Below are 129439 nucleotides of genomic sequence, written 5' to 3' on the forward strand. Positions count from 1 at the left end.
TCCTGTATTATTCTCACCTGAAATAACTGTACCCAATATACAAAAGTACTTAATCACATTCTTATCTTTCAAGAGATGAACAGTCCCATTGAAATCATGGGGATGACTCATGTTTACATTTAAGCACATGCAGAAGCACCTTCCAGAACAATTATAATTAGTTGCAAGAGTCAGGTGTATGACATTAACAGAGGATTATAAATTTAAGGGAGGAAGACTCAGAAATGCCTATTTCCATCTAAAAACACCTAAAGAGATCAAAAAGCAGGGGAAAAGAACCCTCAAAAATTAGGACATCTAACAATTGTTTCTATGTAGAATGTTTTCTGAAAGTTGTCCATGAGCCGTGAGTGTCTCTTTAAAATCAAAATTGTTTGCGCAAAAAAAAAAAATCTTAAAACTGATAATCTTTTTAATGTTTAACGCACTCATACATATTTGGTCCTGTGCTAAGACACTTGTGTGCCAAACTATAAAGCCAAGTTATAAACTAATGAAAAGCTGGATTTATAATGGCAATAATAAACTACACAATGAATCACTTTGACACACATCCATATATTTCTTTGAAGTCTTAACATTGGATCATAAAGTCTCACAAAAACAAATTTTTATAATAATTTTGCATTAGACTATAACAAGACACCTGTCAAAGAAATCACAGTACAATGGCTTTTTCCAATGTATACTATAAATGTCATATTTAAACAATGTCATTGGTTTGATTCATCTACTTTTAAGAAGCTGTGTTAAGTCTGCCAAAAAACACCAGGACTACACAGTTGTATCAAATAATGTATATGACGATAAGTTCCTTATAATTCATTATCTCTCTATAATATACATTTCATATACAGTACAGACACAATACTGAATTCTAAAAACAAGCTCTCTGGTTAGGCTAACCAATGCTAAAGAGGGCAAGCTGACTGAAGTACAGCATGAATTCCTTGCCTGCTTTATGGTACAGCAATTCCAAAAAATCCTTGGCCAGGCTGGTTAAAGCATTTGTATGAGCACAGCAATGTCCTTACAGGCAAGAGGTGCACGTTTCTGCTTATCTTCATTTTCTTTTAAAAATAAAATAAAATTCAATGTAAAAACTGGTGTCTGATATTACTCTCAACAATGTTGTCTTTCAAGAAACTATAACATCCAGTTCTCTGAACACCCTGGTAATGAGGGAAGTAATTCTTCTACAAGCCTGATCCTGCAGCCATCTACAGGCAAAACTCACATTAAGGTTTTAGGTTGAAGAGTAATATTAAAATGTATATCCTTATGGTCATCTTTTGTTCCTTCTGCAGCATTGAGCACGAGATTAGAGCTGATACAGTCCAGTATATGTAATCTAGTGTGAAAATGGGCCAATAGGAAGAGTCTGTGGAAAATTAAATTTAATAATTTTTTGTTTTGTTTTTGAAATGTCCCTGAAAATAGAGACATTACTCCAAGAAAATGAGGCAACAGAAGACACTGAGAGCTTTGCCTCTTCAACCCTGCCTCAAGCTACCCATTTAAGAACTGGAATTATACTGGTTATCCACAGATCTCTAAAACAGGGCAAGCAAACCTTTTACGTCAGGCTCCACTTTTTGTCTCTGCAATTAGCAACACACACCCCCCAACTGCCCCACCAAAAAAAACCCCAAAAAACTGTCTAATGCAATTCAACCCTATGGAAATTTCAGTTATGTTCATTTACAAAAATTTTTGGCATGTGTAAGAAAATAAGTCTGTAGCATGTAAAAACTTTATTATTCTGTATACAACTTTGAATACACATACATAAAAACAGCGGCATATTTCAATATTTTTAATTAGATGGATGAGCCTGAGATCCAGCAGCTAATTGTGCTGTACCTCCTTAACAAAATTTCACACACACCTAAGGGGGCCTGCCCCCCAATTTGTGCACCCCTGCTCTAGAAATTCCACAATTTGAGATATATAGGGATTTATTACTACTATATTTCTTGAAGTGTGATATTATATTATTGCATAAAGGCCTCAGCTGAGATTAGACCCCACTTCACCAGGCACACTGCACCTCTACACATAGTAAAATACAGCCACCACTTGGAACGGCATATAAACCTAAGAAGAGGAGGGGAGACTGAGACAAAGGAACTTGTCCAAGTCACACAGCAGGTCAGAGGTAGCACCTCCTGACCTCCAGACCATAGCTCTATCTATCAGACAACCACCCATGACAAAAAAGTTGTACTTTTAAAAATTCAAAATAATTTTACAAAGTTATTCCATTTGTAATATTCATTTAATTGTTATATCTTTTTACTTCCTGCTCTCCATCACAATGAACAAATTCATAGACTTACTGGGCCCTAAAATGTGTAGTTATCTGTAAAATTACCTTGACAGCTCTGAGCTGGCAGCTTAATACAGTTCTAATCATCCTACTGTAATTTTCAAGTTACTTTCATTCCTACAGATGTTAGTTAAATAAATGATTATTTGAAAGAATGTTCCTTAAACTGGTTAAACAATAGTGACCTGGATATTGTACAAGAATCCTACAAGTCTGACGTCTCCTTTCATAATGTTTATACTGAATACTCTGGTTAAATGAGTTTTCTTTCACTATTTCAGAATCTTAATTATTTCAGGTTTTTGGTTTATTTATTTATTTATTTATTTTTAGAGCTATATATAAACAGTGTGAAACCAGCTTGCCAGTACAAATGCAGAAGTCTTCAGGTTCAAGCACTGTATCAAAATGAACTGAAAAATCGGGTCCTTGTAGTTTTACCTTAAAAACAGTTTGATTGGAAGATTAATGGGTTTCAAAAACCCAGACAAACAGAGCTCAACAGTTCAAATACACTTAAATAAGAACAACTGAGACTGTATTCATGTGAATCACAGGTCTGAACTCTTATCAAGGGGCTCAGAGACAGCATGCTCTAGTGGTTTTGAGCAAGGAACTGGGAGTCTGGTGACCTGGCTATATCTCACACTCTGCCAGTGACTTGCTACGTGACTTTGTAGACAATGATTCATTAGCGGAATATGAAGCAACAAGCAGGCAGTGTTGTCAGAAAAGCAATGTGTTTAATAAAACTCTGCTTCAAAGAAAATGTGCTCCGGACTTGCTGATTCTATCTATGGCACACTCAGGAGCCTTGTCTATGCTGAACCTCTTCCCTATCCCAATCCTGTCCCCACTGATCTCACATAAACCTTTTCAAATATTCAAACTGAATCAACACAGAGGTGATTAATGCTCTGTCTATATTACCAAGTTTTGTCGCCAAAAACTGCCTTTGGATGACAAAACAGTAAAAGCATATACACTGCTATGTGACTTTTGTCAGGAAAAATCCCCAGTTTTGGTGACAAAAGTCTTCCACCCTATGAAAGACGTTTTTTTCTTTTCTGTTTCCTTGAATGTCAATGAAGCATAGACACTGTTGTTTGGTTTGTTGACAGAAGTGGCTTCCACCAATATATCTGCCGTGATCACTCTGCTCAGTGTTTTTATCTCTGCTCCCCTGAAGACATGCACCCCTCTCTTTTCAGAACTCTGGGAAGTGAGCGATCTGCACCGTTTGGGGAACAAAGGGCAAATCACTGGAGTGCTGCATGTTCTGCCCTGCATGAGGAACACAGACTCCAGCAGATTGCTGCTGTGAGATACGGAAGTCAGGGAGGGATCAGATTTGTACTACTTTGACATTCCTCCTTATAGAGAGCTCACAGAGTGTGGCTCCTAGCCACTGAGGCAGCTGTAAGAAAACTTGGAGAGAATGTGATCAGATCAGCCTTCCCACAACACTGCACTGTGAGATACATGCCCACAGTATTTTCCTCACAGTGCAGTGTGGATGATCAGCTGACAAAGGGAACAAGTGTGAACGTCCTCTAGCAATTTTTGTTATTAATACTTTTGGGTGTTGACATATGTTTTGTCGACAAAACTTAGTAATACAGACAGATCCTAGGCATTATTGAATACAGTACATAAGGGAATGTAAATAAACAAAATATCCAAGAATATTCCCAGGGCTGATCTAACCTGCGCTGGGTGGCTGTTGAACTCAAAAGCCATCCAGCAGCCATAGACTGCAGGACAACGGAACAACTATGGACAATTTTTTTCCTACACTTCAGCAAAACTTGCATGAAGAGAGAGATGTCAGCCAGTGACTTCATTTGTGGGAACACTTGTCAGATTCAGAGGCTTTGTGGTCATTTTCAACTGCCGGATTAGAACAAATGAGAGAATCTAAAATTCTGGACTATCTTTAATTAAATATAAGACATTACCTCCAATGCCTTGGAATATTAGAGTTGTACCATAATACATCTACAGGGGTATTTTTCCATTTAACTGCTAATTTCCCTTAAGTGCATCTCTTCCTAGTGCCTATTTTCTGTCCTGTTCTTATATCACACTCATCACCATAGTCTCTGAATGCCTTCCAGCAGCACATGCTGCTTGTTCAGTCAGCCACTCCACGGAGGGAGATGCATGTGCAGTTGACTGTCTAAATTTGGTATGTGGGGTTTTATTTTTGGTATAGGGTTTTTTTTTCTGTTTTGTTTTTAAATATGAGTATCCGTGTTCTTTTTTTACATTAGAGGAGCTGCATGGTCAAAACAGGCTACTTGTATTTGGAGTGGAAAATAGAAATGTTTGAGATTGTCCATAGTTGTTGAGGGAGTTCATTATGGCACTAGGAAACGCAGAACTATTTATTGAGAAAGACTGCACAGCCATCCACCCCAAATCAGTGTTCCCTATACCAGTGGTTTTCAACCACTGTGCCATGGCACACTGGTGTGCTGTGAAAAACTGTCCAAGTGTGCTGTGAAATTTCAGCACTTTCCCCTCACTGTGGCTCTTTGCAGAGCCAACGTAGGGAGGAAATTTATAACCCCGCACCAGCTGGGGCTCACGCAGCAAGGCTGCCTGAGTCCCAGCTGGCACAGGGTTTGTCAATTCCCTCCCTGCATGGTGGCTCTTTGCAGAACGACCATGAGGGGAAATGCTGACCCCCTCAGAACCTTGTTCACACCAACAGACAGTTGAAATGCTCCTTCCTGGCCCAAACAAGCTGGTGAGTAGCCCATCCCCATGCCCTGCTATGGCAAGTGGGAGGAAGGGAAGGTGGGAGCCTGTAGGAGCTGGGACACAGTTTAAATGTCACATCCTGACTCCAAAAGGCTGGTGGGCTGGGGACAGGGGGAGCCTGCTTTCAGCAATTACTCATTTACTCAACATCCCTAGCATAGTATTGAGCAGATTTTGAAAATGTGCCTGTGCTTGCTGTTAAACACAGTATACTCTGTGGTGGATTTGAAACACTAATGCATTTGACCCTTGTTTACCTTGTTGTATGCACTATGTTGTAAAACTCTCTAGTAAGGCTGTAAACAGCAAATGTGATGTTTTTGAGCAATCCATTCAACTGAAAAAAGTGGGTGTTCTGTGGAATTGTTTGCCTCCTTGAAGCATGCTGTGTTACTGAAAAGGTTGGGAACCACTGCACTATAAACTGGGTGCTCTTGCAGCCACTCAGAAGAGATTCAAATGCCACCCAGCTGATTAGCAGAGTGCCCACAGCTATGGTTTTTGTGACAACTAGTGATGCACATTCACAGATGCCTCAGTGAATGTAAAAATTATTCTGCACATGGATGGAAATGATTAGCAGGAATATTGGCCCGCACTACAAGATTTTGAGACTTTTTTTTTTTTTGATCAGTTAACACATAATCATTTCCAGTGCTTGTGAACCGAATCTTGGACGATTTTTCAACACTGAGATTTTCAAGTGAAGAGGAAAACTGCATATGACTTGGTTTTGTGCTACTGTGTATCTTCAGGCAGGAACAAGGCCTACAATTTTAGGAATAATTTATAAAAGGATATTTACCTGTCTGACATTCACAAAACGTACACATTCCAGCCATATATTCAGGAATCCTTTCCCACACTGAGCACATTCTTGTTTTCTGGAAAGTATATTGCATGCTTCCAAGTTCTGTTTTATTGCCATATGTAGAATGGAATCCTCTTTGGTTAGGTGACTGAAAATAAATCTCGCTGCTATCTCCTGGTTTATTTAACAGATACAGAATACAACTCTTGAAATATTTTCACAATATGCATTATTAGGTCAAAATAAATACTATTTTGCCACCTAAAACTGAATAATGACTAATTCTGACACTGGAAACCATGTTAAGATATATGAATACCTAAATATCATTTAGCAAGTTAGAACAATAGTGACCTACCTGTACTGCCACTCCCATTAACTGCACTGTAGAGAATGTCATTGCAATTATTTGCACTGCAGCTTTGACATTGCTATTCAATTAATTAATTCTATGCTGCTACGGCAATTTGCTGCTGCCTTAGTTTATCTTCACATTTCTCTCTCTGCCCTTTTCATCTCGCACTTCTTTCCCAAACAACAAATCCCTCTCACATCAACCTTTCATCTTGCTTTGTTCTCATATATGCATGACCTTTCCACCTCTACTAGCACAATCAGCTCAATTTTGCACAAAAGGAATGAAAGACATTTTCAAAATTACTGTAATAATAAAAACTTGTTTATAAACAATAATGAAAATCTACAAAACAAAACACTAGAGGTATGGTGCAATTGCTTCATCTTATTTACAATACTCTTGTCCACACCTCCTACCTTCCCCCTTTTTGCCAAATTCCTTTGTCATAATTTTTATTTCAAAGTTTAGACTGCACATATTTTCTGGGCAAGGGTAGTCTTATTGTTCCACACACTGTCATGTGCATCTATTGCACTGTATTAATCATTATCACTAAACTTAACATATTTTTCAATGTCTGTATTAATTACTGAATATTCAATTCAAATGTAATAGGTACATTTACATGTTTAAAGGACTTACAAAATTCTGTTCATGTGTTGCATTCTAAGAACAATACAGCAGCCCTAAGGCTGGCAGAATTCTCTCTGAATTTCAGTGAGGATTCTAATAGAGCAAGGAGTTCTAGAGCAAGCTGTGAATCATTACTTTGTTCACATAATGCTCAGTCCAAAAGCACTTTCCAAATACTCATATCCAAGCATATCAGAGAAGTCTGACTACAGCTACAGCATATTTGTTTTCTCAAGATATTAATGGGGACTTAAAAAGTCTAAACAGCCAGTTCACAGTCGTCAGATTTATAGCTGTGCCTTTAAGATAAAAAATCTGAGTTTCTTTTTTAAGAAAGACTTATATTAAAATCAATTTGTATGAAAATTTTATAAATCTGTTAATTCTCCAGCTACTAATGGATTATGAATGTTCACAGTGCCACTGAACGGACTTCATACATAACTTCTGAAGCACCATCTCAAAAAGGTACAAGTTTCAGGGACACCAGGTCATTTCTGTCCATCATTATGGTGATGAAGTACAATCCAAGGATTATCATCCTACTAATCAACCAGCAAACAGCATTATCAAGATTCAACAATACATGGCTATTTACTGTTATTTTATCAATGGACTTGATGGACTAAAAGTATTTTAAGACTTCCCTACACAAAAATAATTGGAAATTAAGGTCATAAACAAGTAATGTAGGGTCTGAACTTGAAGCACCAAATTCAATGGAGTTTTGAAAATAATCTCGAGGGCCATTTCTACACATGCCACTTTCTTTGCTAATAAATGCCCCAAAATATGCTAATGAGGCGCAGATGCAAATTCTCTGTAGCTCATTAGCATAAGGTCATGTGATTTGGAGTCCAGAAGATGTTCTTCCGGACTCCAAAACGCTGTTTAGAAGCATGGCCCACGGGGGGTCTTCCGGAAGCAAGTCCTTCTTCCAGAGGCCGCTTCTTCCTGGAAATTTTTGGGAAGAAGGGACCTCCGGAAGAAGGACTTCCTTCTGGAAGACCCCCCTGGGGGCTGCGCTTCTAAAAGGCGTTTTGGAGTCCAGAGGAACGTCTTCCAGACTCCAAATCACGTGACCTTATGCTAGTGAGGCACGGGGAATTTGCATCCGCGCCTCGGTAGCATATTTCGGAGCCGTTTGTTAGCATGCTACTTTTTAAGAAAGCGGCATGTGTAGAAACGGCCAAGAGGAGCAGTGCTGGACCAGAATGTGGATTTTAACATTTTGAATCAGGCATGGGTACCTTTCTCTATGTGACCATAGTTACAATGTATTGCCAATGTTTTCAATAGTGAATATTCTTAATATTTAATAATTGTGTTTTTAGGAGACAAACTATCTTTAATAAGAAAGGGAGATGTGTCAAACAAGATGAAAAATAATATATATATGCTAAATAATAACAGCATGTATGTGTATGACCCTTTAGACAGCTCCATAAAACCAAGACACGCTAAAGCTAACAAAATTGAGCTGAACTTTTATGTTTTCTCACATCAATATTTTAAAGTAACGTTTTTACAAATGCCTTTTAAATAAAATCTCTTCTGTGCATATTTTTCCTCTATATATTATAGATGCTTTATTGCAATTTCAATATTGTAAAATTTTTAATGTGATTCATTCTCTATGGCCATGTCTACACTACAGCAACCTTTCAAAAGAGTGCATCCACACACAAAATAGCAGATCGAAAGATCGATCTGCTCTTTTAATAGACAGTGTCCACACAGCCCCTACTATTTTGAAAGAATGGGCCAGGGATCAAAAAGTAAGGCACCATGAGGACTGCTCTTTTGAAAAAGGGCCCACAGGACATCTACACATGATTTTTTTTGAAAGAAGCTTTCAAAAGGAGGAGCTCTACCTGATCCAGGAGCAGAAAGGGCTTGCAGAAGAAGAGCCACATTCTTTCAATTTCAGATCAAATGAATGCATTTTGTGCATGTGTGGATGCTCCGCATGTTCTTTCGAAAAAGGGTCTGATTTTCTGAAAGAACTTACCAGTGTAGATGCAGCCTAGGAGTCCAGATAGAAGCACACAGGCTCTCCTTTAGGGCTCTCCTACAAAGTTTTAACCTGCTACTAACCTTCCATCTGTATGGCCATTTGTAGCAATTTTAATGAGATTCTGCTGCTATGATTCTGAACTATTTTTAAAATAAAATCTAACAAAGGTGAGCTAAATAAAATAAAATCTGAATTATAATATATAACTATATCAATAAAATAAAATCTGAATTATAATATATAATTATAATTATACAAATAAAGTAAAATCTGAATTATTTCCTCGCTGTAGCAATCACTATTGTTACCCAGGTAGATGCAGCAACCACTTGATAAAAAAGACTGTCATAGATATGTGGACTTAATTCCTTCATGATTGTGTATACATCTTTAGATGCTGATAAGCTCACTGATCAACTATGCGTTTGACACAGAGTAATTAATTTCTGGATCACTTTTAATCTCGTTTATAAATTTCTTCATTCTAATGGCTAGTCTTCCTCTTTCTTTATGGAACCAGGAAACAATTTTCAGGGATGGCTTCTGCTCTACATCAACTCCTACCATTACTGCTGGACTGCCAATGGCCTCTCACCAATAGCAGACAAGGAAAAGGGAGAGGCAACTCTGGGCTGCACATATTTTTCCACAAATAACTGTTGTATCGCAAAACAAACCCTCTCACCACAATCAGTCTGTACTCAGGCACCACAGTAATGGAAGTCACGTGAATACCAAGACACATATGGAGAGATCCACATGTGGCACTAGCTACACTGGGTTAGGCAGAAATGGTGTTGCATTGACAGCATTTCCTCTCTTCTATGTGGAAAGGGTGAGAATTCACATCAAAATCTATTTAGGGACAATCCTGATCTACAATTTTTCAGCCTTACATTCTCCTGCTTAGGAACATCTGTGCAGACAGACATTTTATTCTCTAGACAAACTTCTGTTTCTACAGAGAATGAGTCTTAGCTACAATTAGTCCTGTATTTTCCAAACTGTCTCTTTGTTCTGCCTTTTCTGTATCAGAAGAATCTCTGCAAAGATATTTCTTTGCATGTGACTGTGACTGAAGGTACTGTATCTCTCTTGATAGATTACAAGAAATACCTCCAAACACTTTCTCCATTCACACCATCCTCACTTCCTTCTCTAATATCAGCATTTTTTCCCAAATTTCAAAAGACACTGCCATCCTATTCTTTGCAAAATGCCTGGCACATTAAAATCATGAATATATGTTAACAGAGCGTAAACCCACAAGGAAGAGATTAGCTTTTCAGAACAGTTACCAAAATGCTGTCTTCATTGCTGACTTCCCTTAACATCCCATTCTCTAAAAGCAGAATTTTTAAACAATCTGCATTTGTAACGGGATTAGAAAGTGCCATATCTCTGCTCCATTGGTTTTCAGCCTACCTCTGGAAGCACAGTTCTACTGCTGTACGCACATTACGGTCTGCTTTCCAGATGGCACATCGTTAAAAAAATTTCTGTTCTGCTTTGCTGATGCGTATTCCTGAAGTATGTTCAGCTGCCCCCAAGTCACACATTCTTTTTTGCTTACACACTGAGTACAATTATATAAAACCTGTCACTCAGTCTTTTTGCTCAAAAACAGCCACCGAAAAAGAAAAAGGTCATCAGGGCAAAAACATAAGCTCCACAAAAGTGAGCCAGTTTTAGAAAAATATTCTCCTAAATGATCAAGTTCAACAAGACAGTTTGAACAACAAAGCTGCTGTCTGTACATAATTTAAGACAGGATGAAATGTCTGGTTTAACTTCACATTTAACTAACCAACTCTTTTCTAGTGCATCTCTTTTTGCAAATTTCACTTATTGAGAACTGACTTTCTGGCATGATTTATGAGTTATTAAGCACTGAAAGTATCCTCATCCCTACATAAACGACAACATAAACCTGGAGTTAACTTCACTAAATGGGCAAAAATGTTCTTTTTAAAAATCAGAAATTACTTTAATTCCCTGTAAAAAAATAAATATTAATTTATCATATCATTATCAGTAAGAAATTACTTCTCAATTAAAATGTATCTAGCAAACAGGATATAAAGAGGAAGTTACTCACCTTACACAGTAACAATGTTTCTTTGCAATGTATGTCCCGATAGGTGCCCCACTCTTGGTGTCAGTGCATCCACGGGTCGGCGCTCAGAGATTCTTCCATAGCCTCCTCGTGCTCTCTGACATGTGCGGCATGGGCTCCTGTGTATCTTCTCTATCTGGCAAATAGAGAAGGATGCTACAAAGCAGGGGAAGGAGGGAGGGGAGTGGAGCACCCATGGGGACACACATCTCATGGAACCATCGTTACTGCACAAGGTAACTTCCTTGAGTAGTGTCCCCATGGGTGCTCCGCTCTGGGTGACTATAAAGCAGTAGTCACAGAATGGACATGAGTTTGGAGCTCAGTCACTACCACAACAGACAACACAGCTTGGCCCACTTGGATAGCAGATGCGATGGTAGACGAGAGAGTGTAGTGCCAAGCAAATGTGTTAGTGGAAGACCACATGGCCACCTGACAAATGTCCATAAGATGTATGTTCTTGAGAGAGGCCAGTAGTGGAAGATATGGCCCAGATCAAGTGGGCCATGACAGCACCCAGCAGCTCCCTACGGTGAAGTACATAACAGGTGTGGACACAAGAGGAAATACATTTGGAAAGGTATGGGATGAGACCTACAGGCTTTTGGACCACTCCACAAAGGATAGGAAGAGCCTGGGAGATTTGCACCACAGCTTTGTACAGTCGCCCTAGAAGGCCTATGACTGGCAGACATCTAACGTGTGGCATGCTGTGTGCGCAGGGTCAGAATGCAGCTTCAGAAAAAATGTTGGCAAGAGATAGGTTCATTAATGTGGAATGGTGGGGGAACCTTAGGGAAAAACTTGGGATGAGGTCGCAGAATAACTCTATCCTTGGTAAAGACCATGCAGGGAGGCTCAGCCATTAAGGCAGTGAGCTCCCCAACACGCCTGGCTGACATGATACCATGAGGAACAAGACCTTCACAGGCAAGTGAAGCCAGGTGCACATCACCAGGGGTTCGAAAGGTGGCCTCATAAGGCAATGAAGTACATGGTTGACGGCCCAAATGAGGACCGGGGGTGGACCAATGGAAAGGTGTTTTGAACGCCCGGTAAGTAGAGTTTGGCAATGGGATGGGCCAGAAACGAAAACCCATCTTCTAGTTGGTGAAACACAGTGGCAGTACTTGAACAGTGCTGAGGCTAAGGACCAACTCATGCAGTTGCAGTATGTAGTCTAAAAGGATGGGCAAAAGTGTGGCATGAAGGTGGGTCGAATGATGGGTGTCTATTCAGTGAGAAAACCACCATCATTAATACAGGTAAGACTTGAGTGTAGATTCCTGTCTGCAGTTGACGAGGATCCTCTTTACTCCCTCGGAGCATGGGGTTTCGGCATTTTGGAAGCATAAAGCAGCCACACATGAAGATGCAGCTTGAGGGGATCAGGATGCAGAATGCAGCCAAAGTCCCAAGACAGAAGGTCATGGCAAGGAGGAAACAGATATGGGGCCACTACAGACATCTGAAAGAGTTAAAGGTACCAGGTTTGTCTGGGCCATGCCGGGGCTACTAGGATGAGGAGGGCTTGTTCTTGTCTGACCTTGAGTAATACTTTGTGGATCAGTAGAATGGGAGGGAACACATACAGTAGTGACGTGTTCCACGTGATGGTGAAGGCATCCCCAAGGGACTATCCCCCAAACCCAGCTCTTGAATAGTACCAGTGGCACTTTCTGTGGGTCCTCATAGTGAACAGGTCTATGTGAAGGTGGCCTCACAGCTGAAACACTGGGTTGAGGGCAACCATGTCCATTTCCCATTTGTGATGGTTGGTGAACGAGTGGCTGAGAGTAACAGGAGGACTCCAGGGAGGTATGTGGCCATGTGACTGACCTGGTGTCAAATGCACCATATCCACAGACTTATGGCTTCTGCACTTAGAGACAGGGAATGAACTCCCCCTTGGCGGTTGATGTAATACAAGCAGGCAGTGTTGTTGATGAGTATATGGACCAACCTTCTGGTTACATGCTGCTGGAAAGAAATGTTTGCAGGCATAACAAACGACTTGGAGTTCCAGCTAGTTGATATGAAGTTTTCATTTGGCAAACAAACATCTGTCCTGCACTGTGTGAGGACCAAGGTGTGCTCCCCAACCAAGACGGGAGGCATCTGTGGTGAGGGTGACTGACGGTGACAGTTGATGAAGGGCCACTGTAGCCAGAGTCCCCACTTTTTGCTCTACTCCATCTTGTCTCTCCTAGGTTCTTCAGAGCACCACAGGGTTAAAAGAAACAGTTCAGCCCTGGGATGCCCGAGAGTGCAGATGTGCTTATCTCAGGCACAGTCTTTTGATGCTCCAGAGCAAAACTGCAACACAACAACCCTAAATGGGCCAAAACCAGACAACAAGAGACAAATAGGCTAACAGACAGCCAGGGCCTCAGGCTGCCCTTGGCTAGTACCATCAGTTGATCCGCCTACACAAATGTCCCAGACGAGGAAACCTCTGGCCCATAAAGAAAGAATGCCCTAAAATTATCTCCACCTCACAGGTGTGAACTAGATCCTTGAACTCCCTGTGAGAACTAGTGTCACGAGACGATCTAATTCAATTGGCATCTTTTGAGATAAGGAAGAGTGGACGTGACCCAATGGGTATAAAGTAGGGCCTGGCAGCCCCCTCTAACTGAGCTCCAATTACCTCTACCTGCCGGTCAGGAGGGTCTTTGCCTCCCGAGGTCCCACGGGATGCCCTTTCCTCGTATCATTTCTTCCTGAGGGATTGAGTGAAAACGCTGGTCTTGCCACGTTGGGTAATTAGCGGTGAGAATAAGACCTGTGAAATGTACTGCTTTTGCTTTTGTGCACATTCAATAATAGATCTATGAATTGTTATATGCTAGTTACTGGTAACTAAAGAAGGGAAGTATAAACCTTGTAATCTTGTAACCATAAGAGTCAAGTTCCTTAGTCAATAAATAAGTAACTGGTTAAGTTTTTAACCTGACTCTTCCTGTTACTGTGCAAACTGAACACAAAACAAAGAACTCACCTGCTTTTCAGCTGTTTTAGCCTGGTCACTGGTGAGGTGTACCAAGAGCTGAGCGCTGAGTCGTGCTGCCTCCACGGAGCAGACTCTTGGGGCACCCGTCAGCCTCCCTGGCTGCCCGCTGTGAAGGGACTTTGTCCCAGCAGTTAAAGACTCGCGTGTTAAAACCTTGGGGCATCCGTCAGCCACCCCTGGCTGCCCGCTGCGAAGGGACTGTCTGTCCTAGCAGTTAAAGACTCAGATGAAGTGAGGGCACATGTGGTATCTCACTCCAGCCATCGGCTAACAGGCACACTGGTGAGGACGTTGCCCAGGCACATCCACCAGTGAAGGGAAGTGAGGACCTGTGGAGGAATGGCTATTGTCTTGAAGAGTGGGTCCCTGCCCCAGAAAACCGCAGGGACAGGCTGCACCACCCCCAAACAAAGGAGGTACTGAGCCTCCTAGTCAAAGAGACTCTCATGAGAGGGGCCCCTGAAGGGGGATGGGGTAGGGGAGTGGGTAAGGGGCACAGAAGTTAAGGGGATGGAGTAGCCTTGTGCCACCAGTTCCAGCACCCATTTGTACATGGTGATGGCTTTCCACTGGTGCAGAAAGGGGCGGAGACAGTGACAAAATGGTTGTATGGCTGTAATGCCCTGTTGAGAATGCTGGATCAGACTCTCAACCACACCCTCAAAAGTTCTTGCTGCTTGGAAGACTGAGGGTTTGGCACCAAGGGTTGCTGGCCCTGGTGTGGACTGCCAGAGCATCGGTGCCGTGATCTATGTTTTTGGCACTGTTCAAAGCAAGGTTGTTGATGGGACTGTTGAAACTGGTCCTGAGGACACTGGTATGGCAAATAGCAAGCTCGCTTAACCAGGGGCGTGTACATCCTGAGGGTGCGCAATGTGGTTTGGGATTCCTTCATTGAATGAAGCCCGTCAATGATATTGTCTCCAAAGAGATGTTGGAGGTCAAACAGTAGATCTTCGACCTTCTGTTGCAGCTCTTTGGGCATCCCCAAGGGAATAAGTCACGACGTGTGACACATGACAGCCACTGATGCAGTGACCTGTGATGCTGTGTCAGCAATGTCCATGGCAGATTGCTCGGTCATGCTGGTGATCGTATGGCCATCTTTGATAATGCTGGTTAACATTTGGCACTAATGCTTGGGCAATGCTGGAACTCTTGTAATTTAGAAAAATTTTGAAAACCATAGTGTGCCAGTTTAGCCGTATAGTTTGCGGCATGAAGAAGGAGGGTGCTGGAAGAATAAACCATAATGTCCCACTTCTTGCTGGCCTCATCTTGTGGGGTTGAATGAAGTTACTTTGTTTTGCTCCAGACCACATCTACCACCAGTGAGTTGGGATGTGGATGGGTGAACGAGAATTCAGCATTCTTAGACACTACAAAGTACTTTTTCTCTGCCTGCTTGTTAATCAGGGCAATGGACACTGGGGTTTGCAACAGCACGGTATCCAGGTACAGAAAAGACTCATCCGGGGCAATGCCATCCTAGAGGATGACTGGGGCTGTATCGTACATAAGAGCTGGTATTGTTTCACTGGTACTTCTCGCATGTCTTTGTCCAGCAACTGGGCCACCCAGTGAAAAAGGTCTTGGAAGGACCCAGCATCATCTATCAAGGAGGGTGACAAGGCAAGTACCAGATCGTCTGGCGAGGAGAAAGAAGAATGTAGGGGAGAGCCCTTTGCCACTTCTGAAAATGATTCCTCAGTGCTGGGATCTACCAATGGTTGAAACAGTTGCATGGACATTTGCGGTGATGGCAGATGTGGTTCCGACAGGGTTGATAGTGACAACTGGGTGTGTTGGTGCTGTGATGCCCCATGCCAAGAAGGCCACTACTGCTCCAGTTGCAAATAGTGGTGAGCAAACCATGGAGGTGGAAGTGGAGGATATGGTATGGTAGACAGCACTGAAGGTGGGATGTCCTACCAAGAGTGGACTGTGGTGGAGTGTTGTGATGAAAACATGCTGACACCATCAGATATTGCACCCAGTGTAGGAGGCCTGATGTTGGAGGCAAAGAACTATGTCAATCAGTGTGAGAGGCATGGGGAAGCCAGTGGCCTTGGTGATGAGTGGTGCCAACGATGCGGTGCCATGCCGGATCCTTGTTTGGGCAGTGCAGATGTCAGCACTGGCCCCTCCAGCAATGAGGGCTTTGGCATGGAGGGCATCATGGGGCACTGTCCTTGTACTGGTGCTGTCTCAAATCCCTTTTCACTCTGGAGTGGGGAGGCATGTTGGCCCAAGTTGTGCACCTTGACATCAGTTCTGGAGAGCATAAATGGTGCCGCGTATAAGTGAACATCACCACCAGAGATGGGACGGATGCTGTAGGCCTCGTATGTTTGACCTTAGCCACCAGTGGGCTTCGTGGTTCCACTGGTGCCACCAGTACCTATGATGTTGACATAGTATGGCATGGAGTGCGCCTGTTTGGACGGTGCTAACAGGAACAGGGAGGGGGGCCCAAGGTGGTTCTTCCTTCTGGCACAGCCCACACAGATGGTACCAGGGCCAGGAATGGGCAGGAAAAGGGCTAGGCACCTTAGTGAGAGACCCTGTAGAGTCTGGGGGACGCTTAGAGTCCTCACCTTTAGCCTTGTCCTGGGTAGTCGGCTTTTCCAGGTTCACTTGTTACAGAGACTTTTCATATAAAGAAGTCTTGAGCCTATTGGCTCAGTCCCTACAAGCTCCAGCCATCAGGCTAGAGCAGTGGATGCAAGATTGCACCTGGTGGCCTTCACCAAGGCACTTCATCCAAGATACATGGCCATCTGAAAAGGGCATGGCATCTTTGCATGTGGCACACCACGTAAAGCCCAGAGAGCCCAACATAGCAGTGATACAGATCTCCAAACTAACAAAAGCAATAACCTAATTCTCTTTTTTTTAATCTAAAAACAATAAACAAGGATAACTAACTTGGACTAGGGAATGGCTAAACAAGAACTAGTAGCTAACAAACTAAATTTGCACTCTTTTGCAGAGACTCTAGCTGCTCCATCTGCAGCTGAGGACAGTAGAGAAGGAACTGAGGAGCCAGCACCGCATGCACACCAGACAACATGAGGAGGTGCTTCGGGGCATGTGTGGCATAGGAAACCATGGCTATAGAAGAATGTATGAGCTCTGGCATGAGGACAAACCAACGCCCAGAGTTGAGCACCCAAAGGGACACTACTCATAAAAGAATTTTCATTTTTTTCTATCAATACTTTTAGCTTCTTTTGAGGGGAAAAAGAATTTGTTGGGCTTCAAAATGTGAAAATTTACATTTTTAGTGTTTGAACAAAACTCTAAAAATAGGATTTTCACACCAAAGAAGGACCTTGATAGACTTCTGAAATGCTTCTATTTTCAAGGAAAGACATGGACATTTTGTTCAGAGATTAATTTTCATGGCATTTTGATTTTCCACATATTTTCAACATAAAAATCTTTGAGGGAAAACTCATTTTGGAGGCTACATAATAACTCAAAACAATACAGACAAATTTTGCAACATTTTTTGATGAAATGTTCACTGTTTCCACATACCACCATGTAGCTTCTTCTCACAACCTCGCTCTGGCTTTTACTTATAAAAACAATCAGATAATGTGGATTTCTTTTGAAAAGTTTATAGTGTTTTCAGCACAATTAGAACATGAGAAACAGTGGCTGCCACAGCCTATCAGAGCAACCAGTGATTTTCCTTTCATTTGGATCCAAATTTTCAGTCTGAGAAACACTACAAAGCTGCAACACGCAATGAAATAAAATAGCTTAGACCAAGACTACAAATTTAAAGAGAACTGTAGAATTGCATAAGAATTAGCTGGTTCTCCAGATGCAGGTATGGAACTAAATAGGCTTTATCCTGCATTGATTTCACTTTGAGGAGGTACTGCATTGCTAGACCCCAAAGATATAGTTATTGCCCCATATGTTTCAGTGCTTTCATGGATGCCCATGTAGGTGTAGCTCCTTGACATGGTGGAGTAATATCTGCTACGTTTCTGAAACATATTAAGGCTTTGTGGGGCCTAGGCCAAAGCAAGTGGGGGGTGCCTCTCTACCTCTTCTGCCTGCAGTCCCACCTCTGTTCCAACCCATTCATCTGCAGCCCTCCCAACAGCACCACCACATTCTGCCCCTTTTCCCCAGGACCCCACTCTGTTCCACCTAGAAGTCACTCCCATGGCACCCTCCCACTTCTCCACTGCAGCCCACAATCTATCTGTGACCTTCTTCCTCTCCCCCATTGTGGCCCAAAAACTGGAGAAGCTCTGTGCCCACCAACACCTCTCATGGTCCCAGGGCCATAACAGGTAGTGAGAGGTCCCCCAGCATTAAAGCCACAGCACAACAGTCCCAGGGCCACAGCCAGGTTTTGAGCACTGAGACTTCCACTACTGACCCTGCTAAAAAGCAGGGTCCGGGCATGGGGGTGCCCATTTTTCTGGGGTTCCCAATTAGCGCTGCCAGCCCAGTAGCTAATTTGCCACTGATTTGTTTGAGGCAATGCCAAAGTTGGTGACACTTCATATATGTACCAGTGTAAACAAGATCAGAATGTGGCCGATGACGTGGCCAGAGCCTGGGCTAATACCCCCTCAGCGAGGAGAGAGCCAACTGTTGGTAAAAGCACAAGGAAAAATGCTTCTGATTTTGCAAGGGAGAGTGGGAGTTGAAGGCGATGCCAAAATCATGGGCTAGGCAATCTGACCACAAACTCTGACCACATAAAGATGACGCAAATTTTGCCTTGACGTTCCCACTTAGCAAATTGTTCCAACTCTAAGCCATGATGGATAGTTTGGTTATTTCTTACATGTTTTGCCTATTGGTAGGGAGGCACTGGTTATTCCAATGCTTACCCAACCTGATAGTTAGGAAAGATTTCCTAATATTCATCCGCAACCTCCCTTGCTGCAATTTAAGCCCATTGTTTCTTGTTCTATCATCAGAGATTAAGGAGAATAATTTTTCTCCCTCCGCCTTGTATTTTAGGTACCTAAAAGCTGATATCATGTCCCCTCTCATTCTTCTCTCTCCTAAACTAAACAAATCCAATTATTTCAATCCTCCCTCTTCGGTCATGTTTTTTAAACCTTTCATCATTTTTGTTGCTCTTCTCTGCATTTTTCCAATTTGTCTACACCTTCCCTAAAATGTGGCACCAAAAACTGGACACACTACTCAGTTGAGGCCTAATCAGCATAGACCAGAGTAGAAGAATTACTTCTCATCTTGCTTACAACACTCCTGTTAATACACCCCAGAATGATGCTTGGTGTTTTTGCAACAGCGACACACTGTTGACTCATATTTAGCTTATCATCCACTATGATCCCCTAGATGACTTTCCACAGTACTCCTTCCTAGACAGTCATTTCCCATTTTGTATGTGTTCAACTGATTCTTCCTTCCTAAATGGAGCACTCTGCATTTGTCCATATTGAATTTCATCCTATGTACCTCAGACCATTTCTCTAGTTTGCCCAGATCATTGTGAATTATAATCCTATCCTCCAAAAAACTGTAACCGCTCACAACTTGGTATCATCCTTAAATTTTGTAAGTGTATTCTCTATGCCATTATCTAAAACGTTGGTGAAGACACTGAACAGAATTGAACCCAGAATGGATTTCTGCAACACCCCACTCCTTATGCTCTTCCAGCAGGACTGTGAACCATTGATAATTATTCCTTAGGAATGGTTATCCAACCAGTTATGCACCCATCTTATAGTAGCCCCATCTAGGTTTTATTTCCCTAGTTTCTTTATAAGACAGTCATGCACGACTATAGCAAATCTTTTACTAAATTTAAGACATACTACATCTACTTCTTGCCCCCTTATTCACAAGGTTTGCTTTCCTGTCAAAGAAAGCTATCGGGCTGGTTTGACATGATTTACTCTTTACAAATCCATGCTGTTACTTATCACCTTGTTATCTCCTAGAAGTTTGAAAATGGATTCCTGAATTATTTGCTCCACTATGTTTACTGGCACAGAAATTAGGATGAGTAATCTGGAATGTCCTGGGTTCTCTTTATTTCCATTTTTATAGATAGGCACTATATGTGCCCCTTTCCATTCTTCTGGGATATCTACTGTCGTCTATGAATTTTCAAAGATAATAGCTATTGTTTCCGATCTCTCTCAGTCAGCTACTTGAGGATGCTAGGATGCATTTCCTCAGGCACTGGTGACTTAAAGATGTCTAACTCATCTAAGTGATTTTTAATTTGTTCTTGCTCTACTTTATTCCCTGATTCTACCTTCTTTTTGCTGACATTCACTGTGTGGCGTGTCCAGTCACTATCAACCTTCTTGGTGAAAACCAAAACAAAAAAGAAGTCATTAAGTACATCTGCTATGTCCACATTTTCTGTTAATGTTTTTATCCCTTCTGCATTGAATAACGGTCCTACCTGTCCTTGGTCTTCCTCTTGCTTTTAATGTATTTCTAAAATGTTTTCTTGTTACCCTTTACACCTGCAGCTAGATTGAGCTTGTTTTGTGCCTGGGATTTTCTAATTTTGCCCCGTGTTATTTGTTTATATTCATCCTTTGTAATTTGACCGAGCTTCCACTTTTTGATTTTCAGATCATTCAAGACTTCCCAGTTAAACCAGGGTGGTTTCTTGCCATATTTCCTGCCTTTCTTACGCAGTGGAATAGTTTGCCCTTCTGCCCTTAATATGTCTCTTTGCAAAACTGCCAACTGTCTTTAATTGTTTTTTCCTAGACTTGCTTCCCATAGGATTTTACTTACCAACTCCCTGAGTTTACTGAACTCTGCATGAATGTGAGTGAATGCCAAAGTGTAAGCTAGAGAAAGTCTACGAGTGAAGGATGAGAACCTGCTAAGGAAAGTGGGGTGGTCTCATACCTCTCTGGGGACCATGGTCAGGGTGGTACAACTGCTGGGGCTTCCCTTGCCACCCCATGCCAAGGACCGGTTGTGGGGGAGAAGAGGGAAAAGGGAGCTGCCCCGTCTACCTGGCATTCTGGGGACCAGGACCAGGGCAGTGCTGCCAGTGGGGCTTCCACTGTCATCCTGTGAACTTCCACTGGGCACCCCTCACCTGGCCAGAGACACTGCAGTAAGAGAGGACTTTGGGGAGCCCTATTTCCTAGGGAAGCCTTCACTCAAATACCCTCATCCACAGCCGCAGCCTTCATCCCTGCACCCCAACTCTCTGCCCCAAGCTTAAGCTCCTTCCTGCACCCCATGCTCCTCATCCCCAGCCCCACACCAAAACCTTCACTCCCAGCCAGAGCCCTCCTCAGCCCCAAACACTGAGACACCACCCACACTATGAACCCCTCTATACCACCCCCACCACAGAATGAATTTTGTTATGTGCACAAACATGCAGGTCTTGTGTCATTCATCATCTCCATACTGGTGCACATAACAAAGTTCATTTTGCACAGGGACATAAGAATCAGAGGAAACACTGGTTGATGCAACCCCCCTCAATCAGGGCAAGCTAAGCACAGTTTTACACTCTGTTACTCATACAATCACGCTAGCACATTGCTGGCACTTGGTAGTTTGTAGTATGTGTATCCCTGTCTTTGAGTGCTGGAAATGAGGCTACAGCCCCCTCCCCCTCACTGTATCCCTCCATGTACTAGTCTCCTGCCCCACACCCATCTCCCTTACTGCATTCTTCCCCATTCCATTTCCCTACCCCCACAACTCATGCCCTTCTCTGCAGTCCTCCTGATCCCTATCACTTCATTCCTCCCATCCCAACCCATTCCTCCCCAACACCTCCCACTCACTTCACTTCCACCCCCCCATCCCAACCTCCCAACACCTGTCCCCGCACTGCACCTCTCCCCACAGTCCCGCTCATTTTACCCCTCGTCCCTCCCAACCCTCATCCCTCCTCCCCCTCAACCCCTTTCCCTGCATCCCTCCCCATCACAACTCCTTCATCCTCCTCCCACTCACATCCCATCCTGTCCCCACTCCTACCCCTCCCAACCCTGTACCCCTTATAGCTCTCTCCCACCCGCACTCTCTACTTCCCAAAGCCACCATCTCCATGTCCCTCACCCTTGCACCCCCCTCACCTCCACAAACTGTGGCACTCCCATTATCTGCCTATGCATCCTTGATTGCGCCCCCCCGCCATACCTTTATGCGCCAGTAGCCTTCTGCCTTTCCCTGCATCCCTATCCACCCCGCTGCCCCCTCACTCTCATCCTACTTACATCCTTGGCCTCCTCACTACTCATCCACTCCCCACTCATCCTCTTTTCCCCTCCCACAGGTGATTTAGGCAGCCCCTAGAAAAGCATATGAAAGTGTCTCAGTGTAGATGAGTGTGTGCGTTGTATATGGGTAAGAGACTGTGGCTGTGGCTACACTAGCACCCCACTTTCAAAATAGGGATGCTAATGAGCCACTTTGGCAGATGCTAATGAGGCACTACCATGCATATGCAGTGCCTCATTAGCATAATGGCAGCCGCATGTTTCGAAAGTGCTGCTTTCAAAACGCAAGCTGCCGGTATAGATGGAGGTCTTTGGAAAGGACTCTCTGCATTTCAAATGCCCCTTCTTCCCAAAACCAAATGGGAACAAGGGGCTTTCAAAGCCTGGGGATCCTTTAAAAAGGCTCCCGTTTACACCGGCGGCGTGCATTTCAAAAGCGGCACTTTGGAAACGTGAGTGGCTGCAATTATGCTAATGAGGCGCTGCATCTGCATGGCAGCACCTCATTAGCACCTGCCAAAGTGGCTCAGTAGCATCCCTATTTCTAAAGGGGGTGCTAGCATAGCCACGGCCTGTGTGATTGTGTAGAGAGCTGCATGTATTGTTTCATGTGCATGCGAACAAAATTTGCAGGCTAACTCTGATTTTTACTCCTTTTGCTAGCCTGTGCACAAATAATTCATGATATAATGCGTATTCATTTCATAATATGCTTTCAAAACAGAAGGGAGCTTTAAAAGAAATGTATTGTGTATTTTGAAATAACTATCCTAGTGTCTACACAACGCAACTGCTATTTCAATAAAATTTTGAAATAGTGGTTGCCTTGTTTTGAAATTAGTAAACCCCATTCTACAAGGAATAGTGCCTATTTCAAAACTGCTATTTCAAAATAGGTGCTGGTAAGACTGGGAATAGCACCTATTTCGAAATAAGCCATAGTGCGGCCAATGGCTCTACTATTTCAAAATAGGCTCTGTAGCTACGTCTACACTAGAACACTTTCAAAACGGTGCCTTTTGAAAGAGAGTGGTCGAAAGCCACCCTTTCAAAGGGTAGTGTCTACACACGGGCTGGGGCTGGCACCGTCAACGAGCGCTGTCGAAAGGGCCATGCGCCACATTGAAAGGGGCCATCCAGGACGTCGAAAGAGAGCATCTACATTCACCAATGGCCCCTTTGAAAAGAAAAGGTCAGAAAATGCTGTGGATGGGGTTGCAGGGCAGCCAAGCTGTTCCGGGGCCACAGCAAGCCACTCCTTTAAAGGTCCCTCTGCAACACTCTTGGCCTGCATAGCACAAGGCCTCCCGAGCTGCTACAAGCCCTGCAGACACAGTGCCCGCAGGAAGAGACATGGAGCAGCAGTTGGTCAACACACTGCTGGCTGTCACTAGCGGAGTGGGCACTGTGCTGGCCGCAGCACTGGTGGCCACCCAGCAGCTCCTGGCAGGGCCCCTCCCACCAACAGGCAGAAGTGGATGTCCCAGACCCAGGTGCTCTGCCAGCTCTGAGTGGTGGGAGTAACTTGTCATGGGGAGAGGAATTTCTGGATGCAGCAGTAGACCTTAGCTCTGCCAGTGGCTGCCCCCAGCCATGAGACACCAGGACATCTGGATGCGGTGCGCCCTCCCCGTGGAGAAGAGGGTCGTGATATCTATCTGGAAGCTGGCCACTCCAGACAGCCACCGCTCTGTGGGACACCAATTTGGTGTGCACAAGGCCACAGTTGCGGCTGTTGTGATGGAGGTAAGGAGGGCTGGGCAAGCACCCACTGGGAGGTGGGGGGCCCAAGGGAGGGCAGGGCCGAGGTGGGGCCAGGCACATCCCTCACAGGTGCTTATGTTCCCCCCGCCCCCCGCTGCAGATGGTCCACTCTCTAAATGCCATGTTCCTCCAGAGAGTCATCCGCACTGGGGACCTGGATGCAGCCACCGCAGGCTTCGCCGCACTGGGGTGCCCGAATTACTTCAGGGCCCTCACCAGGATCCACACACCTATCGGCGCCCCAGAGCACAATGGAGGACAACTTATAAACAGGAAGAGCTACCATTTGGTGGTCCTGCAGGCCATGATGGACAGCTGGGGATGGTTCCAGGACATATACATGGGCTGGCCCAGCTGCATCCACAATGCATGGGTTTTTCAGAACTTGGGCCTGTGCCACCGGCTGGAGGTAGGGACCTACATCCCCCAGAGGGAGATCCTGCTGGGAGATACCACCATGCCCCTCTGCCTGGTGGCAGATTCAGCGTAACTGCTCCAACCCTGGCTCATGTGGCCCAATATGGGGCACCCCATCCCCAGCCAGGAGCACTTCAACGGCCAGCTCTACCACGCCTGCCAGATGGTTGAGCACACCTTTGGCCTCTTGAAGGGACGGTGGCGCTGTCTCCTCACCTGCCTGGACATGGGCATCGTCAATGTCCCCCAGGTCGTGGGTGCCTGCGGCATGCTCCACAATATCAGCCACGGTGTCCAGGAGGGCCAGTGGGGTGGAGGTGTCCCGGGGACCCAGGATGCTCCTGAGCTCCCTGTAATAGGGACAGGAAGCGGGGGCAGCCCCCGACTGGCTGGTCAAGTTCCGAGTCCGGGCGTAACCCTGCCGCAGCTCCTTCACCTTACTCCTGACCTGGTCTGGAGTGCGGGCAAGGTGACCCCGGGTAGTCAGGCCCTCAGCCAGCCAGGTGAAAGCAGACGCATTCCGGCGCGTGTGCCTTGTGATCTGGAGCACCTCTTCCTCCTGCCAGAGCCCCAGCAGATTCTGTAGTTCATGCTCACTCCAGGAGGGGGCAGGCTTTTTCCCCTCCTGACTGGACCCTTGGGCGCTTGGGGCCGGGGGGCCTTGGGCTCCTCACGTGCCTGGCTGGTGGCCATCACTCTCTGGAAGTTGCTGAGGGTCGCACTGAGGCATGCAGGGGCACTACATGTGATGGCTGCTGTCTGCACGCTCTCAGCTTCCTGCAGTGAGGTTTCCTGGTCTGTGCAGCTTTAAGAGCCACTGCACGCACTGACCATAGAGCCCTGCAAGGTCTGGGCAGCACATTTCCACTCAACAACTGATTGCCACCATGGCAGACCCTGCTTATACACATCCTTTTTCAAAAAACATCAAAAGAACGGCCTCTTCCTATTTTCTGTTTGGAAGCGTGGTTTCAATTCCTGCAGCGCCTAACATCAATTTCATCTTTGAAAGAGCACATGGTGTGTGTAGATGCACCACGTGCTACTTTGTAGTGGGGCCTTGTCTTTTGAAAGAATGGGCTAGTATAGACACAGCTTATGTGTGTAGATGCTGTATTTTGAAACAGCCAAGTGCTTTATTGAGCATATTGTGCTTTCATTCAAAATAAACTCCAGGCTGTGTAACAGGTGCACATGAGGTCAAATCCAAACGTCTAGGCTCTGTTTTCATTCAGTTGTTTCTCTCCCTAATATCAATGGAGTGTGCGTGAAGTAAAACCCTTGCCCATATTTGAGAACAAAAAAAGGCTGTGACAATTTATTAATATTATTTAATACTTTCTTGTATTTTAAACAGATTTTGCATATACTATTTAAAACAAGAAGATATTGTCAGAGCAAACATCTCTTGAACTTAGATTTAGCACCAACACATTAAAGCAGGCTCAGGATTATTTATCAGCAATCATAAACTGCTTTTAGCACTACTTTATCTAAATAAGAGAAAAGAATAAAAATATAGTTCAGAGCTACCCGAGGCAGTAAGTACTCCACCTTAGTTTAGGTGTTATCAAGGCCCCTCCTATGAATATGATGTCATCTCTCCACTCTGATTGATCTTGAGATGCTAGTTTGGAGTACATCACAAATTTTCGATTGTTCTGGTTTTAGAGACAGTTACATGACACAGAAATGTGACTTGTAATGTAACATGGAGCTGGCATTCTCTGATCTGCTTCAAGCAGGTGTCCTACAAGCTTAGACCAGAGATTGAAAAGGCTTTGTCCTCTACTTTCTCAAGTCTGTATCAACATGTGGATGATTGTTAGACCATATAGGGTTACTGACCAAGAGACTATCTGAGATAACCTGGTTCCAAGCCCTCCGAGAACTTCATACATAAAAATGATGAATTAGACCTAGTAGTACATAGGGTGAGAAAGCAGGTTATGGAGCAATGGCACAGGGACTTTGACTACATCTACAACATTTTTCATGAGATCACATTCACTACATCTCATTGCAAAAATGCCCACAGGTTATCTATGACAATTACTACTAGTGGAAGATGCAACAGAAGAATAAAGAATAAAATAAAGAATATTAATGACATAAAAATAGCATTTCATCCCACATCAGAGATGAGCCACCAAATGGTGTAATAGCTGCAACTTCTGTCACTGTTATGTCCAAGTTGAGAAAGATGGATTGGTAAAATGTTCATAAGTGCTTAAGTAATTGAGGAACCCAATTCCCATTTTCAAGGAAAATGAATGGTGCTTAGGTCACATTTGGAAATAGGACTTAAGTACTTATAAAAACGTTTACCTGATCGGATTAACACATAAACTGCTACAGCTAAGTTTTCTTCTAAGAGAAGGAACAGAATCAGGTTTATAGATGGAATTAACAACTGCAATACTATCATTTAATATCCCTGAGCAGCATTATAATTTCAAATAAATAAATAAATAAGCTGACAGAAAAAGAAGAATGCTATCACAAAGTGAGTTGGATCTGCTAGGGAAGTGATGGGCAATCTAGGCTAGGGAGTGGGCTGTATGAGTGGCCCGCCACCTCATTGGGCTGCAAGACTGTTGTAACCAACATGATCTCTGAGGATAGGGTAGTTTTGCTAACTACACTTGTGTACCTAGAATGTATGGGGTGTGTTGAGCAAACCATAGCAGCACTTTGGATGCAGAGAGAGCTCACTGTTGTTGTGTTCAATCAGCACTCACCTCACTCCATGCACGCTTGTTTTAAATACTTGTCACTTCACTAATACTGATAGGAAAAAAAAGAGGTGAATAGAAACCCACAGAATCCGGCAACCCGGCCTGAGCAATGGTAAACAAAATGTCTCACAGATCATACACAAAACCCCAATGGGCTGCAGGTTGCCCACTACATTGCCAAGGGTTAAAGCTCAGTATCTGGCCTGCATTTCAGTCAAGCATCCCGGAGTTATATAACGGAGAACTGGAAGCAGACCCTGTATAGATTCGTAGATCTTAAGACCAGAAGAAACCATTGCAATCATCTAGTCCAACCACTTAAACAGCCATTCTCAGGCCATTGTCATGTAACCCGTGGAAGGGCAGCATTTTATTTGAAATCAATACAAAAATGTAATGGAACGTTGCTTAGTAAATGCCCCCTTCTGTTGTTCCTTCAAGCTCTCTACCACCACCTCCTCTACACTCTTCAGCACAATGGTAGGATCACCTATGATCAAGCAATCCTATAGGCAAATGAAAATATGTCCGAACTAAGTAGCTCTTGAAGGAATAGCCTGAGCAGATATTCAGAAACTGTTTAGCATTGTTGGGTTAACAAGAATGCTATTCAACATATATTTTTATTTTAAATCTTGAATTTAAAATTTTGAAGGTATTAATTGAATTCTCTCATTGCTCACCTTAAGAGACCAAACTTCTTCCTCTTGTATGGCAGAAACAGGTTGTTTCTGAAGCAATGGATTGTCTTCACAGTAAAGTTCCATCAGCATAAGGTCCTCCATCTAGTCGAATAAAATAATATAATTTATGTCAGAAAAGATAGCAAAAATCTCAAATGCTATTTTTATTTAAACGAGGAAAGATGTGACAAATATGAACGTAAAGGAAGTAGAAGATCTACTGATGTTGCTGTGTGCAAACTAACATTGCTGGGAAAAGCAAGATTTTAAGTAGAGTACATATTCCATTATTATTGCTAATATACAATATAAGTATATAAAGCAAACAAGACTTGTTTGTTCTATGAGAGAGCTCTTGTTACTAGCATACAATTTAAGTCATATTATAGTTACAAATATCTGCATTTAAAATTTAACACAGTGAAAGTTACTAAAATAATTATTAAAAACCTGTCCTCTACTGCTAAACAGGAATGATTATATCCACATACATTTCATTCTGACACCCCTGTATTCAACTGAACGACCCCAAAGGAATACCCTATCAAAAAAAGGAGGAAAGTAGTGAGAGGCTCTTGGCTTACAATGTGACTGACATGTCATGGATAGTGTATAGTTGCTCACTTTGTAATAAAGTAACTAACTCCCTGTTAAATAGACAGAACTAAATAAAGTTTCTCTAAGCAAAAATTTGCTGTTATAATGATAGTTGTTTGGTCTCTGATCTTTAGAAGGCTAAGGTTTAGAAACCTCTTAAGATTTCTTAGTAAATAAACATGTTAAAAACAAGATGAGTGCACAAATCACTCCAATATCTATTATTCAGAAGTGATCTAAGAGGCTAAGAAAACCTAAGTGAAATTGGCTTAAACCAACATGGAAACTTAAGTTCACTGTTCACGTGTTTTATAGTATGCCTAATTCTTTGTTTTGAAATACACACTATCGTGAGAAAATGCACGGATGTTAACAAAAGCATTAAACAATTTAATTCACTGTGTACAAAGAAAACATGTAAAACTAAAGATTCTATTTCTTGCTTCCTCATGAACAAAAATGGAACAATCTCCTAACCTTATTTTTTTTCAATATTAATATTTGCTCACCTGTCTTATTCATTCACCCAGTACAACAGAACACCACGTACACAAATACTTTTCTGGAATCATAGCTTGAACATATAATAGGCACACTGGAATAATGCCCATAACAATCTGTTCTCTCAGTTAATAACTTCAAGGATAATTTCATAAAGTATCTGAAAGACTATTAAAAGCTCTGTGAAACTCATTCTTGTTTCCTTTTCTAAAAATAATGGCTTTATTTTAAGAAAAATACAAAGCCTTATTTACAGGCAAGCTGAGTGCATTTGATATTAGAATCCAGATCTCAAAGTCAGTTATGGTAATTCACGACAAGAATACCAATGGCCAGATGGACAAAGAAAAACACTTTTCCCCTGAGGAAATTTTAGATTGTAATAGTTAGTGTATCATTGAAGTGTATTCCAACATACCCTTTCTAGTCATTGTAAAATTATGATTTCAGACACAAAATACAGTGAATATCTGATGAGTAAAGTTTGGAACTATAATTCTGCAGCAGCTCAGTTTACCACCACTAGCACATAAATAAGCTTGAAAAGTTTTGATTTTTATTGGATTTTTTTTCTACCATCCAAACACATAACCCAATGAAAACATTTTTCCATTGTTAACAATTGAAATTTACAGATAGGTGAACTAAGAAAAATGATTCCTGGGAAAGTATTGGTGTCAAAGTCCAGTGACTCACATTTATTAATTAGGCATGCTACAAATGAACGACAGGATGAATAGTCAAAACAGGTACTGTTTGCTGATTAAGGGTACTAACTTGTATATTTTGACAGTTTATAAAACCTTAATATTTTGAATCTCAATATATATTATCAGTAGAGAAATGTATGAACCCACTATTTTCCTGCAACTGAAAACTGAAATAGATACAAATCAATATTATCCAACAAATTTATAAACAAAAAGAAAAAAATCAAATTCTGCAAAACCTACATATAAATTATATTACTCTTGAAGGAATTCAGCACCAAAAACCTCAAAATTTTGACAAAATATGCAGAATTTTGCAGACTAATGCAATATAATCACACCAGTTTCAGTTGCATTGGTGAGAATCATAGAAAACTAGAACTGAAAGGAACCTCAAGAAGTTGTCAAGTACAGTCCCCTGCACTCACAGCAGGGCCAAGCATCACCTCAGCATCCAGCTACACTACGAGTTTCAGTCAAATTTGTTCAGGTTGATTTTTGTACCCAATTTTGTAAAGTCAAGGTGCATGTCAGCAATAGCATATGAAGTCTATGGAGAGCATCCCCATTAGGTTGGGTAGCTTTGGCTTTGTCAGCAGAGCACTGTGGGCACGTATAGCACAGTTCCTCTTGTCCCACTGCATTCTGGGTTATGCTCCCAATGCGTGAGAGAGAAAATAGTCCAGCAGGTGGATCTAGGTATGTGCCATCAGCCTCCCATAATACACTTTTCTCCTCCTACTCCCTTTGGAAAGCAATGGCAAAAAGTTTCTTCACACTCTTTTTCCTAGGATGCCCATGCAGAAACCATTGCAAGGCTAGCTGGACCCCATCCAGCTTCAAACTGTTGTGGCAAGTATCGCGAGTTCCTCACACATTGCGCCACAGTATGTGCAAAACCTAAGCTACATTCAGAGCGATGAAGACTCTGAGGAGGACATGGACATACACGAGTATGAAACGCTGTTGAGAAGGAATGTGGAGATGCTGGCTGCACTCCATGCTGTGTATACTGTGGAGAGTCAGTTCTGGTGCTGTGAAACAAGTTCAAATGGGTGAGACTGAATTGTTATGCAGGTATGGGACAATCAGCAATAGCTACATAACTTCTGCATGCATAAAGTCACTTTCATGTAATGTCGCAATTGCTTTTCTCTGCCCTGAAGCGCAGCAATACCAGAATGAGATCTGCTCTGCAAGTTCAGGAGTGTGTGGCAAGCTCTGTGGAAGCTAGCAACGCCAGACAGCTACTGATCAGTGGACAATCAATTTGGAATGGGCAAATTTCAGTGGGGACCGCTGTCCTCCAGGTAGCCACAGCAATCGGTACCCTTCTGCTACAAAGGAGAGTGACAGTGAGACACGTGTAGGACACAGTGGATGGTTTTGCTACGATGGGTTTACATAACTGTGGCAGGACAATACACATCCCTATTTTGGCACAAGACCACCTTGCCACAGGAGTACATGAACTGCTAGGAGAACTTCTAAATGGTGTTGCGGTATTAGTGGATCACAAGGGCCATTTCATCAACATAACATCAGATGGTTGGGAAAGGTGCATGACGCACGCGTGGTTTGGAACTCTGTTTTTTTCAGAGAGCTTCAGAACAGAACTTTCTTCCCAGGCCAGAAAAGTACCATTGGAGACATGGAGGTGACATAGTGATTCTGGGAGATCCAGCTTAGCCCTTGCTCTCTTGGCTCATGAAGCCATGCACAGGCAGCCTTGTAGTAAGGATCAGATCACAGGCTGAGCAAGTGCAGAATGGTAGTAGAAAGTGCATTTAGCTATTTAAAAGTCAGATTCTGGAGCCTCCTGACTCAGTTAGACCTCAGCAAAAGCAACATTCCCTTCATGGGGCAGCCTGCTGTGTGCTCCATAACTTATGTGAAAATAAGAGAGAAAATTTCATGCCAGGCTGCAGGGCTGAGGTAGATCACATGTCCACAAATTATGAGCAGCCAGCCACTACGGCAATAAAGAGAGCAGAGAAAGGGGTGCTGCAAATCAGGGAGACTTTCAGAAGCAGCTTAATGAATGACCAGGCAGTGAACATGACAATTAAGGAGGTCCATTGTGTATGATGTATGCTGGTCTGTAAATCCTGTAAAACTCCCCCACCCCTTGTGTAACACAAGCAGTAACTCTATTTTTGAGACTTATGAATTATACAAACTGGACTGTCTCTGCACAAAAGAATAAATGGACATAAATCACATATCAAGAATGGTAACATTAAAATAACAGTGGGGAACCACTTTAACCTTGCTGGACAGTTACTAACTTGCAAGTCGACAGTCTTAGGCAAAACAACTTCAAAAACAGACTGCAATGCAAAATTGCTGAGCTGGAATTCATATGCAAATTTGACATTGTCAAAATGGGTTTAAATAGAGACATGGAATGGCTTTCTCATTACAATAAGTGAATAAGTAGGCACTCTGACCTTCTCATCACTGTTGGAGGTGAACCTCATCTATCTTGATTTAATTAGCACTAATGTTACACTTTCACAGCTACCATGCTGACACTCCCATCTCTGTATCCTTGCCTTTCTTTCACTTCATGCACCTGAGGAAGTGAGTTGTATCTCACAAAAGTTTATGCCCTAATAATTTTTCGAGTCTTTAAGGTGCCACTGAACTCCTTTTGTTTTTGCTGAAACAGACTAACACAGCTAACACTCTGAAATTTAACAACACTGTGCCTCAGCAAATGAGAAAAAATCAGTTCAGGCAGGCTGCTTCACTTATGCCTCTAGGCTGCCTCATGCATAATAAAAAGTCTTACACTTACATGGCAGTAAACTGAAGAGAGAGAGGGACAGATTCTTGCTTGTTAGTATGCATATATATAATGCCTGCCCCTTCCCCATGCAAACACACAGGCCCCACCCTCTTCCTCTCTCTCCTTCCCAGACTCCATCTTGGATGCTGCTCCCACATGCTGAAACAGACAAGTTACCTCAGCTGTCCAGGAAGAGGCTTGTGTCTTGCAGCAGATTTTTTTTAAATATTTTTCTGGGTCGGGGGACAAAAATGTGGGGGCCATGTGACTTATGTGCCCTCACAGGGGCACAGAGTCCGCTCTAGAAGTGATACTATAAAACACAAGAATTTAAGATGAAGTTGAACTCAAGGGCTCTTCATTTGGGACAACTTGTAGTTATCACAGAAGAAAGGAGGCATACCAAAAATTCAGCCACCTAAAGCAGTGCAGAAGTGGTTTAGCTATTTCATGAAAAACAATAACCTTTAGAAGAAATGTCCTAAAGCAGGAAAAATTAAGTTCTATACCAGTTGATATTAAACAAAAATCCACACAAAGGTAATTAAGAAATAATGTACAAAATATTATAAAAAATACTTTGCACATTTTGGATAACAAAACCTTTTGGAATTATCTCGCTATGCAAAAAAAATTAGAAAATGTAAAAAACTGAAAGTTACAAATGTTCTATATTATAAAAATTGTGTACACTGGCATGAGAATTATGGCTCACCAAGTAAACCTCAAATAACTACAGTGGAAAATTTAACACTCTCTATCCTGGCCAAAAAATTCCTGGGCAAAAACACTTTTAGTGGGCTTCAACTTTGTCCCAGTGAGGGGAAAAAGCCTCTTTCTACGGTTATTTTTTCCTTACATAAGAAGCTGTAAGGTTCCTGTTCTGCAATGCAGAAAACAGATCTATTTCTTGCATTGCAGTCTGATGCACAGATAGACTGAACATGCATAAATGAGAAAAGGAGATTTTCCCAAAAACTTAGTATTCATCAACATTTCAATCACTATTTAATATTTTATATTTTTTCCACTTGTTCCATTAATATTATAGCTAGAGCACTTAAGTAAAACTCTTCTATCTTATTTTGATGCGTTAGAAATAAACTGCAAGAACACAGATGTCAGCAAGTCTGACTTCACATAATGTGACATAATGGGAATCCCTCTTGAATTACAGGGACAGAACTCTGACAAGAACAGCTGAAATACCTCTGTCTTTCTTGGCAATTTTAAAGCCATTTACATTTATATTTGGCAAGAGGAAACAGGAACAGCTCATCTGTACATCTGTTAGAACAAAGAGCCTAGCAAACCATTGTGATTCAAGTTATATAAAGCATCTCCTCCTTAAGGCTTTAAGGCTTATTGTGTCATCTGACAAAGCTCTTCTCAATTTCTTTATGAAAATATAGTCACAGGGCTGAAGAATTCTGTTAAAAGAGTCCTAAAAACCTTGTCATAAAGTTTTGAAATGATTTTGTCACACAAATGAATGTTTATATACTGAAGATTTCTGCCTATATATATTTAAACATGCTTTTTTTGTTTAAAAGAAAAAAAGGCCTTGAAGTATTCCAGATTAATTTTTCTGGTCTCTGACGAAGTGGGTCTTTGCTCATAAAACCTTATGCTCCAATAAATCTGTTGGTCTACATGATGTCACAGGACTTCTAATTGTTTTTGCTAGCAATGTTTATGCTACAGCTTTATCAGATTTCCTTTTTCCATTACACAAATTTTATCCCCACTTGTTGGGGGGGCTATTATTACTGAAGAAGAAATTTAGACTTTGAATGCTGAACCTCCCATCTCCTATTTGAGGTTAGCCTCCCCCATTTAGTTCTGTACTATGAAAAATCTTTGTATCTAGGCATCAAAATTAAAGCTGTTCAGACACTTACTATTTAGACTGAATTTTCAGTACATATTTTTCCTTAAAATAATATTTTGCCACTGAAGAGGATCATATTTACATTTTGAACTAACAACACAGAACCACAAACTGAAACTTTTACTTCAGGGCTCACCAACCACGAGATACACCAACCGGTCGATCTTGGAACCTCTTACAGGTGATCCTGACTGGTTTGGCTGGTAGGCTATCAAGTGTGGGCACTTCAGCTGCCCCTCCCCCTAATTGTGCTTCTCCTGCTCTCTGTCTTGGAGCTACCTCCCGGGAGGATCCTACTTGCTGTGCAGGATGGAGGAGGTAGAGGAAGAAGGTGCACATATTAGCTGCCCCCATCTCCCCACCCTTGAACCCAGTATCTCCACAGGACATGAGAGGGCTCGGAATGGAAGGAAATTGCTGGCAGCTGCTCCTGTGTCTGAACTGCTCATCATATTTAAAAGGGCAATGGAAATCTCTGCCATTCTCACACACAATGTGTGTCCCTGTCACTCACACAAACACACCCTGTCTTTCATATTCACCCCTGAACACAACACATACTGTTTGTGTTACTTTTTACTTCTTTCAAAGAGTGTTAGTTTAGGTTTTTGACTGGTCTGTGCATTTCATATTTGTTTCTCTCCTGGTTACATTTAATTCTTTGAGTAATGAGTTCTAAAATGCCTAACCTGCCTTGGACTGAGTAATTATCCCATAATAATTTTTAGAAGATACATATTTTCGGTTTTGGTATCTACTGATGATGCACATCTGCACCCTACCTCACTATTGGTGCCCATAACAAAATTAATTTATTTTAATGTTTCCACTCGTGCGGAACACTGGCTGGGAGTCTCCTGGAGGCTCCTGCAGCCAAATCAGCAGATCAGCCACTAAGGCTATGTTTAGACTGTAGAAGCTATTTCAGGATACAAAGGTATCCCAAAATAATCCTGTGGCTTTCCCCCGTGCTCAAAACAGTGCTACCATTTTGAGTGTGGTATTCCAGTTCTGCTACTCCTCATTGTGAGAGGGGTAACGAAATTTTCAGAACAGCTGTTTATTCCAAACTTTGGTGCCATTTGGACAGTACCAAGTTCAGAAGGAGGTATTTTGAAATAATTTACACAATTTGCATTGTGCACAGACACAGTCTAGTAGTAGTAGTAGTAGCATCCTTCAGTCTACGTAGACTATGGATCGCGCCCTTCGTAGTTCCGTTTGGCATCCTCATTTGCAGCGTCAGCTGAGACTGTGAAGACCCACACAAGAGTGACAGTCCTTGCTGCATCTGTTGCATATGTAATGGGTGTCTGGCAGGTCCTTGCTGTGCTTTCTGTGGGCTCGCTTCTCCTTTGCTAGCTGTGTGATCCTCAACTCACCCTTCTGAAGGCCCTTGTATAGTTCCTGCCTCCTTCTGCTGCGATCGTCTGCCAGCTCCTCCCAGCTGTCTGGCTTGATGTCTGCTTCCCTGAGGTCTCTCTTGCTAACATCTTTGTAGCGCAGCTGGGGGTGTCCGGGAGGTCTTTTGCCAGAGGATAGCGCGCCATACAGGATGTCTTTTGGGATCCTTCCATCATTCATCCTGTGGACGTGGCCAAGCCAGCGGAGCCACTGCTGCCTGAGGAGGGTGTGCATAGTTGGGATTCCAGCTTGCTTGAGGACGGCAGTGTTGGTCACTCTGTCCTTCCATGATATTCCAAGGATGTGCCTGAGGCAGCCCAAGTGGAAGACGTTCAGCCTCTTTTCCTGGCGGGCATACAGGGTCCAAGTCTCGCTGCCGTAAAGGAGGGTGCTGAGGATGCAGGCTCTGTACACTTGCATGTTGGTGTGAGTATACAGCTTGTTGTTGACAGACAGACACATTCTAACCATAGCCTAAGAGTCCAGCAGCACAGCAGGGCTAAGGAAGACTCTCCCAGCCCCAGCCTTGCACTGCTTCTGGAAACAGCTGATACATCCCTGCAGCCCCTGGGGAAAGCAGGGCCGGGGGTTTCCACATGCTGCCTTTGACTGCGGGCACCACCCCAGCAGCTGCCACTGGCCCAGAGTGGGAAATCACAGCAAATAGAAGATGTGGGGGCAGTGCTTGTGGATGGAGGGCAGCATGCTGAACCACCTACCACTCTTCCCCAGGGAGGGGCAAAGAGCCACAGCAGAAGTGAGCCTGCCTTAGCCCCCCTGCATCAGCATACAGGTACCACTTGAGATAAGCAAGGCCCTGCCAGAGCCCACATTCTGAACCACTGCACCAGCCCTGAACCTACTCACACCCCAATATCCTGCCTCAGGCTTAGCCCAGAGCTTCTCCCACACTCTGAATCCCTTGGCTGAAGACCAGAGCCTGCACCCCCAACCCTTTGCCCCAGCCTGGTGAAAGCGAGTGAGGATGGAAGAAGGAAAAGGGCATTGAGTGAGCAGGGCTAGGCCTTGGAAAAGGGGAGAGGGGAAGAGGTGGGGCTTCAGAGAAAGGGGGAAGGAGTTGGGGCAAGCGTATTTGGGGTAGAGGTAGATCCTAGATTGCACTTAAATTCAGAAATAATCTTAGGCTTTAAAAGGTTGGAACCGCTGCTTTACTCCATTATCGCTCCCTTTATTCTATCCCTGTTTTCTCAAGTTCAAGCAGCTTCTCAGACAAGTTTTAACTTTGGTGAATCAACCAAGACTCCAGAAACAGAAAAACATACAACAGCCCTGATGATTGCCTAATAGTTGTGGAAAAATGTACTGAAGTAGCTAAATGATTCATGCAACAATCACCTAGACAGCAAAAACTAGAACAAAATCCGTGAGCATTGGCTAGTTTGAGAAATGTTCGCAAATTCAGACTCCCAAATGGTTGCTATTAAAATCAATCCAAAGAGCTGCAATTAAGGGCCACATTATTGCCAGCTGGTCTGCAGGTAGCAAAATATGGGCAAGGTTGCAAGAATGCACTTTGCCCAGTAGGCATAACAGCAATCCATGAACTACCCAAAGTTAGTTTCATCTTACCACAAACTACACAAAAGGGTAAAGAAGAACTGGGATTGCTGAAGCACCTTGACACCACCAGTCAGCAAACCCCAGGAAGCTATGTACACTCACCCCTCATTTAACGAGCACTTTACTTTCATGTACTCGCTAAAACGAGGGACATACATACCTACCTTTGTTCACAAAACAAGTAAACTTTCCCCACTCATATGAACCAGCCACAGAGTCCCTGGCCAAGGGGGTGGAGAGACCCACAGCCCTGCGGTTGGCTCTGCTCCAACCATGCGGTCCCTGGCCGGGGGGATGGGGGGGGAGACCCACAGCCCCGCAGCTAGAGTGAAGCCAGCCGTGGAGTCCCTAGCTGGGGGGTGGGGAGATCCACAGCCCCCCCACCCCCCAGCCTGCTCCCAACACCCCCGGCCCACAACTCCCCCCAGACACCTCTGGCCCGGCCCACTCCCAACACCCAACTTAGCCCAATCCCCGAACTCCCCGGACTGCCGCACCCTCCACAAGTAACGCGGCAGCCCAGAGGAAGGAGCTGCCACCCCCTCCACTGGAACCGCCACCAGGTTTTAACCCTCCCTCCCGCTCATGGCCCCAAACTGCCCCCAGTCTTTAAGCCTCTCCAACCCCCCAACCCAAGGTTCACTTACCTTTCAAATGCAGCGCCACATGCTGCCACTCCTTCCCCGAGTTAGGAGTACCAGGAACCAATCACAGGCTTTAAAGTGTATTTAATGGTAATTTTGTGTCCCTCTTATGAGTTTTTGCCTATGAGCAGAAAGCTGGGAACTAAAGCCATGTCTACACGTGCATGCTACTTCGAAGTAGCGGCACTAACTTCGAAATAGCGCCCGTCACGGCTACACGCGTCGGGCGCTATTTCGAAGTTAACTTCGACGTTAGGCGGCGAGACGTCGAAGTCGCTAACCCCATGAGGGGATAGGAATAGCGCCCTACTTCGACGTTCAACGTCGAAGTAGGGACCGTGTAGTCGTTGCGCGTCCCACAACTTCGAAATAGCGGGGTCCGCCATGGCGGCCATCAGCTGAGGGGTTGAGAGACGCTCTCCCTCCAGCCCCTGCGGGGCTCTATGGTCACCGTGGGCAGCAGCCCTTAGCCCAGGGCTTCTGGCTGCTGCTGCGGCAGATGGGGATCCATGCTGCAGGCACAGGGTCTGCAACCAGTTGTCAGCTCTGTGTATCTTGTGTTGTTTAGTGCAACTGTGTCTGGGAGGGGCCCTTTAAGGGAGTGGCTTGCTGTTGAGTCCGCCCTGTGACCCTGTCTGCAGCTGTGCCTGGCACCCTTATTTTGATGTGTGCTACTTTGGCGTGCAGACGTTCCCTGGCAGCGCCTATTTCGATGTGGTGCCGCGCAGCGTCGAAGTTGAACATCGACGTTGCCAGCCCTGGAGGACGTGTAGTTGCTACATCGAAATAAGCTATTTCGATGTTGGCTTCACGTGTAGACGTAGCCTAATTGTGCTCGCATAGCGAGGGATGAGTGTAAAGTGGAGCAGGCTCCATCCTTGAAAGAGGCAAAGCAGTAGGCATACTCCTTTTGTTCACCAGGGAGTTCTGACTTTTCCTGGAACTTGCTCTGGAGTTAGCTCCAACCTAACCTAAAAGGTGAGCCACTGTCTATAGGGCACAATTCTAAATTCACAAAACTCTACATATGAAATGATTTTTGGCGTTGGGTACAAAGCAAGTAGTGCTTATTCAAGATATGAGTAGACCTACCTGTGTGAATACAGAATAGTTCATGTTAAGAGTTTAGAGTCTGCAGGCCTGAAATTAATAAACTCAAACTATTCTTACTTTGTCCTATATAAAACACTGAACTTTCCTCCTGTTTTGTAAGTGTACCAAGCTGTAAATGAGTCCTCTGATAATAAGCACTTGAGGGATCTACTAAATTACTTTGGTGCCTGAGCATAATAAAGTAATTTCCTAGTGCCATAAGGTCGCTATTGCTGTTAATGCATGTGTACATTCAGCCTACATATATTAATTTTCAAACTACCTCTACCATACGTATTTTTTTAGTTGGGGGTTGCTTGCTTTGTGAGCGATGGAGGAGGGTGTTGCACAATTTCTTTATTTCCAGGCACTTATATAAAATGTAGGCACTTTCCATATGCCGTGCAGAGAATTGGAATACTGGTGGGAAGGTAAGGTTCTCCAATGCCCTCTGTATAACAGGTTACAAATGACAAATAATGTATGTTACAGGCATAACAACGAAATAAACTCAGAAAAAAGTTAGAGTTGCTGAAACAAAAGGACTTCTTTCCCCCATTTCACCTGATTAGTGCCAAAAGAGTCAGAAGCCAGACTATTGAATGGCTTGAGCCAAAACAGCCACTAAACAAACATACACACAAGATTACACCATAAACAGAAAGTGCAATGCAGCGGAAAGAACTTATGTACTGTTTAGTGGTATATCAAATTATTTCCTTCTCACGAGGTCAAAGGACTCCAGAAAACATATAAATTGTGACCTACAAACCCCACCACATGAGTGGGACTTTTGTTTGGACTCTCCTGCATGTTTTAGTAGCTAATTAATCCTTATACTTTCCAAGGGACCAGTTATCCAGGTGTGACACTAAGTACATTCAACGCTAAAATCAAAACCGTTTTCATGACCACTTATAAAATTTCTCCTAACATAATACCATGCTAAATATTAAAAATTGTGGTGAAATGTTTGATTGTATTTTGAAACAAACAAGAACTCTTAATAACAGAAAATTCCCAAACACATTTTCACAATTTGAAAATTCTGGCTTCTTGATTTGGCAATATTAAAATTATATTAATGGTGCTGTAAGGAATGTTTAAGTAACAGCCATTGGCCACATCTACACCAGCCCCCTCCTTTCGGAAGGGGCATGGTAATGAGTGAGTTGGGAAGATGATAATGAGGCACTGCCATGAATATGCAGCACCTCATTAGCATAATAGCAGCCATGCACATAGATGGGAGCCTTTTGACAGGACCCCTGGGACTTTGAAAGCCCCTTCTTCCTATTTGGTTTTAGGTAGAAGGGGCTTTTGAAGTCTGGGGGTCCTTTTGAAAGGTCCCTGTCTACACGGGTGGTGTGCAATTCAAAAGCAGCGCGTGTGAATCGTGCGCAGCTGCCATTATGCTAATGAGGTGCTGCATATTCATGGCAGCACCTCATTAGCATCTGCCTAACTCGCTCATTACCATGCCCCTTCTGAAAGGAAGGGGCTAGTGTAGACATAGCCATTGTGTCTTTTTTAGGTCCAACTGGAGAGCGTTTGGTTTATATGCAAGTACGTTTTTTTTCTGTTCACTCAGTGCGTTAAGAAACTCATGGTATCAATGCCTACAACAAGCATGTCAAACATGCATTTGAATTTTTTTGTGGCCTGTGACTACATGTTGATAAAGTATGTACGTGCATCCTACACGCCTGCCCCAGACGTGCAGCAGGGGAGCCTGGCTGCCCCGCCCCCTGCCTGCTTGCATGGGGTGCCATGAGTGACCAGCCGGGGATGGCAGCAGCTTCTCCTCCCCTTGCTCCCATTGCTGAGAAGCCAGCCTGGAGACACTGCTGGGCACAAGGAGCTGCGGGCATCCAGCCCCAGAGCCATGTACTCCAGGAATGAAGCAGCCCCAGCCCGGCCTGGGGCAGCAGGAGTGGTACGAGGACCTGCCCCTCTTCAGCCCCAGAACCTATGAGTTCTTGGCGCTGCTCATTGCCACCCTGTGTATCCTGGGCTTGTGCCACAACCTGCTGATGCTGTACACCCACTTCTGGTGCCTGCGCTCCCCCACCAACTTCTTCCTGCTCTAAATCAGCCTCCACCACCACTGGGCCTGGGGCATGGCCGGTTACCTCTGGGACAGCTTCAGCAACAGACTCTTTGGTAAGGCAGGGAGCCTCTCTGCCCCCTCCGCACCACATCCCCATCACCACCTTTTGTCCCCCCTTTTTCACCTTCCCCCTCCACCATTGCTGTCCACGCACCTCAGAAGTGGATTATCAGGTCAAGGGGTCCTGGCCAGAGCATGTGCCCTCCCCCACTCCTTTTTGCTCCTGTCAGGGAGAAGGGGTTAGGGCATGCCCCACTCTCCAGCAGGAGTTCCTGGCAGGCAGAGCAGGTTCAGCAAAGGGTTACCTATTTTCATGGGGGCTTCGAATTGGTTGGGACCCCTGTTCATAGCAGGCTGGCTCAGTGGTTAATCCACCACTGCCAAGTATCATTGTGCATCTCACCATAAACTCACTCAATTACCAACCAGCCCTTCTCACTTTTTTACCCAGCCCCTCCTCTCACAGCCCTGCAACCCACTTACCATACAATCACCTTTACTCTCATTTACCCTTCTAACTCAAACATGCATCCACACTTTATTCTCTGCCTTCCACCACCACCTTACCCCAACTCCATCCCCTTGCCCTGATTCTACAATATACTCTTTCTTATCTTCCCACATCCTCTTCAACCCCTCCATCTGAACAACCTTGTCTCCAAACCATTAGTGTATTTTCCCTACATTCCTACTGACTCTATTCCATTTTATCTGCCCACCAACGTATTCCACTAGTTTCATTCTCTTATTGATACTATTTCTCCAACTACTCTCCCTTCCCTTTTTCCTCCAGCCTCTTAAATTTATATTTAAATTGAAAATTATTATATATACACAAACAATTTTACACCAATTTGATTAACTAATAATAAAATTATAAAACACATTTATATTAAGTATTGAATTCTTAATTAATATTGTTGTATTATATTCAAACAAAACCTGAAAAAATTATAAAATATACCTAAAACATAATCTATAATAATAAATAATTATGACTTACTGATAGAAGTACATTTTCTTTGGTGGCCCTGAAAGTTATCACTTCTGTTTTGTGCAGCTTTTGGTAGGCTTTGAGTTTGACATGCATGGACTACAAGTTACACAGATTACCCAAATAATTCATTTAACAGATCTGCAGCAGAAACTTTAAAGAATAAGATATAGAAAGTAATACTTACTGCTATTGGGAAAACCTGAATTTTGTTCCCGGCTACATCTAGAATTCTTAGTTTTCTCAACTTGCAAAGACCCTAGATGGAGGAGGAGAAAAAAATGTCATAAATACTGAAAAATTAAAATAGAGGATGTGAAGATAAAATCCCAATAAGACAAGAGAGCAGTCTCGGGCATCAGGAAGCAACAGGAGTGACAAAGAGAGACTAAATTATCTGTTAAAAGAGAAAATAGGAGGATAACTGAAAATGAATTACAAACGGGAAGAAGATGTCCATTATTTTGGTATTAAAAAAACAATACTTGGTTTTATCATTCAAAATTCCCAGAGATCTTTTATGCCCACACCCCGGTGTCCTTCCTCAAACCTTATTCTGAATTTTTTAAAATGCTGGTATCATCTTCTCCCCATCAAGGCTTTTCCTGTTTACCACATAGGAAGCCACAGCAGCCCGCAAATCCACATTTCTCAGGCTCACACAGCCAAGTTTAAAAAAAAAAAATTTAAATAGAACTCCTTCACTTTTATATTACAGTTGTTTCTCAGATCTCAGTATCTAACTAAATTTTCATTTCTTATGATAATTGTTGGAACACACGATGGGAACAAATACACAGGATTTTATTTAATGCTGGTATTTTTAAGTGTTTTCAATGTCAACTTCAGTACCAGCTGAAAGCAATTGCCAAAATACAATTATATTAACAGGAGGCTTAACATTTTCTTTCATGGCAGCCATCTTCAATTCATTTTATTGACTGGCTTTTACCAACAACAGAAAACAAAAACAAACAGTATGCAATGCACATGCAGCGTTCCCGTGTTCTCTGTATTAGACACAGCAAATTCTATCACATACAAGCTTCAAGTATTCTTATTTCCTTATTTACCTTATTTTCTCCTCCTCGATGTACGTACTGTTGATTGTCCACTGTGGCTGAGCAAAGGGTAGTAGAAAGTCTTATAATTCCAATCAGAAATAGTCTACTAAAACCTGTTATGGAAAGTCTCTCCCCAACTCAGTATTATGTGCAGATAAGTTTGAACTTTCATTTATTGTCTGTATAACCTTTGAACTTCGTACCATTCCATGTGATGGAAACTTCTCTATTGCTCTTGTAACGTAATGATTTGTTAGTCGTTTGTTAAGAATTACCTTGCAAGAATTTGTTATTGCAAGTGAAACTCCATTTTAAAACGTATTGTAGCAAACTTCATTTTAGAAAGTTAGGTGTGTCTGTGGTTTGATTTAGATGTGAATGTGGATGTGTGCATGCAAGGGAATCAGTCCCCAAACCCAGCCTGTCTGGATGAACACAGAATAGCTGTGTCTACACGTGCACGCTACTTCGAAGTAGCGGCACTAACTTCGAAATAGCACCCGTCGCGGCTACACGCGTCGGGCGCTATTTCGAAGTTAACTTCGACGTTAGGCGGCGAGATGTCGAAGCCGCTAACCTCATGAGGGGATCGGAATAGCGCCCTACTTCGACGTTCAACGTCGAAGTAGGGACCGTGTAGACGATCCGCGTCCCGCAACGTCGAAATTTCTGGGTCCTCCATGGCGGCCATCAGCTGGGGGGTTGAGAGATGCTCTCTCTCCAGCCCCTGCGGGGCTCTGTGGTCACCGTGGGCAGCAGCCCTCAGCCCAGGGCCTCTGGCTGCTGCTGCAGCAGATGGGGATCCATGCTGCAGGCACAGGGTCTGCAACCAGTTGTCAGCTCTGTGTATCTTGTGTTGTTTAGTGCAACTGTGTCTGGGAGGGGCCCTTTATGGGAGCGGCTTGCTGTTGAGTCCGCCCTGTGACCCTGTCTGCAGCTGTGCCTGGCACCCTTATTTCGATGTGTGCTACTTTGGCGTGTAGACGTACCCTCGCAGCGCCTATTTCGACGTTATTCATCGAAATAGCCTATTTCAATGTTGGCTTCACGTGTAGACGTAGCCAATGATAGGAGTTGAGCCCTGCAAAAGAACCCACCCAAGAAAGAGAAAGAGTCTCCACCTAGGGAAGATCAAAGTCTCATCTGCAGTTAGCTGATGAATCATGGTTATACAGAGTCCTGAGACAGTGGTAATAACTCATGGGCCGTTTCGAAGTTTACTAATGAAGTGCTGAAATGTATATTCAGCGCTTCATTAGCATGCGGGCGGCCGTGGCACTTCGAAATTGACGCGCCTCGCCACCGTGCGTCTCATCCAGATGGGGCTATGGTCATACAGCACACTGGGCAGTGGGGCAGGACAAGAGCTATGGACTGAAACATATAAAAAGATGGGTGCACAGCTATAAGGGGGTTCTTCTTGCCATCACCACCATTCTGCAGGAGTTATTCTTGGCTGGCTGGGGAGGCAGGAAGTAACCCCAGGCCCTGGCCCTGCCTCCTTCAGGATGGACGGTATTGACTGCTCCCGGGTACTGTGCCAACAAGGGGGTCATACAATCAACTTGCCACCTCGGATTCATGACTGCAGGCAAACACACCAGATCCACTATGCCTTAGATTCCTCTGATGTCTCTATACAACTCTTTGCCTGTGTGAGTTTGCCGGTGTGAGTGTATGAGTGCAGGAGGGTATGACCGACTCTGTGTTTGAAAGCTAGTTTCCCTTTTACCTTTAATCCAACAGTGGCATTTAATAAAACACATGAGTGTTAACTCTGGGGCAGTCTTTAGTGAAAGTAATATAACAAAAACAGACAGTATTGCTAAATACTGTAAACTCATGTTCAACCGGTATTTGAGTAACCGGCACTCCCAAAGTACCAGCATAACTCACAGCCGAGTAGATCTGGTCAGGGGACAGTGGGTGGAAGAGTGGAGAGAGCAAAGGAGCCTGCCAGCTGCACTCACTTGAAGCACAGAGGGACTCAGGGCAGCGCTGAGGGGCTGCCCTCTCCAAGGGGTGGGGCGTTGCTTGTGCTCTGTACACAAACCCCAGCCCTGATGCCACTTGTTCTCTGCTCAGCAGACCCTGGGCAGGAGCACAGAGAGAGCAGAGGAACTGGCCAGCTGCAGTAATACGCAGCACAGAGGGACAAAGTGCAGAGCCCAGGCATGTGTTGGCTGGGATGGGCTCAGGGAACAAGTCACTGCCCATGTGTGCTTGGGAGATGGGTCACAAAGGGGCCCCAAGCACAGGTGTTGGGGATCACAGTGGTGCACTCCCCTGGTGCTAGCATTTGGGACAGTCAGGAAGAAGGGCCAAGCCATGAGGATCATGGAGCACAGCCCCAGGCACATGCATGGGGCAGGGAATGCATTTGCTGGGAGTGTGACAGCAGGACAGTGAATGCAGGGACCCATTCACCCACTGTTGGCTGGGGGCCCACATGGCAGGAAGTCTCCTCAATGGGACCAGAGCTGGAATGGCCTCCAGTAACAAGGATAAGCAGTGGCTGCAAGAAGGGACAGCCTGCCGCAGTCATCCCCATGCCCTCTGCTGTGGCCCATTGTATCTAAGCATCCCTGACTGCCGCCCCCACAGCTCAGGGGTGCACAGTTCCTCAGGGCGTACCACTCATATTTGTTCTGCTGGCCACCTCTCACCTGGAACCCTTCCGTCCCCGAAGCTGACAGAGACAAACTCCCTCTGTGTCCCTGCATCCCTCCACACTGCGTGTGAGTGCAGCCAGCAGGCTCCTCTGCTCTCCCACCCGGAGTGAGTACTCTCTATTATCCAGAATATTTGATTATCCAGGAACCTCGCATGGATGCTGGATACCAAACAGCTCACTGTATAATATTCCTGAGAACTAAAGTTGATGATCATACATTGACATAAATGATAATACAGCAATTTGTAATTAAAATGCTAAGCAAAATAAGTATTTATTTTGATTCTTTTAAACTATATTTTCTTCTGGCTTGACAGGATGACAAATGAAAGCTAACCACAAGCACAATAAGTAAAAAATGAAATTTCCCGATGGATGTGCAACTGGGGCCAAATTTTCAAGAGGCAGTGGACTTAGCACATCTGCAAATCAAGAAAGGTTTCTAAGTGGAAGTTTGTGTTAAGAGAAAAACAAGTATGTGAGGTTACTTTTCTCTGCCCTCCCTTGTTAGCCGATGGTCAGGTAAGATACCACCTATGCCCTTACTTTCCTCTGAGTCTTTAACTGCTAGGACAGACAGTCCCTTTGCAGCGAGCATCCCAGGCAGGCTGACGGATGCCCCAAGATCCTAACACCCGAGTCTTCAACTGCTAGGACAGGAAAAGCCCCTTCGCAGCGAGCAGCCAGGGTGGCTGATGGGTGCCCCAGAGAGTCTGCTCCATGGAGGCAGCATGACTCAGAGCTCAGCTCTCAGCACACTCTTACCAATGACCAGGCTTAATGCAGCTGAAAAGCAGTTGGGTTCTTTGTTTTGTGTTCGGCTTGCACAGTAACAGGGAGAGTCAGGTTACAACTTAACCAGTTACTTATTTATTGACTAAGGAGACTTAACTCTTATGGTTACAAGATTACAAGATATATATACTTTGTTGCAAGCTTACAAGATTTATACTTTGTTACAAAGATTACAAGGTTTACACTTTGTTCTTTAGTTGCCAATAGCTAGCATATAACAATTAATAGATCTATTATTGAATGTTCACAAAGAAAACAAAAGGAAAGCAATATACTTAACAGGTCTTATTCTCACCCCTGCATTACCAATGTGGCGTGGCCAGCATTTTCACTCAATCCCTTGGGAAGAAGCGATGATAATGAGGAAACAAGCGTCTCCTAGGACCTCGGGAGGCAAAGACCCTTCTGACCAGCAGGTAGAAGTAATTGGAGCTCAGTTAGAGGGGCTGCCAGACCCTCACTTTATACCCATTGGGTCACGTACACGTCTTCCTTATCTAAAAGGGTGCCAATTGAATTAGCTCGTCTCGAGACACTAGTTCTCACAAGACTGGTTCACACCTGTGGGGTGGAGATAATTTTAGGGCATTCTTTCTTTATGGGCCAAAGATTTTTCCTCCATCTGGGATGTTTATTTAGGTGAATCAACTGATGGTACTCAGCCAAGGGCAGTCCAAGACCCGGCTCTTTATTAGCCCATTGTCTCTTGTTGCAGCTCCGGAGCATCAAAAAGACTGTGCCTGCGATAAGCACATCTGCGCTCCCAGGCACTCCAGGGCTGAGCTGTTTCTTTTAACCCTTTGGTGCTCTGAAGCACCCAAGAGAGACAAGATGGAGCAGAGAAAAGCGGGGATTCTGTCTGGCTACATCCCTGCAGCCCCCAAACTCCCTCCCACAGCCTGCACCTCTCACCCTTCTGTACCCCCACCCCAGCCCAGAGACTGCACCCAACATCCAGACACCATCCCAGAGCCTGCATCCAGACCCACTCCCACACCCACATTTCCTCTCAGAGCACAGTCTCTCACTCTCTCCTGCACCAAAACTCCCTCCCAAAGCACATGCCCCTCTCCCACCAAAACTCTCACCCAGAGCTTAGGCAGCTGAAGAGAGAGAGTTTGGGAGGAGGAGTCAGAACTCTGGGCACCACTGAAACTTCTTCAAACTTGCCACCCTACACACACATTATGAAGGCATTTACACTACATTTGTGTATGCAGAATCCTTTCTGGCTGTGACAGAATTACTACACGTTCTCTTAATGGCATCACTTTGAAGAACCATGAAGCTGACATTGTCTATGTAAGTCTTTGCCCAAAGTATCTCAAAGAAGTGAATTTATGTTTTTAGTTGCTTCCGGTTCCTCTTCAGATTTAATGTAATTAGATTCTTTGCAGACAGGGATGTTACTGCACTCCTTTACACAATTATTTTCATACCCTTTCTTATCAATTCAGCCAGGACACTATGAAGAAAGCTCTTGAGCACTACTGAGCAGCAGGTGAGCCTAAGTAGCATGTTTTGAAGTATAGTCCTCTTTGCAGATTTTCTAGAATTAACAGGATGCATTTTCAAAAATGGTCTAACTCCCTGCTTCTAAAACCTAGACTGGCACATGCATATGGCATGTTTGAATAAATAAGGTAACCAAGCATCTAATTCTGTTCTGGGCATGTATATTTCAATTTCATTTTGTTTTGTTTTTGTTTCCTAGATGCTACAAGGCCAAAACTAGATTCACAAAGAAAGAGACACTGAGATGGGGCTCTTTGAAAATTTGGACCCTACTTTTCTGTTTTTACCAGTCAGGCTTTGGTCCTATTTTGAGTAAAAACAAAACCTATCGATTAATCCTTGTAAAAACTTGAGATCACCATATTTGTCAAGAAAGGGCATTTGAATGGCCTGTATAAGGCTAGGAGTATCAAATGTGCCTTAGTCATAAAAGTCCCACTGACTTCCAATAAATGACTTCCAATAAATGACTTCCAATAAATCCTGTGCAGCCAAATCACAAAGGCACTTTTTGAAAATTCAGATCTTAAAGACGTGTTATTCAAATATGTTCTTAAGATATCATGTTACGAATGAATGAACGAATGCCTGTAAAGGAGTGGAAGAGTGGGAAACAGCCTTGATACGGCGGCAGGAGGTTGGGGCTCAAAAAAGATCTTAAAATTACCTTGCCTGGCTCAGGCTTAAACGTCTCTCCCCGCCCCCCCGCCCTTGCCCCCAGTACAAAAAGTCCCTCTTAGCAGGTGACTGCTTCAATTTAAAAAAAAAAAAAACCCTCTCCCTCACTTGGCTCAAGTGGCTGCTTGCCAATAAAGAACCCACTCTTTATGGGTTTAACTCTTTATAGGCATTCATTCATAACACACCCATATTCACTGAAGGAGAAAATACTGTCTTTGAAAGCACATTACTCACATCAGGGAGCATCCCTATTTGGTTTCTTGACAAGCACAGCATTCTGAGATTCGACATGTATCCAATCTCTTCAGGTATTGAGGTGAGATGATTGTGGGACAAATGGAGTTCAGAAAGCTTTTGCAAGGAGCATAGCTCTCTGGGAATGCTTTTTAGCTGGTTGTTGTTTAAATTTATATTTTCAAGATTTTCTAACCTGTAAAATGAATAAAGCATTTCAATAAACAGCCATGGTATGTTTAATCTATAGTCCCTGATAAGTATCAATTTATTTAAACTTTTTACTGGAGAATTTGCTGTACCTGGACTACTTGTATTTTTATTATACTTTTGTATTGAGTAATGTATTTACATAAATGGAACTCTGTGCTGGCTAACGGTTAAGGACTAACCATAGCGGGATAACTGTTAAGGGTTTTTATAGAATCACAGAACCACAGGACTGGAAAAGACCTTGAGAGGTCTTCTAGTCCAGTCCTGTGCACACATGGCAAAACTGCATATTATCCAGACTATTCCTGAAAAGTGTTCCTCTAACTTGCTCTTAAAAATCCCTAAAAACAGAGATTCCACAGCTCCTTCCCCCACCCCACAATAACATATTCCAATGCTTAAATACTGTGATGATTCAGAAGATTTCCCCAATGTCGAACCTAAATTACCCTTGTTGCAATTTAAGTCCACTGCTTCTTGTTCTATCCTCAGAACTTGATGAGAACAACTTCTTCCTCCTTGCAACATTTTTGCAATGCAATTTTCTTCATCTTTCCTCATAGGTCATATTTTCTCGACCTTTAATCATTTTTGTTGTTCTTCTCTGAGCTTTCCTCAATTTTCCACATCTTTCCCAAATGTTTTAAGACTGTTTTTAGTGGTTAATCACACATTGTTTGCTTTTAGAAAAGGCTCCAAAAAAGGGCATTGGCCACAGATACTTTTATTTTTAAATCCATTCTACTACTTATATTTATTAAATAAACTACTTATGGCATGTCTAGACTTATAGCACAACAGCTGCAACACTGTAGCATTTAGTGAAGATGTTATGTAAACTGAGGGGAGAGCTTCTCCCATCTGCTTAGGCACTCCCATTGACATAGTACTGTCAACATAAGGAGTTCTGTCAGTATCCACTTGCCGAGCAATGCAGTTGTACCAACATAAGTTTGTATGGTCCACCAGGACTTAGCGTGTTCATGAGACACCCATGCTCATCCTACAGGAGGCAACGAACAAGTTGTGGGAGACTTGGGAAACTGTCCTTACAACAACTTGTGACTTATGAAAAATGAGTTAAAGGTCTTGGTCAGCACCGTGAGACATGGCGCCTTTATCAGCATCCACAACAGGAAAGTCAAATACTGTTCTCAACTGTGGTTCTTCTAAAATAGGCTTTTCACATACTTTTGCAGCAGTATTAGTAAGACAAAGCTTGTACTGCTGCTCTTGTGATGCATATCTATTTCAGTGGTGGACAACCTACAGCCTGTGAGCAATTTGACTGCAGGCCATGAGATGCTCATTGACATTGAGTGTCCACAGACACTCCCCACAAGTGCTACAGAAAATGTCATTTACAAGCAACAATGAAAGAATTTTAAAAAAATCATATTAAGATATAATCAATGACATATTCATATACAAGTACTCAGAGTAAGCCATCTAGTTAAGAGATTGGTACTCAGAACTTTACATAACCTGGACTTATATTTTTCTTATTATTATTCCTGTTCCCAATTATTTTTTAAAAGATTTTATCACCAGATTCATCCCATTCTGACCATGTGACAACATGGATCATATGGCATTTGCAGGAACAAGAATCATGAATTACATATTATGGCTACATCTGTTGGAGATGAAAGTTTTATTCTCTTTTAAACTTTGAATTTTAAGCTTAACAAGGTAGCAATGTAAGGTAACATATTAACACATGTAACATTTATTGATTTTATTGATTAAGTTCTTTAATTGAATATATGCCTCCTGTTTTAGAGTTTAGTGAATTAACTAAGTAAGAGACAGAGTTTTGGTATTATGTCTGTGTTAATAAGATTACAGGGTGATGTTGAAGGCTGAACCATTAATTGTTTGATTTACAATGCCTTTTACTCTGCTTTTCTCTGGGACTCCTTGTAAGAATTGTTTACGTGTGAAAGTGGTATGTCTGTGTTGAGATAAAAGTGCAAAGGTTATACGCAGAGCCAGATGGCCAAGAAAGGAGGGGCGAAGCATGGGTGAAGACAGACTTCACGGCATCAGAGAAGGACCATCAGTGTGTATCCCCACTCAAGAAGTGATTGGATTGGCAGATTAACGCTTATAAAGCATGAAGCGGGCACTCCTAAGGACAACTGATTACGGGATGACCCTTTTGCAGATGTTTTGAGAACCATTGGTATCAAAAGATAACATACCAGTCACAGACTGACACAGCAAACTTCAAGGGAGGAAAGGATTATAAAAGCAGGGTGCTTTGCCATGGGACTTTGGGTTCATCTTGCCACCAACTCCAGGAGAGCATTGAATCATGACTGACAAGGCACTGCTCCCCCTCTGTGATCAGTCTAGCTGGACACTAGATTGATCCAGGCTCTGGATTGGTAACTATAACATTGTTTGGCAGGACTCTGTGTGTGTGTGTGTGTGTGTGTAAAGCATATAACACTGTTATATTCTCAATAAATGTGGCATACTGCCTTTTCCCCTATAAAAGATCTCGTGTGCTTTGTTTAAAGCACAACACATTGACACTACAGCAATCTGCTGACAGAAGTTACCATTATAAGAGAACTTCCGACAAAACTTCTGTTGACAGATCACATTCACACACAAAAGCAGATCGAAAGAGCTATCTGCTCTGTTGACAGAGAGTGGCCAGACTCCCTGGCCATCTCCTGACAGAACGGCCAACCAGTAGCTCAGTAAACAGGGCTGCCCAATGAACTGGAAGCCCTGTCTGTTGACAGAGGTACCATGAAGCATCGACGTGACTTTTTTGTCAACAGAAGCTGTCAACAAAGGTGTTACTCCTCATTGCAGAAAGGCAGGACACTGTCAGCGAAAGAAGAAGTTAGCTCACCCTGAGCAGGGACTGGAGTTCACCGAGATGTTGTCCCTGTGGGCGCTCCATCTTCAGGTGCATCAGGGCTGTTGCACCCACTGGCTATATACTTCTGTGCAGCGATGTCCCCCACCCACCTGTCCGCACATGCAGGGCACAGGCACAAGATACCTGTAGCACTTCCTGCGCAAGCACAGCAGCTGGCTCCTCAGTTATTCTCTGGTACAGAAGCCAAAGAAGGAATCTGAAGCAGAAGGGAGATGGGTGAGTGATGGAGCAACCTCAGGGACAATGTCTTGAAGAACTCATTACTGCACAGGGTGAGTAACCTATCCTTCTTCTGCAAGTGTCCATGTGTGTGCTCCACCTTTAGGTGATGACAAAGCAGTGTCATGGTTTGCAGGTGGGTCCTTTGGATGGTGTACATCGGCTGATAAAAAAACAGATCAGTTGAATGCAGCCTGTGAAGCTGCATAGGTTTGTATGGCATAATGCTGAGTGAATGTGTGAGCAAACACCCACATAGCTGCTCTACAAATGTCCTCAGTGGACACACCTTGAAAGAAAGCTGTAGAGGTGGCCATTACACGTGTGGAATGGGCACGAATGCCTGCCAGAGGTTCTTTGTTAAACTTATTGTAGGTGAGACTTATACTGCCTGAGATCCATTCAGACAGCCTCTGTTTGAAGATAGGAATGCCATGGGACTTTTGCCTGGGGAGATGAAGAGTTGGGTCATCTTCCGGGATGGCTGTGTTCTCTGCAGGCAGAAAGCCAAGGCCCACCGGACATCGAGGGTATGCGTGGCTCTGTCCCTATCATCGGTATGTGGTTTAGGGAAGAAGATGGGTAAGTACACTGGTTTGTTGCATCTTGTTATGTTTTGAGTGAACAGTCAAGACATTTGGAAGGAAAGATCCTTGACAGTGGTTTGAACATCCCTCAGAAAACCATACAGTTGTAGCTGGGACACCACCTTCACGCCCACTGCTGATGCTAGGGCCCTAGCAATGGAGTCTGTTGTATCCAGAGCTGATTGTAAAGCTGTCCTTTGAATGAGCCCTCTCTCATGTGGGTTTTGTATTGACCTCTTTTGTTATCTGGAATTGTTTCCATAAAGGTGTGAAGTTGGTCAAAGGCATGGTGTGTATATTTTGCAAGTAGTGCCACATAACTGGCAACATGAAACTAGGCTGGTCGAAGCTTACAACTTTTTCCCCACTGCATTCAGCCTTTTCCACTCTTTGTCTCCTGGGATGAATCTGGTATTTTACTGTCTACCCCTCTGATTCACGGCTCTACTATCAATGAGTTAAAGGGTGGGTAAGAGAAGAGGAATTCAGCCCCACTTGAGGCTACATAGTACTTTCAATTCAGCCTCTTTGATGGGGGTGGAATGGAGGCTGGAGTGCTCCAGAGAAGCCTGGCTGGATCCAGAAGGTCTTCTTTAATTGGTATTGCTACTCTGCTCAGGGTAGATGAGTGTAAGATATTAGTCAGCTTGTTATGTGTATCTCAAGGGGTATCTCACGCCTGTCTGAGACCCTCCTGAAGAAGTCTGGAAATGTCCTGAAGTCATCGCCCAAGAGGGAGAGGGCGGTTGCATCATCGAGGCTCCGCAGGACAATGAGGGACAAAACTATGACTGGAGGGAAGAATTCAATCGATCATCTCCTCTAGTGTAAGTCCCATATTCCTCCACCTCTGAAATCCCCATCCTGTCTAGTGATTGGATACTAGTGTGTTGGGGTCTGTTCATTGGTAGGGGTTGAGATAATGGCTGGGGGAGAGGCTGGTGTTGAAAAACCACTCACAGATCCCAGTAAAGCCAGCTGGGTGCATGGGTGGGGGCAGCCACTGCTGTTGCCACTATTGTGATTGTACTGGCTTCGATGAAGATTTCTCCACTGTTCTCTGAGGAGAAATGTCATTGTCAGAGTCAGAGGACCTTGCTGAATCAGAAGCCGGAGTGAGTGAATGCGAAAGCCTTGTGCTATGTAAACAGCGTTCGCTAAGCAGGGGTTGCACAGCACCGAGGTGACAGAGAGCTCCCTGGCAATGGTATATTGCAGCATAAATGGAAGAGGAGGCATCATTAGTGGGGCTCCCTGCACAGCTGGTACTGAAAGGAGAGAAGTGGCTGTAGCAGCAGTAAGTGCTTTTGCACACTTTGCAGATGCCAGGTTGTCAGCGTTAGCGGCTGCCAGCACCGGTGTACTGTTTGCCAAAGCCAGTGTTTGCTTTTCTTTGCCATCTTGTTCTACAATGCTGGGATGGCGGCTGTATCAAAGAGCTGCACCGTCTTTTCTGAGGAGTGGGGAGCCCTCGTCTTTTGTCACCGTTTTGGTGAAGCACTCAAGGCTGCCTCCTTAACAGCAGGGAGGGCAGCAGCACAGTGCTTGGAGCTAGTCAATGTCACCATCAGGGAGACAAACCCCAAGGAAGCGTAAGACCTCTTCCTAGCTCCGGGGGATTTCCCCTTGTCTCTAGGGCTTGTCACAGTCAAAGCCCCATCAGTCACCTCAGTCCCCTGTGTGCTATGCCTGAGGGGGAAGTCCATAGATGTGAGACCCTGCTCGATTTGTCAGATATGCTGCTGCTGTTGCCTCACTCTCCTGTACCATTTTCTCAATTTCCTACAGTGTGAGCAGCCTTCTGTTTTGTGGTGCTGACCCAGATACCAGATGCAGAGAGCGTGGCCATCAGAAACTGAAATGGACAGGCCACAAGAGGAGCACTCTTTAAAACCTGGTGAGCCATGTGTTAGTGTAACTGATGACACTGGATAGTAACAGAGAGGAAGCCGTGCTAGTCTATACACTATCAAAACAAAAAGCAGTCAAGTAGCACTTTAAAGACTAGCAAAATAGTTTATTAGGTGAGATTTCGTGGGACAGACCCACTTCTTCAGACCATAGCCAGAAGTGGGTCTGTCCCACGAAAGCTCACCTAATAAACAATTTTGCTAGTCTTTAAAGTGCTACTTGACTGCTTTTTGCTTTGATGACACTGGCTGTGCTATGAAGCTGAGCCACTGAAAGAGGCTAGAGCCTCTTGGGAGAAGCCATGTCCACAGATTTCCCTGATTGTTTTCTTGTCTTGTTGTATTTAGTAGTTATTTAAAAATAAGTTGTTCTGATTATTTTTTCAGGTGACTCAGGGAGGGACTGCTCTTGCAAGTGAAACCAGCAGCAATCAGAGAACTGAGGAGCCGGCTGCCCACGCATGCGCAGTAAGTGCCACAGACATCTCGTGCCTGCACCCTGTGCGCACTGGCACCTAGGGGAGGGGAGGAGTATGCTGCTACACACAAATCTTCGGCCAGTGGGCCCAGCGGTGCTGACACACCTTAAGGTGAAGCACCCATGAAAACACTCAAAGAAGAAATCCTGAGTTTTGTCGACAGACTTGATAAAACGTATTTTGTGTGTAGATGCCCCACAGGCTTTGTCAATAAAGCCTACATGAATGAGTCGGAAAAAGCAAATCAAGTAACCCAAGACAGGAAAAGCAGACAAAATTGTCAGAATGCAATTGAGATGATTTTAAAATAATTTCCTGTTTTTCTGCTGAAATGGTTCTTAACATTTTCCAATGTGAAAACATTTTGAGCCAAATTCAATAACATTACAACCATTACTAACTTTGAAGTTAGCTCCTAGTGTAGATGCACCCTTAGACTGCACGCTCACCCAGGAAGAAACCAGAGGTCCTCCTATGCAATACCTTGCCTAAATGGCACAATTGTAATAATAGCATAATCCCACTTACGTTATTTAATCTCAAGATAAATTTTTACAGTAATGTTCACAAGTTTACATACTAAGTCTTTCTTGAAAAGTTTCTTGGTATGAGAGAAGACTGAGATAATGTGGAGACTGTGATAATGGTTAGAAAGAAACAGGATAGCTGTACTGTTTCATTTGCTAAAGCACAAGAAATGAGCGATACATTGGTAACAGGAAATCATACACAGCTCCAATTTTGCAGTTCATCATACTTTAAACGATAGCGCAAAAAAGCCAACCATTCAGAGAGAATATTAAGAAAGCTGGTTCTATCAGAATTACTAGCTAGAAGACCTGGGTGTGGGAACCAAGACAGAACCCTATTTCTCAGAAGATTTACCAAAATGCATTATGTTTCATTCTTGTCAAAAGTATTAAAGTATTTAAGAAAATCATCAAAAAGGTAATATGACTGTGTGGGTGCATCTACACTTGCATTCCTCTTTCGAAAGAGGTATGCAAATGAGGTAAATCAAAAATGCAAATGAGATAAAGCTGCGTATTTGGTACCTCATTTGCATATTCTAATTTCGAAAGAAGAAAGCCAATGTAGACGCTGCTCTTTCGAAAGTAAACACATCTTCGAAAGAACATTTCTTCCCATTAAATAAAGGGAAGAAGGACTCTTTTGAAGACGGGTTTACTTTCAAAAGAGCAGCGTCTACACTGGCTTTCTTCTTTCAAAAGAAGCTATTTCCAAATTAGAATATGCAAATGAGGTGTCAAATATGCAAATTTATACCTCATTTGCATTTTGTTTACCTTATTTGCATGCCTCTTTCAAAAGAGGAATGCAAGTGTAGATGTACCCTGTGAGAGTGTATAAGGGAAGCAAGCACTTTTAAAAGCAAAAAGCCATCTACAGATTTTATTTCTTGGTGCTCAACTGTAAATGAAAATGTAGCAGAAACATTCCCAGAAGTTGAAATTAGTGGCTTTTCAAAGTGATAATTCTGGGCAAATATTGCATCTAATGTTCACAAGGACTGTACGTGAATATGTGCACAGCACATAGGCAACACAGAGTAGACTACGTAATAATCAAAATTACCTGTGTATTTCTGGAGGAAGGTATTTAAGTTTGTTGTTGTTCATATTGAGAAGTCTCAATTTTTCTAATCCATCTGTTAAGAAATAAATCCTAACCAAATGAATATAAAATGTACATTCTCTATTCATCTTTACATCCACCCTCCCTTGGTCTTCACATTCCACACATACATAATGAACCATACCTGGCAGGTTAAAAATCTACTCTCTCTATTTTCTACTCTGACCTTTGTAGAGTCCTTAAAAGGCGGACAATTACAACAGGTGAGTTTCCTGTCAAATAACCATATTAGTTGACAAGTAAAGTTCAGCTTCCTTAAATTAAAGTACAAATGCTGCAGACAAAACTGGAGCTCTGCATGTGGAGGGCCTGTAAGATTATTGGGATTTTGTTATGGTTTGTGAAGGAAAAAATGTTATAAAGGCAAGGGAGGATGAGGTAATATACTTTATAGCTGTGTCTACACGTGCACGCTACTTCGAAGTAGCGGCACTAACTTTGAAATAGCGCCCGTCGCGGCTACACGCGTTGGGCACTATTTCGAAGTTAACTTCGACGTTAGGTGGCGAGACGTCGAAGTCGCTAACCTCATGAGGGGATCGGAATAGTGCCCTACTTTGACGTTCAACGTCGAAGTAGGGACCGTGTAGATGATCCGCGTCCCGCAACGTCGAAATTGTGGGGTCCTCCATGGCAGCCATCAGCTGGGGGGTTGAGAGACGCTGTCTCTCCAGCCCGTGCGGGGCTCTATGGTCACCGTGTGCAGCAGCCCTTAGCCCAGGGCTTCTGGCTGCTGCTGCTGCAGCGGGGGATTCATGCTGCATGCACAGGGTCTGCAACTCGTTGTCGGCTCTGTGGATCTTGTGCTGTTTAGTGCAAGTGTGTCTGGGAGGGGCCCTTTAAGGGAGCGGCTGGCTGTTGAGTCCGCCGTGTGACCCTGTCTGCAGCTGTGCCTGGCACCCTTATTTCGATGTGTGCTACTGTGGCGTGTAGATGTTCCCTCGCTGCGCCTATTTCGATGTGGTGCTGCGCAACGTCGATGTTGAACATCGACATTGCCAGCCCTGGAGGACGTGTAGACGTTATTCATCGAAATAGCCTATTTCGATGTCGCCACATCGAAATAGGCTACTTCGATGTAGGCGTCACGTGTAGATGTAGCCTATGTGACCAACTTCTGTTGGTGAGAGAGACAAGATTTCAAACCACACAGAGCTGTTCTTCTGATCTTGGAAAGGCATGAACAGTGTTACAGCTAAATACAAAATCTCTGTAATATATTCTGAGGCATCTGAGTGCCTGGCCGCAGATAATCTTTTTGTGTTTGGGTAACTGCTGGATTTATGCATGCAGATGTGGTAATCCCTAGGTTGTGGACCACCTCGGAAAATTTCTGGATAAATGCATCATGAAACCAATGATGTACCTAAGCTATATTTACAATATTTTAATTCTCTGGACAAAAAAATTAAATTTCCTCATAGATTTCCATCATAACTTCAACAAGCACCACCTATTCATTAATTTTCTCTGGAACTCTTCCACACTAGCATCAACCTTCTGTACACCGTGATTAGCTTCAACAATGGAAGTTGTAGTTCAGCATATGGAAGCTTCCATATACACAGTTACATACAAGAAATGCACTGATCGCCTCACACACCTTCACAGATCCAGTAACCACTGCAAGCACACCCTAGAAAAAATAAAATATGCTCCAAGAAAGCACAGATTATATACCTTGCCACACACAAAACCATATTACCAAACAATGACATTCCACCAGACAAGTAGATCACATCACAGGCCACCCAAATGCCCCCAGGAGAACTTGTTTCAATACAAAAATAAAACCCTCTCCGATTACACATCCCTAGATGTCACCTACCACCCCACAGAGTAATATAATTTTTCTACAACCCATATTCAGAATGGCTTGCCCCATCCTGAAAGAAATATTTCTTGAACCCCTTTCTTCTGGCCTTCAAACAACCTCCAAGTGTCTTCAAACTCATCGTCAGAAGCAAGCTGAGGACAGATCAGGACACAACAACTCAGTGCAGCAGTGGACTCTGCCAGAACAACAAATGCAAAACCTGTGAACATACCCCCTCTACTATTATGATCGGCACCCCCTCCACAATACACATATCAAGATCTGTGTGTCTGACACATACGTACCACAATATGTGGTGTATTTCATTAAGTGCACCAAATGCTCCAATAACAAGTATGTGGGTGAAACCAGAGAGTCGTGTTCTCAAAAGAACGCACACAGGAAAACACCACATAACCTCTGAGTGAACACTTGTCACAAAGCCATCACTTTTTCTGACCTATCAATTCTCATTCTCAAAGGAAACCTGCACAGCATTTTAAAAAATAAGCCTAGAAGCCTAAATTCATGATTTTGCTAGACACTAAGAACCATGTTCTTAATAAAGAAAATGTATTTATGGCTTATTACAATAATTACAATTATTACAATAATTTGTAACCCAGCAATGCCCCTTATATGTCTATGGAGCTGTGAATGGGCCCACTTTACTCTGAATGATCCCTTAGTTTATCGTAAGCATTTATCACCTATTCGATCTCTTTCACCTTCTATTTAACAGTGAGACTGAATTCTTTTCCTGACCCTGAAGAAGAGCTCTGTGCAGCACAAACGTGTTTTTCATTAATGGAAGCTGGCCTAATAAAAGATGCTACTTTACCTCCCTTCTCTCTCTCTTGTCCTAGGACCAACATGGCTACTACACTTAAAATTTGACTTTATTTTATAGTCTATTATACTCTGTTTTACTCTTTCTGAAGAACAGCACTGTAAGCATAATGAATCACTGTGCTGTCATAACTCATGCTGGTAGTAATAGAGTATGCTGACTCTGGGGTACAATTATTCCATCATAGAAAGACAGCATGCTTATGGCGAGCACCTCTTCTTATAATTTAGATTCTTTGTTGCTTTTTTTGCAAATGGCTGTTGTTAATAGCTGTCATTTATTCTTTTAGCTCTAAAATAGACCTGCATGAAAACGTTGGCTTTGCACAGATTTTGAAGAACATTTTCTTTACTTTTGAGATGTGAGGTTATTTTATCTTGTGATGAAGATAAAGTGGTTTCATTCTGTTTTGTACAAGGCCAGAAGGGACCACTGTGATCACCCATGTCAACCTTCTACATAAAACAGACCAGCGGACTTCACTGCATTATTTCATTTTAACTTTAGTATATATTTTAGAAAAATATGCAATGTTTGTTTAAATTCCAGTGATGGAAAATCCATCACAGGCCTTGGTAAGTTGTTCTAGTAGTTAACTTTTCTGTATCAGCCAACACAACTAGGTTGAATTCTGATCAGGGCCTCTTGAGCATTACCATAATGAATATAATATTAAATAAAACATTGGGGTTTTTGTCAGAAGAGGTTTGGTGAAGGAGTCCAATACCAAGTAGACGTTTAAAATAAGAAAAGCTGGAAATTTGTATTGTTAACCTCATTTGTATCTTTAGTTATAAATGCCAAACTGCATCTCAAACAGAAGCAAGAGGCAATCCCACCAACCATGTACAATACTGGTAGATTCATTCGAGGCACTGAAACAGGGGGAACCAGGAAAACAAGGCCCTCATACCCATCATGGTAGACTAAGTCCCTTTCTCCTCCTAGTACCCCAAGGCCCTACCCTACCACTCAGCCAGACCAGCTGTTGGTGGAGCCCAGCTGCGGAACCCAGGCAAGTTGTGGAAGCTCTCTAGACTTTCCACCTTGTCCACGGAGCATGGAAGTGCTGGGAGTGGACCTCAGCTTATATCATTAGTTGCTGGGCTCCCTGTCTGGCCCAGGGGAGGTGGATAAGGAAGGTCTGCAACACCATGCTGGTAGTTTTCCCAAGCCCAGTTCCAGTTGGGTGGATAGGGTGCCTCAGAGCTACAGATGGGCCATGGTAAGAGCCTCATGGGCATCTGAGGGGAGCCATGGCCTGGATCCTCCACCTGCCCTGGGCATGAGGTTCAGGGGCAGGAATGAGGGCCGGGAGCTGCTCTTCTCTGGCCCCTTTCACTGTGGGCAAATAGAGGATACACCATGGCTCCTCACAACTCTCTGTGCAGTTCTTATCATAGCTGAGCTGTGGCTCTGAAGAGCTCTCTCTGCTGCCCAGATGGAGCTTGGTCAGCCACATAGGCAGCTGTGGGGAGCCTGGAGCCCTCCACTTGCCATGTGCATATGGCTGCTTTTGGCCCTGACCTTATTTTGAGCAGGTGGGGCCTCTGCCCCCAATTTCCCACACTTTTGGGAAAGTTCCAGTGCCCTTGCCATTGATTACATAACTAATTTAAGGAGGCCTGTAAAGAAACCTGCATATTGCATTAACAGGTAACTTTTTCTTCCAAGCATTTCAATTTTCCATAATAAAGGGATTAAGAACTTTATAAAACAGATATGGAAAAAACCTGCACGCTTTAATGAAAAATACTGTTCAGTAAGAATATATGAAATAGCTAATGTGTTGTTATAGTTTAATTCTAAAAACACCAATTATTTGTCTGTTTTGATTTTACATTAACTCACCAAATACTGAGGGTGATATTGTAGCAATCTTGTTTCCAAACAAGTGAAGTTTTTCCAATGAATTGAGATACTTCAGCTGTTCTGGAATTTCCTCAAAGATATTGTTTCCCAAATTTAGTTCCCTCAACTATAAAGAGATGTTCAGAAGAGTATTTATACATTGTATCCTCCTTAGCAAAGAAAGACTGAAAAAACAAGCTCATCATATTTTCAAACAAGAAAAAAAGTGTTCAAGAACGTAAGATCTTTATTAAATTTCCCTTTTATTTCCCCTATATTACAGAAAATCAATTCATATATTCAAAGTACATATAATAAACCAATCTCATATGGTATAAAATTAGCTTTAAGAAAATACCATTTCACTCTTTTAGTCAATTAACATAAATCTACTAAATAAACTGCCAGCAAAATACATAACAAATTAATAATACCAAGAAAAGGAGCTGGATTCTGTTCCCATTTACACAAATGTAAATGCAGAGACACTGTTGAAATCAATCATTACTGGTATAATTAACAGAACAGTTCTCACATGGAATTGGAATGATTGTGAAGAAATGCTCAATCATGTTACCCTCCAGATCTAGGAATTAGTGTAGTTTATTTAGTATGCATACATATTTTTGACACTCAAAACTAATCTTCACGCCCCTGAAAAAAAAATTACATATCTTACACCGCGTTAAGGCTATTCCCAACTTTCACGCACCAACTGCAGAAGGTGGGGGCGCACAAAAGACCTTAAAATACCTCGCCTCTATAGGCTTCTGTTTGAAAGCTTCCCAAGGTTACAGACTTCCTGATCCTGAGAGGTACCTGCCACAACCCAACTGAGATAGTCCCTCTTAAAAATCAGGAAGACACACTTGGGATGTCTCCCTGTGGGGTAATGCGACGCTTTTAACCCTCCCACAGGAGACAGCCTGAAAAAAAAAGAGGAAGAAATTAAGCTGCAATCTGATAGCAGACCTTAATATATAATAATATATGCCATCATGTGCCATCAATGCCCCACTGCAATTTACATTGGCCAAACTGGACAGTCTCTACGTAAAAGAATAAATGGACATAAATCAGACATCAGGAATGGTAATATACAGAAGCCTGTGGGGGAACACTTCAGTCTCCCTGGACACTCAGTAGCAGATTTAAGGGTGGCAGTCCTGAAACAAAGAAATTTCAAAAATCAAATGGAAAGAGAAATCTCTGAGCTGCAATTGATTTGCAAATTTGACTCCATTAAACAAGGATTAAACAGAGACTGGCAGTGGCTCACACCTTACAAAAGGAGCCTCTCTGCCCTAGGTGTTAACATCTCCATATTAGACTGACAATGGGCCATATCCCCGCTGTTTTATCTGACCTGTTTTTTCCTCTCTTCATGCATACTACTGATAATGGGCCTTTTCCACCCTGACTGAACAGACCTTGTCAGCTCTGGCCCTCTCTTTTACTGGGACCCCACTCTTCAAATACCCCTCTGAAACCACCACCCTCCCCACACTCATAGAGCTGACGAAGCAGGTCTTTGCCCACAAAAGCTTATACTGCAAAATATCTACTAGTCTATAAGGTGCCACAGGACTTCTTGTTGTTCCTGAACATACAAACTAACACAGCTACTTCTCTGATACTCCCAGTCTTAGACATGCATATACTCAGACCCTGTTCTAAGACACAGGAAACAAATTATTGTCTTTAAAAAAGGTGATTTATTAACAAAAGATTTACATGATAAAGCGTATTTGGTTGCTAGGTATTACAGAGCAAGTAAAATAAGTAAATTAAAGGACAGAGAATCACTTCTCTGGGATTCAATTTAAAAGTTACAGGGGAATACATCAGCCAGCCTCAGAAGTCCCACACCAAAACTAAAATTAAAAATAACTTGATCGCATCTGACTAAACATTTCTTTTCTATTTATGTATCTGTATGCCCAGATTTCCTTGTAGCATGGGTATTTACTGAATTTCTTAAGCCTATTTAGGGTTAAACATCTCTGTCTCTCTCTCTCTCCTTCAGCCACACAAAAGAAAGACTCCTGCAACTGCTTCAATTTAAAAATTACACTCTCTTCCGATTGGCTCACCTGGCTGCTTGCCAAAAGGGAACCCACTCTCTCTGGGTTTAACCCCTTGCAGGCATTCATCCATGACACACCTCCTTTCCTCTTCTACCCCACCCACAATTACATACCTTGATGCAAGGTATGTCCCCACTGGCTGTAATTTCCCTTGTGAGGTCCTAGAAGAAACAAGGTTAATAACATACTTGCACACTTTGACATTACTATGGTTTACATAAAAAACCAACAAAATGCTCATGTATTTGTGGAGTATAATGCCTGATATACTGGAAGAGTTCTAACTGGCTGAGTTTAGAAACTCCTCTTGGGAGAGTGCATTATCTACTTTGATAGAAGCTTCTGAAATGTTTTGTATGTCTTGGAGAGCCAAAATCTAAGGAGTTTCTTACTAATCTTTGACTGTATGAAGCCACTTCAGTGAAGAACGGTTCATCTGCTGATGAGAGCATTGTCCTCACACATATGGTTGTCGTTTCTTTAGAGAATACACAATAGCATAGCTGTTTTTCTCTGTGACAGACCAGAGCCTTTCCCTTTAAGAAGTTTTTTGCTGAGAAACACTATAAGGTAGAATTATTGATCTGCCCTTATCTGCATCAAAATTGCTTTCATGCCATGCTCAGATGCATTTGTGGTAACCACAAAAGCCTGGTTATAGTTTGGGGTTCTTAATGCAGGGTCAGACATCAGGGCAGCCTTACGCTGCTTAAAAGCTTCTTGACAACTGGTCAGTACACTTGACCACATTTGATTGTTTCTTTTTGGTTAAGTTAGTGGTGTGGAGATCTGACTATAGCATGGTACAAACTGCATGTAATATACAGGCAAGCCTGGGAAGGAGTGGATCTGTTTCTTTGACTCAAAAGATTGTCCAGCTGTGGATAGCCTCTATTTTTGCTCATGGAGGGTTGATAGTTTCTTGGCCCACCTGGTGTCCAAAGTAAATCTCCCTGTTTAAGCCAATTTGACATTTTTCTCAGCCTTAACAGTCAGCCCTGCCTCCTTTATGCACTGGAAGACAGCTTGAAGGTGCTCTAGGTATTCAAACCTTAAATCAGAGAATACAGCCACATCATCCAAATAGGCTACAGCAAATTTGCCAAATCCAGCTAGCAGATTATCTACAAGTCTTTGGATGGATGTGGGTGCATTGCTTAGCCCAAAAGGTAGAACTTTAAATTTATGCAGCTCTGCATGTGTAATGAAGACTGACCTTTCGCTTGGCTGAATCATCCAGAGGTACTTGAACGTATACCTTAGAAGTATAAGGTGGAGATGAACTGGGTGTGTCCCAGTTTCTCCAGTAGATCACCTGTGTATGTCATTGGATAGTTGTCTAGGTAAGTCACAGCATTCAGTTTACAGTAGTCCACACAAAACCATATTTCTCCATCTAGTTTGGGAATTAGGACTACTGGAGAAGCCCATGCACTTCCAGAAGGGCAAATTACACCCATTTTTTAGAATGTCCTTGATCTCCTTATCTATAGACACATTGGATGAAAGAGCCATTCAGTAGGGTTGGGCCCTGACTGGGTGAGCATCACCTGTGTTAATGAAATGCAATGCCCATTCACTCCACCCCAGGGTGGCTGAGAACACCGGGGTAAACCTGGTACACAGCTCCATGATTTCCCTTGACACTTACAGCCAAGGTTCATGGAAATGGTTACCTCTACTACTCCATTATTTTCTTTCCTGTCATAGTAGGCTCTTTCAAGCATCCTCCTTCTCTGGGAGGTAAACTGAAGACCTTTGAATTCTCGGGAAAAAAAGAGCTTTAGAAAATTAACATGATGTATTTTCAGCTTAAGGTCAGGACCTGGGAAGACTATGAGTTAATTAACCTTGCCTAGGTGCTCTTGGACTATGACATCTTATTGGCCCAGAGCACCTTCAAGACCATGACTTGCTCCCCTACCTTGCTCCCCTACTCTCTGGCACATTTATCATAGCAGGCCTTTTGCTTTTGCTTCCGCTTTTGCTTTTGCTGAGAAGTCTGCAAATTCTCTTGAGTGAGGTTTAAAGAGTCTCTACTGGTATTTTATGAGTTGTGTACAAAATCCAAAATGTTGGTTCCTGGAGTAGGGGTAGTCCCCTACCACTGCTGCTTTAATAATTGCAAGAGACCCTTAACTTCATGGCCATACACGAACTCAGAAGATGAGAATCCCAACCTGGGATGTGGGACATCTCTATAGGCAAACAGTAACTATTGTATCACCAAGTTCCAATCATTGGAGCATTTGTTTACAAATGTACATATCATGGCTTGCAAAGTTCCACTAAATCTTTCCACCAGCTCATTTGTTTAATGGTGGTAGGCATTGGCAACTAGATGTTTCACCCTATGAGCTTCCCAAAGACATTGCATAGTCTCTGCTGGGAAATTTGTCCCTCAGTCCCTGAGGATTTCTGAGGGCCAACCTACATTGGCAAAAATATCTGTTAGAGTCTGGTACACATTCCTGGCTGTAGTGCTCCCTGCTACTACTACTAATAGCTTCAGGATATTGGGTTGCAAAATCCACAAGAATCAGTATGAACCATTTCCCTATAGAGGTATTTTTAGGGAAAGGACCCATAATATCCACAGCTACATGCTGACATGGAACCTCTATTGTGGGATGGAGAGGTGCCCTGACCTGGTCTTGGGGCTTCCTCACCCGCTGGCACATGTCACAAGGTCAGACATAGCTAGCCACTTCCTCTCCTCATTCCCTTCTAATCCAGTCAGTTTTTGGTGCTGTTCATCCCAGAATGGCCACTAGGGTGATCATGGGTTAAGCTCAAGAGCTTTTCGCTGTACTCAGGTGAAACTGTCAACTGTCTCTGAGAATGCCAATCTTCCTTGTGTACCAGAGTCTCTTTGTATAGAAGCCTTCTTTTTACCACAAACCTGGACCTGACAGAAGAGGTGAGAAGTGGCAGGTTGCTTCTGGTCGCCATCCAAGCTCCCTTGTGCTTTTCATCAGTTTTCTGTTCTGCCTGGAACTGCTCTCTTGATGCTGGAAACATCATCTCTTTGTTGGTTTGTGGGTTTTGTCCCTGTGGAAGTGATGCAGGTGAAGTGGGTACAGCTGCTGGTTGGGACCCACTTTCTGCTGCTGCACTGGGTTACACTGTAGACTCCAGTGGTGCCTCTTTTACAGGTTCAGTCACTACTGCAGGCTTTATAGCACCCTCTGCTGCTGACTCCAATTCTGGCTCTGGAGCTTGTTCCATCACCTGTCTGGGTTTCTGGGCCTGGAGTGTCCAGGTGCACAGACTGTCTCCTGGTAGAAGGCTCAGGTACTAGGTTAGGTGTAAGTGCTTACTTAGCCCTGGTCCAGGTGACCATTTCCACCACCTGGACTTGTTTCACATGATTGGCTAGGTCTTCTCCCACCAGCATATAAATCAGATAGTCATCATAGACTGGAAAAGTCCAACTTCCAGACCAGCTCTTGTATGTAACAGGCAACTTGGCTGTAGGCAGGTCAAAAGAGTGCACACTGAAGGGTTGAACTGTGACTTTGGACTCTGGATTGGTGAATGTGGAGCCCACTAGGGACTGGTGGATTACAGATTACCTCTGCTTCTGTGTCTCTCCAAGCAATAACTTTCTTTCCACCCACATTTAGTTTCCCTTCACTTTAGGGATATCTGAGAATCACCTGTTCCTGAGGACTCTTGGTGTGACCCCAGTGCAATGAACTGCACTCTATTGATGTTCTTGTGACAGTAGGCCTTTACTTGTCCCGGATCATTACATTTAAAACAGCACTTGACTGGTGTATCATTGGAGCATGGTGGGTTGTTGGAGAATGGGGGGTTGGGGTGAAAGGGTATCTGTGGCCTCTCTTGACATGGATAAGGCCCTTCATTGTGAGGTGGGTTCTTGGATTGCCCCTCATCTTTAGATGTTCCCTGTGGAGCTCCCTTCTGGTTCCACGAACTGCTGTCCGTTCTGTTTTTCCCCTCTGCTCCACCCATCAAGCACAGAGTACTCCCACCTCTCTTGGGCAACGTCTACACTGCCCCTCCCGTTTGGAAAGAGCATGGTAACAAGGGAGTTCGAAAGATGCTCATCAGGCACTGCCATGGACATGCAGCTCCTCATTAGAGTAATAGCAGCCGCACACACTTTGAAAGTGCCGCTTTCAGAACACACACCACCCATGAAGACGACAGCCTTTCAAAAGGACCCCCAGACTTTGAAAACCTTTCTTCCTATTTGGTTTGAGGAAGAGGGGGCTTTTGAAGTCTGAGAGTCCTTTCGAAAGGCCCCTGTCTATAGGGGCAGCGTGCATTCCAAAAGCGGCACTTTTGAATTGCACACATCTGCTATTATGCTAATGAGGTGCTGCATATTCATGGAGGGCCTCTTTAGCATATTCCAAACTCCCTCATTACCATGCCCGTTCCAGAAGGGAGGGGCCAGTGTAGAAGCAGTGTTAGTGACTGGGCTTCCCATCTAGGATGTACTCTCTAATATGTCCAGGAACACCCTCTAGGAACTGTTCCATTTACATCAGGAAATAACTTTTCCCAGGTGTGAGCCTTCTCTTTTGAGATCCATGTTTTCCAGCCTTTGGCTACATTATGGACATGTTCAGGAAATACAACGTCCTGGTGCCACCTTAGGGCTCTGAAACAGCAAGGGGCCAGTTCAGCAGCAAGGCCCATTATCTTTCTGGCCTCTTCCTTTAACAGTTCATAATCATTGATAGTGTCCTCAGGCATGTCAGCTGTCCTTCCTAGTAAGGGTCCAGTGATTTGGGACCTTAAGTCTATCACGTAGTGATTTGGGGGATGTTGTACTCCTAACTGGTCCTCTCAAAATTTAGGAAGACGTCTTCTACACTATCTCCGATCCAGTACATGGGAAATTTTCTAGCATGTTGAACGATGACTGGAGGAGTTGGGGCAAGGCAATTCGATGGTGCACGTGGAGCATCTTGCTTTAGGCTTATCCTGTTCAATATCTGCCTGCTTTCCACCTCCGTGTACCTTACCTCTGCTTCCACTTGGGCATGTTTCACTTACTCATGCCTCATTTCTAAAAACTCCATCTCCCCCTCAGTGAGCAAGGTAGCTGTCTGCAAGGAAGCCCGCCACCCTGAGATCCATTGTGTGGCAAGGGTAGAGCTGACCCACTGGTGTCCATCTCCGTTGGGCTACTTCTTGCTGGCCCCTCAGAATGAAGGTCCAGTCCTTCCTTCCTGGATTGGGACATTTGGCTCATGTAAAGGGTTGTTTCCAGACTAATGTGCCCCTCCCCCAAATTCTTGCATTAGGGTGCTTCCTGCCCTTTTCTACCCAGCTATCCAGGTTGCCCCAAAAACTAGGAAAAAAAAAAAAAGAAAAGAAAAGAAAACTGTTTGGTTTGGCCTCTTTGACTTTGAAGTTCAATTATTCTGTGTGCCTTCTCCTCCTCAGGCAGCAACAGAACAAAGAGGGGAAAAAATCCCCAAACTTCCAAACAGCAAAAGAAAAAAAATATCTTGTTAAAATTGTGAGGTCTGTGTTCATGGTTCAAAATGATCCCAACCCTGGCACCATGTAGAGGCTAGTCTCCACTTTGACACTCTGGCTACATCTACACTGCAGCAATCTTTCAAAAGGAGTCCTCCTGAAAGATCTTTTTTGAAAGAACTTCTTTCAAAAGAATGCGTCCACACACAAAAAAGCAGATGAAAAGAGTGATCTGCTGATTTGAAAGACAGCGTCCACACAGCCCCTGCTCTTTCAAAAGAAGAGGCCAGGGATCGAAAATTAGGTGCCACGAGGACAGCTCTTTTGAAGAAAAGGGCCCGTGGAGCGCCTACTTTCAAAAGAAGCTTTTGAAAGCAGGCACTTTTCCTGAAATGGGAGTGGAAGACCACTTTCAAAAGGAGCGCTGCATTCTTTCAATTTAATTTAAAAGAGCGCTTTTTGTATGAAGACATTCCGCTGGATGTTTTGAAAGAGAATCTACTTTTGAAAAATAATTTGAAAGAACTTGCTAGTGTAGACGCAGAATCTCATTGCAGAAGGTGAGAGCCCACAACAGACCTTAAAATACCTTACCTCTATAGGCTTCTGTTTAAAATCTTCCCAAGGTTACAGATTTCCTGACCCTGAGAGGTACCTACCACAACCCAACTGAGAAAATCCCTGTTTAAAAATCAGGAAGACACACTTGGGATGTCTCCCTGTGGGGTAACCCCAAGCTTTTAACCTTCTTGAAAACAAAGAGGAAGAAATTAAACTGCAATCTGAGAGTGGACCTTTCAGTCTTAGACATGCATATACTCAGGGCCTTTTCTAAGATACAGGAATCAAATTATTGCCTTTAAAAAAGATGATTTATTAACAAAAGATTTACATGATAAAGCGTATTTCATTGCTAGGTGTTACACAGCAAATAAAAAAGGTAGGTTAAGCCACAGAGAATTACTTTTTAGGATTCAGTTTAAAAGTTAGGAGGGGATACATCAGCCAGCCGCAGCAGTCCCACACCAAAACTAAAATTAAAAATAACCTGATTGCATCTGACTAAACATTTCCTTTCTACTTATATATCTGTATGCTCAGATTGTCTTGTGGCATGGGTATTTACTGAATTTCTAAGCCTGCTCAGAATCAAACTTCTCTGTGTCTTTCTTGTGTGTGGTTGGAAGAGGGAGACTCCTCCACTGGCAACTGCTTCTATTCAAAATTTCCCCTCTCTTACCATTGGCTCACCTGGCAGCTTGTCAACAGAGAACACACTGTCTCTGAATTTAAACCTTTTGCAGGCATTCATCCATGACAAAAAAAAATCTAAAACCCAGAGGCTGACAAAGACAAACACTCTGATGCAACAAAGAAGCAACTTTTCCAGAATTACATACACTGAATAGCAAAGAATCTGTCTCACAACATTTTCAGATTTCATTTTGGGGTGATCGGCATTCCCCACTGTCCCTTCAACATTCAATAAAAATCCTTTTTAAAATAATGGAAAAATATGTGCATATTTTTGCCCTGGTTACAGCTTATGAGTATTTTTAAAGTAGTTTCAATTTTACCAGACTATAAAAAAATTGGTTTAAAAATGTAGATTAATTCCCACTATTAACCACAATGAAACCCAATTTCAGCCTGCAGTAAAACTTCTACTATCATATTTAAGATACATTAAAAACACTATTTTAGAATGGAAAAGCTGCACCACCCTGATTACATACTTGGTAATAAAACAATAAGAATCCGTTGATTACCATACATACATCATACTTCCCCTTCATCCAATAGCTAGTTAATCTTTATTCAATCTGATCATACCTGAAAAACTAAAATCATCTGTATTACCAACACAGCTTTCATGTGTCATTTTGATTAATTCTGGATAATTTACACAAGCACTGCTGGCAATTCAGTGACTAGTTATAGATATCTGCCATTAACCAGGAAGCTGCTCAAAACTCTGAATGAAATGTAAGGGGGAAAAGAGACCAAGGAGAACCTACTATAAAAGATGACCAATCACTGTTTTGAGACACTGGTAGTATACAACCTATCATGTTTTACTAACTGTATGTACCTTCCTGTCACATTGTCAGGATTCATCACTTATTTCTGCTAAAGTTCAAAACAAAGTGCATTAAAATGTGATGAAAATAGAAGTACCCTAAAACTGTCAGTCTGAGGTCGGGTGACCCTATTTCCCTATCCCAAATGAAGGTCAGGGAGATATGCAGGGAGGGGTGGCTCCTCCCTGCTCCACCGAAGCACGGGAGCCGGGAACCAGGCAAGAACCAAACACGTGGGCTCCGGGCTCCCCGCGCTTTGGGGAGCTGGCAGCCGCCTGTGCTCCTCCTGGCTTCCCCGAGCCTCAAGGAACTAAGAAGGAGGCAGCAGTTGCTGGTGCTCCTCCTGGCTCCCACGAGGCGTGGGGAACCGCGAAGCAGCCATGCTGCTCCAACCTCCGGCTCCTCACGTGGGAGCCAGGTGGCAGCTGGGCGGGTGCGGCTCCCAGCTGGTGCAAGGCAGGCGCAGCCGTGCAGGTCCGGCTCCTAGGTCTCCACCGGGCTGCAACTGCTCCCCCTGCAAATACGGGGTAATTAGCCCTGTTTGGAGAATAAATCAGGACAACTGCCCGGAGCCCGGCATGTGGGGCTGTCCCGCCAGCCACAGGACGGATGGTCGCCCTGAGCTCAGGGGCCCTGCGCTTGCCAGCAGGTAGGTATGGCCAATGGCAGCTGGCAGCGACAGTCAGACAGGTCTGAGCTAAGCTCTTCCCTCCGCAGCTGGAACTGCCACCCCTGTGGACGACATCTGAGCGACAAAGCTGCACCGACTGCACAGGCAGGAGGGCGGGACTCTCCCGGACTCAACCCCGGAGGGCAAAGTCCTGCCTGCCCCTGCGAGGGGCAGCCGCGGCCGCAGGGCGAAGGGGACACGGCCCCCCGGGGCGGAGGGGGGCAGCGGCGCGGGCCCCGAGGACACGCCGGGCTGCAGCCCGTCAGGAGCGCAGCGCTGCGGGCTCCGTGGGGGCGAGGAGTGAACTGCCCGCCGCCTCCCCGCCGAGGAGCTGCGCTGGGCGACTGGGAGCAGAGCGCGCCCCCGCCAGGCCAGGCGCGGCCCAGCCCACAGCCCCGCGCGGAAGGGGGCAGCAGCCGCCGCCTGCGGGGGCCTCACCCGGCTCAGGAGGCCCAGCTCCGCGGGTAGGGAGCGCAGCTCGTTGTCGCGCAGGCTCAGGGCACGCAGCCCCGGCAGGCTGGCCAGGCCCCGGGGGAGGCGCTGCAGCCGCATCCCGCGGAGCGACACCGAGCGGGTCCCAGCACCGCCCCGGCGCGCCCGCAGCAGCAGCCGTTCCGCCATAGCGCTGCCGTTAAGGGGCCGCTTGGCCATCCCCTGGCGCTGCCGCGCGCGCCCTGGCCGGCTCCGCGCGCGCTGGGCGGAGGATGGATGGTGGTAAATGTTGGACGTGGCTAAGGGCAGCTCTGGCCTGCGCTGGTGCAGGGCTTGCGGCAGGGTCTGGGCTGCAGGCAGGAGTGAGGGGCAGGAGGGAACGTGGGTGCAGCAGGCACTTGGGACCCGCCTGCCGGCTATGACCGATGGCAGGAGGGGCTGGCACCGGGATTGGAGCACAGGGTATGGGTGCACAAGGAAGAAAGAGGGGGGAGACACTAGGGTACCAGAGGTAGCCTCTGGCTATGAGACCGAGCTGGGCAACTCCAGGCCAGCAGATTTCTCAAGCAGGCTTTCTGCTTGCTGGGTCACCTGCACCTGAGAATACCTAGCAGCCAAGGGGGAGGGTTGCTTCACCCTAGCTTGTGCTTCAACCAGGCAGCTTCCATGTGTCAGAAACCAGCTGCCAGGGCTTTCAACAGCCAGAGGAAACAATGTGGGAGAGGGGCAGCCTAGGTCCCTACCCCCAAGAAGGGGTAAAGCTAAGGATGGAAGAGGCAGGGCTTAGGACAGTCAGCCCAGCCCTGCTCCCCTTGCAGCCTCTCAGAGCTGCACTGCAGAGTAGTAGCACCATAGTGCTAGACCCTCAGGCCCTTTGACAGGACAGGCTCAGGGGCAAGTGTCCCCCCGATTCAGTAGGCCTGCCAGCCCACCCATTCCAGGCTTACAGCTGTCAAAAGCCAAATACAGTAAACTCTTGTATATCCAGCAACCCTAGGACCAGGAGGCTGCTACATATTCAAATATTTTGAATACAGAGGTATATAAATTATATCAGAAAGACAGAACAGGTCGGGGGGAGTAGCACTATATGTGAAAGATAATATAGAATCAAATGAAGCAAAAATCCTAAAGGAATCAAAATGTTCCATAGAATCATTATGGATAACAATTCATTCCTCTAATATGAATATGGCATTAGGAATATATTATCGACCACCTAACCAGGACAGTGATAGTGATGCTGAAGTGTTAAGGGAGATTAGAGAGGCTACCAAAATAAAAAACACAGTAATAATAGGAGATTTCAATTATCCCCATATTGATTGGGTGCATGTCACCTCAGGACGGGAGTCAGAGATTAAATTTCTTGATGCCTTAAATGACTGCTTCTTGGAGCAGCTAGTACAGGAACCCACAAGGGGAGAGTCAATTCTCGATCTAGTCTTGACTGGAACGCAGGATCTGGTCCAAGAGGTAACTGTTACGGGACTGCTTGGAAATAGTGACCACAATATAACAACTTTTAATATTCCTGTGTTGGGAAGAACACCGCAGCGGTCAAACACTCTGGCATTTAATTTCAAAAAGGGGAATTACACTAAAATGAGGAAGCTAGTTAAACAGAAACTAAAAGGTAGAGTAATTAAACTAAAATCCCTGGAAGCTGCATGGAAACTGTTTAAAGACGCCATACTAGAGGCCCAACTTAAATGTATACCCCAAATCAAAAAAACACAGTAAGAGACCTAAAAAAGAACCACCATGGCTAAACAGCCATGTTAAAAAGGCAGTGAGAGAGAAAAGGGCAGCTTTTAAAAAGTGGAAGTCAAATCCTAGTGAGGAAAATAGAAAGGAACATAAACACTCCCAAATGAAGTGTCAATGTAATAAGAAAAGCCAAAAAAGATTTTGAGGAACAGCTAGCCAAAAATTCAAAAAACGATAGTAAAATGTTTTTTAAATACATTAGAAGCAGGAAGCCCACTAAAAAAGCAGTGGGGCCCTTGGACGATAAAGATATAAAAGGAGCGATCAAGGAAAACAGTGCCATTGCGGAGCGATTAAATGATTTCTTTGCTTCAGTCTTCACGGCTGAGGATGTTACAGAGGTTCCTAAATCTGAGCCAGCCTTTTTAGGTGACAAATCTGAGGGACTCACTCAGATTGAAGTGACATTAGAGGAGGTTTTGGAGTTAATTGATAAGCTGAATAGTAACAAGTCTCCAGGACCAGACGGTATTCACCCAAGGGTTCTGAAAGAACTCAAATGTGAAATTGTGGAGTTAACAACAGTGGTTTGTAACCTATCCTTTAAATCCACTTTGGTACCAAATGAGTGGAAGACGGCCAATATAACGCCAATATTTAAAAAAGGCTCTAGAGGAGACCCTGGCAATTATAGACTGATAAGTTTAACATCAGTACCAGGCAAAATTAGTAGAAACACTAGTAAAGAATAAAATTGCAAGGCACGTAGAAGAGCACAAATTTTTGGGCAAAAGTCAGCATGGTTTCTGCACAGGGAAGTCATGTCTAACTAATCTATTAGAATTCTTTGAAGGGGTTAATAAACATGTGGACAAGGGGCACCCAGTGGACATAATATACCTAGATTTCCAGAAAGCCTTTGACACGGTCCCACACCAAAGGCTTTTATGTAAATTAGGTGGTCATGGTATAGGAGGAAAGATCCTTTCATGGATCGGGAATTGGTTAAAAGACAGAAAACAAAGGGTGGGAATAAATGGTAAATTTTCACAATGGAGGAGGGTAACTAGTGGTGTTCCCCAGGGGTCAGTCCTGGGACCGATCCTGTTCAACTTGTTCATCAATGATCTAGAAAATGAGGTAAGCAGTGAGGTGGCAAAGTTTGCAGATGAAACCAAGTTGTTCAGGACAGTCAAAACCAAAACAGATTGTGAAGAACTACAAAAAGATCTCAGCAAACTGAGTGATTGGGCAGCAAAATGGCAAATGAAATTTAATGTGGGTAAGTGTAAGGTAATGCATGTTGGAAAAAATAACCCAAATTACACGTACTACATGATGGGGTCAAATTTAGGTACGACAGATCAGGAAAGGGATCTTGGAGTTATAGTGGATAGTTCTCTGAAGACATCCACGCAGTGTGCAGCGGCAGTTAGTAAGGCAAATAGGATGTTAGGAATTATTAAAAAAGGGATCGATAATAAGACAAAAGATATCATACTTCCCCTATATAAAACTATGGTACGCCCACATCTTGAGTACTGCGTGCAGATGTGGTCTCCTCACCTCAAAAAAGATATATTGGCATTAGAAAAGGTTCAGAAAAGGGCAACTAAGATGATTAGGGGCTTGGAATGGGTCCCATATGGGGAGAGGCTAGAGAGACTGGGACTTTTCAGTTTGGAAAAGAGGCGATTGAGGGGCGATATGATAGAGGTATATAAAATCATGAATGGTGTGGAGAAAGTGAATATAGAAAAATTATTTACCTTTTCCCATAATACAAGAACTAGGGGACACCAAATGAAATTGATGGGTAGTAGGTTCAAAACTAATAAAAGGAAATTTTTCTTCACACAGCGCACAGTCAACCTGTGGAACTCCTTGCCCGAGGAGGCTGTGAAGGCCAGGACTCTATTAGGGTTTAAAAAAGAGCTTGATAAATTTTTGCAGGTTAGGTCCATAAATGGCTATTAGCCAGGGATAAAGTATGGTGCCCTAGCCTTCAGAACAAGGGCAGGAGATGGATGGCAGGAGATAAATCACTTGATCATTGTCTTCTGTTCTCCTTCTCTGGGGCACCTGGCATTGGCCACCGTCGGCAGATGGGATGCTGGGCTGGATGGACCTTTGGTCTGACCCAGTATGGCCATTCTTATGTTCTTATGTTAAAGGTAGCAATGCATAACACTAAAAAAAACAAGATTAGATATTAAACAAAAATGTACACAGTACTTTACCAGTAGTAGTACTGTACATTGTAAACTTATACTGTATTTATTTGTATTCGCTTTCACTAAACTATTTACAGAAAACAAATTTAATTATGGTTGAGATGCCAGTTATTTGAGAGTTCTGGATAATAGAACGCAGGATATGAAATAGTTTAGTATAGAATGAAAATCTTACATTTCAACGCTGGGGAAATAATCCGAGAAAATGTGTCTGAAATAATCAGCGGGAAAGAACAAGTATGGGCTCACATATGGGCCAAAGTACAGACTTAGTGTTGAAAAGTTGTTCAATGTGTTCCTCAAAGGTATTCATAAATATTTCAAATACTGTTCACAATATTTTACACTAATTCCACTTCTGCATTAAATTTTTATTATAGAAACTGAAGGAAACTAGAAGAAATACCACCTTTGCTCACAGTTTTGCACAGAATAAGCTCAGATGGTTCCCTCTGTCACTTACTCTGAACCAGAAGATGGGGAAAGTAAGAAGTACCCTATTCTGATGCAAATGTCCCAACTTGCTGTCCCTGGACTAGAGGACAATAGGGAAGAAAGAGAGAAGCTGCAATTTGTGGCATTTCAACAAAGGAGAACAGCTACATGTCAGTAACTCCTACCACAAACTGTGCCCGAATGAACCACACACAGAGACCCCTTCACATGGCCCAAGCAACAGTCCCAGCACAATGCTATGGTGTGTGGTCAGGAAAGCACAGGAGCCCACACCTAAAGAAAATGGTTGCATTTAAGGGAACAGCAGAACCTGGGAGTCAGATGCGGTAGAGGGCACTAAGCACGCTGTACACGGGAACATCACATCAGCATGCAATGCTAGTCAGGGCAGCTACTAATGAAGATCGAGTAAGGCTGAGTGCGGGAGGGAGGGACAGGAGGAAATTTGGGTGCAGCAGGCAGTTGGAGAGTAACACAAAAATGAGGGATATGCAACTTGTAACAGAGTGGTCTGGGGCTGCAGAGAGTTACCTTAATAACAAGCAGAAGAAAGTGATCCTGTGAGTGAAGTGCATATGGCATCCTTGTCATTTGAAGACACGCTGACCAATGTTTTCAAATTCATTTGAGAGAGGACCCTGCTCCTTTCACAGCAAACTTCACCGCTCCAGTCCCATCATCAGTACCACTGCCTTCCAGTTATATCCCTTCCCCGCCACATCCCCACTAGCAACCCAGTTCAGACTCCCTAGCCCCCGCCCCATGCCTTGTACTCCACAGAACACTTAGCAAGGAAAGCAGAGGTAAGGCCCCATCCAGAAGGGCTAGGACACAATTGCTTTCATGGAAGCAGAACTGCAATATCACCTGTGGCAGCAGAGACAAGATGTTTGCTCTCTGCAGATTGTTTGCAGAACACAACCATAGAGACCCACTGTGACACAATAACAGAGTTAACCATCCTACAGGATAAATGATCCAAATTCAACCTTTAGCGACATATTGGTGGATGTTTACATATATACTCATCCCTCGCTATATGAGTGCAGCTGGTTCCCAACTTTCTGCTCATAGGTGAAAACTCGTAAGAGGGACACTAAATTCCCATTAAAATACACCTAAAAGTCTGATTGGTTCCAAGTGCTCCTAACTGGCGCAGGAGTGGCAGCATATGGCATTGCTTTTGAAAGGTAAGTGAAACTTGGGTTTGCGGGGGGGGGGGGGGGGGGGGGGAGGGGTGTTTGGGGTAGGTTAAAGGCTGGGGGCAGTTTGGGGCCATGAGCAGAAGGATGGAAGGGTTAAAACCTGATGGTGGGTTGGGTCTGTGGGGCAGACAAGGGGCATTATGGCTGTGGCAGGTTGGGTCCCTGGTGGGCGGGGGGGTGTGTGTTAAGGCTGTGGTAGGTTGGGTCTGTGAGGCTAGCAGAGTTTCAGGCTGCAGTGGGTTGGGTTTGCGGAGCAGGTGAGGGTGGTTCAAGCTGCAGCCGGCTGGGTCCGTGAGGCCAGCAGGCATGGGGATCAGGCTGCAGCAGGCTGGAGCTGCAGGGGGGGGAGGGGGGGAGAAGGCTCCTAGTAGCAGGTGGGAGTTCACTCATCTAGTGAGCAAAGGTAGGTATGTGTCCCCCTCATTTTAGCAAATACTCATTAGTAAAGTACTCATTTAACGAGGGATGAGTGTATATTCTTAGAGGTTAACAGGGTAATCAAACAGTTCTAGTCTATGTTGTATTCTGTTAACTCAGATCAAAAGGAGATCTTAACATTTAAATAAACTGTAAATATAATTATATCGACCTATTGCTCTCTCTGGAGTACATTGCAAATCACCTGCAAATAGTGGAAAACAGGCCACTGCCTTATGTTAATCCATGTACAAATTACTGGTGATGCTTAGGAAATAGGTCTACTTCAAAGTCTTGATTGCCTACTGTTCACCTAAGGACTCCATCCTGTCCAGAGAAGCTCCATGCTGGAATTATATAAAGGCATCTTGAGTGCTCACTCTCTTTATCTAAGATCGGCTCTACATTATATGCAGGGGAAGCCTGAGTCTCAAGACAGATTTCCAGTCCCATTGGGATCAGACTGATTTTTAAAGAACTCTTTGAAGTTTCAAACTCACCATCTCTACCATGAAAAACAAACAAGGAATCCTGTAGCACTTTAGAGACTAATGGATTTATTAGGGCATAAGCTTTTGTGAGTAAAACGCACTTAATCAGATGGACTGGAGAATGGATATATGTAAGAAAATTATTGCAAAATAAAGAAGTTACTATCCATTATAAATTAGAGTGATCAGTCAGGGCGATCATGACCATTCAATTTAGCTGAATAGGAGCATATTTGCAAATTAAATACTATATCATTAGGCCTCAATGAGACTTAATTGGTTAATAATCCACAGAGGCAACTTCCCCTTGATGGACATTCAGATCTTCCCCACCACTACACTGAATGACAACAATCACCCTAATTTACATTTGACAATACCTTCTTTCTTTTGCAGTAATTTTCTGACGTATATACCTGTCTTTATATTTCTACTCCAGTCCATCTGATGAAGTGGGTTTTCTTTTCCAGGAAAGCTCATACCTTACTAAATCTGTTAGTCTCTAAGGCAATATAAGGCTCCTCATTTTTACACAGATATAGACGAACATGGCTATCTCTGAGACTTTTCATCTCTGCTATGAAACTAATCTCAAAACTGTACTAGGTATACTGATATTTTAACCAATACTTTGACCAGGTATATTTTATTTTAGTTATTAAATATTGGTTGCATGTATGTATTTAGGTAAGATGAAAAATACTCATTAACCTGGGAGGTGATATGTCTGATGATCCTTTGGGATTGGTAGATAAAGAGAAGTTACTCACCAGAGTAACGCTGGTTCTTCGAGATGTGTCCCCGTGGGTGCTCCACGATAGGTGTCGGGCTCACCCCGGCGCCGCAGATCGGATCTTTCCAGCAGTTTCTGCTGGACCGCGCATGCACCGGCGCGCGCCGCTCCCTTGCGCGCTCCCAGCCACGTGCACGATCCAGTCCCCGCCAGTTCCTTGACCAACCGCCTCGGATGCTCCTGAAAAATACTAAACAGAGATCCAAAGCGGGGAGGATGGGCGGGTGGTGGAGCACCCACGGGGACACATCTCGAAGAACCATCCTTACTACAGTGAGTAAATTCTCTTTCTTCCTCGAGTGTCCCCGTGGGTGCTCCACGATAGGTGACTACCCAGCAGTAACCCAAGAAAGGAGGTCGGTAATCGGGTTATGTGCAGCTTGCCCCCGAAAGGACCGCTGTCAAAAGACGGGTATCCTCTTGGAATACCCTGTGTAGGGCATAATGCTTGGCGAAGGTGTCGTAGGATGACCAGGTCGCCGCTCTGCAGATGTCTTTTAACGCAATGCCCTTGAAAAAGGCTGTTGATGCCGCCACCGCCCTGGTGGAGTGAGCCCTAGGCGGGGCCAGTAAAGGAGTCTAAGTTCGTAGCACATTTTTATACAGGATATGATGTGCTTCGAGATTCTCTGCGAAGAGAGACCTTCTCCTTTTGATCTGGGAGCGAGAGAGACTAGGAGTCTATCCGTTTTCCAGAAGGACTTAGTCCTGTCTATATAGAAAGCCAGAGTCCTCCTCACGTCCAGGAGGTGTAGGTGTGCCTCTTTGATGGAGTTATGAGGCTTTGGATAAAACGAGGGTAAAACTATAGGTTCGTTAATATGAAACTCTGAAGAAACTATCGGAACAAAGGCTGGATGCAGCCGTAAGGTTACCACCTCCTTTGAAAATACTGTGCAGGGTGGTGTTGCCATAACTGCCGTGAGCTCGCTCACCCTGCGAGCTGACGTGATTGCAAGAAGGAAGGTTGTTTTTATCTTAAGGAGACGGAGGGAAACTGTGGCTAAGGGTTCAAACGGTGGTCCCGTTAGCGCGTTAAGCACCAGGTGCAAGCTCCACGAAGGTGGAAGCGGTTTCCGAGGGGGGTACAGGTTTACCAGCCCCTTGAGGAACCTGGTAACCATGAGATGGGCAAACACTGTGGGTCCTTCCTCTTCATGCCGGAAAGCTGATATAGTGGCAAGGTGGACCTTTAACGAGGATAGGGAAAGTCCACCTCTCGAGGTCCAGTAAATATTCTAATATTACAGATATAGGCACATCAAGGGGAGCTAATTGCTTGGTAGAACACCATGCAGTGAATCGAGTCCATTTCTGCTTGTAGGTCTTCCTGGTAGAAGTCCTTCAGCTACTTTCTAGGACTTGTTGCACTCCCTCCGTACATGTACTCTCTAGGGAGCTGAGCCATGGATTAACCATTCTTGCAGTCACAGGCCTCGGGGGTGTGGATGCACTATGGACCCCTGGGCTTGCGTGAGCAGATCCGGCGCCACCGGAAGGGGCATCGGTGGGCAGTCCGACATGCGCAGAAGCAAGGGGAACCATTGCTGTCGATCCCAAGTTGGGACTACTAGGATCATGTGGGCTCTCTCTCTCCTGGCTTTCTGCAAGACCTTGTGGATGAGCACTGTGGGAGGAAATGCGTAGAGCAGGGGGCCCTTCCACGAGATCGCGAATGCGTCCCCCAGGGACCCCCGTCCCAGTCCTGCCCTGGAGCAGTATTGAGGGCACTTCTTGTTGTGTTGAGTGGCAAACAGGTCTATCTGGGGAAACCCCCATGCGTGAAAAAGCGGTCGTAGCAGATCGGAACGAATCTGCCACTCGTGTGTGAGTGCGAAGCGCCTGCTCAACTGGTCTGCCTTCACGTTGTGAGCGCCTGGTAAATACAAGGCTTTCAAGGTTATATTGTTGGCGATGCACCAGTTCCACAGCCAGACTGCTTCTGCACATAAGGCACGGGACCGAGCTCCTCCTTGTTGATTTATATAAAACATGGTGGAGGTATTGTCTGTATTGATCCCAACTACTTTGCCTTGTATATAGTCTCGAAAGTGTTTGCAGGCGTTGAACACTGCTCTGAGCTCCAGTATATTTATATGCAGCGACTATTCCGTAGGGGACCACAGTCCCTGCGTCACCTTTTCGCCCATGTGTGCTCCCCACCCTATGTGGGAGGCATCAGTGGTGAGGAAGATAGAGATTTGTGGTTGATGAAAGGGTACCCCTGTTAGCATGTTCTTGGGGTTCACCCACCATTGCAGGGATCTGTGCACCTCTGTTGTGGGCGACACCACCCTGCGGATGGTGTGTGTTGCCGGTTTGTAGACGCTTGCCAGCCAATGCTGCATGCTGCGCATATGCAATCTGGCGTTCTGTACTACGAGCGTTGCTACTGCCATGTGGCCTAGCAGCTGTAAGTACGTTAGAACCGGCACCATGGGGCTGGAAGTGATGACTTGTACAAGGGAACCAATAGCGCGAAAGCGAGCATCTGGTAGATAAACCCTTGCTGTGATAAGAGTTCATAGGGGCACGCATAAACTCCATGTCCTGTGTGGGGTCGATCTTTGACTTTGCCAGGTTGATGACCAGGCACAGCGAAGAGAACGTGCTTGCTGTAACGCGTATCATGCGTAGTACCTCTTCCTTCGAAGCCCCTTTCAGTAGGCAGTCGTCCAGATATGGGAATATAAACACCCCCTGTCTGTGCAGGTAGGCTGACACCACTGCCAGGGTCTTGGTAAAGACTCTGGGGGCTGAGGAGAGGCCAAACGGCAGAACCTTGTATTGGAAATGTTCTTTGCCGACCATAAACCGGAGAAAGCGTCTGTGAGCCGGGTGGATTGTTATATGGAAATACGCATCTTGTAAGTCGAGGGCTGCGAACCAATCTCCATCGTCCAGTGCCGTGAGAATAGAGGCGACTGTGATCATCCGAAAGCGTTGTTTGCGCAAGTACCTGTTGAGGCCTCGAAGATCTAAGATGGGCCTCCAGCCTCCTGTTTTTTTCTCTGTGAGGAAGTATCTTGAATAAAACCCTTTCCCTTGGAGTTGCTCCGGCACTCTTTCCACTGGCCCTATAGCATAAGATGGTCCACCTCCTGCTTGAGTCTCGCTTCGTGGGAGGTGTCCTTGAGATGGGGCCTGGGTGGAGGTCGTGGCGGTGGGAGCGACTGGAAGGGGATCACGTAACCCGTGGCTATGATCTCCAGTACCCATTCGTCTGTGGTGATCTTTTCCCACTGGGCGTAGAATGGTCGGAGGCGATGATGGAACATTAGCTTTGGATGACATTGCATGATGGTAGTGATAGTGCAGCCCTCGATCTGTCCTTCAAACTTGTTGCCTTTGGCCCTGCCCTGCGGATGCACAGCTCTGTTGGGAACGTCGCCTGGGAGTTCTATACTGTTGGTGCTGTTGATGCCGTCCTTGTTCGTAGCCCATTTGGTACTGAGCACGCTGGGGTTGATACGGGTATCGTCTTTGCTGAGGGTAATACTTTTTCTTCCTGTATGGAGGGGTATAAATCCCCAAGGTTCTGAGAGTGGCCCTTGAGTCTTTACTGGAATGAAGGACCGAATCAGTTGATTCGGCAAACAACTTCTGCGTGTCAAAGGGGAGATCGACAATCTTCACCTGCAGATCCCTCGGGATACCCGATGTCTGAAGCCAGGATTCCCTGCGCATGACCACTGCCGTAGCCGTTGAGCGTGCTGCCGTATCTGCTACGTCCAGGGCGATCTGAACTCCTGTCCTCGAGGCTGCGTAGCCTTCCTGCACGATGGCCTTCAGCACTGGCTTCTTATCCTCTGGAAGCGAGTCCATGAGACAAGTCAGTCTGGAGTAATTGTCAAAATTACGGTTCGCTGGGTGTGCTGCATAATTTGCCATTCTCAACAGTAGGGTAGAGGAGTAGACCTGTCTGCCGAATAGCTCTAGCTTCTTGGCATCTTTGTCCATTCCCCCTGCCTTGTACTGGGAAGTTTTCGACCTCTGTTGAGACGATTCCACCACCAGTGAATTTGGTTGTGGGTGACTAAACAGGAACTCCATGCCCTTCGCCGGGATGAAGTATTTCTTATCCGCTCTCTTGTTTATAGGTGGAGCGGACGCTGGGGTCTGCCATATCGTGGTAGCGGACTCCATAATTGCTTCGTTGAGCAGAATAGCTATTTTAGAAGAGGCCGGAGGTCTCAGGTTTTTGAGGAGCTTATGGTGCTTCTCCTGCACCTCTGCTGTTTGGATGCCTTGTGTAAAGGCCACCCTTTTAAACAGCTCTTGGAACTGTTTGAGATCGTCCGGGGGGTGGACATCCCCTGGGGCCGTAGCCTCGTCGGGGGAGGACAGAGAGGAACCACTGGGGTAAGCCTCCCTTGAGCCCTCGGGGTCCTGTTGACGATGATACATCCTCTCACTGGAGGCTTGCGAGGGAAAATCTCGGGGTTCCAGAACCAACTCCCCCTGAGACAGCTGCGTTTCCGTCCCCGTCCGCGATTGCCCTCGGGGATAGTGAACCGTCTGGGGGGGACCTGTCCCTGGGGGCGTGCTGTCTATGCCCAGCGTGATAGGGGCGACCATGGCAACGCGGGCACGGTTCCTGGGATGGAGACCTGGACCACTGTCAAGGCGCATATCCCCTGTGTCTGGGGGAGCGAGATCATCTGGGTGATTGAGACAGTGGTGAAACTGATTTGTGGTAGTACTCCAGGGGGTCAAATCCCAGAAAAGGCGAGGGTGGCCCAAGCCATGGTGACGCTGGCTGGAGGAACGGGGAGGGAGGCTCAGAGTAGACTGGGGGAGACCCCTGCCTCCTTGTTGGAGTTCGCAGCATAAGGGGAGGGCTTAGAGAGAGCAGCCCTGCAGCCCTGTCTGGAGAAGGGCTGCGGTGCCGGGTTTTCTCTGCTGCCTTTCCCCTCCCCTGTGGGGCTAACTCCGCCCCTTTCCGCGCCACGCTCGGCAAGCTTAACTGCGGTGCCGCGCGGGTGGTCTCCCCCGGCGCCTGCGAGCCCTGCACCGTCGGCGCCTCGGGGGTCTGTGCCGCTAGCTGCAGTGCCGCCGGTTCCGGCGCTTGCCTGGCCGCTGCTCTGACCGCGGTGCGGGCCAGCTGTTTAATCATCGGAGGCTCAGCCTCTGCCACGTGCGCTTCCACGCCGCCGCTTGTTTGTAATTGCGGCTGGCGCCTATGTGCTGCACCCGTCCCGCTCGCTGTGGCTGCCGGCAGGGATCGGGTTGGAGAGAGCTTCCTCCGTTTTTGCACTGATGGGGTGAGGGATGCCGCCGCCTTCCTTTTATGGGGCCCTGTGGGTTCCTCTTGTTGAGGCCGCTCCGGCACGTCTGGCTGGAGGGCCTTATCAAAGAGCAGCATTTTTAGCCGCATGTCTCTGTCCTTCCTGGCTCTGGCAGTGAGCTTTGCGCAGAAGGAGCATTTCTGGGTGACGTGAGATTCCCCCAGGCACCTAATACATTGACTGTGCCCATCGGAGGCCAGCATAGCTTCGCGGCATGACTCTCACTTCTTGAATCCTGAAGAGGACATTGCGGTGAGTCTTTAAGTTGTTAATAGGGTACTTAGCACCTTCTCTGTGCTTGTTCCCCTCTCTCAGACCCAGCCTGCCATGGCAGGAGGCCTAATGGCCTTACGTCCCCGGGCCTCCGCTGCTCCTCTGGTTACACATATTGCAATAAGAGAAAACAACAAGCTAACTGAAAGACTGAAAAGAAACTCTAAAAACACTAAGAACATTAAATACACTGACTCTGGCAGCAGCCTGAGCGGATTCCGTCTGCAGCCGATGGCGGTTAAGGAGGAACTGGTGGGGACCGGATCGCACACGTGGCCGGGAGCGCGCAAGGGTGCGGTCCGGCAGAAACTGCTGGAAAGATCCGATCTGCGGCGCCGGAGCGAGCCCGACACCTATCGTGGAGCACCCACGGGGACACTCGAGGAGGAAATAAGATTTTCAGTAATCCTCATATTTGACTTGGGTATCTAGTTGGAAGGCCAAAGCGAGGTTGCTTTAAAGGGAACTTTGTTTTGGCTTCTGGTAACCAGTAAGGTATTAAAGAAGCTGGTTTGTGCTAGCTTGGTAAATCTAAGCATTGGAATATCCCTCCATTTTTTACCATTTGCCCTACTTCAGTAAGCTCAGCATAGCTTACTTGGGAACCTGGTCACACCCACCATCTCTCTTCTGTACAAAGTCCCAGAAGAGGAGTGGGCACATTACCCCTTCCATAACACTTCCACTGCTCCCACAGGAAAAATGGGGAACAAATCCACTGCCTGATCCTCAAATACTCCCTGCTGAGGAGTCGGAGTGAATGGGGTGGTTCCTTGCTCCATGCTGCAGCCATAATCTGGGAAGAAAGGAGCATGACCTTGATATACCGCCCCCTACCCACCTACCTCCACCTCATGCTGTCAAGGCTTTACGTCATTTCAGCTCTGCACTACCCCCATTCTGACATTAGCTGTTGATCCTGCCCAAACTAAAACAGAAGGCAACACCATCTGCAATCTTGGGCATCAACAGCCACACCTGTGCATCAGTCTATTTCAAGGCAATGTCTACACTGGGGGACGGGGGGTGGGGGAGAGACAATAAGTTTAAGAGTCCAGGTAAACAGACTCAGTCTTGTGCTACATGCTGTAACTAATAGCACAAACCTTCCCCTTCTCAGGCCCCAAGACCCACATTCCTTCTCCCACCTGCTGACTGTTATATAGGCTATAATCTCTTCAGGCAGATCATGGTTATGAAACATCTACGATACTGAGCCCTAAATTCAGCAATGCATTCTCTAACATAACTCAAGGCCTACATCCTGGTTAGGAACTTTATAAACTAGATGTTCATACTGCTCTGACCCCTTAATGTGGCTGATGTAAAAAAAAAAAAAAGAGTACGTCTGTAATGACCAAAGCATTTTGCATACTAGTAATCAAGGATGCTGGCAACGCCCTATTTGCATCAAGAAACAAAGATGGACAGCATTAGGAACTACAAGTCACTGGTACAATGGCAACATGGTAGCAAAAGGAGGTCTGATGCCAAAGAGCATTGCAATGCCTTACATGATGAGTTGACTGGGACTTTCATTAATGTTCTGTTCACTCTGGTTTTCAGAGACAATATCTGTAATAAAGAAATTAAGTATTTCATTCACCATCATACCCACTGTAGTTTTTATAATTTCACTCCCAGTTTTCAAAACGTGAATGCTCCAGCCCAAGTCATCCTGAACTAATTCTGAGGAAGGTGTATATATTTCATGGACAAGCTTCCCTGAAGTTCACCTGTGTAGCAACCCCTTTAGCCACTAATTCTGTAATGGTATCAAAAGCACAAAAAAAAAGTTTTGCTTGGTAAAAATAGGAATAATTAAAATCAAATGATTTATGCAAAAAAGGTGAATTTTTACAGGTTTGCTACAAATGACAAAGAAGGGACATGATTAGAGCCCTGCAAATTCAGATACCTACAGACCATTGAGGGATCACAAATCACATGTGGATGCACACACACACGCTAAACATGATACCTTTCTATGAGTACTTGAAGGGTAAGAAACAAAGCAGAAGTGGTAAGATTTTGCAGCTCAAGGGAAATAACCAGAATTGGAGAAAATTGAGAAATTAAAAATGTTTTCTGAACAGCTAGACCTTAAACCATATTTATAATTTAGAAGCATCACTATAAATCACATAATCCATGCTTCAATATGCAGTAAAAAGTTAAAATGCAAAGTGAAACAGGGAGCTTTTGTAGGACCTAGCCGGACATTTTCCCCTAAGAGGAGAAAATTCTATAATACATTTGACAGGGTGTTACGGAAAAAGGCCACAGCAAGCACAATTGGTGACATGAAGAAAAAGCATTGATTTAAAAACTGGAAGGGAAAAAAAAATAAGCTTTTGGGTTGCTATTCCTTTAATAGAGCACGATCTTTAATGGAACTGTTGGTTCTAATTCAAAGAGACTTGAATGGAAGTTTCCATACATTTTGGTTTTTTTGCAAGGGCCACCCAGCACAAGCAAAGATCCTGTGCTCACTATAATTATTCTTTTTCTTTGTACAAGTTGTAAACATCTTGAATTGGACAAATTGTTGGATAAAGATACATTCCAGAACGCCAATATCACTGTTTCTCTTTTAAGTTAGTGACTCAGGAATAAATTCTGATGAAACTTCAATTAATTGGGAATTATTCACTATTCAGCTTCATAAAATCAGCATGTGCGCTACTTCTGACATCAATTTCAAGTAACACTGAAAACAGTAGATTGTCTTATGGTAAAAATCTTTATGGCATTAAAGAAGACGTCTATATAAATTCCTTCACTAACACATCCATTTCTGGTAATGGGCACAGCAAAAAAGAAAATCTTACTATTACAAACAAATCATCAGTTGGATTTACCCAGTTACAATAAATACCAAACAAATGAAGACTGCCAAACAAAATTATATTTGGTTAACACTTGATATGCCTGACAGGCTCCATGCTCTGAAATTCATAATCAAACAAACAATCTTCATGAGGGAACACTACCTATAAAACAAGACAGGATTTGTGAAGTCCTCATTTTCATCTCTTTCAGCAAGACCATAAAGTGCTCTCATTGAATGGCCCACAGAAGAAAAATAGTTGGTTGTGTGTCTTACATTTTATGATATATAAAGAAGGCATGAATGGGTTCCCTCTTTATTTTTTAACACTGAAGTACCAGGAATGTTTTCTGGTTTTATTGTATGACTCAAGTGTCTTAGACGTGGGACTATAAAAACTCTCAGTCCAAAGCTAAGGGGTAGCATTGTTTCATCTTTAACAGCTGCTTTTCCCCCAACTGGTTTGTTCAGGCAGTTAAACTATGAAGTGTAAAAAAGGCTGAAACGGTCCCCATATCAAAAATAATTCCCTAGTACTAGCAGGCTTTCCTGATGTGTTTTAAGTCTTCTCCAACGGAAGGTTTTTTTTCCACAGCTGCAGAAACACCATCTCCCCGATAAGAAGTAGGCTGATGGAAGCCTTCTTCCAGTGACCTAGCTGCATCTACACCAAGGATCAGTTAGGGATTGGTATGGTACTCAGGAGTGACCTAAATTGTAAGTACGGGCCATACTTCAGGGTTATAAACTGTTTTCCAACTGCTGATCTGATGGAACAGCAGCACTATAAACAGCATATGTGGACTAGTTCAAAGAGTCTACATCTAAAATGGCAACTATTGTAAAGAAAAAATGCAAAAGAATGAAAATCCCACACATGGGATTGTGGAACAGCAGTGCCATTATCAATTGGCACTCATTTGCTGTCATCTATAGCCATAAGAAGAAATGCCTGCTGAAGACGACAAAGACAGTTTTGAAAACCTGAGTTAAATAAAACTAAGAGGAGAATCTATAAAATAGGTTTGTGACTTTTTGAGTCAGGTAAGATGTTTAGCATCACTGGCTACAGCTCTCACGTTACTGAAGTATTAGGAAAGGCCTTAATATTGTTTAAATATGTTTAATATGGGATTATTAAAGCAGTAGCTTGATGATCATGCCAGTCTAGAATAGTATTCAACAGTTATTTAAAATACCTTACTAGAATGTCCATGATCACCACAATCTACAGGAAATGATCTAATAGGAGCCTGCACATCACATCAATTCTTCAGTAGAAATGCACAAAGCAGGAAAAAAAAAAAACCTCAAGCTACCTAAAATATACACTACTTACCTTTTCATTGTGGCAGAATATGCTATGTAAACCAAAATACTCAAAATATGCATGATATTCCATTTTGAGCAGCCAACATTTTAGAAAATAATATTCTAAAACATGACCTAAATCAGCAGAGTCTAGGTACTGTTTTAAACTGCCATTTCTGATATGTAGTCAGATCTCGTGCGCCTCTTAAAAGTTCCTTTGTTACTTTCACTTTCCAGCCTGGGAGGGAACCATTAAGCAATGAAGAGTCAAAGTATCAAGTGGCACCCATTATCCACGCACACTGGACTCGTACACTAGCTACCATTTTCTGTAGTGGTGTCTGTTAGCAGTTTTACAGAATTATAATGCTCTCCCAATCCATATGCATGTCTCATATACCTAAAAAAAGAAGCCATTTTAAAAAAATTAACATTTAACTAAATTTAAATTTATACAATATGCATATATTAACATATCTACTTTCTGCTTTATGACAGATTAAAGACATTGAACTAAAGTGCTAGACAGCATGAAAAAATGTATTATCCCAGAAACCAGGTCGAAAGTTTGACTCCATGTTTTCTTGGGAAAGGAGCATCTTTTTACTTTTGCTAATAAGAAGTCCTACACACATCATTAATGGAGCTTGTACATAAAATGATACAATACATTTCAATTGTAAATAAAATACCTTTTGCTAAATAACTGAAGACTATTAAAAAAAAAAATCAAAGTGACATGTTTGAGTGAGCATCTTTCGTTTTCTAACTTGATTTATCAATGGCTATTTTGCACATACAGTAAGCCCTCGCTATACGCAGCTTCACGATTTAACGCGAGTTTCGCACAATGTGAAGCTGCTGGGCTCTCAGCCTGTCTAGCTTTCTGCAGCTGTAGGCAACCAGGCAGGCTAAGAGCCCCTTCCCCAGGCCTTTCCAGAGCAGCACTAGGCACTGCTCGGGGAAGGTAGGGAGAAGGCTTTTAGCCCTCCTAACTTCCTGCCCCTGCGTTAGGTACACAGTATGCAGGGAGAGGGACAGCTCCTCCTGGCTGCACCAAGCCTTGGGGAAGCAGTGGCCACGGGCACTCCCGGCCTCATGCCCCGCCCCGAAGGGCCTAAGTACAGGACAATTGGTACCTTTTTAAAAATAAGTCAGGAGTCAGGATGCTTTTTTGGCATCCCATATGTGGGACCCTACCCAACACCCCCACAGCCCTGGCTCCAACACCCTGGTCGGGCTCAACCCACGCCCAAACCCACTGCTGCCCAGGTCCAACCCCCTGCACGCCCCATCTCAACTGCACCCTCCCACCCCTCCTGCAGCTCTAACCCATCCCAGGCTTAACCCCTCATCCCCTCCCATGACCCCAATCCCTCCCCAACTTACACGAAATTCAAGGTATACGAGGATTGTGCAGAAGGCAACCCTTGCATACCTCAAGGGATTACTGTATTTACAAGCCAAGTGATTCTGTAACATTCTCTAGTCAGAGAGATTAAATGGAGTATTTCAGTCACTACTGAATATTCTTTGAATATTCTCCTGTGAGAAAAACATTAAAATACAGAAGTAAATGTATCGACTTACACAAGTATCAATGGTTTGCTTGAATATTCTTCACCAACAATAATGGGAGGAGAATCCATTTGAATGACTTCAATTGTTTTTTTCAAAATATGTGATAGAGCCCTTAGCTTGAAGGCAGGAAAACATATGGAGAAGTACAATTAAATATAATGAAAAATACTTAGTTCCACCACATATACAATTAGTTCAGTTTAGTTCTGAAATTTAGGGGAATTTTTAGAAGCTAGGTTTTATAAAACCTAAGTAAATGCTCCTATGATTATTTTTAAAATTCCAACAAAAGATTTCTATTAAATGGTCTCTTGCTTTATTAATAAAATAGCATAGCACTTTGCTAGTTCTTAAGAACTGGAAAGAGCAACTAGTCTATTTGGAATACTAAACCAGAATGAAATACAAAAATACAGCATAAGCACTAAAAAGTTTATTTTGGTTTTTATTATAAATCTCACTCTCTAATTACTTTGCTCTATGGTAGCTTGTTTTGCTGTGTAACAAGTCAGCAAGCTGAAGTATGTTGATCCTGTTTAAACAAACAAAAAATATATAAAACCAACTTTCCATATAGAAAAAAAACTTTTCAAATCTTATTTTTTCTTATTTTCTCCCCCCCCCCCCCCGCCATATTGTCAACCATCAAATTAAAAACAAGTACAGGCAAAACCGAGAACAAACTAGTCTACTGTATAAAGTTTGTCAAGAGGTAAAAATTGGACTAATTATACTTTCTTTGTAAAATGCTTTGAGATCTATTGATAAAACATGCCATAGAAGAGTAGATGTTATTACCCATTTCTTTATAAAACTGTGCTTGATTAGGCCTCCAGAAGTTTCTTTTTTACAGAAATGCCCTTTCTTTGAAATGGAGAAGGGACATTTCTAAGAATTTGTTTCTAAAAATCCATTTGTTTTCAACCACTTCTGAGTTTCATCAACAACAACAAACAGTACCATACTTACTTCCAGCTGACCACCCCATGCAGCTGTGTTGACTATATCATCGCAGTACTTTTCAAAATCCTCTGCAGGGAAAAAAAAAAGTGAGTAAACCTCTCAGTAAAACTCTATCCTGGATGTGGGTGCTGGGTGAAAATACTGATGAGATAAACTAAAGAAATTTTGAACTGGAAAAAACAGAACACAATATAAAGGAATAAGAATGTATAAGTGCAGAGAAAAAGAAATATAGGAAAAAGATGCATGTGACAAAAGAAAAAAATATAGTGTGTTCTCTTGTTGGAAAAAAAGAAGAAAATGAGAGCAAAGACAGGAAAGATAGGAGTAATAAAATCAGAAAAGAGCAAGTTATATTTTAAGCACTTCTTTAATACATTTTGCAGACAATAAATCAAATTAAATACTATACCTAATACGTGCTACACAATAGCTTTAAACTACAGGAATCAGATTTGAGAGACAGCAAGCAGTGGAAGTATCTTTCTATCTAAATAGGGAGGACTGCCTTATGTGCATGATAGTTACAGAAGCTGAAAAACTTTTCTGACATCTGTCTTCAGCTCTACTATGTTTGCCTCAAAACTGATTGGGTTGTTTATTTCTCAATAACCTAGCAAGTAAGTCTGAGGGTTATAATCAAGATGTGTTCTTATAGATGAAACGAATTTAAAGAATAAAGTTAACTGACCTCTTCATAAAAGTCATTAATATTTTCTTGGTGAAAAATAAACTGGGCAAAATTTCACAATTAAGACAAAACATTTGCTTGGATAAACTGTCAGTCATTCTGATTGGTTAAAGGAAATCAGTTTGGATTTCAAAAACACTATGATGGGTAAAGATTTGAGGCAAACTGAAGTTTTATTTATTTTGATACACTGAAAATAAACCTACCAATAAAATAATAAGGGAATTTAAAATTTAAGAACGGAAGAAAAATCAAGCCATAAGACAATAGTCAGCCAGAAGTGCTACAGTACTGCTAACAACTAGCACTAACAATACAGCAGTACCTATATAATTGTCTTTTTCACATAGCTAATGTGAAGCATCAGCAATTACACATCATAAGAGGCAAACATGCAGATTAACTTCAACACCACTTAGGGTGATCATATTTCCCTAGCCCAAATACATGACATCCTGGGGTGGGGGGCAGCTCCCTGGCTGCCCCTTGCCTCAGAACACTGGGCATGGAACTGCCAACCCTGTGGGGGACCTTGCCAGCTGCCCCACGCCTCAGACCACCAGGAACAGGGCTGCCACCCCGTGGGAGACCTCCCCAGCTGCCCCGTGCCTCAGGGGGCCAGGAATGGGGCCTCCCCAGCTGCCCCACGCCTCGGGGTGCCAGGAATAGGGCTGCTGTCCCTGCACTGGATCCCACTCCCACCAGCTGCCCCATGCCTTGGGGTGCCAGAAACAGGGCAGCAGCCACACTGGTGCTCCTCCTGGCTTCCCTGAGCTGTGGGAACCGGGCGGCAGCCACATCCCAATGGCAGGACCCCCTTGCTGGCTCCCTCTCCGGTCAACGGATACACCTGCGCTGTTTGCACGGGAAGGGGAAGAGACGTGGTCAGCTCTGCAGGGGGCCTGAATACTGGACAATTGGCCTCTTTGTTAAAATAAATTGGGAGGCCTTCCTGGTGCCCTAAATACAGCGCTGCCCCAGCCAAAAATGGGGGACAGATGATCACCCTAACAATACTGTACTAATACCCAACTCTATGGCACAAGTGATAACCACACGAACAATGCTGAACTCTGGACTAACTGGCATGTTAACAGGAACAACGAAGTATATCACACTTTTCTGTATCCTGGTCATATGGAAGTATAAGCTCCCTTCCGCTAAATGCCTATTCTAGATACAGGGGTTAGTACTGTACAGTACAGTATAAAGAGCATGACTAAGCATTTCTAAAGAAGGGGCTATTTTGCTATTGAGGCATAGATTACTTGAAATAAATCAGGAAGACATAGCTGGACATTGACTTTCATGTCAAAGTCATGTTTACAATGTGTTTCCCGGACTACTTAATCAAAGGCATATTTTCTTCCAAAACAAGATTCAGCAAAGCTAACAGTAACATCAATCCCAGCAAGATTTAAACTGTAAACAAAATTAGCTTTATGTTAGAGAGCCTATCTTCATTATAATTGCACTCACTCAAGGAATGTGCTTACTACACTGTTACCTGGTCAAGGCGTGAGGGGGTTCCATTTCACACCTTAGAGAAGATTAACTGTGTTACATAACCAGGCTGAAGATACATTTCCTATGTGTAGATTAACACCTTCAAGACATTTGCTTAGTAACAAAAGAGATTATGATCCTGTCTACACTACCAAGCAGAACCATGATCAGGGCACAACCATGCGTTGCTGGTCAAAAGCCAGATATTACTGCAATACCGATAAGTTCCAGAACTACTGGTAACACGTAAAAAGACTCTTAAAAGAACCATTTAAGAACCATTTATTAAATTATAATTCTTACCTCGGCTATACAAATCTCCTGTGTTGGGATTTGTTAGAAATGGCAGGAAATCATCAACATGACTTCGCATGTACTCTGCAGTTTGACTTCTCAGGGTTGCAACAGTCCAGGAGTTTTGCTGATTCTTGAGCTGGTCTTCCACAGCTCGGTACATGCAGTGACCATCTGATGGGATCTGTTTAATCTCTAAGTGCCTTGCTGCCAGTATCTGGGCAAGCCTTTGACTTTCAAGATGTCTGGCTCCTGTTAAATTTTCTATCTCAGCTTCTGCTATCCTTTCTTCTCTTTCCTTCTCCAATGCAGCCTTTTTTTCCTTGGATGGGAAGCACAAAAAAGAATGCTGAACAGATGTGGATTTCATACGAAAAACAAAGCTCGAGCTCACAATTGGTCCCAAGCATCTGTGCAATTTTTGTTTTCCTGCTTAGTCCTATGTAATTCAGAATTTTTTTTGTTCAGACTGAGGTCTGTACAATACCATGGTGCCACTAAGGAAGGTCAATATCTTCCCAGTTAATACACTAAAATTCACCCTTCAGGAAAGAAACTTTGTACCGTGGAACTGGCAAATTAATTTTCCAAGTTGGTGCCTAAAGTTAGGTACCTAAATCCAAAGACAGCTAAATCACTTGTTTATTTAGGTGCCTAACTTTAGGCACATGGTTGAAAATTACAGCTTAGGAGTTTTTCTTGAAGCCATGTTATACTGAAGCATTTCCAGGATTTTTATTCTATCACCTGATCTCAAGTCAAGTGGGCTCACAAGTTACTATTTTGATGGAAGACCTTCAGAAAACGTGCAGAAGGCAGCATTGTCAGTTCTTGACTAACGTAGATCTCACTCAAAAGATCCCGTCTGCACTAAACCCCTCATCAATCTATGCTACACAGCTCCAGCTTTGCTATTTGCCAAGCTGAAGATGACATACCACTTGGAAGACACCACAGTGGGTAAGGTCGGTGGGGACCTCTCTCCCATCAACTCTGGCTACTCTTCTCATTCTTGTTGAGTACTGAAGTTGATGGGAGAGCACTCAGAAACTGATTTATTGTGTGCAAGCAGAAAAATAAATCAACAGCTGGTGAATCAATTGCTGCATCTTCAAGCCATCGTGAAGTAGAGACAATTCTTAAGTCATTTATCTTTTAGAGGAGTTATAAAACTGATGCTCTGACCCCCTGAAGTCCTTAAACATCTTAATATTTTTTGTGTTGCAAAGATGGATAAATTTCAGAGTCCTAAGCAATTCCAGCTGAGATAATATACTGCGTACCCAAATGTCGCCTCTGAATATTCATACTGGTGGGGTGATTCATTTACCCACATCTACTGAGTTCCCAGAAGCCTATGGAAAGCAATATCTGCTGTTGCCAAGCAATTGCTTCTTACAGCACATGATGTCAGGAGATTATAGGAGGCTCATACAACACCAAGTGCCTCAAGTTCCTCCTGATAAACCCTACGAATACTATGATAGAAATATTCCACTTAGGGTTAATGCACAGAAGTGACATCCTCAAAGAACTACAGTTACAATAAGTAATACTTCTTTAACAGGTTTCTACATTTTCCAATTCATGCCCATGGGTTCATGAGTTCTAATTAAACATGTAAAGAAATGCCCCTATAAAGAGATTCAGATGTATCAACACAGGAGTAACAGTCTTTAAAAGCATTTAGAGCAGGGCTTTCAGACTGGGTCATGGCTCATCAAGATAAGCCACTGGTGGCTACAAGACAATGTCTTTACTTGATCTGCAAGCAGGACTGCTTACATCTACCAATGGCTGCGGTTCACCATTCCCAGCCAATGGGAGCTGTCAGAAGCGGTGGCCCAGCCCATGTCACTTCCCACAGCTTGTATATTGGCCAGGAACAGCAAACCACAACCACTGGGAGCTACAAGCAGCCCTGACTGAAGACAGTCAGAAAAACAAAGCATCTTGCAGCCCACCAGCAGCTTACTCTGATGAGCCATGGCCCAAAGTTTGAAAACCCCTGACTCAAAGCATCCAATATAGCACCCTTGCAGATTGCTAGTGGAAAATCATCCAAGTAAGCTACCAATTTAAAGTTGGCCAAAACTGAGGAATTCTGGTTTGAGGGGAAATTGATACAGTTTTATTCCAAATCAGAATGAAACATATTTTTCAAAGTTTCCCACAAGCCAGAAATTCTGAAAAATTTCATTTCCAAATGCATCAAAATGAGGTGTTTCAGAAACAGTATGTTCCAAAGGACTCTGTCAGTTTAAAACCGACAAGAAGTATGTTAATTTCAGACAGCAGCTGGCAGGGCTCCCTGCCCCACCATATGGACTGCCCTAGAGGCAGGGTCCCTGGACTTCAAGTATCCCAAGCCAACTAGCTCTTGTGACTGAGTACTGAGGAGTCATCTGCCGGATTATCCAGACTCCCTACTGCAGAACCAGAGGCTGAAAAGCCCAGAGAGTCTATGCTCAAATAGAAGCTCTCAGGACTTCCTTGCTCCCTGCAAGAGACCAAAGTCACAATCTGGCTAGAGACTGAGCTTCCAGGCTTCTACTTCCATGGAAGAAAGACTGGGAGCCCTCATGGCTCTCAGTGTTTCCATACTCCAGGCTCCAAGGTAGGGATACTGGAAGCTCTGGCATAGCACAGCTGCCCTGGAACTACTGACACTGGATGTGCTGAGGTCCTTGACAGGCTGTCTTTAAATCACAAACCTTGGAATAAGGGGATTTCCTGGCAGGCTGAGGGGACCAACCTGTAGTTCAATTAAAATTTGTCAAATGCAAGATGGTCTACTGAATTAGCATTTGTTGATTAAACTGTTTTCAGATTATTCCTAGTCAGCTCTATCAGCTGTATTAAACTTGATAGAGTGTACTGGAACGCTGCCTACATTTCTTTAGAGATTTAAGTAAACAATACAAATAGCAGTTGCTCGGCATAGCCAAGCGTTAGTAAATGCATATTCTAGTGTGACAATGCCAACACTTTTTTGAAGAAAAAACACGGAAATTGGTGTCATACCCGCCTTTTTTGTGCTTTTGATATTCGAGGTTGCTGAATCTGTTGCTCTCTTTCCTCAAGCTGAAAACTTGCAATACTATCAACCACGGATTCTACCTAGAGGGAAACACAATTCTGAACATTTTAGTTAATATGAGTGAGAATGGCGAATTGCAACACTTTCTTGGAAATTTCTCTTAAATTTGTTTCAATCAATACCAGTTTACACTTTAGAGTTTAAATACTCAACAGCATTTTTAACCTTCAAAATATGTTAAGAAAAAACATTTTAGCTTCCTTTTATTTGTAGGAAGGCAGCCAATATTTTATCCTATTAGATTATCACATTTATTTCATGATATACACGCCCCACTTCTATTTCCTCACTATCAGGAATGTTAAGTCAGTCTACTTAAGAACATGTTGATCAAGACCCTAAAGCATCATGCATACAGTGAAAATTACATTAGACAACCTCCAAAACACTAGACTCAGTCTTAGCCATAAATGGAAGCTTCACCTGATCTGCACACCTTGAAATCCAATACCACAAAACTTCAGAATTTGAGAGAGCTAATCAACATAATTAAATCTGTCAAACGTCACAAGGACCTAGGTAACAAGTTATATATCCAACTTTTCTGAACGTTAACTATGCAATCCAACATTCTCTAAAGACTCTTCTACATACTATCTCATCCACAGAACTTAAGCCAGATGAACTGTAATGTTTCTGCCACACTTTGCCAGGTCTTCTGCACTGAGCTAATTCCCTATACATATTAAAAGTGGAATGCTTGACCTTCTCTCTATAGCCCTACCTTATTTACTGCACAACTGCTGAATTTGTCAGTGCTGCATGCAGTGTTATTGTACCCTGTTGGTCCCAAGATATCAGAGACACAAGATGAGTGAAATTACAGGAAAAACTTCCACTGAAGAGACAAGCTTTTGAGCTACACAGAGCTCTTCTGCAAGTCTGGGAAAAACAGAGTGTCACAGCTAAATACAATATGAAAGACAGAAAATGTGCTAATCACTTATGCCAAACTAAGGGACAATTCAAGATGAAGCAGCCTGTAAGCACCCCTTTATTTATAGGACAAAAATGGGATTAGTGAGTTCCTGATCGTTGCGAGAAGCCATAAATCCAGTCTCTTTATTAAAATCATGATTTTGTGTGTCTAGTTAGGTTAAAAATTTATACTCCCAGGCTTGTCTTTTGAACTTGTTATGCAGGTTTGCGCTAAGGATGAGGACTGACAGAACAGATGTTTCATGATCACTTTGCAAGAAGAGTTGATGCACAGGTAACAGGATGATGAGCTTTCGTGGGACAGACCCACGGGATCAGATCCGATGAAGTGGGTCAGTCCCACGAAACCTCATCACTGAATAAATCAGTGTTAATCTTTAAAGTACTACATTACTGCTGCTTTGTTTTGTTGGAGTACAGATGAACATGGTTACTTTGTTACTAGGTAACAGGATGGTTTTGTCTCATTTTCCTGTGAGATTTCACCGGCGAGCATAGTGACTATCCAAATGATAGTTACTAAAGCATACAGTGTGCTGAATGAGGACCACCATATGTGACAGGCACATATAGGGTGCACAGATATTGAAAAGTGTGTTACGGGGCAGGGTTGTTGATCATTGTAGCAATGGGGATAGATGCAAAACTTGCCAACCTGTTTTTTTCTAGCAGGGTCTAATGCCACTTTGAGATGGTGTGTTGGGCTTTTTGGAGAGCTTGCTTCGAAGGATGGGTGTGGAGGCCAGAAGAGAGGGCTCAGGAAAGATTTCTTTCAGGATGTGGTGCCCATCAAGTATGGGTTGTAGTGGTTTGATACCTCATATAAGCGCCAGTTTGGTGTGGCAAGAAGAGGAATGTGGTCAGGGAGATTTTACTTCTGTATTAAAACAGGTTATTTCCCTCCATGCTATATAAACCCTGGATTCTATTCTTCTACTGCATTTTTCATCTGAAAAAGTGGGTCTTACCCACAAAAGTTCATGAGCTAATACATTTGTTTTTAAGATGTTACAGGACTGTTTGTTATTTGTAAAACTATAAACTAACACTGCTACCCCTATAAAGAAAAAGCAAACAGTACAGTAACACCTTAAAAACTAACAATATTATTTATTAGGTCACAAGCTTTTGTGGGAAAGACGCATTTCAGTTTCTGAAGCAGAACTGAGAGAACACTAAGGAATCAGCTAAAAATTAAAAGTGAAAAGTAAGGAATGGGGAAGAGGGAACAGAAAGGAGGGGAAGATGAAAAAATAAAGTAAACCTCTGAGGAGAGTGAATTAAGTGGGATGTCTGCTTGCTTTGTTTTGCGAGGATACAAACACGGCTACCCCTCTGAGACTACAGGAGTCCCTCGACTTAAGCATAACTCGAATTTTGCATAAGTCGGGGGAGGGGGGGGCAGCATTTTTCCCCAGTGGAATTCACATTCTGCAGCCAGGGAAGCAGCAGGAACACCTGAAACTCCTTCTGAGAGGTAAGTCCTAGGGTTGGGAGGGGACACAGCTGGGAAGAGTTAAGCTTGACAGTGGGTTGGGGCCATGGAAGGGGACAGCGTGATTAAGCCTGGGGTGGGTTAGGGCTGAGGGGGTGGAAATGAGCCAGGCCACAGAAGGTTTGCGTAGGGGGTGGGGGGAGGGTTGTAGGCCAGGGGAGCAGGATTTTGAGTTACGCTTAACTGACAATGCACGTTAAGTGCAACTCAAAATCATGTATTTTGAGGATTTACTGTATTTAATTTCTGATAGTTCTTCTGGGTGTGGCGGGGCAGGGCAGGGTAGGGCAGGGCAATTACAATTACACCTTTCACCCACCAGGGGCTGCTGTGATGCTACAATGGAGGGCAATGGTACAAACAGGCAGGAAAAGAAACTGCGTTTCTCAAAGCATCCTGCCCAACGGAGGACACGAGGCGTGGAATTGTGGCAGGGGGAGAGTACAGGATTAGGGTTTCTGACCTCCCTCTTCTTTAAGGTCCCTAAAATATGTTATACAACCTTCATAGCTGGTTTTCTGCATATAAAAGCCCAGGCTGGAATTTGGGTATAGGTTAAGCAAGGCAATTGGTTGGGTCCCCATACCACAGGAATCCTCACAAAGCTCAGGTGCTCAGATTTTGGCTTCAGTTCTAGCTGGCAGTGCTCAAGGCCTAGGCTTCAGCCCCACATAATGGGACTCTGGCTTTCTGTTCTGAACCCCAGCAAGACTAAAACTGGATGCAAACCCCTGGCTGAGACGCAACAGCATCAGGAACACTGGACTTCAAAAGCATTAGTGGATGGGCACCAACTGGGTCAGGAGCTGAATGGGAGTGATGGTGCAGGCAGTGTAGCGTTGCATGGGCACACGGAGAGCAGAGGCAGATGTGTCTTTCTGAATGGTTGAAAAGGGCTAGACAGCAAGCCAGCATCTGCAATAGGGAGGCCTCCCCCACAAAACTCCTTAATAATCCTCTCACACAGACCCCAAACTTATTCCACCTATACCAAACAACTCTCCAGATTCATGCCCAAGTTTCTTCCCAACAATTATTTCCCTCTCCCTCAGCTTTGCCCCCTCCCTGACTCCCACAAGCTTTTCCACAATTTCTGAGGGGTGTAAGAAATATGTTTCTGTATTCTAGTTTAAATGAAACATTATCAAAGTTCAGTATTAATATGCCTACTAAAAAATCAATTTGTCAAAAAAATACTTCCTGAGTCCTATTTATCATCTGTATTGTTAAAGACATACTTGCCAACAGGTATTTTGAAATTATCAAAATAATTGAAAAGAAGATAAATACGATGTGTTATCTGGATAGATAGAATGGGGGGGAACCGCAGAAATTTTAAAATATTGCATACAGAATTTTCAATTTTCCAGGAGTAATTGATTCAATCCATTTTATTTCAGAATACAAGCAGAGCAAGAAAGCTTGTTTTTAAACACAAACGCGTAGGAAGTATTCCATCTTGAAAGGAGTACAAGAATCGCATCACTGAAGAACCTCTCACAAAAACAGTCAGTAAACAGACAACCACACGAGATGCTTAGAGTGAAGACATACTATTAGGACAGGGGTGAGCAAACTTTTTACATCAGGCCCAACTTTTCATCCCTCCAATTAGCAGGGCTCCCCCACCTAGTCTAATGGAATTCAAACCAATGGATATTTTGGTTTTGTTCATATGGGAGGCAAAAAAAAAAAAAAAAAAAAAAACCCACCACAACACACACACACCTTTTGGCTTGTGTAAGAAAATAAGTTTGTAGAATGTAAAATCTTTATTAACCACTATGTAAATGTGAATGAACATCCACAAAAACATTAACATATTTCAACATTTTTAATGAGATGGATGAGCCTGAGACCCAGCAGCCAACCACGCTGCACCTCCCCTTATGAAATTTCACACCCCCTGAGGCCTGCCCCCCACTTTGCTCAGCCCTGCTATAGGAGCTAAAAGTATATTTTTTAAAAACAAAAAGCAAAGTACGACAAGAATGAACTGCCAGCACTCTTAATTTGATATACAAGTTTGCTCTTAAAACTCCCTCAAAAATAATCTGATTTGTTTTCTATAGCACTCATTACCTTCAGCATCTTGCATGCCACACAAGATTTATTATCACCATAATCCTGAGAGAGGGCGCAAGAAGACTGGTTTTGGGCCAGAAATCTATTTATCTGTGAATATACCTTTCAATCATTCTGCCCTGAGTTACAAATATGTAGCTAGACAATGTCAGTGAAAGTTGATATTTGCCCCCAAGACCTTACAAACAAGCTAAACATAGTAGTAGTAGTAGTAGTAAGCTAAACATAACTGGTACCTTATCTTGCTCAGGTAAAGTTTCCTTCAGCTGTTTCAGTTCCTCCTTGTGCTTCTGTTCCAGTTCTGCCTCCAGTTTGGCAACATCATCAACCAACTGTTTTCTTCTCTTTTTGTCATTCTTAGGCACAGCATTTTTCATACCTTGAATTTTGGCTATAGGAACACCAAGTAGAATGAAAAATGGTTACATCTAAGAAATGAAATATGCCAAATTTATTAGTGCAAATGTGATTAAAATCAGTCATATAAATCAGGTAATATTTTGACATACTAGTATGTTATAACAGTTAACAGGGTATATGACTGCCCAGTATGATTACCACATTTCAGAACTATACTTTTATACAATTATCAACCCTGGAAGGAAGCAAAAAAAAAAAAAAAAAAATATTCCAGCTACAGCAATACATGCTGAAACTCCCAAGTCCGGCAACCTCAGGACCTAAGCGGTCCCAGACCAAGAGAAGTCAATAACCTCCTGCTGGGCTCCCCGCCCAGCTGTCACGCATAGAATCATAGAACAATGGAGCTGGAAGAGACCTAAAAAAGTCATCAAGTCCAGCCCCCTGCTCTAAACAGGACCAAACCCATCAGATCAGCCCCGCCAGGGCTTTGTCGAGGCGAGACTTAAACACCTCCAGGGATGGAGATTCCACTACTTCCCTGGGTAGACCATTCCAATCCTTCACCACCCTCCTAGCGAAAAAGTTTTTCCTAATGTTCAACCTGGACCTTTCCAACCACAACTTGAGCCCATTGTTCCCTGTTCTGCTATCCGTGACCACTGTGAACAGCCTCTCTCCAGCCTCTTTGCAGCCTCCCTTCAGTAAGTTGAAGGCTGTTATCAAGTCCCCGCTCAGTCTTCTCTTCCGCAGACTAAACAGTCCCTATTCCCTCAACCTTCCTTCATAAGTCATATGCTCCAGCCCCCTAATTATTTTGGTCACCCTCCGCTGGACCCTCTCCAGTGTATCCACATCCTTCCTATAAATGGGGGCCCAGAACTGGACACAGTACTCCAGATGCAGCCTCACCAAAGCCGAATAAAGAGGAATAATCACTTCTCTGGATCTACTTGCAACGCTCCTCTTGATGCAACCTAATATGCCATTAGCTCTCTTGGCTACAACGGCACACTGTTGACTCATGTCCACCTTCTCGTCCACTACAGCTCCCAGACCCTTTCCTGCAAAACTACCACCGAGCCAGTTGGTATAGCTTGGGATTCTTCCGGCCCAAGTGCAGGACTCTGCACTTGCCCTTATTGAACCTCATCAGATTTCTTGCAGCCCAGTCTTCCAATTTGTCTAAGTCAATCTGGACCCTGTCCCTACCCTCCAGCGTATCTACCTCTCCCCCTAGCTTAGTGTCATCCGCAAACTTGCTGAGGGTGCAATCCAACCCCTCAGCCAGGTCACTGACAAATATGTTGAACAGAACAGGACCCAGAACCAAACCTTGGGGCACTCCACTAGAAACCGACCACCATCCCGACATCGAGCCGTTGATCACTACCCTCGGGGCCCGACCTTCTAGCCAGCTTTCTATCCATCTTAACGTCCATTTACCCAATCCACATTCCTTTAACTTGCTGACAAGAATATTGTGGGAGACTGTATCAGAAGCTTTGCTAAAGTCCAGATAAATTACATCCATTGATTTTCTCCTATCCACAGAGCCAGTTATCTCCTCATAGAAACTAATCAGATTGGTCAGGCATGACTTGCCCTTCATGAATCCATGCTGACTATTCCTGACCACTTTCCCCTGCTCCAAGTGCCTCAAAATGACTTTCTTGAGGAGCCCCTCCATGATTTTTCCAGGGACTGATGTAAGACTGACCGGCCTATAGTTCCCTGGATCATCCTTCTTCTCTTTTTTAAAGATGGGCACTACATTTGCCTTTTTCCAGTCATCCGGGATCTCTCCTGATCTCCACGACTTTTTGAAGATAACAGCCAAGGGCTCGTCAACAACATATGCCAACTCCCTCAGAACCCTAGGATGAATTAGGTCCGGGCCCATCGATTTATGTACATTTAGCTTTTTCAGATAGCTCCTAACCTAGATTTCCCCACCAGAGGCTGTCCACCTTCATCCCACAATGCATCACTTATCGCATTAGTCCAAGAACTGTCTTTGTCCGTGAAGACAGAGGCAAAGAAAGCATTAAGTACTTCAGTTTTCCCTACATCGTCTGTCACTGGGTTACCTCCCTCATCCAGTGGGGGCCCCACACCCTCTCTGATCACCTTTTTCTTGGTAACATGCCTGTACAAACCTTTCTTGTTATCCTTCACATCCCTTGCGAGTCGCATTTCCAGTTGTGCTTTCGCCTTCCTGCTAACTGCCCTACATTCTCAAGCTATATGTTTATATCCCTCCCTAGACATCTGTCCAAGTTTCCACTTTTTGTAAGCTCCCTTTTTGTGCCTAAGTTTTCCAAGGATTTCCTCATTAAGCCAGTCTGGTCTCCTACCATATTTACTTCTCTTGCTGCGCATCGGGACAGTTTCTTTCTAAGCTTTCAATAGGGCTTCCTTAAAATAGTGCCAGTTTTCGCGGACTCCTTTTCCCTTCATGATAGCATCCCAGGGGATTCTGCCATCAGGTTCCTGAAGGAGTCAAAGTCTGCTTTTCTGAAGTCCAAGGCGTGTAATTTGCTGCTCTCTTTCCTTCCTTTGGTCAGTATCCTGAAGTCTACCATCTCATGATCACAGGGGAAGATTCCAGGTTGTCCCCCACCTCTACCTTCCCTATTAGTTCCTCCCCGTTTGTAAGCAGCAGGTTGAGATGCACACGACCTCTGGTCAGGTCTTTCAGCACTTGTACCAAGAAGTGATCCCGAACATTCCCCAGAAGTTTCCTGGACTGCTTGTGTACTGCCGTATTGGTCTCCCAACAGATGTCACGGTAATTGAAGTCCCCCATGATAATGAGAGCCCGCGATCTGGAAACTTCTCTCAGTTGTCTAAAAAAAGCCTCATCTACCTCAACATCCTGATTTGGCGGCCTGTAGCAGACACCAACCACCACATCTCCAGTGCTGCCTACGCAGAATCACAGGGCTGGAAGGGACCTCAGGTGGTCATCTAGTCCAGTTCCCTGCTTCAAGCAGGATCAAACCCCATTAAGTCATCCCAGCCAGGACTTTGTCCAGCTGGGACTTAAAAACCTCAAAAGGATGGAGAATCCAACACCACTCTAGGCAACGCATTCCAATGCCTCACCACCCGCCTGGTGAAGTAGTTTTTCCTAATATGTAACCTACACCTCTCCCTCTTCAACTTCAGACCATTACTCCTTGTTCTGCCATCTGACACCACTGAGAACAGTTTCTTACCCTCCTTTTTAGAGCTCCCCTTTGGGAAGTTTGAGGTGATTTAATAGCAGCCTTCAAGTCTTCTCTTCTGTAAACCAAACAAGCCCAAATCCCTCAGCCTATCCTCACAGGTCTTGTGCTCGAGACCCTTAATCATTTTTGTTGCCCTTCGCTGAACCTGCTCCAGCAAATCCACATCCTTTTTATACTGGGGGGCCCAAAACTGGACACAATATTCCAGATGTGGCCTCACCCGTGCCGAATAGAGAGGAATAACTACTTCTCTAGATCTGCTCGAAATGCTCCTCCTAATTCACCCTAGTATGCCATTAGCCTTCTTGGCTACAAGGGCACACTGTTTACTCATATCCAGCCTTTCATCCACCATAACCCCTAGGTCCCTTTCCATCGTACTGCTGCTGAGCCAGTCGGTCCCCAGCCTGTACACTACTACGCTTGACCCACAGATTCTCAACAGGCTTTTCTCCCTTTATGTACTGGAGTTTCAAGCAATCATAGTGCTCTCTTACATACAGTGCAACCCCTCCTCCTTTTCTCCCTTGCCTGTTCTTCCTGAACAGTTTATACCTTTTCATGGCAGCACTCCAGTCATGTGAGTCATCCCACCAAGTCTCTGTTATTCCAATCAAGTCATGGTTCTCCGACTGAGCCAGGGCTTCTAATTCCTCCTGCTTGTTACCCAGGCTTCTGGCATTGGTGTACAAACACCTTAGATAAACAATCCATCTCCCCACCCTCACTACTCGAACCAAAGGTCCACATTTGTTGTACATTTCTCTTTGCATTTCTTCCCGGCCTCCAAGTTCCTTTCTACCCACAGGGTTTCAGTCACCATCCCCCAGCGAACCTAGTTTAAAGTTCTCCTCACTAAGTTTGCAAGCCTACTTGCGAAAATGCTCCTTCCTCTCTTGGTTAGGTGGACCCCATCTCTTCCCAATAATCCTTGTGCCTGGAACAGCGTCCCATGATCAAAGAATCCAAAGCCCTCTCTCCGACACCACCTGCGTAACCATGCATTTACTTCCTCAATTCGAAGGTCCCTACCTAGCCCTTTCCCTTCGACAGAAAGGATGGACAAGAACACCACTTGCTCCAAATTCTTTGACCCTTCTTCCCAGTGCCACATAATCCACAGTAACCCACTCAAGGTCATTCTTGGCCGTATCATTAGTTCCCACATGCAGAAGTAGGAAGGCTTAGTATTCCGAAGGCTTGAGCAGTTTTGTAAGGCTCTCAGTCACATCCTGAATTCGAGCTCCTGGTAAACAGAACACCTCACGAGATTGCAGACTTCTTCCCTGCTTTCAAGGCTCCCCAGCTGCAGCTCAGCTGTTGGCTGCCACTTCCTGGCCTCAGCCCAGTCTCTTGCCCAGCCCCTGGTATAGCTGGACCCGCCTCCTTCCAACTGCAGGATTCTCTGGTCCTGGAAGACCTGTGGTCCATTAGAACCACTGATGTTGCTGAATGAGAGAATCTCAGGTTTTGGAGTTTCAACCTATATTAAAAATATATCTGTAAATCATTTATGTATTATTGAACTAAGCAATAGCTATCTAAAAAGTATTTGGGACTCAAATATTGCATACTTTATATCAGCACACTGTTCATTTAAAAAAGTTAACAAAACTTCCGCTGAAATTTGTGTTTGCATAAACCAAATGCCTAGAATCAGACATGATGAATTTCAATTGTTTTATCATCTCTATTGAAGATAACTAGTCAAGTCTTAAAAAATTAGTCCAGTAGTTTTAAGATAATGAACTATGGCCCCAATTGTGAAAACACAGACTATTCCATGTTGCATTTCTGAGAAGCCCCTCTGAATACAAATCAGAACGTAATACATGTTCATGTTTATAGGACTGGGATCTATAGATGAGTCCAAATCAAAACCCTGCATTCCACTACCCCCACACTTTAAGGGAGCACAAAATAAAAAATAGGTAGCTGGCCCCACACTCTATGAAGTGGTCTAACTCTGAGACTTGGAGCTGAGCAAATCACATCTAGATGTGAATCCTATCATCTGAACCACTCTATTAAACAGATTTCTACTTAGAAAATATAACGTGTGATTTTTTAAATCTACTTATTATAGCTATAAATGATCAGTTTTGGTTTGTTTTGTTGCTTTTTTTAAATGACTGATTTTAGCTCTTTTATAGTATCTTGTATATGGTCAACAAACTAGTATCTTCTTTGGTTTGGGTTAGCTATGACCATAACAATAATTGGTAGATGTAGTTCCCTCTAACCTACTTTTAAACTGACTAGTTTTGAGAAGGTAACATTTATAGCATTCCATCATCCAGAACTCTCAAATAACCGGCATTTTAACCTAAAGTAACCTTTAGTTACATCTTCTTCCATAAGTGCAGTATAGTGAACGTAAATACAAATACAGCACATACAGTATAAGTTTACAGTGTACAATACTACTGTTGTTGATTAAGTATTCTGCATACATTTGTTAGTTTCTTAATATCTAATCTTGTTTTCTTTCGTGCTACACATTGCTAGGTATACCTCTCTATTATCTACAATATCCGAATATCCAGCAATCTCTCAGTCTCTGGGCTGCTGGATATGAAGGAGTATACTTATTTGCAAGTGGCCATTAGAACTTCTTTTGTACCTCCCTTTATCCTAGAGTAGCTTAGACAACCTTAGTTTCTCCTTTTTAAAAATTACAATGAAGAAACAGAAATGCAGTAAGTGCGAAACAGAAACAGAAGTGCGAAAAAATGTTAGTGGAACATGATAGCTGCCAAGTTACAGGTGCATGAGAAACCAGGACAGACTGTTAAAAGCAGCAACTGCAACGTAGGCTAGTGAGTGGACCACACAAGGGATCCTCCTTCATTTCAGTGGGCTGCAAGATTGTCTTGACCACAATGGTCTCCTAGGATAGGGTTGTTTTGCTAACTATGCTTTTGTATCTAGAATCTGTGAACATGTTTGACATCCCCATAGCAGCCCTTGGTTCAGATGTCCAGGATTCTCACACTCAGTCTTCTGTGCAATCACCATGCAACTCACTTCACGTGCCCTTGCTTTACACATGTATCACTTGAGTAATACTGGTAGGAAAAAACTATGCAGATGGAAACCACCATAATGTGGCAACTCACTGCGTGCGCAACACCAAATAAAACATAATGCAGGCCACACACAGGACTCAGATGGGCTGAAGGTTACTCACCCCTGGCTAAGTATCTCAGACTTTTCAAAGTTTAAATGTAAACTAGCAACTGTTCACTTATGGTATTTTGTAGTGTTGTAAAACTTGCATAGCAGAATTCAACATATCTACTGCAGTGTCTTCCACACGGTAATGTCAATGGGTGCTCCTGTCCCATCGACGCCGGCTACTCTTCTTATTTGCTGAAGTACCGGCGTCTACAGGAGCGCATTCGGAGAGCCCTTGACTGCATCTTCAATAACGCAGTAAACCGATGCTGCGTGGATGGATCCCCACCAGATCAATGGCTGGCGTACTGAAGATACACCCTGAGTGTTGCCTGTATGCCGTAAAATGGCTGCACAGAGATGGCCTGGGAGAGAAGCTCCTGAGCCCTAAGCCTGCCTCTCAAATGATTCACCAAAGAAGGACCGTTGCCTGCTTCCAGAGAAGGGGCTTCCCGTTTAGTCCACCGCCAAGAACTGCTCCTGGGTGCTCCCTGCAGGCACAGCTGACTCTGGCGGCCCCAATATACTGGTGGCCGACGCCCTTCCCGGGCTGCAGCACACGCTCCCCCTGCCCCCTCCGACTCCACGTCCAGCACACAGCCCCTCCCCCAGGGCCCGGGACAGCCCCCGCCACCCCGCTCTGCGCCTCTCCGGCCGCTCCTCACCCTGCAGCTCGCGCTTCTCCCTGCGCTGCCTCCTCACGAGCAGCTCCAAAGCGTCCGCCGGCTCAGGCCCCTCCATGACCCCGAGCCGGGGACCGTCGCGTCACACCTCACATCACCCGACGCGAGAGGGCGACTGGCCGCGCGCACGCAGCCGGGAGCGCGCGCACCTCTCGCGGTGGGTGGCAGAGCGTGGAACGCACGCCCGCGAGAGCCGCGACCCGGGCGGCCGGGCGGTCCTAGCGCCGCCGCAGAGCTGAATTCGGCGTAGCGCTGCTCTCGGGGCCTGGCGCCGGGCGTGGCTGACGGCTGTGCCTCTCCGCCGCCGGGACGCGACACCTGGGCTCGGGCGTCCAGAGCGTGTTTGAAGCCCCGGGGGACTGCGTGTCACCCGCGCCCCGGCAGCGGGAGGGCGGCGGCGAAGCACGCTCAGCAGCGCCCCTCCCGGGCGCCAGTGCCAGAGGCGGGAGCTCCAGCGCGTTGTTGTTAAACAAGCCTGGAAGCGGGGCTGTCAAAAATCAATCGCGTCGTTAATCTGCCGCAGCCGGGGTCCCGCACTCCAGCCGCAGGGCTGCCGCCGGCCGAGCTCCCGGACCAAGCCCCAGTATGTCTGCGGAGCCGGGAGACCCCGGCAGCTTCAGAGCTGGGAGAGGGGCACAAAGCCCTACTGCCGTCTCCCGCGTGGGGGGCGGGGTCAGTTGACAGCTGTTTAGGCTCGTGATTAACTCGCGTTAATTTTTTTTTTAAACAGGTTCTGTGTGTTCTGCATTACTCACATGCATTAACGTGCGTCAATTGACAGCCGGGTTGCGAATGTAAGTGCACCTTACCTATCTCCTAGAGCTGGAAGGGAGTCCCGGCCCCTGCGCTTACAGCAGGCCCTATCACCATCCCTGGCAGATTTACTTTTAAAGCTGTTTTCTGCAGAGCCCTAAAGGGTCCTTCGGAAGGATTGAACTCAGGACGCTGAGCTTAATAGGCCCATGCTCAGACTTGTCAAAAAATTGCTGGGTGCTGCTGTCTCTCAATTTTAAGCTGTCATTGAAACTCTTGTTTGGAATATCACCCCAGGGAACAACTTAACCAGTGAATTGTGGGTGTTCAGTTGTTTTCGAAATGTTTTCAAATTTGGGAAAGTTTGCACCGTGGAAAAGGTTATTTCATGCTAAGCTATTATGGCAGTATTAAATCAACACATTTCTTATGGCGTGAGCTCAAATGTATAAATTCTTTCATAGTTGGCATTCTATTTTCCGGAAAACTTAGATAAATGGAATTTTAACCACGAGTAAATTTTAGTTACGTTTTCTGTAAGTACAGGATAGTGAAAGTAAACACAAATAAATACAGCAAATGCACTTACCCTTCGCTATAGGAGCAAAATTGCTTCCCACCTTTCTGCTTTTAGGCAAAAACTTGAAAGAGGGACACTAAATTCCCATTAAAATGCACTTAAAAGTCTCTGATTGGTTCCTAGTGCTCCTAACTCGGTGAAGGAGTAGCAGCATGTGGCGCTGCTTTTGAAAGGTAAGTGAAACTTGGGTTTGTGGGGTGGGAGGGGAGTTTAAAGGCTGGCGCAGTTTGGGGCCATTAGTGGGAGGGAGGGTTAAAACCTGGTGGCAGGTAGGGTCCGTGGGGTGGGTGAGGGGGTTAAGTCTGCTGCAGGTTGGGTGTGCAGTTGGTGGGTGGCTCAGGCTGCAGTGGATTAGGTCTGCAGTGTCAGCAGGGCCAGTCTGCGGGCCAGCAGGGGGGTTGGGCTGCTGCAGGGCTTGTATGCGGGCCAATGGGGGGCGGTTCGGGCTGCTGCGTGGCTGATCTGAGGGCCAGCGGGGGGTCGGACTGTCATGGGGTTGGTCTGAGGGCTGACAGGGGCCTTGGGCTGCTGCAGGGGCTGGGCTGCAGGCTGGGGTGGGGGGGTCAGGCTGCCACAGGTTTGGGCTGCGGGACCCATGGGGTTCAGGCTGCCACAAGGCAGGTGTGGGAGGCATCAGAGTAGGTCAGGTTGGGGCTGTGGGGTGTGGGGTAAAGCTCATATTAGAGGGGCAGGAGTTCACTCATCTAGTGAACTAAGGTAGGTATATGTGTGTCCTTCGTTGAAGCAAGTACTCATAGGTAAAGTACTTGTTTAAGGAGGGAAGGGCGTATAGTGTAAGTTCACAATGTAATTTATTAGAAGTTGCATGTTGCAATATTTTGGGACATTTTGCTGCCCTGCACCTGCTCACCACACTGCTCAGGAGTTGTCATGAGGGAGGAAGCCTCCTGATCTGCCCTGTGCTCCACACAGACACCCCACACGCTGCTTGCCTTGCGTTGCGATGCCTGACTTCCCCAGGGTGACTTTGGCAGCATGTGCAGAATTCTTGGCAGAGGGAGTCAAAATGATTTTGCTGGAGCTAAATGTGCTGCAATTCTGCCCTGTGTCCATCAGAGGCTGCTGTGGCATCAGAATAGCCTGGGCTCGCTGGTGATGGGCAGCAGCAAATGACCAGAAGGTGGGTGTAGTTCTAATGCAAGTGAAAAGTCACAGCGCCTTCTTGGAGCTAGGGTAGGAGGCAGTGCTGGCCACACAGGGCCGTAAAGGAGAGTTGGGGGGGGCACGTGGGGTGGGTAGGGGGACTCCAAGCAGGGCCCACTGGAAAACTGGAAGGTGGCACTGAAGATGCTGTGCCTATGGCAGGGGTCAGCAACCAAACTAGAAAGAACTGTTTTCATGTTTGTTTTAATTGGGTAAAAAAAATCGGTAATTCAAGAGCTGCAGTGCATGTGACTATGAGTCAGTCCTTAATGTATAACATCAAACCATGCTTTTTGTGACCCGTTTTAAGAACAGTGCACACACAATGATTTGTAATGTGATATATGTTTACTGCAGGACCTTCCCAAATGTTCAAACATTTTACCCACAGTAAACTTTTGAAATACACAATTTCAAGTTGCACTTAACTTACACTAACGTGAGTTAAGTGCAACTCAAAAGCCCTCTCCCCCAGCCCTGGCTCAACTCCCTAGTCCCACCGAGGCTGGGTTCAACCCCCCAGCCCTGCTCACCGCCCGTGCAGGGCTTAGGCTCGCCCCCTATCCTCTTATCTGACTCATGCCCCATGCCTGGCTCTGGCTCAAGGTCACCACTTCTCTGGCTCAACCCCCCGTGGCTCCGGTTCAAACCCCTCCCCATGCATGGCCCCAGTTCAACCCCGCTAGTGCTGGTTCAAACCACCTGCTGGCTCACCATCTGAACGTGGCTCCAGCTCTCCTCCCCCACGTGCAGCTTCAGCTCAGCCACCCTCACCCTGTTTTAAACTTCCCACATGTGGCTCTGGCTCACCCCTGCCACCACAGTTCAAACCCCCCGCAGCCCAGCTCACCACCCATGCACATGGCTGTAGCTCAACCCCCTGCCCCGATTCAGCCACCACCCCTGCTCGTGTCTCTGGCTCAAGTCTGCCCCCCTGCAGCCCTAGGCCACTCCAGGCTTAGCTCCTCTGCTTCCTCTCATGGCCCCAACCCACTGCCAGGCTTAACCCTCCCCAACTGCTGCCCCCCGCCAACTCCAGGACTTACCTTTCACAAGGAGCTCCAGGTGTTGCTGCTCCTCCCATCTGCAGAATGTGTGTTCCACCAGGGGAAAAAGCCCAGCCTGACTTACACAAAATTTGAGTTACGCGAGGGTGCGTGGGAACCTAACCCTCATGTAAATCAAGGCACTACTGTATTCTGTTTCTTCACACTTTACGTGTGTGTGTTTGTACCACTGTCTTCCCTTTTGCTCCCGAACCTTCTCTCTCTGGAGGATGCTGGATTCTGAAGAATTTCGGTTTTGTTTTTGAAATCACTGTAGAGATGCTCTGATACTTTGATAAAGCACTCTTTTATATATTCCCCATCCGTGAACCACTTGCCTTGTTTCACGATCTCTTGTGTTGCCATAGAACTAACCACAGCTATGTGACTTGGTGATTTCACCCCTTTGGCGAACATGTTCCTTCTTTGCTCCGCTTTGCGTAGCAGCTCCTCTAAAGGCTGTTTTTTGCTTCTGGCATCTCCAGCTGGATACTGTTCGGGAAAAGTAGTGTTTTTGGTTTGTTTTTTTTTTGAGAAAATGCCTCTCAAGGTTACATGTTTTGCTGTTGGTGAATTTCTCATTGCAAATGAGACATAAAGGGAGCCCAGCTGAACTCACTATAAATGCAAAGGATTGAATCCATTTCAAATTCCAAATTCCAGTTTCAAATTCTCTGTTTTCGTCTCTGATTTTCCTCTTTTTTGAAGCCATTGCAACCCCACTTTAATTATGCCAATATTACTTCACGTTTGATCTCAGTTTTCTGTCTTAAGATGTGTGTTGTCCTTCACAGCAGGAATGCCACAAGCTTCCTTTTCATAATCAAGCAACAGAATCAAAACTCAGATACAGTATCATATCCCACAATGCACTGCACATGTCAAAGGGGGAGTTATCCAGCATTTTGAGATCACACATGATTGGCTGTTTAAATATGAGTTGTTGATTGTTGGGCTTTTAGACATTTGCCTGAACTTCTCAGATGCACCATACAGACTACAATGTGGGCATTACACCCACTCTTTGTCTGGCTTGGACTACTGGGAAGGTACAAGCAGAGCACAAGGAGGGGATCATCAATCATCATCCTGCTTTATAAAAGGAAAGGTCAACATACTGAGTGCAGCAGGACAATAACTCTGCTTTCTATTCCCTGAAGAATTTTTAGACGTCCTGTTCGCCCAGCTGCATCATCTCTTTGTGAAACACTATCTCCTGGAAAAATTGAGCTTCAAGGCTGGGTGATGAACAGTGGATGCTATACTTACTCTTCATTTTTACCTGAGATCTATTGCAAATTCAGTTGTCCTTTGGCAGCAGCACATAGATGAGGAGGCAGCATTTGATTCTGTCCATATAGCTGCCCTGTAGAATGCCCTATTAGGCATTGGTGTTTGTGACATCTTTCTGAGGTTAATCCAAGGTCTACATAACAACTCAGTGGCATGAGTGCAATGGGGAACTTTAACAGGGCTCCCTCTTGTGTCTGGAGGGAGTAGGTGGCCAGGTGTCTGGTTTTAGATGGCAACATCACGTTGTAAAGGGAAAGAGACAGCATCCAGACACTAAAAGCCTGGTTACGTGCAGTAACTGGCTTATGCCACCAGAGGATGGGAAAGCGGCTCCTGCAGCTAGTGGCTGGACAACTGACTCTGCTAAGGAGCCGCAGCTCTTCCCAGCCCACAGCCTAATGAACAGAACTGGACAGCTCCCACACCAGGCTCACCACAATTCCTTGCTATGAGGACTGACACCCCCAGTCCACACTGGCCCCTTGCTCCACCTTCCCTTTCCCCACTCCTGCCATGACCTGATCTGCTGCCAGCCTGGCTTTGTAGGCAACAGATGGGTCCTGTGAGGTGGGGGAACCAGTGAAGAAGGTGAGAGTGGAGAATGAGCAACAGAGGAAGGGATAGGTGGGGTAGGGACAGGGCCCCAGTTGAAGAGGTGGGGCTGGCATGTTTGTAGAGTTGCCAGCTCTGACTGAAGTTAGTCCAGGAGATTTTTTTTATAACATGATGTAATTTCATTTTCTTAATATATTCTATTAAAATCTGTCCAGGATTGCTTTCAGTGGCCACCAGGAAATTGATGACAATTCTGTGAGAATCCAGGCCAGTCCTGCAGGCTTTGCAACTAGGGATAGAATCATAGAATCATAGCATACTAGGACTGGAAGGGACCTCAAGAGGCCATCGAGTCCAGTCCCCTGTCCTAATGGCAGGACCAAGTACTGTCTAAACCATCCCTGATAGAAATTTATCTAACCTGTTCTTAAATATCTCCAGTGATGGAGATTCCACAACCTTCCTCGGCAATTTATTCCACTGTTTGACCACCCAGACAGTTAGGAACTTTTTCCTAATCTCCAGCCTAAACCTCTCTTGCTGCAGTTTAAGTCCATTGCCTCTTGTTTTATCCTCAGAGGCCAAAAGGAACAAGTTTGCTCCCTCCTCCTTATGATACCCTTTTAGATACCTGAAAACCTCTATCGTGTCTCCCTTCAATCTTCTCTTTTCCAAACACACCAGCCCAATTCTTTCAGCCTTTCTTCATAGGTCACATTCTCTAGAACTTTAATCATTCTTGTTGCTCTTTTCTGGACCCTCTCTAATTTCTCCACATCTTTTTTGAACTGCAGTACCCAGAACTGGACACAATACTCCAGCTGAGGCCTAACCAGCGCAGAGTAGAGCGGGAGAATGACTTCTCACATCTTGTTCACAACACACCAGTTAATGCATCCCAGAATCATGTTTGCTTTTTTTACAGCAGCATCACGCTGTTGACTCATATTTAGCTTGTGGTCCACTATAACCCCTAGATCCCTTTCTGCTGTACTCATTCCTAGACAGTCCCTCCCCATTCTGTAAGTATGAAACTGATTGTTCCTTCCCAAGTGGAGCACTTTGCATTTGTCCTTATTAAACTTCATCCTGTTTACCTCAGACCATTTCTCCAATTTATCCAGATCATTTTGAATTATGACCCTTTCCTCCAAAGCAGTTGCAACCTCTCCCAGCTTGGTATCATCTGCAAACATAATAAGCGTACTTTCTATGCCAATATCTAAATCGTTGATGAAGATATTGAACAGAACCGGTCCTAAAACAGACCCCCATGGAACCCCACTTGTTATACTTTTCCAGCAGGATTAAGAACCATTAAGAACTACTCTCTGAGTATGGTTATCCAGACAGTTATGCACCCACCTTATAGTAGCCTCAGGATGTAAAGGGTTAATCAGTTACCCAGCAAGCACTGGAGCTTACCGGAATGCTTACTTGGTAACTGGTTAACTGGACTGCCAACCACGTGGGGCTGGCTGGCTGGCAGGAAGCCAGCCAGGGTCAGGTTAGCAGGTGGGGCTATCAGGAGGGTAGGCGGGACCCCGGCACTGCCACGCGTCAGTGGTTTCTATGGGGATAGGCAGGACAGCAGTCCTGGCCCTAGATGAGTTCCCGGTGGGGGCTGGCAGAACCCTTGACCTGACTGCACTGCAGTGGTCTTCCCATGCCTTCTCACAGCGCTGGTAAGACGCCCCACCCTGGCTACTCTGCCCTCACTAACAGTGAACCAGTTAAACAATACCATGTTAATGGCGTAACTGTAAACTGGTTTGATTGATATGTACCTCCCTACATATACACCAGACGTTAAGTTTTCAGGGGGTTAGAAAGCTGGCAACCCTAGAAGGGACACCACACTGCACTGCAGCCAGCAGCAGCTGTGCCCAAGCCCTCGAGGCAGGGCAAAGCAAGCAAAGTTGTCTGTAGCTCTCAGCCTCCTGGCTGGGGCAGTGGTAACAATCTGGTGCAGGCCTTCTGGCCTAGTAAGCAAGCCAGCTCCAGCTGAGAGGCAATAGCAAGGGGACCCTGACCCCACCTACTCCAATTAGATCCCATTCTAGGGACCTGATAGCAGTGGGCAGTCTGGCCACTGCTCAGCAGTGAAACACAACCTCAATGCCTTACATCCTCGCAAAACAGCTGGAGCAATGTCTGGCATCCCTAGGCTACTTCTTTTTCTTGCTCTGCTATCACTGTTCTGTCAGCACTGGGCTCCATCTCCTGCTTCACAGTTGGACAGCATCCCTGGTGCCTTCTGCTGCCTGGGTCAGTAGGGGACTGGTCTGCTGAGTCACTGGTCTAGGATCAAACAGGTCTCAGCTCTCTAGTACAGGTTGGACCTTTCTAATCTGGGACTCTCTCATCCAGAACATCTGTAATCCAGCATTATTTTAGTTAGCTGGATGACTACTTGTCATAGGTGTGGCCAAGTTTCCCATGGTCCCGTAAAGTTTGCTTCCAGCCACTGTCCTTGGCTCCCTGGGGGTTTAATATGCATGCACTGGACACAGACAGCCTGAGGAGCCAGGATAGGTGTTTGTCCGACCCTCTGTCACTCATGCATGCCAGAGAAGGGTGTGTGACCAGGCGAGCTGTATTGAGATGTTTTATTAACATCTAATCACGAGCTAAAAAAAAAAAAAATCGGTTGGTCCATATGCAATCCTCTGGCCATGAGTTGACATGGCTGAATTACATAGGAAAAAAACCTCATGGCTTCATTCTGCTGCCTGGTGCTGGAAGACAGGCTAATTGGATTAGCAACACAATCACATATAATGTGAGGGAAGTGGCTCAAACAGAGATTCTTCAAAAAATGTGTGAAGATTATTAATTTTTTCTGAGGAGTACAAATATCATATTGAAGCACAGTGTGTTCAACATTTACAAACAAACAACAGATCAAATATGTGAGGGATGTGGTAACAGAACTTCAACTATTCTCTAAAATCTGTTAGAATGATAATTATGCAAATGGAATGGCTATAACAGAACCATAGAGAAGATTACAAGTGATGAGATGGGATAAGGCAATAAATTACTACTTAATAAACACAGTTGCATTTACTGTTGCTCATGAGCAGGGTTGCCAGACTTTGCTGATTTCTGTCCATGTAATTTTTTTTTTTTTGTACTGGTTTTACTAAAGTAACATGCATATACAGCAAGGGCACATCAACTGAAGTGCATGTTGATCACACACGCCATTGACTGTAAGAACTATCTGCTCCCTCTGCATCCGGTCAAAGTGCTGCTACAGTTCAGTCGATACACCCTGCAAATTCTAGGTATGTAAGTGCAATTAACAAAACTACCCTATCATGGGAAATCACCCTGGTTATGATAATCGTGTGGTCCACTGAGATGAAGGAGGGCCACTCATGCAGCTCACTTTCTATCCTACGTTGTCCGTTGCTGATCTGAAGTATTGCATAAGATCTTCTGTGGGAGCTGTGCACAAAAAGAGACACAATAACAGACCCTGTTATTTTTTGTGTTGTTAGCTAGATTTAATCACACCGGTATCAAAGACAAGAAACAGTTTTAATAATCTCTCTAGTTATGGAGAAATGTATAGTTAAGTTGTAGGGAATTTGTTTTCGTCTATTATTACATTGTTAGTGTGGAATCAAAGCCCACAGTAAGTTAAGTCTGATCTCCATGTAATTTTAAACCACTAATCCCTGTGGATGTTAGTAGTCCCACTCGGCCTGATCCTGCAAACTGGTTCTGTGCAGTTACTTACTTCTGTGGGGCTTTGAGTGGGGGCACAGGCCAGCCACCCAGTTGTAGGACTGAATGCTTTGTTTGAACTCTGAAGAGCTTATATTCATTTTGATTTTTCCAAGTTAATTCAGTTCAGTAATAGTTCTAAATCACCATGCAGCAGATAAAGTATGTGATTTAAACTGAAAAGACAGTATGTTGAAATAAGAATGTAGTGTTATGTTTATATAATGCCTTTCACAGCGGGAACCCATAGAACTTTACAAACTTATACACATCATCCACTGCAGGACTGTGGCAACTTTATAATGAAGACATTGCACTAAACAGCAGTTTCAACCAGAAAGTGAAGAAGAATGCTCAATTAGATTGAAATAACAAGGGAAATGTAAGTAGGCAGAATAATTATCCAAACTGGAATTTGACCAAGATGTTGCTATTCTTGTGATAAGTGGCCTGGGATCTGTAATGATAAAAAGCTTTCAGGAGCTGTGTTTTAATTCTCATTGAAATGATAGCAACTCACTCCTTTTCACAGTCCCTCTCATAGTACCTTTGTGCTGTGTTATACACATCTATTTGTCTCACAAAGCTGGAAGAGACCTCGAGAGCTCATGGAGTCCAGTCCCTTAAGCTCACAGCTGAACACAGCACCAGCCCTGACTGATTTTTTTTTCCAATTTATTTGCCCCAGGCTCCTAAATGCCCCCCTCAAGGATTGAGCTTGCAACCCTGGGTTTAGCAGGCCTGTACGCTAACCATCAAATTGATCCTCTTACTCACTGCCACAAGCAACCTTGGACCATGCTGGGCTTTTCTTGAAAACCTCTTATCTAAGAAGTAACAGTGTTTCATTTTTTTCAGATCAAAGACCAAGGGGGTTTAAATGATAACCAGGTAACATAAATCCAAAATGCTGGACTCAAAATAACTATGTAATGTTGAAAAAACCCCAAAGATGTAACTAGAAATCAGGGATCCAATAAAAACTATGGTGCCCAAAAGTAGAAGATGCATCTAAAGACTAAGGTTCAAATAAAATCCATCTAAATAATAATGGAAAAGAAGAAAGAAGAAGATTTCTCAGAAGCAGTTAATATAGCATTTGATTGAAGTTCCTAAAATGAATTGCATGTTTTTACAGCAGGAGAGGATCTAGGCATGCATATTTATTGAGTTGTGAACTCAAATACAAAGCAGAATCTGGAGAACCTGTAATGTGATTAGGTGATGTTTTTGAAAGGAATTAGTACTTTCTATGTGGGAACAGGGAAAGATTTAGCAGTTCTTGTAAAACACTGACTGATAGGAAGGTAGGCTAGAAAAAATTTCACATTACTGTATTTATGATAAACGGTTTCCTTGTCAATCAAGATTATAATTTCCTGTGTATCCAGTGAGCATAATTTCAGATTTAGGACTAAAAACTCTTCCATTATTCTAAAAATAAAGTTAACTAAAATAGCAGAGAGATTACAGAAGGAACGACTGATTTGCTGTACAAGGAAGAGGTGGATGACAGCAGGGTCCAGTTGAGTGCAGAAGCAGATCCTTAAAGCCAGGAGCAGTTTCTCAGCTTGGAGCCTGACCCTTTATCACAGGGGGAGGCTTTGGAAGCAAGCCAGGTTACAGGAGTAGGCACTTCTGGTAAGTATCCTTTTTTCTACTGATAATAGTATGCTGGAATTGTGGCAAGGAGGGTCTTTGCCTCCTTTCTTGAGAACAGCTTGTTAATATTTCTGGTGGTTGAGAGCTGATCCTGTTTGGACATCTCACTGAAGGTCTTAGGCAGGCATTTTTGGATTCTCCTCATGAGGTTTTTGGGGAGACCTGACTTGTTCATGCTTCCACGGTAAGACACCTTACCACACCAAGCCATCAGTAAGTGATGTGGAATCATGACCCCACAGAGCAGTCTTGCCAATTTTCCAGCATTGCTCGTTCTATCTGGTACAATCTTTCCTTATCTCTTTTTCTTATTCTGAGGAGACTGACATCTCCTTTGGCAACCTAGAGCACATGGGAAGTTTCATGAGTCACTAATGATTTTTTTGCGTGTGACCCACCCAGTGCAGAGCAAAACTTATGCAGCTCATCTGGCCTTTAAGTCATGGTGTGGCAAGCCCCCTCCCCTCTAGGCCTGGGACTTTTAATAACTTTTAATGATTTTTTTTAACTCCTGGAGCAGGCTGCTTTTAAATCAAAGTGCTGCTTTAAGAAGCCCATGCAGCAGACCCTTCCCTCCCCACAGGCCACACCAGTGGCCAATTGGATGCACGGCAGTTTTTTCCCCATGAACCAAAGATAGCTTACCTTTGTGTTGAAAGTAAACATCAGCTGCAGAAGAGTTTAAATTGTTCTGGTTATAATCATACATTCTTCAGCCTTAAGAGTCCACAGAGTGAGGTAGCAGTTGCAATATATTCTGCCTGTTCCACAATGACATGACTGGCTTTGTTCTTTCACATGGCAAGTCCTCAGATCCATTTGAGATATCCAGTGGTGTGAAGAAAGGGTGCCTGCTGGCCCCAGTGTTATTCAACCTCTTTTTCACGTGCGTCCTCAGCCACGCAGTTAGGGACCTGGACTGTGGAGTCTACATAAAATACAGACTTGATGGGTTGCATTTCGACCTTCGTCATCTGAATGCTAAAACCAAGATGCTTGAGAGGCTCATCCTTGAAGCCCTTTTTGCTGACAACTGTGCACTTATGGCACACAAGGAATCTGATCTACAGCTCATTGTCAACAAGTTTGCCGATGTCACTCACCTCTTTGGTTTGACCATCAGCCTAGGAAAGACCAAGGTACTGTTTCAACCTGCTCCAGGGTCTGCTGCTCTCCCTGCTACAATCTTTATTTAAGGAACAGAGTTAAAAAACAGCAGAGGAGTTCAAGCACCTTGGCAGTGTGATAGCCAATGATGGCTCCCTTGACAAAGAAATCAATGCCAGAATCTGCCAGGCCAGCTGAGCACTGGGATGTCTGACAGTGCGAGTGTTGAATCAGCACAATATCCAACAGTCCACTAAACTGAAAGTGTACAAGGCTGTAGTCCTGACCAGCCTTCTGTATGGCTGTGAAACCTGGACCTTGTACAGAAAACATATAAAACTACTGGAGTGCTTCCACGCACACAGCCTGAGGTCAATACTGCACATTCGATGGCAGGACAGAGTTACGAACCTGGACAAAGCAGGAACCACGAGCATCAAAACCATGATTCTGAAAGCCCAGCTTCACTGCACAGGGCATGTCATACGAATGGAGGAGTCAAGAATCCCTAAGCAACTTCTCTACGGTGAACTCTCCCAGGGCAAAAGGAATCAAGGTAGGCCTCACAAGGGGTATAAAGACTGTGTGAAGGCCAACATTGCTCATGCTGGTTTAAAACCAGATCAGCTAGAGCAGCATGCAAAAGACCGAACAGGCTGACGTGCTCTTGCACAACACATGTAGGACAACTTTGAAGAGCAGCGACACGTACACTACATTGATGCTCGTGAGAGGAAGGAAGCAACAGCAGCAGCTGCACCAACAGAGCCAGGACAATTCCCTTGCCCCCACTGTAAACGCCCATGCCATTCAAAGCTTGAACACATCAGCCACATGCAAGTCCACAACGGATGAGCCTGTGCAAGCTCAAGACGTCATCATCAGACACAACGGACTACATATACATATAGAGAGAGAGACAGACAGACATTCATTCAGTCCATGTGCTTACTGTTCTGAGTAAAGATAAAAATGTTGCTATTGACAATGTCATTAATAGTTCAACATATTTGTTTTTTGTTTTTTTCAGGAAACTACCTTGCAACCAGAAGTAGAGGCCCCAGTCCCCTCAAATGAAGTTGCCCCAAGTGCAGAGGAGAAAGAAGTCACATCAAGAAATGATGGAGACTTATTTTGAAGTGGCAGGAAAGGAAAAACAGGAGATGGGAGAGTGGAGGAAAACACAGTGGACCATCAAGCAAAAATTAATGCTTCAGTCCTGTCAACAATGACAAAGCAGACTGAGATCATGGAAGCAATGTCTGAAAAATCAAAATCAGCAAACTCTGCACCCCCTGTCCAATGCTTGCCCCATTACATGCCACTCTACCCATACTCACGATTTATGCTATCACTCCATATAAGAACTGTGAAATCTCACCAATGCTCCAAGTCGTTGTGGGGGACAGGGCAGTCATCATAACTGCATAAGACATGGATTACACAGAGCTCCCCTGGTTTAAAGCATTGTAAGGCAGTAGGGGAGGGAGATGGGGGCTGTGTCTACACGTGCACGCTACTTCGAAGTAGCGGCACTAACTTCGAAATAGCACCCGTTGCGGCTACACGCGTCGGGCGCTATTTCGAAGTTAACTTCGATGTTAGGCGGCGAGACGTCGAAGTCGCTAACCTCATGAGGGGATCGGAATAGCGCCCTACTTCGACGTTCAACGTCGAAGTAGGGACCGTGTAGACGATCCGCGTCCCGCAACGTCGAAATTGTGGGGTCCTCCATGGCAGCCATCAGCTGGGGGGTTGAGAGACGCTGTCTCTCCAGCCCGTGCGGGGCTCTATGGTCACTGTGTGCAGCAGCCTTTAGCCCAGGGCTTCTGGCCGCTGCTGCTGCAGCGGGGGATTCATGCTGCATGCACAGGGTTTGCAACTCGTTGTCGGCTCTGTGGATCTTGTGCTGTTTAGTGCAAGTGTGTCTGGGAGGGGCCCTTTAAGGGAGCGGCTGGCTGTTGAGTCCGCCCTGTGACCCTGTCTGCAGCTGTGCCTGGCACCCTTATTTCGATGTGTGCTACTGTGGCGTGTAGACGTTCCCTCGCAGCGCCTATTTCGATGTGGTGCTGCGCAACGTCGATGTTGAACATCGACGTTGCCAGCCCTGGAGGACGTGTAGACGTTATTCATCGAAATAGCCTATTTCGATGTCGCCACATCGAAATAGGCTACTTCGATGTAGGCTTCACGTGTAGACGTAGCTGGGATGAACCAGCTAGCTGAGTACCTTGGCCCTGCCTAAGTCTTGGCTATATAGCTATAAGCCTGGTTTGATTAGCCCTCTCCACTTGTTAAAAGATATAGCTGGGTACTAGTGTGTGTATCTTGTATGAGACTCTACTTTGGTAGATTCTGCAAACTGAAATCACAGGGTGGCAGCTAAGGCCACTAAGAGCTGAAATCACAGGGTTTTGCCTCAGGTCAAACCAGCGACAGGTGGACAGCAGGTAGGACCAAGCAGAACGCCAGACTGGCACAAAGGTGACATTGTCTCAGGTTCCAGGAGGGAATGCATCAGCGTGAAGTGTCAGTGCCCGCATGGATGGGACCAAGTTGTAAGTGGGGCATTTGAATTGGGGGGTGCAGAGAAAGTTGGGTGTGTGGATTGCTGTTTACAGTATTGGACTTGTGAGCCTGAGAGGCCAAGGACATTGCTCAATGCATTTGAGCTGGGACAGTTACTTGAGGATTGGTTATGAACTCTGGGTGTGGTATTTTCCCAAGCTTATGCTAATTGAACTTTCTGCCTCTTTTATTAAAAGTTCTTTTCTACACTCAGACTCTGTGCTTGCGAGTGGGGAAGCATTGCCTCTCCGAGGTGCCCAGGGGTGTGTGAAGTTCCCAGGCTACTGGGTGGGGGCTTGAGCCAGTTGTGTGTGAGATGGATGAAAAGGAACCCCTAGATGTTGAACCCGGCCCTGGTTGCGCCAACTCCTTCCGGCAGAAGGGTTACATGGAGAATACAGCAGCCCTCAATTACAAGGGTAATATTTTCTTCACTGAGGTCTAAGTGGGTCAGAAGGCCCGTGAACCTGGCTTTTAAATGGTCAAAGGCAAGTTCTACTACCATTCAGCACCTGCCCAGCCTGTAGCTGAAGAATTCCTTTCTGGAGTCCAGTGAGCCTGTGTATGGCTTCATGAGCCAAGGGAACAAGAGGTAAACAGGGTCACCAAGAATCACTATGGGCATTCCACACCCCCAATGTTCATTTTTTGCTCTAGGAAGAAAGTTTCACTCTGGAGCCTTCTAAACAGACCAGAATTCCTGCAGATTTCCACATCATGCACCCTTCCCAACCACCCAATGTTGATGTCGGCGAAACAACCTTTGTGATTTACCAATGCCTGCAACACCATAAAGAAGTACCCCTTGCAGGTAACGTACTGTGAGGTCTGGTAGTACAGTGCCAGTAAGGGGATGTGCACTCCATCTATGGCTGCACTGCAGTTAGGGAACCCCAAGGCAGCAAAACTGTCCACTATGTCCTGCACATTCCCTCTTTTGCAGGAGAAGTTTATTAATCACCTTGGCTACCCTGACAACAGCCCCCACTGTAGATATGTCCACTCCAAATTGATTTTCCACTGACTGGTAGCTGTCAGGCATTGCAGACTTCCACAGAGCAGTTGCCAAATGCTTCTCATTGGTCAAAGTATGTCTCCTTCTGGTATCACTGCACTTTAAAGCAGGAGACAGCACTTCACAAAGTTCCATGAAAGTGGAGAAGTTTAGCAGCCACTGTTGAACATCCCATGAACGCAAAACAATGCAATCCCACCAGTCTGAGCTGGTGTCATGGGTCCAGAACTTGTGTTCCATGCTGTGCAGTGACTCCAGTGCTGTCAACATCTCTGCGGTGCTGTTCTCATGATCTTCACGTCTGTTAGTGCCCCCTGCAACAATCCACTGATACTGCATGGGTATTACGCTTGGAATATACTGCACCACAGTGTGGGAAGTCATCACAAAACACTGCACCAAACACTTAAGCATCTCCAGGTCCATGTTATTCTTTGTAATGGTGGGTGGCTAATATGAAGAGAAAAGAAGTCCAGGAGAATTGGCAGTATTTTAAAGAAGCCTTACTGAAGGCACAGGAACAAATCATGCCAATTTGCAGTAAGAAAAGTAAATATGGTAGACAGCCAGTTTGTCTTACCAGGAAAATATCTGATGAGCTTAAACTCAAAAAGGAAATGTATAAGAAGTGGAACCTTGGACAGATGACTAAGGATGAGTATAAATATATTGCTTGAGAATGCAGGGGAAGTAATCAGGAAGGCGAAAGCACAATTGGAACTACAGCTAGCAAGGAATGTGAAGGTTAACAAGAAAGATTTCTATAGGCATGCTAACAACAAGAGGGTGATCAGGCAAGTTGGTTGGCCATTACTGGATGAGGGAAGTAACCTTGTGACAGATGATGTGGGAAAAGCTGAAGTACTTAGTGATTTTTTTGCTTTTGTCTTCATGGACAAGGTTAGCTCTCAGTCTACTGCCCTAGGCAATGCAGTATGAGAAGGCGGTGGGCAGCTGTCAGTGGGAAAAGGAACAGGTTAAGAGCTATTTAGAAAATATACCCAAATCTATAGTTTCAGATTTAATACATCCAAAGATGCTGAGGGAATTGACAAAGTCATTGCAGAGCCTTTGGCCATTAACTTTACAAACTTGTGGAGATCAGGAGATGTCACAGATGACTTGAAAAAGGCAAGTATACTGCCCATCTTTAAAAAAAAAAAAAAAAGGTAGGAAGGACAATCCAGGGATCTATAGACCAATCAGCTTTACCCAAGTCCCTGTAAAAATCATGGAGGGAATTCTCAAGCAATACATTTTGCAGCACTTGGAAGAGGGGAAAGTGATCAGGAGTGGTCAACATGGATTCACCAAGGGCAAGTTGTTCCTGTCCAATCTTATTAGCGTCTATGATAAGGTGACTGGCTGTGTTGACATCGAGAAGTCAATGGATGTGACATACCTTTACTTTAGCAAAGCTTTTGCTACAGTCTCCCACAGTATTTTTGCTCATAAATGAAGGAATTATGGATGGTATAAATGGACTATAAGGTGGATAGAAAGCTGGCTAGACAGTCAGGCCCAACGGGTAGCGATGAATGGCTCTATGTCTGGTTGGCAATCAGTTTTAAGTGGAGTGCCCCAAGGATCAGTTCTGGGGCTGGTATTGTTCAACATCTTAATGACCTGGGTGAGGGGATGGATTGCACCCTCAACATATTTGCGGATGACACTAAGCTAGCAGGAGAGGTAGATATGTTGTGAGGGTAGGGACAGAGTCCAGAGTGATCTAGACAAATTGGAAGATTGGGTCAAAAGACATTTGATGAGGTTCAGCAAGGATAAGTGCAGAGTCCTGCACGTGGGACAGAAGATTCCCAAGCATATTTACAGACTGGGGACCAACTGGCTAAGTAGTAGTACATCAGAAAAGGATCTGGGGATAACAAGTGAATGAGAGGCTGGATATGAGTCAACAGCGTGCCCTTGTAGCCAAGAAGGCTAATGGTACATTGGAGTGCATTAGGAGGAGCATTTTCAGCATATCCAGAGAAGTTATTATTCCTCTCTATTTGGCACTGGTGAGGCCACATCTGGAGTATTGTGTCCAGTTCTGGGCCCCACCCAGTGTAAAAAGGATGGGGATGCATTGGACTGTGTCCAGCAGAGGGCAAAGGAAATGATTAAGTGGTTGGAGCATATGATCTACAAGGAGAATCTGGGGAATTTGGGCTTATTTAGTTTGCAGAAGAGAAGAATGAGGGATGATTTGACAGCAGCCTTCAACTTCATGAATGGGGGCTCTAAAGAGTATGGAGACAGGCTGTTGTCAGTAGTGACGGATGGCAGAACAAAAGGCAATGATCTGAAGTTGCAGTGGGAGATGTGTAGGTTGGATATCAGGAAAAACTATTTCACCGGGAGGGTGGTGAAACACTAGAATGCATTACCGAGAGAGGTGATGGACTCTCCATTCCTCGAGGTTTTTAAGTCCCAGGTTGACAAAGTTCTGGCTGGGATGATTTAGTTAGGGTTGATCCTGCTTTAGATGGGAGGCTGGTTTCAGTAACCTCCTGAGGTCACTTCCAGCCCTAGGATTCTACGTGGCAGTCAATTTAAAAGTTACATGAAAATTCCCCAGTCCATTTCTTTTCAGCCGGAAGTGGCAAGTGAGAAAAATGCATTCTGGGATGATGACACCAGAAACCCAGAACCACTTGCGGCAATTTTTTTCCCCACAAGATACTGGCACAGAATCCCAAAATGCGACAGGTCTGCAGGAACTGCGGGCTAGGCACCCACAGTGGACTTCTGCCACAGTCAAACTTCGGCAATCTGTTCAACTTAAGTCGACTAAGTCGACTTTGTGAGCAGTTTTGGACACTCAATTTCCACTTTATAAAATCTTGTGTTTAAAGTTGACTTCAATAAATTCAACTTTATTCCCAAGTGTACACATACCCTAAGTGCTTCTTTCTGTGTTCTCAGAGGTGTTTTTGCATGTGGGTGGTGGCAGCGTGTCAACGAAGTGAGGGAATCTGTGACCTTGGGGAGCTGTTTTAAGCAGAAGCCTATTATGGTAGGTTACTTTAAAGTCTCTTGCTGCCCCCACCTTCAGAGCTTAAAATGCCAGTGTGGGGACCAGCCTTGACAAGGGGTGTATCTGTGTATGTTAGTTCCTTTATAAGAAATCCAACAGAAATAATAGGCCTGTATATTTGTCGAAAACTGGGTACTTTAGAGCAAGGCCATTGTACGAAACTGGGCTGGAGGTACACATTTCAGCTGTAACCTATTAATGAGGTTCTGATATTAATGTAAGAACATCTTACAACCCCAACCAGAGATGTGGTTAAGCAACACATTAGCCCAGATCCCCAAAGATATTAGGCATCTAACTAATGGGAGTTAGGAGCCTAAATATCTTTGTGAATCTGGGCCCTTGAGCTTGAAAGCTCCTTTCAGGAAAAGGCTCTAAGGCCTGGCCTGATCATGAGCAATGCTGAAAAACACCAACTCTTACGTAAACCAATGGGAATTTGGGTTGCTCAGCATCGCTCAGGATCAGTCCAATGTAATGAAAAGACAAAAAACACATGGTTCACAATTATTTAGCCTTAAACTTTTCCTCTTGCAAAGTCAGTAGGGAGATTTGTGAACTGGGTTTCATATTCAAATTCAACACATTAACACTTGGTATGAACAAAGACAACAATTATCTCATGCATTACAAGGACTGCTTCCCTTCCTTTGATGTTTGTAATGAACTCAGGCAAGACACTTAACATTCCCCACCCCTCACCCACCTCCTTCAGTGCATGTACTGTATTTGATTTGTCAGTTTTTATTGCAATTTTTTTTGGACCATTGTACTATATAACTGGGTCTGGACTGGAAATTATATAGATCTGAAAAAGTGGGTGTGCCCCACGAAAGCTCATCACCTAATAAATTATTTTGTTAGTCTTTGAAGTGCAACATGACTGCCGTTTCATTTTCTTGCAAAGTCAGTACAGCATTTTCAGAGGGAATGGCCATGCTCCAGAGAGCACAGTGGTTTGAGAAAACAAGACGGCACTTGCTAGGCGAGGGAAGCACTTAGCCTTCAGCCTGGTTCCTTGCCAATGTGCAACAAACAACCAGGTGCCCTGTCATTTAATATTCCTCACATGGCAACATTAGAGCTCGTCAAAAGTTAGAGTGTCCATTCTGCAGGAAATACCAACATTTCAAAAAGGTTAAATTTCTATTCTGAAATGCTTCATTCTAGAAAAGTCAAAATGATCTTACTGAAATGTATTGTTTCAATAAGTTGAAATATCTTATGTTTGGACTGTTTAATTTAATTTAATTTCATAATTAACTATCATATAGTAACAAGTCAAAATGATCCATTAAAAATGAAACGTATCATCTTTATTGAAACACTTCACCCTTAGCTAAGTGAAAATATATGGATATCTTCCCACCTAAAATTTTGACAGAGTCCTGCAAAATGTTTCTATTTCCTTGAAACAGCATTTTCCAGTGGAAAACTGTAAG

The 129439-nt window shown here is 44.4% G+C and overlaps 2 protein-coding genes across 6 annotated transcripts; both read right to left on the reverse strand.

Moving 5' to 3' along the window:
* Positions 1-641: 641 nt before the first annotated feature.
* Positions 642-73171, reverse strand: LRRC69 (leucine rich repeat containing 69). Its single transcript, XM_074985705.1, has 8 exons — positions 72371-73171; positions 61635-61761; positions 57058-57130; positions 49155-49350; positions 42379-42450; positions 27877-27978; positions 5901-6080; positions 642-1070 (listed from the first exon to the last, which is right to left on the reverse strand). The coding sequence occupies exons 1-8, from the start codon at positions 72581-72583 to the stop codon at positions 960-962; spliced, it is 1074 nt and encodes a 357-aa protein (XP_074841806.1). The 5' UTR covers positions 72584-73171; the 3' UTR covers positions 642-959.
* A 6778-nt stretch (positions 73172-79949) lies between these two features.
* On the reverse strand, positions 79950-110017 carry OTUD6B (OTU deubiquitinase 6B). Of its 5 annotated transcripts, XR_012644384.1 has the most exons (8): positions 109462-110013; positions 102263-102417; positions 97432-97527; positions 94417-94729; positions 91923-91984; positions 90963-91069; positions 89401-89772; positions 86789-86806 (listed from the first exon to the last, which is right to left on the reverse strand). XR_012644384.1 is itself a non-coding variant. In XM_074986959.1 (7 exons), exons 1-7 carry the CDS (start codon positions 109535-109537, stop codon positions 89688-89690), a joined length of 894 nt encoding a protein of 297 aa, XP_074843060.1. In that variant the 5' UTR covers positions 109538-110013; the 3' UTR covers positions 87956-89687. The 5 variants fall into 5 exon arrangements, 4 of the variants coding, with proteins under 4 accessions (XP_074843059.1, XP_074843060.1, XP_074843061.1 ...); XM_074986959.1 differs by lacking the exon at positions 86789-86806 and having other exon boundaries at positions 87956-89772; XM_074986960.1 differs by lacking the exons at positions 86789-86806; positions 109462-110013 and adding an exon at positions 108810-109108 and having other exon boundaries at positions 87956-89772.
* Between the last annotated feature and the right edge of the window lie 19422 nt (positions 110018-129439).

Source organism: Carettochelys insculpta, chromosome 2 (genome assembly GCF_033958435.1).
Source record: "Carettochelys insculpta isolate YL-2023 chromosome 2, ASM3395843v1, whole genome shotgun sequence".
Lineage (NCBI taxonomy): Eukaryota > Metazoa > Chordata > Testudines > Carettochelyidae > Carettochelys > Carettochelys insculpta.

Excerpts from the sequence above, each read along its gene's own strand:
- LRRC69 (XM_074985705.1), bottom strand. The coding sequence starts at position 72,583 with ATGGCCAAGCGGCCCCTTAACGGCAGCGCTATGGCGGAACGGCTGCTG. Across the intron at positions 61,762-72,370 it reads AGCTGGGCCTCCTGAGCCGG|TTGAGGGAACTAAATTTGGG; the intron begins GTGAGGCCCCCG and ends ATCTCTTTATAG. Across the intron at positions 1,071-5,900 it reads GTTTTGTGAATGTCAGACAG|AAAATGAAGATAAGCAGAAA; the intron begins GTAAATATCCTT and ends TATTTTTAAAAG.
- OTUD6B (XM_074986958.1), bottom strand. The coding sequence starts at position 84,302 with ATGCGCCTTGACAGTGGTCCAGGTCTCCATCCCAGGAACCGTGCCCGC.